Source organism: Panthera tigris, chromosome C2 (genome assembly GCF_018350195.1).
Source record: "Panthera tigris isolate Pti1 chromosome C2, P.tigris_Pti1_mat1.1, whole genome shotgun sequence".
Classification (NCBI taxonomy): Eukaryota; Metazoa; Chordata; class Mammalia; order Carnivora; family Felidae; genus Panthera; species Panthera tigris.
Window position 1 is genome coordinate 96,807,929 of NC_056668.1, and position 121,896 is coordinate 96,929,824.

Here is a 121,896-nt window from a genome sequence, read left to right on the forward strand (position 1 = left end):
TTCTTAAGAATCCAGTAAATATTTATTTATTCTTAAATACATATTTAACCACTATGTAATTCATTTTCAACATTTATAAGACAAAAAGACTGAACTGTATTGTCTCTAAATCTTAAGCCCTTTGAGATCTAAAATTCTGTGATTTTTTTCTCTGTATCAAACAAAATATATATATGTGTGTGTGTATACACACACACATATATATACATATACATATGTATATATGTATATATATACATATATACACATACATATGTATATATATATACATATATACACATATACATATGTATGTGTATATATATATTTATATATATACATATGTATATATACATAATTCCAGAAATAATGCTTTAGGCCTATATTTCCCAAACTTTAGTATGCACTCTACCTACCTGGGATATTGTTAAAATGCAAATTATAATTGGATAGGTCTGTGGTGAGGCCTGAGATTCTGTACTTTTAATAAGCTCTCAGGTCTCATCTGGTTAAGGATGACACTTTCAGTAACATGATTTTAGAAGTGGAGGTGGATCCTAGATTTCCCTGAGTTCACATCATACATTATGAGGCAGATAAGGTACTCCTTAGCACGAGACAGTCTGGGTAAGATCCTGGCTCTGACACTCCTGTAAGATGTTGAGTCATCCTAACATTTGTACTTCGACTTCCTCATCAGTAACAGGGGGATAACGGTAGGGTTGTTGTGAAATTAACGAGTTAATTTGTGCGCAATCCTTACAATGGTCCTTCACATATAATGTGCATAATACATACAAACTCCATAGTTTCAGTCCTATTCAGATGGTTTGTGTCAGCAGTGATCAGTTCTATTTGTCAGGAGCACTGAGTTTTCTTTTTAAATCTTGAAAACGGTAAAGAGAAACCATTTTCCCTTTCTTAGACTGAAAAGCAAATAGTGGATCCACAGACCAAGAAAAGATCACAAGAGAGAAAAAATTCAGCTTGTCACTCTCCAGTAACATCACTCTCTGCTTTTTCATCCCAGCACTGCCCCATTGCAACATTGGAAATACATGATGTTACCATGTCAGAAAGAGTAAATTGCAAGGATTAGAAACCATAATAAAAAGAAACTCTGGCCAGAATATACAAACTGACACTCAGCCCCGTGGAAATATCAGCACAAAAATCACACGTTTCTTTTCATAATAAAATTTAAAGCTTAGGGTGCCTGGGTGGCTCAGTCAGTTAAGTGTCCAACTCTTGACTTGGGCCCAGGTCATGATCTCCCAGTTTGTGAGTTCGAGCCCCACATAGGGGTCTGTGCTGACAGCGTGGAGCCTGCTTAGGATCATGTGTCCCTCTCTCTCTGCCCCTCCCCTGCTTGCTCTCTCTCTCTCTCTCTCTCTCTCTCTCTCAAAATAAAAATAAATAACTTAATAAACTTTAAAATTCAAAGCTTATTTCCTGACACTAAAATATCAGTTCTCTGGCAAGCCAATTGCTTTTCAATGAGATGTATCAAAGTCTTGGGGAGTTGTCAGAATGCAAGAAGGATCACCCCAACTTCAAATAACTTAATAGCAAACATAGGGCTCAGTTTCAGAGAAGGAGGAAAGGAAGAATCAGAGAGTAAAAAGAAAAAGAACAAAAACAAACAACAAAAAGAAAATCTGACATTACTAGGAGCCTTTCATTATCTTAAAAAGGAGGAGAAAGGAAAGAAAAAGAGGTTCAAAACAATCGTTACTGAATCCTTACTATGTGCCAAGCGCTTCAAATAACCCTTCTCCTCTCACATTTCTCAACTGAGAAGTGAGGTTCATGACGCCCTCTGTGGAGAGTATTACGGGATGTTTACAACTCGAATATACTCGAAGCACTTGGCACATAGCAAGGATTCAGTAGTGATTGTTTTGAACCTCTTTTTTTCTTTTCCTTTTGTTTGTTTGTTTGTTTTTGCTATTTTTTTCTTTTTACTCCCTGATTCTTCCTTACCTCCCTCTCTGAAACTGAGCCAGGACCCAGGTTCGGCAGAGCTGGGGTGTGGATCTCCTACCAGTGTATGTTCTAGGACTCTCATTAGTCCTATCTCCCGAGAAAAACTTCTACAGAACCTCCAGGTCTGAGCTTTCTCAAGTTGAAATCAAGTTTAAGGTCATATAATAAATAACAAGCCAGCACAAAGTGAAGTAGTAATGAATATATAAAACAGCTGAAATTGTGCCAGAGACACATTCCAGCTTTTAACAGTTTTCATTGAAAGAGTAAATCCTAGGACGCAAACAAGTTAGTCGGGCTCATTACCGGTCCTGCAGGCGTGATTCCAGCCAGGTGCTGTATGGTATGAGCCGCCCTTCTTTTGTTTTAAGGTATATTTGGAGAAGAATGTCTGCCCTGGTTGGTGACACAGAGTACGAAATTCACCAAAAGCGTGAGTTCTGCCCCTGGCTTCTTCTTGAACTAAAACTGAGGTTGCTTGTGTTGCCAGCACTGCTCTGATTAGTGTAAATTCCATCGGGCCTCTGAGCTCTTGTTAAGTGAAGGACGTTAACCCGGTGGGAGAAATGAATTCAGGGGCTTGAAAGAAGGTTGATTTAATACTCAGAGTTTAGTTAACCTAAGCCTAAAGTCCAACCTATTTACTTACTCATGTATAAGCAAAACAGAATAGAAACCCTGGCCTGTTGGTTTAATCTCTATTGTGTTATGCCACAAGATCCTTTTCATATCCCAATTTATCTACATTCACTGATTACTTACTTTCAATGCTGAACCTAACCTCTTGGTTTGGCTAAAATGAAAAAAGAAATTACCCCTAGTTAAAATTGTTTTTTAAATTTTAGTTAACATACAGTGCACTATTGGCTTCAGGTGTAGAATTCAGTGATTCATCACTTACATAAAACATCCAGTGCTTATCACAAGTGCCTTCCTTAGTACCCGTCACCCATCTAGCCCATTACCATCCACCTCCCTCCATCAACACTCAGTTTGTTCTCTATCATTAAGAGTCTCTTGTGGTTTGTTTCCCTCTCCTCTTTTTCCCCACCTTCCCATGTGTTCATCGGTTTTGTTTCTTAAATTCCACATACGAGTAAAATCGTATGGCATTTGTCTTTCTCTGATTGACTTACTTCACTTAGCATAATGCATTCTAGCTCCATCCATGTCATTGCAAACGGCAAGATTTCATTCTTTTTTGATGGCTGAGTAATATTCCATTGTATATAGATATGCGGCATCTTTGGGGGCTCTCTCCATAGCTTGGCTATTGTTGAACCCCAAGTTAAAATTTTTAGGGAGTCTATTTTTCACACTTGGAAAAGTCCAATGATCTCTTATTCAGTTATAAGCTCCTGTGTTAAAAGAAAGAAGGTCACCAATAATGATACTGTTAAGGGGGATCAAATAACTTGACAATGTTTCATCATTTTAAGTTTTCCTAAACAGAAAACTATTCAAGCCTTTTTATTTTAACTCTAGTGCTTTTCATAGAATATATGAATAAAATTAATTAGTTTGTCAGGAATTTTCAAAATGCGGTAAAGTTGTACTTGAAATGGAAAGTAACTACAAATTCCAGGTTGTTTTTTTTTTAAACACAGCCTAGGAATAAGGTATTCTGATAAAAAGAGGATTTTGTCTACATTGTATATAGATTAAAATTTCAAAGAATTAGAATTTTCTGAACACTGAAGTGATTTGGAAAATATATTCTTTCTTTGATAAATCAGAAGTTATTCTAAAATCTTCTACATTTCCAGGGTCACCATAGCAAACATGAATTAACACAATTTAACTTATTAATGGCAAAACACAATGTCATTATTAAGAGACATGCCAGGGGGCGCCTGGGTGGCTCAGGCAGTTAAGCGTCCAACTTCGGCTCTGGTCGTGATCTCAGTTCATGGATTCGAGCCCTGTGCTGGGCTCTGTACTAATAGCTCAGAGCCTGGAGCCTGCTTCAGATTCTCTCTCTCTCTCTCTCTCTCTCTCTCTCTCTCTCTCCACCCTCCCCCACTCATGCTGTCTCTCTCTCTCTCAAAAATAAATAAATATCATTTAAAAATTTTTTTTAAAAAGAGACATGCCAGGTTAATACAGTGACCAAATAAACCATATTTGACTGTAATATATAATGTTTTGAAATATGTTTCCACTGTTTGTATTTTCACTTAAGTCTATTGTTGAAAAATAACTATTTTAGTGGTTATGAACCTCCACATTCTACAGCTACTCAAATCTAAATGCATAGGATTTCTTTGCCCCTCTATACGGTCATTACAAAAGTGGATTTGGCGTGACCAATATTGCCTCATTGAAATCTCAGGTGCCATTAAGAGCCAAAGAAGTGCAGCATTTTAAATACACAAAAGCAAATCTGAGAATTTAATGTTTTCTCATAAATTGATTTTCAGTCTAAGTACAGGAAACTTCCCAGTCCATCTAAAATTTGTAAAGAATTAACCAATTGTTCTCTATAAATTGGAATCAAAAAACAGATAAATTTTTAAAACTACTTGGAGTCAGGGCTCTGGGGTGGCTCAGTCAGTTAAGCGTCTGACTCTTGGTTTTGGCTCAGGTCACGAGCTCGTGGTTTTGTGCGTTCGGGCCCTCGTCCGGCTCTGCGCTGGCAGTGCAGAACCTGCCTGGGATTGTCTCTCTCCTTCACTCTCTACCCCTCCCCCACTTGTGCTATCCCTGTCTCTCTCAAAATAAATAAATAAACTTTAGGCAACAACAACAAAAAACTATTTGAGGTCATTATGAGTCTTGAGAGAAATGTGTTCTTGCAATATCACAAAAGGAAGCTTAGCTTTCTCATTTAGAGGATTTGGAGGATTTATCAAGTAATTAATATTGATATATTGGCTGTAAAATGCAGCTATTTTGTAAGTGGACTGCATTAATGCAATTGGTAGCATTTCTTAAATGCATGAAACATCCACCAGACTTTAAAGCAGAAATGTTTACTGGAACATGTGCATTCATTATGTTCATAATAAACACAGGCATATTCTCAACATTTCAGTCAGAGAGAAAGCTCTAAAATGTTAAATTCCTTTGTAGTAAAAAAGTAGTTGGATAGGAAACTGATTTGAGGATGGAGAATAATAAGGACAATACGCACATAAAATGGATCAAAGGGAAATACTCTAAAAAAAAACACAGCTTTTGGGGCACCTGGCTGGCTCAATCAGCGGAGCCTGAAACTCTTAATCTCAGGGTTCTGAGTTTGAGCCTCACATTTGGGTTTAGAGATTACTTACACACACACACACACACACACACCTTTTTAATTATAGAACAGTGATGACAAAAATCAGAATTGCTACAGAATCCTGGAAGAACCTCATGAAACGAGTTATCTGGGAAGTAGTTTTATATAACTGTGCTCTCAGCAAGGCTTCGTAATTTAACGTGTACTAATAATAGATCAATTATCCCCATTGTCATGTAAGCTACATATTTCTACCTTGGCTTCCCAAAGCCCACCTTCAAAATACATTTTTGTTAAAATATGTGTATAATTTCAAAAACATCTCCCAAGAGTATAATAATGTTTATACAGTCAACTTGAAAATATGTATTAGTTAACCAAAAGTTAAAAACAAAACATATGAATATTACCATTTTTTTTCTTTTTGCTCTTTGTTTTATTTTTGAATAGGTAATTCATTTACATACCATAAAATTCAGAAGCTAATAGTATTTTACAAACTTCTATATATTATTGGGAGATATGACTATGCCCCAAGCATGTCCTAAAAATAGCAAACCTCCATTAGTATCATGTCATGTCTCTTCCACATCCTGTTATAATAATATTTCAGCCCTCTGCATATGTACTTTGGGATTTTGAGGTTATAGCCTTAACCAATATGCAGAATGTCATTATGACATGCGTTACAAACTCTAGCATTTAAATTTATATTTATGGGCTTATACATTCTCTCTTCTAATGTACCATCCCTTCTAGGCACCAGAGTGACTACTAAAATAGGTTGTTTCTCATCTCATATGGAGACCATGAACAAGGAGTGTAATATGAATAGGTAGGTAGTGATTTACTGAGAAAGGTGTGATAATACTGGGGAACATGACCAGTTTTTAAATTCTTATGCTAAAATAAGTATGCCTGTAAAATATTATAACCAAAAACCATACTACGAAGAAACAAATTAAAGGCAAATTTAGAAAGCACTAAATCTAACATATAGTCTAAACCCACCCTGTTACAGATGAGGAGATTTAGGCTCAGACAAATTAAGCAGCTTGCTCTGTCTTAGAGAGCTAAATGAATTAAAGATCTGAGATGAGAACCTGGTCTCTGGACTTGGCAATCCTCATCTCATTTTGCTGTCAGAAGTACTTCCTTTCATGCACGTTGCCTTTGAATGGCCTATAAAGGTGGTATATGTTCAAATTATGAATGGGGGGGTTCCCTTATATCTTTGTGGGAATAAATAAATACATAGGTTTATGAGGGAATTAAATTCATGGATGACATAATAACTTCAAAAAGAAGTTAGAGATATTTGCAGGCTACCATAAAAATGTCCACCAGTTACCCCCCACCCCCTCTACTCTGTTAAAATTGAATTCTCTTGAGTGATATCCACACGTTAGAGTCCACTCAGGGTTGACTGTCCTTCAAGACTGACCAGCCCCAGCCCCTGTCCTCTGTGACACTGCCTTGTCTTGGCCATCTGTTCTGACCCTTTTCTCGATCTCACTCCCTCTCTGCTTCTATTTTTATAGCCCTTCTCGAAAAGGCCCTCTGTAACTCACTGACACTTCCCTTTCATTATGATCTATCCATGTGTACTATATTTTTCTCTGTCAATCCTTCTTAAATTTCCATCTCCTGCTCTTTTGTTGACCTTCACCCTGGTTTATATTTCCAATGGCTCATGGATAATCACCATTTGCGTGTCCTGCACATACCTCAAATCCAACTTGTTTAATAATGAGTTTTTCTCCCCTAAAAAAAAAAAGATCTCCTGACTTCCTTGTTTGTCCTAATAAATCAGGTTCAAAAGCTTGGAGTCTTCTTTGATTCTTTATCTGTGTTTCCAACACACATTTCAATCCTAAACTTTGTAAACCTCCATAAGTTATCTCACAGTCCTCTTTTTTCTCCCACCCCAGTTTCTTATCATCTAATACTATGAATATCATATAAAACTCTGTAGTTTTTGTCTTCCACTTTCTACCCCCCAATCCTGATTAGTAGACCCACTCACATTACCTCCAGATGAGTCTTTGTGTAGGGTACTTTAAATCGCTTGACATTCTTGTGCTCAAACCTTTCAAATTCCCTCACTCTACATCCAAAGTATTTAATGTGGTGTTTAAGGCCATACACAGCCCAGTTGTTTCATCCTCCATGTAACCTTTGAGCTCTAAGGCCTGCCCCACCCCACACATCTAATACCCAAGAGCAGTGAACGTACAAGATACTTAGTCCTAAGCCACTTACGTTATCTGACCCATCCCAGCTGATTTACTCTGGCCTGCTGTGGTGCTTGTAGCACACTTGCCCTTGCAATTAAACTTCCCTAGAACTGGTATTCTTTGCCCTCCTTCGGTCTTTCAACTCTTCAACCTTCTCTCCTCAAGCCTCTCACCTTGGCTGCTACGTTTAGCCACACAAGATAAACATTCTTCTTTATCCTGGAGCAGTAAACCTAGCCACTGTACGGTCACATTCTTTCTCTCCTATCTACTATTGGGTTTTCTCTGTCTACTCACAAACTTTACATACAACTGCTTCTGACCATGAGCTCTCACTCCTGGACGTGTAAGCAACGCAATGTCCCATATGTTGGCTCAAGCATCTCTATTTTTGGTTTTAGTTAACCCACGCTGGGGATGTCTTCCCTAACTTTGTTCATTGAGCACATATTTTTTTCACTTCAGTGCTCATCAAACTTACCTGAGCATTACCCATAAAGAAAACTTCCTTTGAAATTCTGTAGCAGTTATCGAGCAGAAATATGATAGCATCACAACTATAAACCACATATGTAATTTAAAAATTATAGTAGCCACATTATAAAAGTAAAAACAAATGGATGAAATGAATTTTAGATTTTATTTTACTCGACATATCCAAAATATCATTTAAACATGAAATGTTTAAATTATCAATGAGACGTTTCTACATTCCTTTTTTTTTTTTTCATTCTAAGCCTTTGAAATCCAATGTGTATTTTAGAGCTTCAGCATATCCCAGTTCAGACTAGCCACATTTCAAATACTCAATAGCAACACGTGACTAGAGGCCACCATAATGAGTAGAACAGGTTTATCACATTTGTTGATTTGTTCAGTATTTGGCATTTGCTGGTTTGAAAAGTTAATTATCTTTCAAGATTTGATAACTAGATTGTCAGTTCCTAATGTATGGGAATAGCCACTACTCGAAGGGTTGAATACAAGAATAAGTACTCAGGGGCACAAACAATCTGACAGAAAACAAGCATCAGGCACAGAGGTTATTATAATACATCATTATCAGGGTTAAAATAGAAATGGAAGAACAAAGCTGGGTTGGCTCCACAGTTCTCCATACCTCTCCTATATCTCTCAGACCTGCCCCGATTAAGTTGCAACCAAGGAGGAAAGTAAGGTACTAGCCAAATAATTCTAAAGTTATTAATAATTATAAATATGATAAGGAGAAGAGCATAAGAGAACTCATAACTGGAAAACACTCACTTAGCTTGCAAATAAAATTTAAAATGAGAGCTGAAGAGAGGCACCTGGCTGGTTGAGTCAGTAGAGCATGTGATTCTTGATCTCAGGGTTGTAAGTTTGAGCCCTAAATTGGGTATACAGATTATTTAAAAATAAGTCTTTAAACAATAAATAAATAAATAAATAAATAAATAAATAAATAAATACCTGAAGGGAATGTAGGACAAGAGGAAATAGGGGAGAGAAGAGTGTTCTAGGCAAAAAGAACACCTTGTAGAAAGGCCTTCCATCAGAAATAAATTGAGAAGTTACTCGGAGAAGCTCCCTAGGTACCTAAGACCTGAGCGTGTCCCCTGCCCAATACACGGGGCTTCATTTAGAACCTGAAGAAGTAGAAAGCAGTGAAAATGTACTCTGTGTCTAACAGGGAATTCTTGAGAATGACCAAAAAGTTAGGGACTAAGGTTTGACAAAACATCCGGGTCCTATATGAATGAGGTTTCCGGAAGTTTTATATTCTTTCAAATTTCACAATCTTTGGGAGATGACAGAGGTAAAAGCTTCTTCATTCTCTCCCTAAAAATAGGGTTTTATGAGCTGACATCTGAGGGAGAGTGAGGTCGGTCCCACTTGATTCATGTTTGAGAAGTCAGAGGTGCTATAACATCATCTTCAGTCATAAGCCATTCTTTGATTAATTATCTTGATGTTAAGATTTAAAAAAAAATAAAACAACCCTGAAGGACAGCTAGTTCTATATCTCAGAAATCCACCTACTCAAAATAAACAGGAAGCCTAAGAACAGAACGAAAGACACATAAAGCAGCTATATCAAAGTCCTAAGTTTTCCAAACTTCAGATTGATTAAACGTGATAGAAGAAATGACAATACTGATACAGTTATCTAGTTTTAGTCTGTGTCTCCTATGCTCTCCCAAATCAATGGAAAAATCTCTGACAGCTACAGAGTGGGATCACAACGAAAAGTAGTTTCTAGTTTTTTCCTGCTTCTAATTACGCAAACACACTTTGGAATTTTTTTCTCCACAATTTAAATATTGGTCGTTGCCCTGTTACTTAGCCAACATTGCATGATTTTCATTGAGTGTGGCTGTATTTGAGAGGGAAAGGGCACCAACTTTGTAAAGCAAACATCATACCAGTATGGCTCAAGGCTTGCTAGTTATTTTTCTGGCTGATTGAAGAATTCTACAAATGCTGGAAAGTGAATTGTAATGGAATCAAAGTTCCCAGTAAAATGCTCTGTTTACAGTGCCAAATCAATAGGATGCAGTCAGTGAATACTGTTTCCCAAAGCAATGAATCAATGGAATAGTTTGAAGTTATATATTTAATTCCTTGTTCAGTTGTATTGTGAGTTTATCAAAAGATTGCATAATCACTCAATTAGCCTACTATTCTGGGTCCAGAACTCCTGGGACACTCTCCAACACATTTCTCTCCCATCAAGATAGTTTATTACAATTAAGTTATGTAACCTCACAGCTTAAGTGATTACTGAAGCAAATGTCTTCTTCAGGGAATTTTAAATCTAGCAATATTTAACTTAAAAAAATTCTTTTTTATAAAGACTACAGTCCAGCAGTGGCCACAAATCCAACAGAGTTAACAATAACAATAGCGGCAAACGTGTTGCACGTGATTCAAGACTGCTACTCAAAAGCCTTTCTCTCGTTCTTCGTTACCAATAAGATTCTATTTTTTTGTTTTTGTTTGTTTGTTTGTTTGTTTGTTTGTTTGTTTGTTTTTGGCTTGACAATGAGCCTAAACACACACAACTTCTTAGACTCTCTTACATCAGGGGGGTGAGCAGATTGTAGACAATGGAATATAGGCTATTGTTTTCCTTAGTGTTTGAAAGGAAGGAAGGAAGGAAGGAAGGAAGGAAGGAAGGAAGGAAGGAAAAGAAAGAAAGAAAGAAAGAAAGAGAAAGAAAGAAAGAAAGAAAGAAAGAAAGAAAGAAAGAAAGAAAGAGAAAAAGAAAGACTTTCCATTCTTGTCTGGAGTTCTGAAGTGGCAGCTGGTTGTGAAGCAGCCATTTTGCAACATTGAGATGAGAACCTCCTTTTGCAGAAAGTGGAGCAAGAAACAAGTTAATCTGCATCCTGGTTGATTCCTTTTGAGTAACTGTCCATCCTTCTCCCAGATTTCTTATTGTGTGAGAAAAAGAAACCCCTTTGTGTTCAAAGAAGAGTGGTCAAGATTTGTGACGTGACTGAAAGAGATCCTAACTGATGAACCACCCTATGAGTCCAGGGCTGCTGTGCCACACAAGTCCAGGGAGCATCATTTACTTTGTGTCCTGTACAACCGCGTGGCCCAACAGCTGTCAGATGTTAAGGACCCCTGAGGATCCAAAAATTAGTGAAATATGGATTCTGCCTATCAGGAGCTTACAACCTAATGAAACAAATTTGTAAACAGACAGTTACCATGTAACATTATCAGTGAAGTTAGGGTTTCATAAAGGGTGTACCCTAGAATAGCACTTAGAATAGTTAAAAAAATAGTCTGCTGTCATATATCATACAGGTTTGGAAAACATACTCTATCCTCAGACGCACTCTGGCATATTAAAGTCTCCAAGGAGCCTTATAACAAGAAGGCTACTAACACTCTTTGACCCATAGTTTCTTAAAACTAATAATTAAACCCTTTCCCCCTAGGCAGTACCTCTTAATATCCTTCAGACTAGTGTTCAAAAAACACACTTGAGGAAATGCTGTACTAAATGATTTAGTAAAGTTATAACCTTAGTACTATGGCAGGTATTACCTGTGGAAATAATTCAGCGATATTTAAATTATTTATGTATTAGTCTCCTTTTTAAAAAGCCATCTGTGTGGATTGAATTAGGTCCCCCTAAAAGATACGCTGATGTTCTAATAATAAAATAATTCAGCCATACTTAAATTATTTATGCATTAATCTCTTTTTAAAAAAAAACATCTATGTGGATTGAATTAGGTCCCCCTAAAAGATATTTTCATGTCCTAATAATAAAACCCATGTGTGTGCCCTCGTTTGGAAACAGGATCTTTGCAGATATGATTAAGATATAAATTAAGATGAGATCATATTAGATTAGGGTGAACTCTAAGCCCAGTTACTAGTGTCCTTATAAGAAGGACAAAGGAGGGGCGCCTGGGTGGCTCAGTGGGTTGGGCAACTTTGGCTCAGGTCATGATCTTACAGTTCATGAGTTCGAGCCCCACATCTGCTCACTGCTGTCAGCACAGAACCCACTTCAGATCCTCTGTCCCCCTCTCTCTGAACCTCCCCCACTCATATTCTCTCTCTCTCTCTCTCTCTCTCTCTCTGAAAAATAAATAAACACTTAAGAAAGAAAAAGAAGAACAAAGGATACATAGAAGCAAAAAGCCATGTGAAGACAGAGGTAGAGACTGGAGGGCCGCAGCTGCAAAGGAAGCAATGCCAAGAATTCCCCAGGGCCCCCAGAAGCTAGGAGAAACCAACCCATAGAGCAGATTCTTCCCTGAGCCTCGGAGAGTCAACCCTGCTGACACATTGATTTTTGATTTATGGACTCCAGAACTCTGAGAGAAAAAAAATTCTGTTGTTTCAAGCCTAGTTTGTGGTAGTTTATTACCTCAATCCAAGGAAACTAATACCATCACACTTCCTATTTGGCTTCCGTCAGTTCTCTTTGTACTTGAAATTTTTCTTGGTACTTTGTCCTCAGCCTAGCAGCTGTGGGATGGAAAGGAAGGGTCGAAGTCCAGAAGAACTTAAGTCCTGGCTCAGCCTATTTTTAACTCTTTATTTTAGGCAAGTTACTCAGATGTTCTGAGCCCCAGTTCTCTCAAAAGGATAGAAACTTGTATTCATTCATCAAGTCATCTATCCTTTGATGAGGACTGATTGACCAATAACTGTGTGCCAAGCACTGTGCAGGGGACATAGATACTGCATATGCAGTTACTAAATCCTGCGAAGGAAAAGCAAGTGTTAAGAGAGGACACAGCTGACCACACCAGCTACTGCTGGAGGTGGTGGTGACGACTATATGAGAAGTATGTGAATATACCTTAAGATCGCCACCTCAAAATACAAACATTGATTATTATAAATAGGATCAGATGGATTAATGAGAATGAATGACCCTGTTGCCCCTGGTCCAAATGACAAATATTAGGTAAAGATAAATAAATAACATCTGTTGGTGGGGTTTCAGAGGACAGGCAGGAGGAACAGTTAAAGGATCATGGGAGGGAATAGGAGACCACAAGAGATTTATAAATGTATTCAACACTCATTCAGAAGCAGACCTGCTCATGCTCCTCACAGAGTTTAGCCAAGACTCACCTATTGTGTATTGTAATTACATGAGATGGCTGATAATTGTTCCTTTTTTTTTTTCTCCAAAGGAAGTAAAATGGACATTCTTGCTGACTCATCAACTGGTTCATTTAAGAAATAATATCCATATATCAGTAATAGGAAGGTAAAGTAACTATTGGTGTTACATTGACAAAATGTATAATAGAACAAGAGAATGAATTGTCTTCAACATCACTGGAGCCATGCAGCTGAGTAGTTGAAAGTTCAAGCCACTGGTACCTGCATGATGAAGGTGTAAAAAATCCTCCTCAGTAAACCTGTCAGGGGTCATCATCTGATTTCTTCAGAACCACTTAGCTGTTTGAAAGACCCCTTCCTTGACATTCAGAAGATTTGGTTTGTCCAGTCTCATGCAATAAGCAGCTAAGAGTTCTCCATGCAAGGATAAGTAATTTCCCATTGAAACTTTATGAGGTGACATATAGAGCCCTCTTCCCTTCAGAAAGCAATCATGCACTATATATTAAACTACTCTATATTGAAATTCCCAGCACAAAGGTTTATTCCCTGAATAGAATATACTGGAGAGCAGAATCAGAGAGACTCATCTTGGGATGCGTGCATCTAGCAACTCAGTCTCCTGGCCCAATTCAGTCTTGTCAGTTTCATGAGTCAATAACGCATGCCCTCACTTTTTCTTCCCAAAGTTAAAAAAGAAGACACAAGAATAAATATAGAAATAATTATAATATGTGTTTGTATAAATAAATACACAAAAGCATACAGACTTGCCTATTTAAAAAAAAAGGTTTTGGGGCTGCTTTCAAAATATTGTTTATAGGAAAAGAATTCTGTTATTATAGGACTTATATTAAATCTTATAAGTTTCATTAAGTATATTAAATTTTTAATATCACATATTAAAGTTTTAACATCACAACTAACATTTCTCATGATATACATTTTCTTACAAAAAAAAAACCTTAAATTGGATTTCTTAAGTCCATTCAGATTCAAAGAAAAGTAATTATAGCTCCAAACCTTGCCAGCAGTAATTCAAAATAAACTACCTAATCAGCAAAAGGAGATGTATTTTGTGGACTCTGAGGGAATTCTGGCAAACAAGGTTCATACGTTTAATGAACATCCAAAAATTGTGAGGAATATATACTGGCATGAATAATATTTGAGTTATAATTATGCCTGCCTAGGCCATGTCAGTTATATTCATTAAGTGTCCTAAGATCATCCATACTCTGAAGCTTTTCTGCTGTCCTATCCTGATCTCTAGATCCTTTTCTAGACCTCTCATAGGGTTGACTGGTCCATCTGAAAGTAAAGTGGGTTAATATGGTTTGAATATGGGAAAGATATGACTGAAGAATAAAGGACAACTTGAGGGCCAATACATTCTACTCAGAGATAGAAGGTGTATGTAGGAGAATATGGACATTTAGAGAAATCATGAGGAGTTGATCTCAACAGGATCTAGAAAGATCTAGACACACACACACACACACACACACACACACACACACCATTCAGCTAAGAAAAGGTGTAAATATTATATCCAATTATTTGTTCCAAACATTTAATGTCAATGATAAGATGTTGGTGTTGAAAAAGAGAAGATTATCTACTGCATTTTTCTCATATTTTACAGTCATCTTAGTCATTTGAGGATGCTATAAAAAAACTGCCATAAATGGAGTGGCTTAAACAACAAATATATTTTAGTTCTAGAAGCTGGGAAATCCAAGATCAAGGTGCTGGCAGATTCCTTTCTGGTGAGAGCTCACACCTGGTTTGCAGACGGCCACCTTCTCTGTCCTCACATGGCAGAGAGAGAGGGTCTTCGTGTCTCTTCCTCTTTTAAGGGTACCAGTGCTATCAGATTAGGGCCCCCACTCCTATGACCTCATTTATCCTCCTCACAGGCTCTATCTACACATACAGTCAAGGGCTTCAACATATGAAATTTTGTGGACACACACATTCAGTGCATAACAATAGGTGTGTAACTAAGGACAGGAGAGGCAAAACTGCTTATTCAAGATCATCGAGTGTGCAAAGTCTGTTGGAGATGGGCAAACCAAAACCTGAAAAGCCCTTGGTTAGGACAGGAAGCTGGACACGGGTGAGCTTGGAGACAAAACTGACCTGAGAATACTGAGCTCCTGGAGAAAATCCTCCCCTCCCTTCCTTTCCTCTGCTTGTGGCCCAGGTGCCCATCACCCTGCACATTGCCAGTCACTTCCTTCCACTCCACAGTGCTCTTACTGATCACCCAAGGGTTCGTGTTTGCTTTTTCACTGGAAACCAGCATATCGACTAACAGCAAATCCCAGCAATTTTTCACTTATCTGTGTATATCCAACAATTATGAAGACATGCTCATTTTATTTATTTGATTACATGATGAGAACAGAGACTTTTCATTTACTTTTTTTCCCTCCTCTTGTGTATTAAAATTCCACACTCTTGGGACACCTGGGTGGCTCAGTTGGTAAGCAACTGACTCTTGATTTCAGCTCAGGTTATGATCTCATGGTTCATGAGATCAAGACCCAAGTTGAGCTCTGTGATTACAGCTTGGAGTCTGCTTAGGATTCTCTCTCTCTCTCTCTCTCTCTCTTTCTGCCCCTTCCCTGGTCACTCTCTCTCTCTCTTTCTCTCTCTCTCTCAAAATAAATAAACTTAAAAGGAAAAATGTTGTCAAAATTCCACATTTCTCAAGGGGAAATGTATAATGAACAAACTAAAGTTTTGATTTAAATGCCACCATGAAGTTTTTTTCTATCCACCACCCATCGTTGTTGTTGTTGTTGTTTTTAAGTAAGTAATTTTTGAACTTAATATCATCAATATAATAAAATAAAGGCACAGGGCTGGCATGTGTTGTGGCTCCCTGGTCTACGAAGTGTCTTATCTTCTTTTTCTCCTGAGGCTCGGGCTTTGAAGAGAACAAAGTAGTTCTGGAGTTTCTCTTCCTTCCCCAGAGTCGTCATTATCTGAAGAGCAAAGAAAATAAAGCCGAATGTTGCTTCACCACAGCCCTTCTCAATCTTTCATGCTTGTTTCATCTTGTGGTAGTGGTGGCATTGTTCCAGGCCGTGGGGAAAATAGGCTCTTACATGGAGTGCTTAAGCAAAGAGTAATTTATTAATACTAACACAGAGGAGTCCATAGGAACTAAAAGAAATAAACAAAAGGAAGAAGCCCTTTAGGCATGCTCGCAACAATAAAGCTACTATATCCCCTGTAAGGGCTGCCCAAAGAAACAACATTCTCTCACAGGCCCCCTTGTCTATAAAATTTCACACCTTCTACTGCTTTTTCTCACAGTCCCAGTTTATTCCCCCGGTAAACTAGCCTGTCTCTAGTCAGTCACAACAGAAGATTAGAATCAGAAGTATATGATATGTCATTTGCTAACCTGAAATCAAATATAATTACTCCCTGCAGATTATCAAATGTGAAACTGGCTTTGATTTTCAACTTGCCATAAAAATTCAGTATGGAGGGGCGCCTGGGTGGCTCAGTCGGTTAAGCGTCCGACTTCGGCTCAGGTCATGATCTCACAGCTCCTGAGTTTGAGCCCCGCATCAGGCTCTATGCTGAAAGCTCAGAGCCTGGAGCCTGCTTCGGATTCTGTGTCTCCCTCTCTGTCTGCTCCTCCCCTGCTCACACTCCGTCTCTGTCTCTCTCAAAAATAAATAAACATTAAAAAAAATTATTTAAAAAAATTCAGTACGGAAATACCTATCTGGCAATCACCTATCTGGTGATTTGTCTCTGGCCACTCACCCAGGAGCTATCTTTTTCTCAGGTATCAGACTATTACTCTTTTCACCCCAATTTTTTTTTTTATTTTTACACACTGTAAGCGGAAATCTTTCTAAAATGCATCACAAGTTTTCACGCCTCTACCAGTAGGGTAAACAACGCATAATTTAATTCGTTACGAATCTCAAGATTTTTAAAGTGCATCCTGGTCTTTCAGATTAGAACATTTCTTTGCCAAAGAGCAACATGGCCTCTCCTGAGTGAGCTTTGGCAAGCCAGGCAGCTGCTAGGTAGAAAGTACTCCTGAGTCAAAGGCCAGTGGTCATCACCCACTTGGCGTCAGGACCTTCATCTGGGACCCTGACGTGACTGTTCTCAGAAGTTCTGGGAAGGAGTCCTACTTAACTCCTCCAGAGCAAAGACTTGGCATGCAAGTGCAGTTACACCCAGAATTACAGATGGGGCTATCTCGTGATTCTGTGGGAAGTTTCCTTCTTTACTTGGCTTGTGCTGCATGGTATGTCATTTTCTGCCCACAACTTGGTGAAAGAGAACTTTTCTGAGCTCCTCTCTAAGCATGTGTGTGCAGTGAAGAGCAAGCCTTTGTACTGCAACTGGATAAAGGACAAAGGAATAAGATTATCTATTCCCCAAAAGTACTTTGAATAATACAACCCAAAGAATGCTCTCTACCTTCAAGTCTATGGCTGTTCAAAGTAAATGGAATCACGGCCACCCTTAAGTCAAGTGGATAATAAAGGGTTCTCAGCATGGTTTAAAGTACTAAAAATAATTCAAACTCATCATAGTAGTGATTGCTCTGTAATTTGGGCAAAGAGTTAATCTTTGAGGAATATGGATACTATAAATAATTAAAATATCTTTAAGAGAGATACTAATTAAATCCTTTCACATACTTGGCTATAATTTGCTAGAAATATGTTTTGTTGATATATGTTGGCAATGGTATTTAGGAAAACATTACGAACAAAAAGAGATTTACAGAGTTTATAATTCATACCATCCAACTGTCCTTTCCCAACGTCCTGCATTATAGACTAACTTCACTTTTCCTGTTTGAATACTAGGTGTATTTTCCAATCCTCTGATCCTGTTCAAAATCCTGTCATGGCTCCCCTTCTCCTAATGAAGCTCATATTCATTGCTTTAGCATTTTTAAGTGTATCCACTCTTTGGCCCCAATTTGTCTTTCCAATTAAGTTCTTAATCTTCACTATACAAACCTATGCTCTCATTTATTAGACATTTCATCATTCCTTAAGCAAGCCTTGCACTGATCTTGGACCATTTCTAATGTCATCTTCTCTGTGAAGCTTCTGTGATCCCTCCAAATAAGAGACTGGCCCTTTATCTGAACTTCTGTAGTCTTTTGTACTTCCCATGTGGCATCCATCACATACAGCGTTGTATTGTTATCTGTATCTATCTTATCTCTCTGACTGTATTTAAACCACCTTAAAGGCAGAATATGAGTTAATTTCTCATAGGACTATCGTTCATAATATCGAACATGGTGCATTACATATACAAAATGCAAACTAATCAAGTGATATCACATATGTATGAATCAAATCTCTTTCAGTGGCAAAATAACGGAAACCGAATTCACACTGGCTTAGTTTCTAAAAGGAGAATGTATTGATTCATATAAATGGCCAATCCCAGAATGCAGCTGACTTCAAGTATAAAAGGATTGAGGGGCTCAAAGAATGTCATTACAGTTATCTCTCCTCAACATTCTGCTTTTTCTCTATCTCTTTGTTTTCATTTTTCAAGGAGATATTTTCCACATGGCTTTCAAGAAAGGCATGTACAACCTCAGGTCACATACCCCAGGGAAGAGAACTATTGGCTTTTCCTTGATTTCAGAAAGTTGCACCAGATATAAAATGAAAGCATAGTTTCCTAATGGCACTCAAAGACAAATGATAACAAAGTGTACTAGATGGTAAAAACTACAAAATTACACTAAAAAGTATAAATCAACTTGCTAAAAATCTTAAAGATTAACATAAGGGTTAGCCTTACCATTTTTAAATTTCAGTGAAAATATCAAATCAACAAGCATATATTATACAACTATGTATTGTGCTCAAGTAATTCAAATGATACAGAAGCCAAACTTTCAACCACTGAGTAAATGTAGTCAAGTTGGTAGTTTAAAAAAAAAATTTGATGCATGACAAATAAATGAATATAAGACATGATATTAACTAAGTGTTAAAAACTGTAGCAGAGATGACAACTTTAATAATAACTCAGGAAAGACAGGATGATTGTGGAATAGGGTGATCTATGAGGGTTTTATAGAGGTTGCAAAAACTGTTTTGTTTAATGAAAGATGGATTGTTTTTGAATTGTTGGAAGAAGGTGGGAAGAAATTAGGGTGCAAAGAAAATGAGATGGTCCAGAGGTAGGCTTTCTATTTGTAGAGACATAATTGTAGACAACAGCTCACATATAATGAAGAATTCATGTCGAGAATAAGGTGAATGGTCACAGTGAAGTTAACTTAAAGGAGATTTTGAATACTGGGTCTAGGAGTTTGAATTCGATCTGGTTCTAATTTCCCTATATGTAGGTTTGAAGAAGAATTGAGAAGTCATGGTAAGATTGGAGTTTAGACATTGGAATAATGTTTCTACTGTGAAATAGGGGTCAGCACTTCCATTTATGTAGGTTGTGAGCTGCACAGCCCTAGTGGGCACCAATCACATTGCAGTCTCATGAGGTTGTGCAGTGCACAACCCTTATAACAATGTATGACTGTTAAAAAGAAACCTGTAGGCCCAAGGTGATTCTTGCCCCCAGGACAGCGAACTGGGACTTATTTGAAATTTCAACACTTCCAGGAGTAGAATTTTAAGCCAATTTGGAATTCTCTGGTCAGCACCAATGAGGTAATCTATCATATGGACCCTCTCTGTCCCCCAGTGGAAGATGAGGTAGTCCACCTAATAAATCCCTCTGCCCTTCTCTGTAAGTGAAGGTGACCTTGCCTGGAATAATCCTTTCTTTTCCTTTGCTAATGACTTCTTGCCCCACCCTCCTTCCTAAAAAACCTTCCATTTTGTACAATTCCTTGGAGCTCTTCTACTTGCTAGATGGAATGCTGCCTGATTCATGAATCAATTAATAAGGTCAATTAGCTCTTCAAATTTATTCAGTTGATTTTTTTTTTTTTTAAACAGTGGCCCATCTGGATGACTTTCAAGAAACAAAAAACACAGCAATTTGACATTGGTGGAATACAGATAGGTGTTAGGTAGAACTTGAAGAGAAGGTTGAAAAGAAAAGTAGAGACTAGATTATGGAAGGCCTCAAATTCCAGGCTAAGAAATAGGGACTTTATTCTAAAATGGGGGGGGGGGGTGCAGCACCTGGGTGGCACAGTTGGTTAAGCATCTGACTCTGGGTTTCAGTTGAGTTCATGATCTCGCAGTTTGTAAGTTCAAGCCCTGCGTCAGGTTCCACTCTGACAGTGCAGAACCTGCTTGGGATTCTCTCTCTCCCTTTCTCTCTGCCGCTCCCTGCTCATTCTCTCTCTCTCTCTCTCTCTCTCAATAAATAAATAAATAAATAAATAAATAAATAAATAAATAAACAATAAAAAAAGAAAGACAGAAAGAGGGATTTTATGAATCTCTTATGAAAGAAATATGTGCCCTGGAACCTATTATGATTACTTAGGTAGAAAATAAAGGACAAAAATTACATTTCTTTTGAATCACTCCCAACAACCTTACTGCTGGCAGTTGCATAGAGTTTTATAGTAATTTCAAATATAGTATTCCACTTGGATGTAGATTTTTCTTGAAATAGTGAAACGATGTCCTAAGCTTATATAAAAAAATCACATCTAAAATATAGAAATTACCCATGATAGAGTACAATTTAATACCCACGGTGGCACCAAACAACAACCGTCTCTATGTTTATTTGTGCCAGAAAAGAATGAATGAGCAGTGTCAAAATCAGACTTGTCATGTGTTCGGGATCCCATTCTTTTCTGGAGGCCATTCTTCTTCAGGAATACTGTTCTCTATTTGTCCTCTTCCATTACTGAATTTCCCTGCAGCATTTTAGAAAAATATTCCTTAACCGTCCTGGGTCATCTCCTCACTTTCCATCCATCCAAACTGCTCGTAGAGTTAGTATACATTTCATGTCTGTCTCCTTTGCCCTAAGTCACTTCTCAGTCCGTCCCACCTCTGCAGTTTTTCTCCCTGCAGATAACACAAACCTCTTATCTGTTACTTCTATTGGGAAATTTTCAGTATTTATCATATTTGACCTCTCTACAGTGGATGATAGTTTTCCTTTCCTTCATTCTTGAAACTCCTGCTGTGAGTTCCTGGTCTCATTGTGTCCGAAATATTTTGCCTCTGAGCTCTTGACTTGCTCCTGTCTTTTCATGTTAATAATCCTCCAGCGTTCCTTTCCATCCTTCATACTCTACCCTGTCTCATTACACGAATTTTCTCTGGGTGATTTAATTCCCTCCTTCTAAAGCTTATATACTGATATCTGTTAGTTCTCTATCTCCAGTCCAGATCCTAAGCCATATATTTACAATTGGATGTTCCCCAGATGCTTCACAAAACATGTCCAGCAGTGAATTCTTACCAGGACCTCAAGTCCATTCTTCCTTCCATATTCTCTTCAGAATTTATGGAACCACCATTTATGCAAGGAACTATGCTAGAAAACAGAGAGCTGTCCTTGATTCTTTTCTTCTCCTTCGTCCTCCATGTGATAGTTAATTTTATGTGTCAACATGATAGGGCTACAGGGTACACAGATATTTGATTAAACATTATTCCTGGCTGTGTCTGTGAGGGTGTTTCTGAATGAGATTAACATTTAAATTGGTAGGCTTAATAAAAGGTTTCCCTCCCTGTATCCAATCCATGAAAGCCCTGAATAGAATAAAAGGCTGATCAAGAAAGAATTCTTACTCTTTGCCTTAAGGTCTTCAAGCTAAGACATCAGTCTTCTGCCTTTGGACTCAAACTCCGGCTGGGACTTACATCAGCTGCTCCCCTGGGGCTCAGGCCTTTGGACTCAGAATGGAAATTTACCATCAGCCCCTCTGGGTCTCCAGTTTGCCAACTGCAGATCTTGAAATTCTCAGCCTCCCTAATCACATGAGACAATTCTTTACAGTACATCTCTTTCTAAAGAAAAATCTACATAATATCCTTTTGGTTCTGTTTCTCTGGAGAACCCTGACTAATACAGATCTTGTTAGCAAGAGTGGATCTAGAGGACCACAATTTTAAGGATGACTTTTCTGAATTGGTTATGTGGTTTCTGGAATTGGCTCTCTAATCTCATTACATTGTAAAATAGGAATGAATCTATTTCCAGTAAGGAAGAGAGCAGTGAGAGACCCTGGCAGGATCTGGCAGCAGAGATATGCAAAATACCCTCCTTAGATATTCTAATCAGGCAAGGAGCTTGATGACCACATATATAATGCTTTCAGACATTTTTGGAAATCTAATGAATATAATGAGGTTTTTCGTTTGCTCCTAACGTTGCTGGACAAAGTGGTAAAAGGAAAGGATAAGCTCAGGGATGTGACTTCTCAGTTCAAGTACCACATAAATGAACTAAACATTTTTGTGTGTGCCCTAAAGGAGACTGTTAGCCTCCTGTAGCCTCAGGGTTGAGATTGTGGGAAATCAAACACAGAATTTCACCCTGTATTTAGCTGAATTACAACACAAGTTGAACTCTTCAGGGTGTCTACTGTTAAAGTGAGGGCATTGATTGGGAAAGAACAGAATCTTGTAATTTGGAATGGGGACCTGCAGGAAGACCCTGATGAGTCTGGGAACGTTGAGCCTCTAAATTCTGATTAGTCTTCTTTCCCAGTTGAAATAGCCTCCTCATTCCCAACGGTATTGGCCTCTCTAATTCCCCCTTACTCCTAATTGGAGAACATTAACTCTGCATTGCCTGAGGAAACTATAATGCTGCGCAATACAAAGCTGATTCTCTTTGCAACCCACCTCTCCTGCGCCTCTTTGATTCTAGACCTATCACTAGACCCAAATTCCAGAAGACCTCTAAGGGTGAGATACAAAATGTGATCTATGAGGAGGTGTGCCACACTCCAAAAGAACGATACGAGTTTTCAAATGTATGCAGACTAAAACCTGGAAAATATGTATGGGAATGGATACTGAGACTATGAGATAATGATGGAAGAAGGAAAGCTGGATCAGGTCAATATTATTAATATGGGCTTACTGAGAAGAGATTCTCTATTTAACATTGTAGCTCGGGGAGTTGGAAAGGGTTCTCATGGTTTGTTAAGTTGATTGAATTAAACATGGACCAAAGTGTGGCCCACTGTGAGCAAACTAGGAACACTAGGTTTGCTTTGCTTTAATGTAGAAGAAGAGATTCAAAGGCTTAGGAAGTTTGGAATGTAGATTTATCAAATTAGTGGATTTGTCAGTTAAGACTTACTCACCCACACTGAGAGTACAGGTGATGCACTGGGAGACGTACCAGAGTCCACAAAACACCTCTCTCCACTACTCTGAGGGAAAAAGAAAAAAAAAAAAAAAGTGAGTAGAGCCCTAGCATCTTCAAAGAGTCTGTAATCACTCTTTTCTGTAGACCAGTCCCTATAGTGGGGACTACAGTCACTGAATCAGGAAACCTAAATGCAATTAGAGGAATTGGATCCTAGGGTAGCAATGGCCACATGGTAGCACTCAACCACCAGTGGCAAGGTGGGCATGGCTGCCATAATGGATAGCAGCTAAGCTGCAGTCAGAATAGTCTGACTTGCACAAAACTGTGGCATTGGTTGGTTGATCATGGCGTTCCAAAAAGTGAGATAGATAGGAAGCCTGATAAATTTTTACTTAATCTATCACAACAGAAGAGCTCTAGATCAAGTGGACAAAAATCTGACCTGAGTCATAAAAATAGAGTCATGGCTTCTCAACCAATTCCTAGACTTGAATCCATTTTTAGACCCAGAACAACTAGAATTGAGAAGACACTGAGTTCCCTTGAGACAGGGCCCCCATACACTGCCAAAAATTTATACTGTTTATCTTTCTCCAAGCCTTCACCAAAAGGATCTATAACCTTTTACCAGGGTAACTGCTCATTGAGGAAAGAATCCCTTTAGTGACTACTAGGCACTGGCTCTGAACTGACACTAATTCTAGAAGACCTGAAATATCACTGTGATCTACCAGTCAGAGGAGGGGCTTATGGAGGTCAGGTAGTTTGGGGATCTTAGCTCAGGTCCTTCTTACAGTGGCTGGTGGGTCCTTGACCCATCCTGTGGCTATTTTCCCAGTTCTGGAATGCGTAATTGGGAGAGATATAATCAGAAGCAGGAAGAATCCCCAAATTGGCTCCTTGACCTATGGAGTGTGGGCTATTGTGGTGGGAAAGGCCTTGCGGGGGCTTCTAGAACTGCCTCTAACTAGGAAAACTATGTAACCAATGCAATATCGCATTCATGAATGTGCTGCCGAAATTTATGCCAATATCAAGGACTTAAGGATGCAGGGGTGGCCATTCCTATGCCATCCCTATTCAACTCACCTATTTGGTCTGTGCTGAAGATAGATAGATCTTGAAGCGTAACAGTTGATTTTGTAAGCCTTAACCGGGTGGTGACTAGCTACAGCTGCTCCACCCACTATGGTTTCATCACTTGAACAAATCAACACATTCCCTGACATCAGATGTGGCGCTATTGATTTGGCAAATGCTTTTTCTCAATGCCTGTTAGTAAAGACCACTGGAAGCTACCCATCAGGAACAGGATGTTATGTGACCCACCAAGCCAGGAAGGTAACATGCACAGCAGCACTCCACCAACAAATAGACGCGGTCTATATGTTATATGGCTTAAATTTACTGAGCCTCATTTATGTCTCAAAATGTGGTCCCTCTTGGTAAATGGTCCACAAGTACTTAAAAAAATGTGATTCTGTTGTTGAGTGGAATGTTCGATACATGTCAATTAGGTCTTGTTGGTTGATAATGTTGTTCAGGTCTTTTATATCCTTATAGATTTTCTGGCTGCTTCTTTTACCGAGTACTGGGAGAAAAGAGTAGAAGCCTCCAAATGTAGCTGTGGATTTGTCTATTTCTCCTTGTCCTATTAGTTTTTGCTTCATATATTTAGAAGGTCCACTCTAGGCACATAATCATTAAGGATTACTAGGTCCTGTGGATAACATGACCCCTTTATGAAGTGATTGTCAGTACTCCTGATAATATAATTTTTTCTCTAAAATCTTCCTCTAAAATTTTTTTGAAAATAAAACAAAATCTACATTCTCTATTATTGATATAGTCACTCCCTCTTTATTTTGATGAGTGTTCTCATGTTCTATTTTTTCCCCTTTTAGGAGTTTTAATACTTTTTATTTTGAAGTAATTTTAGACTAACAAAACAATTGCAAAAATAGTTCTTGTATACCCTTTACTAACTTCCCCTAACACAAAATGTCTCTTCAGTGTCCCGGGTCATCTTCTGTTAGGAAGATGGCCGCACTCCACCTGGGCTCCTCCTTCCGTGTGTACGACATCATTCTTGCCAAACAGTAGTTAGAGCGGTCGCTAGGTTTACATCTTTGTTTCCTCGCTCTCCAGGATTACTCTTGCTTGATGTCTTATGTCTGAACCATTGTGTTCTGACAGGTTCTTATGTCTGAACCATATATTTTGTTCAAGTTTTTAGTTATTTCAGGCTATGGTGTAAATCTGGACCCCTTATATAGTATTTTGAACCTTGCTTTTTTTGTGTGTATTTTTTTCCTCATTTAGTGTTCATCATATCATGGGGTATTCTTTACAAATACCAGTTTAGCAGATATGTCAGTGCCCCACTCATATTTGCTAGGATATCTTTGCCATTTTCTGGCACCCAGGCTTCTAGTGTGCTGTAACTCCTGTAACCAGCACCTGGGACTCAGGATGCTGTGGCCATTTTGCTGTTTGTACACAGAGGACAGGGAAACTCCTGGTACTTTACGCCCCTCCACCAAACCCTTAATGATTCCATGGAGCAGGAATATAAATAATGCCAGCTCCCTCGCTCCTTATGGGAACAATTCTGAGGTATGATCTATGCTTTTTCCAGAGCTCTTCTGAATGAGCAAAAGTTACTTTGGGACTGCTCATTTGGCATTCCCCCTGCTATATTGATTTTTCATGGGAATTCTGCCTAATAACCTTCTTCCACACAAAAACCTTTTTCAGTGTCCCTTTCTGAGGATCCCAAGCTAAACAACTAGTTTTACTGTCTGGTTAACATTTCTTTCAGGGATTCTGGATCCAATTCCAACATGGGGGTGTGTTCCTCCCCACTCACAACACCAAGCAATTCTTGAACACCAGCAGGGTGTCCGAGAATTCAACTCAATTCTGATCCTATCTACTGGAGATAGCATCAGATTTCATAGGTTGAGGGCTGAGTCCTACAAGACTGCACCCCCCACCCCAACATCTTCAGACATCTAATCTCAAGCCTCAGGTTGTTACCTGTACTTCTGAACAACGGGTTACAGATTGGAGGTTCCTCCCCAAATTCAATTAATTTGCTAGAGTGGCTCACTGAACTCAGGGAAACACTTACATTTACCAGTTTATTAAAGGATATGATAAAGTATACAAATCAGCAACTAGATGAAAAGGGCAAGGTACAAGGAAAGGGTGGGGAGCTTCTATGCCCTCTCCAGGCATGCCATTGTCCCCAAAGTTCTACCAGGTCACCAACCAGGAAGTTCTGTGATATAACTGACTAAAAAATTGTCTTCTTAGGTTTTTCTGGAGGCTTCATTACATAGTCATAATTGCCTAAATCATTGCCCATTGGCTGATTCAGCATCTAGCCCCTCACCCTGAGGTTGGGAGAAGGGACTGAGAGTGTGCATATATATATATATATATATATATATATATATATATATATACACATATATATACACATATATATATATATACACACATATATATGTGTGTATATATATATATATATAATTTTTTTTTTTTTTTTTTTTTTTTTTATGAGAGAGAGTGTGAATGGGGCAGGGGCAGAGAAAAGGGGACAGAGGATCTGAAGTAGGCTTTGTTCTGCAGCAGAGAGCCCAACATGGGGCTCAAACTCACAACTGTGAGATTATGACCCAATCCAAAGGCAGACACTTAACCGACTGAGCCACCCAGGCACCATGGGAGGGAGAGTTTCAATCTTTTAATCACATGTTTGGTCCTTCTGGCAACCAGCCCCTAGCCCAGGTTGGGGTCCAAAAGTTACCTTCAGTCATAACAGGACACCCATTTCACCTTTAGGGCTCTGAAACATTTTCAGAAACTGTGGATGGAGACTAAATATACCAGAGAAATATATTTTGATCCTCTGAATGACCAAATGTATATTTCTTATAAATCATTATATTGTAATATTCTATTCTTTATATGCCATTTATATTGTAATTTATTTAACTATTTTCAATAGTCCAGCATTTAGGTAGGTTGTTTCTACTTTTTTTTTTTCACAATTATTAATTTTATGATAATGATCTTTGCATGCAAAAATGTTTTCTTGAGTTCTAGACTACTTCCTATGAATAGATTCCTAGAAGAGAAATTACTGAATCAAAAGACATGAATATTTTATGGTGCCTGATCCAAATTGCCAATTTGCCTTCCAGAAAATGTATATCAATTCATAGTTCCCTTTGCAGCATATCTTTGCTTAAAATATTTTTGAGCAAATGAAGCCGATCTGAATGTTAACCTTAAAAAAGACTTGCTATTTTTATTAGTTATGAGATTATTTGTATTGTTTTCATTTCTCTGATTACTGAGATTGACTAATTTCTCACATATTTATTGGTTGCCTGTTTATGAACCACTTATAAACTATTATATGTTTATGAACTTTGCAATTTTTTCTTAGTGTTTTTAACTACATGCATACAATCATATAAAGTCGTTAGATCTGTGTAATTCATGCAATCTATTTAATCTATGCAAATATTCTCTGTATGTGTTTGCTTTTAAATTGTTGTTTGAGATGTGACAATTTTGAGTTTTAAGTAATCTAATGTATTTATTTCTTTTCATTTCTGATTTATTCTAAGACTTTCCTACTTAGAAAGTTGCATTTCAAATTTTGAAAAAAAATTTTAATGTTTCTTTATTTTTGAGAGAGAGAGAAAGAGAGAGAGGGAGTGGAAGAGGGGCAGAGAGAGAGGGAGACACAAAATCTGAAGTGGGATCCAGGCTCTGAGCTGTCAGCACAGAGCCTGATGCGGGGTTCAAACTCGTGAGCCATGAGATCATGACCAGAGCCAAAGTCAGACACCCAAAGAACTGAGCAATCTAGGTGCCCTGAAAGTTGCATTACATTTAAAATCAGATACATTTTATTTACATTTCCCCCCAGAATTTTTTCTTCCTTTTCTTTCTCTTTAACTTGTAAATTCCCATTATTTATTTTGATCTTCGGCAGAGAACAAAAGTAGATTCCATTGTGTGCTAAGTTTATTCACTCACTCACAAATGTATTCAGTGTTTACCAAGGTACTAAGTGTGGTGCTAGACATTGTTGGTAAAGGCAAATGTTGAGAGGGACACTGAAGTCACATCTGAAGTTGATGTAGGCTGGCTGGGCCCAAGGACCCAGAGGGGTCCCAGAACCCACAGGGGGTCCCACAGAACCAGCCAAGAGGGTCCTTGGTTTCGCACAGTATAGAAATCCAATGTGAGCAGAGAGGAAGTGAGAGCAGAGTTTATTAAAGATACAGAGAATGTGTAGATACTGATAGAGCATCTGGGAGCTTCAGAAAGGAAAGAAGAGTGAGTCTTGTTTTTGCTTGGGATTTGGGGGTTTTATTGAGGATGTGGTCCAGTGCACAGTGTCTTCCTAAGCATCCGGGAACAAAGACCAGTTAGGTGCTCCCTGTAAGTCACTTATGCCCTGGAACCAAGAATCTTGATGACTTAGTGGTCTTGGAAAACATTCTTGGCAACCCCACCTAATCACTCCTTAGATGTTATCTATTATGTGGGAAGACTCTTAAAAAAATCATTAAATCGATGACCTTTACATAGAGGACAGACACTGTTTTATAAGGCACATGTAAGGTAGAAGTGTAGGTCCTTGCAAGAATAGAAGCAGGATAAGGAGCAAAAAAAAAGTAGTTTTCCATGGGGTCTCTTTAGTTTCCCTGTCTCAAAGTCACTCGGTAAGACAGTTCACTTAATTCATTACTGAGAGAGAGGGAGGACATGTGTGAAGTGGCCACCCAGGGCTGGGTATTTTGCCCTCCTTTTTCATTCCTTATAGAAAAACAGATCTTATGATCAGAGATATGTTCAACAATGTTAAAACCAACAAATGGGTGGAAAGCATCATTATCCTGAAGAGAATTGATTTTCATTATTTATTGAAAATATCCACTTTTTTCCCCTCTTCATCTAATGACTTAAAAAGTAGCAATATAAAACATATTATTTTTTTCTATAAGTATTTTAACATGATTGCAATAATATTATCTATACAATTTGACATTCTCTCTTTTGCATTTAATTGATATGAAACGTTTGGATATGCCATAAACTACTTAGTAAATATATCTACCAGTTATACATAAAAGGTTTTAAACGGACCAATTACTCTTTTCAAAGCAGAGTTCAGTTTTCTTCTTAAATAAATAGATATTATTTTATAGATTCTCTATTTGGGATATTATCGTACAAACATGCCCATTTTGGGGGGCGTGCACATTTAATCAAAGTGAATTAATATAAGCACATACCACCTTGGGCCTTCAAACAAATTTCTTTTTCAATTAGTAAGGCAATCTTTCCAGTTTTCCTCCTCTTAGTAACTCCTAAGACCATTCATTCCATAATTTATTGAGCCTCTAAAATGGAAAATGAACTGTAATAGGGCACTGCTTTAAGAAATAACGTTCCATACATTCCAATGTATTTAATGTAGCCCTTCAAATCTTTAACCTATCCCTCTCTACTAGCTCCTTTCCAGAAATTCCTGTGTATGCTAATCCAACAACAAAAGCCCTCACAGCAAATTTTCTTTCAATCTCATGATTTCCTCAAGCTCCATCCAATCTCTCTTCCTTTGCAGCCAAACTATCAAAAGTAAAGTTCACCCTACCACTCCTCTTCTTACTTATCTTTCACCCATTTATTACCCATCCTACTATAATCTTCCGCTCCACCCCGAATCAGTTCCATCTATGGCCTTGTAGGTTTTATCTCAACTTCCTCTCCATAGCTCTATCAACAACACTAAAAGTTCTCAGTAACTTTGGCTTCCATGGTACTTCTCTCATATATGTTTTCTTTTCTTCCTTTTCTTTTCTTTTTTCTTTTCTTTTCTTTTCTTCTCTCTTCTCTTCTCTTCTTTTCTTTTCTTCTCTCTTCTCTTCTCTCTCTTCTTTTCTTTTCTTTTCTTTTCTTTTATGTTTATTTATTTTTGAGAGAGACAAAGGACAAGCACGGGAGGGGCAGAGAGAAGGAGACACAGAATCTGAATCAGGCTTCAGGCTCTGAGCTGTCAGCACAGAGCCTGACACGAGGCTCGAACCCCCAGACCGTGAGATCATGAGACCTGAGCTGAAGTCGAAGTGGAACGCTCAATTGACTGAGTCACCCCGGTGCCCCATCTCACGTACGTTTTCTTGATTACCAATTTCTCCTTTTACCTCCCTAGTCATTTCAATGTATAGTAGAAACCCTTAACTCTACTTAACCAGCTCCCTGGATGAGGGGAGGCTTTCCCCTCTGTCAGTCAGTCTCTCCCTGCACACCTCAGGGCTGAAGACTCCTGACACTTAAACCAGTCTCTACTTGATCTGTGTCTGCCTACTAAACTGAATGCCTCATAGAGACTAACAGTTTGTTCTAGAAGCTGTTTATGCCATTGCACTTGGTATTTTAATTATGTAATGTAATCAACTATTATGTAAACTAATAAAATATAGAGTGGGGAAAAAAAGGGGGTTGTTTTTATAAAAATTAAGATGAGTGATTTCGAAAAGCTCCATAATGGCTGGTACGTTGAAGAAAACTTGCAGTCAAGTTAGGTGAAAAACAAAACCAAGAAAAAACTCCTTCCAGTCTAGGCATATTGACATGGAATGACCCTACCATGAAAGTATCTTTAAGGTCTTACACCACACAACAAAGCTGAAACTGGAATCTGAATGATTGTCTACAGCTTAAGAGACTAAGCTGAGCTCCAACCAAAAACAGACACTGTTTTTGCAAAGCAAAGCAGAATGCCTCGCATCAAAAGAGAATGAAAGCAAAGTAACATTTATATGTTTTAAGGTCTCTATGCAACACTTCGCTTTTTCCCATCTTGAACTAACTCTACTGATTAACCTATCCCATTGCTTGGTGTTACAGGCCTCCTTCTCTAGAAATTTCATGATTACATCATGAGGTCTCTTGTTCTCTTTCTCTGCTCTCTCCTTGAGTAATTTAGTTTCCAACCAGAGCTTTAATTTAGCCCTTATTTTTTAAAAATTTGAAATGTTTATTTATTTATTTTGAGAGAAAGCTTGAGTATGAGCAGGGGAGGGGCTGAGAGAGAGAGAGAGAGAGAGAGAGAGAGAATCCCAAGCATGGTCTGTGCTGTCAGCACAGAGCCCCATGCATCTCAGGAACCATGAGATCATGATCTGAGCTGAAATCAAGAGTTAGACACTTGGGACACCTGAGTGGCTCAGTTGGTTAAGTGTCTGACTCTTAATTTTAGCTCAGGTCATGATCTCACGGTGTGTAAATTTGAGCCCCCGCCTTGGGCTCTGTGCTGACAGCAAGGAGCCTGCTTGGGATTCTCTCTCCCTCTCTTTCTGCCCCTACCCTGCTGGCTCTTTCTCTCTCTCTCAAAATAAATAAATAAACATAAAAAAAAAAAAAAAAAAAGAGTCAAACGCTTAACTGACTGAGCAGTCCAGGTGCCCCTAATTTAGCCTTTAAATAAACAAGTACCATATGGTGAACATGGGCCCTGCTTTGGGTAAACATGAGCCCCGCTTCTCTCTCCCTCTCTCTCTCTCTCTCCCTCTCCCTCCCTCCTTCCCTCCCTGTGCCCTTCCGGGAAAACAAACAAAAAAACAAGTACCAAATCTGCAAGCCCTTCACAGAAAGAGTCCACATTCTCCACCTTCCACTTCCCTCCCTGTACTGTGCCATTTTTGCTATAACTACCTAAGAAAATTGTTGAGATATAAACAAAGCATAAGGAAAACATTAGTCCATAAATAATAACCCAAGAATGAGAATCTGGCTTGAATAAGTGTGCAAGGAAATTCCTTTGTTTTAAGGTCATAATTTTCCTCTTAACTATTAAAGGAAAGAAGTTCAATTAATAATTATGATTGAAAATTATCATTTTATTTATTTAAAAAAATTAAATGTTTATTTATTTTTGAGACAGACAGAGCACAAGCAGGGGAGGGGCAGAGAGAGAGGGAGACACAGAATCCGAAGCAGGCTCCAGGCTCTGAGCTGTCAGCACAGAGCCTGATGCGGGGCTCAAATTCCCGAACTGTGAGATCCTGACCTGAGCCGAAGTCGCCTGCTTAACCAGCTGAGCCACCCAGGTGCCCTGGAAAATTATCATTTTAAAGTGGGTAGCTGATGCTTTTTTTTTTTTTTTTTTTTAATCAACTGTAGTTTTCCAGAAATGTACAAACAAATTTAGGTCAACAATGACAAGTATCACTACAACATTCAATTTTGTCTAAATGAAAGCCACAGTTTTTCTTCCGTCTTGAATCCTGTGGGCTCGTTCTCTCTGAAGCTAGGCAGGGCAGATATGACTGTCCCTTGCATTTTACAGATGAGAGAATTAAGGTCCTAACAGTTACTGACTTACTGTTGATCTCACAGGTAGTTTATAACCTAAATGGGATTTGTATCCTGGCAGTAGGCATCTTGAGTCACCTTTTTTTTTTTTTTTTTTAATTTTTTTTTTTTCAATGTTTTTAATTTATTTTTGGTACAGAGAGAGACAGAGCATGAACGGGGGAGGGGCAGAGAGAGAGGGAGACACAGAATCGGAAACAGGCTCCAGGCTCTGAGCCATCAGCCCAGAGCCTGACGCGGGGCTCGAACTCACGGACCGCGAGATCGTGACCTGGCTGAAGTCGGACGCTTAACCGACTGCGCCACCCAGGCGCCCCTTGAGTCACCTTTTGAATGTTCCCAAGTCCCTTAACAATTGGACAGGAGAATCAGGAAATAAGTGGGGAAAAAGGAAACTCTTCTATCCATAATTATGACTCATCTGCTCACCAGCCTAAGATTATGTCATTGGAGTTCAGTCCTTTGTTTAACATATTTTCTCACAAAATTCTTGAGAGGAATAAGAAGTTAATAATTCATCCTTTAACATCTTCCTATTAATCGATATACCCAATTTGCTTCCCTTTAATTAAGTGGTTACTTGAAGGACTGTGATAGGCATTTTGAGAAAGATTGTTTTGGATTATTATCCTTTGTCTTCAAGAAGGGAAGGACAATGTATATGTATGTGGGTGGGAGTGAAGGGCATAGTCATAGACAAGGATCTGGGAAACAAAAAGGGATGATAGGATGTTGGATGCCAGGATTTGAAGAGTTGCACCAGAGAACAGAATGAGAAGGAGCAGAGTGAGGAAAGACATGTGTTTTTATTTCACAGTTTTAATTTGAGAACTTAATGCTGAGGTAACTCAATTCTTAGAATTTTTTTTTTGAAAGTTTGTTCTACTTTATTTCTAAGTAAAACCATTGATAGTCCCTTTGTTTTGACTCAAAGTATTCCCAAAACTAGAGCATAAAAAATATTTATGGACTAGATTATGATTTCCTTTAGGAACGGTTCCGAAATTGTCAAATTTCTGACCCAGGACTTAGCATCGGATACATCATAAATATGATCAGCCACGTCCTATGATAATTAAAAAATACATACCTATCATATAACATTAAAATTTAAATACTGATTCTGTAAGATGGTCATGGATAAACCAAGTATGTCTTTAATATAAAGGAATCCAATAAACTATCCATTTTGGGGGAACATTAAAAATGTCATGTTTCATTGGCCACTGACCTTCCCACGGTCTGTTTGTCTGAAGTCTCTGGGTTACTAAAGACAGACAGCTAGTGAAAAGCTTCTTGAAGAAGCCAATGAAGATTTGGGAAATTTGCTTCACTTGATTCTCACGTATGGTCCTTTTCCATTTCTTCTAACATTCTATGAAATGAAACTTTTTTTTACAAGTAATATGCTAGCTATAATACACGTTAAGCAACAAATACAAAATAATTTCTTGAGCCACCTTAAAATTTGGAAGAGTTTATGGTATGCTAGATTGTCCTGTTTTAGAGGGATGTTAAAGGCATTTGAAATGATTTTTCTTGTTTCTTTAGTTTAAGCTACATACCTTGTGGCAAGGAGGGCCTCCTAAAGAACTTTCTCCATTATCAAAGTAGTCCATGTTCGAAAGGCATTTATTATTGGTGCTACAAGTAAGGTTTCTCGTATTGAAAATCATTTTACGGACAAGGGCTGACTTTCCCCTTCACTCTCCTCTAACTCCCTAAATAGTTCAAAGTTCAAAGTAGTTCAAAGCTACTAAGGTGGCAGCTTAGAGACAGAGCAAAGCAAGGCGCCAAGACCATTGATTAGGGTTCAATTGTTTTATCATGCTTTTAGCTACAGGCTTACTTCATACTCTCTTAATCTGCTAACAATTACCAACAGGTCATTAGCAAAATTTCATGGAAAGGAGTTTCAAAACATCTCTTACAGAATCCTCAAAACAAAACAAAACAAAACAAAACAAAACAAAACAAAACAAAACAAAACAAAACAGAATAGCTTGAATGTGGCTTCCTTTACCCCTTAAAAAGAAAGTATAGGAAAGACCGTGTCTTAATTAGGTGCTAGCAAAAGGTGAAGTGGCAAAAAGGAAGAGTGCAGTTTCCTATAGCTGATAAAGGATAGCTGATTTCAGAAATATTGACATGAAAAGGTTACAGCTGTGATTTATTAACACTGAAACGCCATTTAAATTTTTAGTTTTTTATGGATATAATTGACATATAACACATTAGTTTCAGGTGTATGAAATAATGATTCAATATAAATATTTATTGCAAAATGATCACCAGAATAATTCTGGTTAACATCCATCACCACACATAGTCACAAAATTGTTTAAAATTTTATTTAACATTCATCACCTTTTCTTAGGCATTGATGCCTCTTGACAATTAAAAAAAAAAAAAACTATTGAATTCAATTTGTAGTAAAGAGATTTAATCAAAAAATTTCACAGACAATGGAGGCTATTTACTCTGGGACTGATCATATAAATTTACAAATTATACACTGGCTGTATCCCTCAACTGTATTTTTCTTGCCTTCCCCTATTTTGGAAATAAACAAATTTTATTAATTTAGTAACACTGGAAAGAATGCTAAGGCTCCCAGATGTTACCTTAGCCTTTCTCAAATGCAAGACTTTGAATCTCTTAAGTTAATTACTTCCTGCCTTAGAAATAAAATATTAAATTGACGAAATACCTCAGGATATATAATTTTTAAATTACAAATGTTAAATATATGGCATATAGAAATATCATATAATACTATTTTAAACATGATAAATAAAAATAAAACAGAACTAACAACAGACCTCACAAGACCAGCAAAAATAGCTCATCTATTAGAAGTTCTACCCAAAGGCAATGTTATGTAAATTCAATTTATAGGCCCTGGATAGCTTCCCTAATGTTGGCCTCTCAAAAGCTTTATACTGATTTTTTAAGAAACTAGCAGCATACTTCACCTTGGAAAAGTAATTTTATAAAGACACTGCCATTAGTGATTTTATGTACTTCCATATACCCTTTCTGAATTTGAAATAATGGAGAAGTTCAGGTAATAATTTTTGTTCTCTTTCAAATTTTATGACTAAAATATTGAGTTGTGTTTTATGGCCTACATTTATTATATTCTGTAGAGTCTGTCAGCAGCTGTAGGCAAAGAATACCTTTCGAGTCTGGAATCAGATGCGAAAGAATCAGAGGTTGAAAATGAGATATCATGTATTCCAGAAGCATAAGAATTTTCCAGAGAGTCTGAAATTCAACTAAATACTGCATAATGTGTAATATATGAATAATAATTTTCCAATCCTCTGCCCATTCTTTCTTTCTCTTTCTTTCTTTCTTTCTTTCTTTCGATAATTTTCTCTTCAAGAATGGGCCAGGATTATTGCTATAAAATGTCATTTCCTCCAGAGCAGTTTTGGTAGGTTTTTTGGAGGAAGAGTAAACTCCTGGAATTATCCAGTCTCATTTTCTAAGACTAAAGCTGAAAGAAATTTAAACAGTGGTAGATTAAATAACAAGTCTATATTTTACACAACAGAACAAAATTTTGAAACTTCCTTAAATCGTTTTCTTTTTAAACTAGGTTCTCATTTTATTTTTTTTACTTTATTTTAACGTTTATTTATTTTTGAGACAGAGACAGAGCATGAACGGGGGAAGGTCAGAGAGAGAGGGAGACACAGAATCCGAAACAGGCCCCAGGCTCTGAGCTGTCAGCACAGAGCCCGACGCGGGGCTCGAACTCACGACCGCAATATCAAGACCTGAGTCGAAGTCGGACGCTTAACCGACTGAGCCACCCAGGTGCCCCAAGGTTCTCATTTTAATGGACCAAATACGATTTGTTAATATCACTTGTTTAAAGAGAATGAGAACTGGGGAAACTGGGTGGCTCAGTCTGTTAAGCGTGGGACTCTTGATTTCTGGTCAGTGTCGGGTCATGATCTCATGGTTCCTGGGATTGAGCCTCTCCAGGCTCTGTGCTGACAGTGCGGAGCCTGCTTGGGATTCTCTCTCTCCTTCTGCCCCTCTCCCCATCTTGTGCTCTCTTTCTCTCTCTCAAAATTAATAAATAAACATTAAAAAAAAAAAAAAAGAATGAGAACTTGACTTCTACAAAAGAAAGTGATAAAAAGAGCAGGATTCTAACCTGGATCTAATTCTGCTGAACTCCTAACTCTCTGCATGTCCTAGGTCCTACAGCCATCTGTCACTTTAGTTTTTAATTTTAAAATTTTATTTAAATATAAATTAGTTAACAGACAGTGTAGTATCGGTTTCAGGAGTAGAACTCAGTGATTCATCACTTACAACACCCAGTGCTCATTCCAACTAATGTCCTTTTTAATGCCCTTCTTAATCCCCCCACCCAACATGCCTCCAGGAACGCTGTTTGTTCTCTATATTGAAGAGTCTCTTAATGGCTTGCTTCCCTCTGTTTTTATCTTATTTTTCCTTCCCTTCCCCTCTGTTCATCTGTTTTGTTTCTTAAATTGCACATATGAGTGAAATCATATGATATTTCACTTTCTCTGACAGCTCTCAGTCACTTTAATAAACTTTGGTTTCTTTACCAAAATGTGAGGCTAATCCTTAATCTGGGTGTAAGTGAGATAATAAATGAAAGTATTTTTGAAAAACATATTGTTCTATTGTAAATTATTATTGATTAGGGAAAAACACATGCCAGGCAAACTTAGTTTTCATGGTAGTATAAGTGTCATAGGCTAACTAGGTAGTAATTGAGGCTTATTTTATGGTTTTAGCATTCTCTAGTCTCAGAGTCTACCCCAAAATGTTCAGCACCAGGGACTGTCTTTACGTTTAATTTGGCTAAGCACATCTACCTTCATTTTGAGCACTCACTGGCTACTATTGATAGTGATAACTAAAATCTGGTTAGAATATCATAAAAATCATGCAGTATAAAATAAGTTCCATGACACTACTGAGGCATTTGAGAAATAATTTACTTTCTTAGAAGTCAGGTCAAGAGCAAAAACAAAATTATCAACCTCAATTTTTTCCCTCTCAAGTACATAGAAAGAACAAAAGCAGTGTTCTCTTTGAATTAGATTTCTTTTTTGAAGAGGTTTGTGGTTAAGTTTGTTTTACTCTGTTTTACAAAGGGAACCTTTGTTGGCCTTTAAAGTGTAATTTACCGACGTAACTGATGTATTTCTGCCACCGATCAGACAAATACATGCGACGAAACGTATGCATACTTATTTCAGCCTCTGAGATTTATCTTTAAGTTATTCTGTTTGGAAGCTGGGGGAAAATATGAGGTCACTTCTTTCCCCTCTGCCAAAGGCAAGCTCATTTCCCCAATCCACACGGACAGTTGAGCAGTTAAGTAGCGCGTTAGCGTACGTGAGTCCCCCAGACCGTGTCTTGCCATCAGCGGGCACACACGCATTCACCCTAGCCCCCGGGTTGGGGCCAGAGTCCATCCGCAAGCTTCTCCAGTTCGGCTACGCAGATTATGCTGACGGTGTAGCTATCCCGTGTGTCTGCCGCATCTGCCCACTGGCTGGAGAAAGAAAGAATGGGTATTCGGTCGAGCGTAAGCAGCTGCTTTCACCCACTGCCCCCTAACACGCACTGTACTCCTCTCCCCACGTGCGTTCACACACACACACTCACCTGCACTCACACACGTGCGCACCGTACCTCGCCCAGCCGCAAGCCGGGACACGTCGCCCGCGCACCCCACCTCCCCGGCCCTGGCTCCGCGGCCTCTCCCCATCCACCCGCACTCCACGTGGGCGCACCCCGGCGCCAGGCGGCGGCTCTGCCCACGGAGCCCCTAGCCGGCCCCCGGGGTGGGAGGGAAGGCGCGGCCCCGGGGTCGGACGGACAAAGCGGGCGTCCAATCGAGCCCCGCACTGCCTCCCCGAAGGGAGGGAGCGGAGGCTCGGACGGGCCCAATGAGCGGGGAGCCCGAGTGGGACTTCCTCCCGGAATCCCGTTGGCTAGAATAGCGGGGCCGTGGGTGACACGTAAGTTGGGTGGGAGGCGGCGGCGGCCGAGGTTGGGCAGTCCGGTCAGTGACACCGGCCCGCCGTCCCCCCAAACCCAGAGGGGCCAGCCGGCCCCCGCCCATCCACCGACTCGGGCGGGCCGCGCGCGGAGGCGCCGCCTGGAGCCGCGTCCTTTTGTTGGGCGCGTACCCCCTCCTTTTGGTGGCAACAAAGTCGCGCAGCGGGAGCCGCTGCGAGGGGGCGGGGAGCGGCCGGGGCGGGACTCCGAGCGCCGCCGGGGGCAGCCGAGCCAAAAAGTGGGGAGGAGGAAAAAAGGCAGGCGGCGTCTGGGGACCGGCGCGGGCACGGTCCGCTCGGAAGTATGCGGAGGGCCCCTCGCCGGGCCCGGGCACTCGCGGAGAGCCAGCCTCGCAAAAGTTTGGCGGCCGCTGCCCAGGCGGCGTCGATGGCTGCGCGCCCCACGGCGCGCGGGGGCTGAGCGGGCGCCACTTCCCCTCGGGCCCCGCTTTTGTGTCTCGCGTCTCCTCCTCATGCTGCGTCCGGCCACCTCCTGCGGCGGCCGCTGCTGAGACGCTCGCTCCCGCAGAGGGGAGGAAGGGACGGCGGCGGCGGGGGCGGCCGCGGCGCGGGGTCCAGGCGGGACTATGGGAAACGGGATGTGCTCCCGAAAGCAAAAGCGGATTTTCCAGACGCTGCTGCTGCTGACCGTGGTGTTCGGCTTTCTCTACGGCGCGATGCTCTACTACGAGCTGCAGACGCAGCTGCGGAAAGCCGAGGCGGTGGCGCTCAAGTACCAGCAGCACCAGGAGTCCCTTTCTGCCCAGTTGCAAGGTACGGTTAACGGGACGCGCGCGGCCGGTGGCTAACTTCGCCCCGCGCCTCCCGCCCCGGCTGGAAAAGTGGCTTTGGGGAAACGTTGGCCCTGCGGGTGCCACCGCTGACCATCACGGACCTCAGAGTTGAGCCCTGCAGGGCCGCCCGGGTTCTCAAAGTGTCAAGGGAGATGACATCCCCATCCTCCCGCTTCCTCCGGCGGTTACGTTTGAAATTGGTCGCTCAGAGGCTGGTCCCGCTGGGCGTTGGATGGGCCGGCACACACTGAGCGCTTTACCCCAGTCCTTGTCAGTGGCCCCGCTGGAGTCCGGGCAGACCGACCAATAGCCCTTCCTCCGTGTCTGCCAGCCCATCCCGGAGAGGCACGGTCCTCGTTTGTGGGTATTTGCTTTGCAGTTGCCCTTGTCAGTAGTCTAAGAGATGGAGTTTGGCGGTGATTTCCCAAACTATGTTGTTTTTTTAAGGGAAATTTAGCCATGACCTAGCAGCCCAAACTAAAGGCCCAGTAGAATGGAACCTGGTGGTTTCTATTAATTTAATAGGGTGACTTTAGAGATGTTGGAGGTATTGGAAAAGTCCACACTGCCGCTGTTCACCATCCCCCAGATATGTTTTGGAGGGAAAAAGTTTGTCTTCCTGCGAAACTTTTAGTTTAATACAGAGATAGGTAGGCGTGTGTGTTGGGGGTGGGGGGGTGGGAGGTGGTACTTTACAGTTAGCCTTGAGAAGTCCAAGGAGAGAAATAGAATTTTTCAGTTTATCAGATACAGTAAACACAACTTGAGCAAGACCTGCAGAAAGATTTAAAGTTTCTACCCTTCTATTTTAGAATCTCCTTTAATGTAAATTTCAGAAACATAAATGATGCATGACTGCAAAGTAAGCGCGATGTGGCCTTAGAGCATAGTCATCCTGTATATACTTTTTGAAAGCTTTTACTTGTACTTGTGTGTAGTTTTCAATACTTATGTAGTCCTCTCCCCAAGCAGAAAATAATAGTAGAAAGCTGTGAGCAGTGAAATGTTGACAGTCTTTGCTGATGATGCAAATATAGCTAATTTCGTATTACTGGGAAAATATAAGCTGGATGGATGTTTCTGTCAGTGTATGTGTATATAAATATGAAACAGATGCCTTTTCATGGCTTCAGCTATTTTGAGTGTTTTCTAGTAAAAAAAAAAAATTTAAAACGAGAGAAAAGGACATGCAGCTGATTGCTTGGTCTTATTTTCTCTTCCCAACTTAGAAGAAAAGGAATTATTTTTAGCTTACTGAAGCTGCATAGCCACAGGCAGTGAAAATATGTGAGCTGGGTTTGGCTCAAAAGGAAAACCTGTTTTGGTGCAGACTTGGGCTAAGAAAATTTTTCTTTAAACTTGTTGGTATTTACCCATGACTTATTGTTGGTGTATGAATTCTGGATATTTATGTATTTACTTAGAAGACATCAGTGGCTTCCTGTGAAGTTCAGCGCAGTTAGACAAAGGGGGAAATTTATGATCTAAGACTACAAGGGCAGGACTGGATTTTCACACATGTGGCTGGAAGGGGCATGTGTGGTGGATTTTATGAGGTTGTTACCTCGGTCTCTTAGCTTAGGAGACCGATGTGAACATACACTGTCAAGTTAACCAATACCTCCTCAGCACTGCACGGTGCCTGACGCTCATGAGGGGATCAATATATATTTATTCAGTCAACAAAGGAAATTATTCTGAACAGTAGTGACAAAGTTAATCCCATGCATTTTTGTCTGCCCTCTCAGCCTTCACTTCCCTGTCTCTGCTTTGTGAAACAAAACAAAACAAAACAAAACAAAACAAAACAAAACAAAGTAACCAAACATTTCGCCCAAGCCCAAGGAGAGCATTTACCTTCGCAGCCAAAGCTGGAACTGATTGACTGAGGCCCTGATTTCTGAGTCATGGCCTGTATTTGCAGTATTTAGTTTTGAAAATCAATCTCAATTTCTTTTCTCCTTTTATTGGCTGCCTTTTGGTGAAAGTTGTGGAGGAGAGTGGTGGTAAGTGGTGATACAAGGCCATTCAAATATACAACATTTGTTTTGCAGTAGGAGATGAAAAAATGTAGCTAGTTTGAGTAGCTTTAAAGTCTATTTCTTAATGTACCCTTTTGCCATTTCCTCTTGAATTGTGGTGCTGGAACAATTACAATATGATCATACCTGAAGAATTATTTCCCAGGCAGGCCACATGATTGACTCCTATAGCATTTATTTTGGATTTCACATCTGCAGGTCATTTAATGAAGGTTTTCTGATGTTAGCATCTTTTGCTTCCCCAATGACAAATGACATTTCACTCAGCAGCGCTCTGTTGTACCACCTGCATAGATTTGTTTTGAGGGCGTTAGGCTCTCCATTCTCAGAACTTGTTTAGTTAAGTGAGATCTCTTGACCTGGAGTGGATTAAGATCAGAGTTAATTATGAGTGGCCTCTTTAAAAAAAAAAAGATGACTCTTGAAATGTTTAAGTAGTTTGGCCCTATAATCTGAAGGTATACATTTGTTAAGTGAGCATATTTAGGTCATCTTCAGTTAAGAATGGGTTGTACTCCAGAGATTATTTTGAAAGTAGGTTATGTCTAACTCTAAGTACATTTTGTAGTAGACCAGTTCCTTAAATAGGAGATGGTGAGGGGCGACCTGGGGAAAGTTCCAAGACTAGGCTACCTCCTCTCCGGTAAAAACAAATGTCTATGTCTGCCCGCCTATGTATCTATTTGCTTATCTATCTCCCACTTACACCACACATCAATTACCTTGAGCAGTGGGGCAGAGGTTACATATTGGTGGCAGAGGCAGCAGTTAACAACCTTTGACCAGCACAATGTTTACTTAACCTCTTACATTTTTAAAAAAAAAAAACTGCTTTCAGGTGGGCCATGCACCATTCTCCGTGTCCATACACAGTGGTTCTTAGCTCTGACTGCCCATTAGAATCACGTGGGCAGCTCTCAGACCAACTAAACCACAGTCTGTGGGAGTGAAACCCCTATGTCGTTCTCCCCAGGTGATTACAATATGCAGCCAGGGTTGGGAACCACAGCCCTATTATCTTTTTTTTCTTTTTTTAAGTTTATTTATCTTTGAGAGAGAGAAAGCGTGAGTGCCTGTGAGGCTGAATGGGGGAGAGGCAGAGAGGGAGGGAGAGAGAGAATCCCAAGCAGGCTCTACACTTAACAGTGCAGAGCCCAGTGCAGATACACCGTGAGATCGTGACTTGAGCCGAAGTTGGACGCTCAACCGACTGAGCCACCCAGGTGCCCCCACATCCCTATAATCTTAAAACTGAGCTGTATCACACATTACTTTACTTTTCTGGCCATAAAGACACCTGAGGGTTTTGTTGTTGTTGCTTTTACCCAGAGCATGTGATTCAGATACTAGCCCTGCAACTTTCTGTGTGAACATGGCCCTCATTTTTCTTATACAGTGGAGATTAGAATGACCTACTTCATCGGGATAATGTGAGGATAAAGTAATGAATCCTCTTAAGCTCCTAGGACATACTTGGCACATAGTAGGTACTGCTCATTAAAGATGATCTGTTATTATCATCATGGCCCCTGTTTGAAGTAGGATATTTCATTTCTCCTCTCCAGGTTTGTCGTGGGTAAAAGTGTTCAAATTGGCAAAATCTGTTTTTATAATTAACTACCTCCTTTTATTGTACCTGACTGGACATCAAAGGAAACCGGTAAACGAACATAAATCCAAGTACTTTCCTCTGGAGAAGGGACCTTCGCTGACAATTTAAACTTAAGAAATTAAAGTAGGGTTACTGATTAACTCCCTTCTGTATCATATCAGATAAGAAGAAGGTGTAACTCCTAGTGGTAGGCAATAACCTTGTGCAATAGGATCTGGGATAGAGATAGAACTATTTAACTTTTTTAAAAATAGGGGCAAATAGCCCTCATTCCCGAAACACTGTGTTACATTATTGCAGTGATGGCAGGAAATCATCAAGAAAAGGTTTATATAATGTTTCCTGTTCTGTTCCAGATGAGTAGATCACAACTATTTAAAGTAAAAATGTGGTGCTTCTAAGGCTCATATTTTTATTTAAGTTAGTTGTTTCTTGCATTGTGTTCTCTTCACACAGGATGGCTTGCTAGCCTGAGTGTGAACAGATCACATTGGAACTGGTAACTTCTTTGTTTTCAGCCTACCCTGAATCCGCTTAAGAAAGAATAAAAAGTCTTCTTCAGCTCAGGCCCAGTCTTTATTTATTATTTCATCTCCAGTGCCAGGTGCCTGGCACTCAGAAGATAGTAGGTCTACACCTTTGTGGTATTTCCTGTCTGCTTACGAGTGTGCTTATTATGTGGTGGGCAGTGAAGTCTGGTAGATACAGGTTGAGGAGTCACAGCACTTGGGTTTCAAGTCTTGCTGTCTTTTTTTTTTTTTTTTTTTAACCAACAATTTTTGAGTGGTTCCCAGAACGCAATAATTTAGACCCACAAGTGTGGGTTGTGTGTAGTTAGGTATACTCATTTTTAAGTGCTAAGTTGGGTCTCATAAACATCAACGAGATACTGTTTATTAAATGAACATTTTCATTTAAAAAATAGAGCAGAATGAAATACTCTTTAAGGTCAGTAGTTTTTATGTGTATGTAAAATCCTGCCTTAAAATGCATTCCCTGATGGGGCGCCTAGGTGACTCAGTCGGTTAAACATCCAACTCTTGATTTTGGCTCAGGTCCTGATCTCACAGTTCATGAGTTCGAGCTCAGTGTTGGGCTCTGTGCTGACATTGAGGCGCCTGCTTAGAATTTTCTCTCTCCCTCTCTTTCAGCCTTTCCCCTGCTCACTCTCAAAATAAATAAACATTAAAAAAAAATGCATTCCCTGAATAAAAGATGAAAGCTTTTAGATACTTTTTGAAAATCTATTTCAATTAAGCATTCTGTTATATATGTATATGATTTGCATAAGTTTGTATTGTATGAGTCTACACTTTGTGTCTGCCTTAGTCATCCCTGCAAATTGGAACATGTCCATATTGGTTGACTATATAAGACAATTTCTCATTATTTGTGAGCCTTTAGTTTAAGTCCCATATAGATTGGAAGTCTTCCCTGACTTCTTTATTCTCTCCTGTCATACCAAGGACGGTTACTTCTAGGGCTGGAACACAAGACAGGTTTCAAAGACCTAAGGAATCAGTGACTTGGAGTTGGGGAATCGACGTGCAGTGGGTTTGAGAGAAACTAGAAGAAGGCAGAGAGAAGAAAGGGGAGTGCTATCAGTTTATGACTTTTCAAAGTGTTGAGGAATATTCTTGCTCACGTGTTTGTGTCCTAAAAAGAAAGAAAGAGGGACTAGTGAAGGGCGATTGGTTTTGGCATCAGGTGCTGTTTGAATACAACTCTGGTGTTCACAGGTAGAGAGAGACCTTGAACAAGCAAGTGACGCCTCTGGACTTCAGTTTCGTCATGTTTAATTGGGAATAACAATGTCTAACTTGCACACTTGTGTAGATTATAAATAATACATCTGAAATGACTAGCAGGGATCCTGGAGCACATTACTATTGCATTTATTAGGTGGCCGGGACTACTGTTGCTGGATTAGCATTGAGCTGCTTTTTATTTTGGTCACTGTTTACATCTAGCAGGTAATAGCGTTATTAGTTATGGCCTAAATGTGGCTTTTGTCAGAGCTATTTGCCCAACTTGGCTGAAACTTTTACTTGACTTAAGACAGTCTCACTCTATTTTCTACTGTACTTTTTTTTTTTTTTTGGCGGGGGGTGGGGAAGAAAAGACCTGAGTACGCTTTACATGGTCACAACTAAGAATTGTTGTTTTTCATTTTGACAAGTAAGTGTTTTTATTTTATCATTGAGGACAGAATGTTTTTTGCTACTTTTGCCAGTCAGTGCTTTGTGACTTTTGTAGCTTTGGAAGTCAAAGTTATATGTAATACAACTTTACTGGAAGAGAAAAGTGGCAAACTGTATCTTCCTTTTGAGCACTGTTATTTAAAGTGAATTTATTTTGGGGTGCCTGGATAGCTCAGTCAGTTAAGTGTCATCTGACTCTTGGTTTTAGCTCAGGTTGTGATCTCACAATTTGTGAGTTTGAGCCCTGCATCGAGCTCTGTGCTGACAGCGTGGAGCCTGTCTGGGATTCTCCCTCTCTCCCTCTCTGTGCCCCTCTCCTGCTCGTTTGCTCTCTCTCTCGCTCTCTCAATAAACAAACAAACAAACAAACAAACTTAAAAAAAACCTTTAAAAATAAAGTGAATTTATTTTGATAGAATTTTGAAAATTTATTTGAAGAAATTAAAATTTTTAAAAATACATAACATTTGTGGAATGTCTACCTGTTCAGGTGCTGTGCTGTGCTAATGTTACATGCATTTTCTTACTTAACAGTGACATGAGCACTTTAATGTAAGTGAGCAATCTGAGGCTCAAGGGGTTAGTTAACTTGTTAGTGTCAAGGTCAAATCTGATGAAACTGAGCTTTGAACCCTAACGCAACTTCCCAGCTGTGTTCTTTCCACAGTACTCCATTGCCCTCAAAATTATTTTAGTGTTTCTCATGACAATATTAATGGTTTTGAGAAAGTAGGTTAGGTGGGTTGTCACATGAAGAGTCAAGATAAAATTTAGAATCAGAAATACCAGCGTGATTATTTGATGCAGCATTTCCAGAGTATAAGACATTTGCTGCTGTTACAGAAAGGAATTTTGGTTGATTTGGAGTTGATTTTAGGTAGTATCCAGATGCTGCATTAAATAATGTTGAATCATATAATAAAGACCTCAGATTCTTTTGAATTTGCTTTCAGTGTTTAAGAAAACAAGTCAAGTAGAAACTCTCCGTTTCATGCTAGAATCTCTTTCATAGATATACTTACCCATTTGTTTTTCTCAAAGAGAGCAGACTAGGACAACCAACAGTTTGATAGCTGGAATCTAATAATTGTTTTTTCATATTATTATGTTTAAATTTTACAGTCACTGTCCATTAATGCCATGTAAGTCATATTTTTCATTTACAAGGTAGTAGTGTATTTTTTTTTTTTTTTTAGTAAGTTTGTTTTAGGGGAAAATGTGAAATTTGTCAACCCAAAGTGCCTATACAGGTTTTGCGTACATAAAGTAAGAAGTCATGTTTGAGTACCTGAGTGTCTGTAGTTCAGGACTGCATTAACCGATTGACTCAGATACAGACATTGAATTTCACAGTTAAGAAAACAGTCTTAAAGCAGGTGAATCATTTATCATGCATCTCAAGCTAAGCCCACGTGTCCTGTGTTCTGACTTCCAGTACAACATAGCATTCCCCTACCGTGCTCTCCTGTCACTGGAGACCAGCACACTCTTCTCAGTTCCAGCAGAAATGGGCGTTGCTATTTTTAAACAATGCTATGTATTTCTGAATGGCATATTTGTGTTCTTTGTTTTTATTGGCCAGTGGGTGCCTATCCAGAGGACATGCCAGTTATATTGGCTTTTGCTAATAAACCTCACTAATAGCCTGGAGGGATGTGGGCATGAAATAAATTGCTCTTTAAAATAGTATGACATTTTTAAAAATAATGCCTTAACTGTTTTTCATATATAAAAATGTCACAATATGATAGACTGTGAATAGAAAAGTAACAAACGGGCTGTCATTCTGAAGGATAAGGCATTATGGAACATTTGAATGACACTGTTTCTGTTGAGAGTGAGTTTAAGAAAAATATATAATCATTTTAGGAGAGCTGAACATTTCATTTCCCATTTCACATGCCATTTAAATCCCTTCTTTAAGTGGAACTTTGTTATAAACAACAACAAAAATGTGTAAATCAAGATATTTAAGAGAGTTTTGACATTGTATGGTCTCAACACCAGCTATGATGCTATGAAATAAATATTCTAAACAGATTAAAATTGGATAGCTGTTGCTTCTGTATTTGGTTAGCATTTATTTAGTTTTACATCAGTGAGATTAAATCTATAATCTATTAATCTCTCAATCTATTAACACACATGAATTCTTAAAAGGATTTTATATCCTTTTTAAAGGTTTGATGCTATAAAACATGTTAATTTGCACTGATGTCAGGCATTATTTTCATTAAAAGATGAAAAATAAATGGTCTTCACTATATAAGTGAGCATCAGCTCTAAATCCAGAAGTCATCTACGTTTGACCTGGGTGTGAGTGGGGCTCCTCAGGTATAGTTCCTCAAATATAGTTCCTCATCATCTGTAGATCTGTGAAACTATGGAGTCAGGATATCTGACCCCAACACAACCAACATACAGCAATGATGCAGGCATAAGATACTTGCATGTTCTTGTTCAAAAAAGAATAAGATTTGTTGTAGGTAAGAGTCACTGGTCCATAGCAGTTCTGAAATCCTGCTAAGCAGAAGTTTCTTGACGAAGTTTCCAGAGTTGGGGATAATTTTCCATGGCTCTTCATTCTACTCCTTGGGCTACTGGCTCCCCTTTCTGAGTCGTCTTTCCCTTATGAAAGGTGGCACGTATTTTGCAGCAGCAGTTTTTGTTTTTTTAATGTTTATTTTTGAGAGAGACCACAAGTGGGGGAGTGGCTGAGAGAAAGGGGAACAGAGGATCCGAAGTGGGCTCTGAGCTGACAGCAGCGAGCCCGATGTGGGTGTTGAATTCACTAACAAGTGAGATCATGACCTGAGCCGAGATTGGACAGTCAACAGCTGAGCCACCCAGAAGCCTTGCACCTGAGTTTTCTCAGCCTGCTTCCTGCCGGTAGGATTTGGGGGATTTATGGCGTTTTTTTCATTTAGCACAGTCTGTTCCTTTCATTCTAAAATGGCAGAGTTTCTGCTGATAAAATCATCTTAAAGCTTTTGTCAGTCCCCTTTGAAACTCGTTAGGGTTTACTCAGTTAGACAAAGATCATACCCACGTATTTCTTAGAGATAAATCTTTCTCTACCTTGGGCTTCTGCTGAGACAAGGGATAGGCAGTGCCCTTTAACTTTCCAAAGGCCTGCTGAAAGGATCGCTGAGTCACGGTCTTAAGCTTTTAAGAGACCCTGTGGTACAACTGAAAAGCTCATTAGGAGGCTATATTTCCAAGGTCTTAACAGGAATTTCTGAAGCCACACTCTCTGTCTCATCTTTATTTTAGTTTTATTTTTTAAATGTTTATTTTTGAGAGAGAGTGTGAGTAGGGGAGGGGCAGAGAGAGAGGATCTGTCAGAGGCAGAGGATCTGAAGTAGGCTCTGCACTATCAGCACAAAGCTTGATGTGGGGTTTGAACTCACGAACTGTGAGATCATGACCTGAGCTGAAGTCAGATGCTTAACCAACTGAGCCACTCAGGTGCCTCTCTGTCTCATCTTTAGACCATTTTTTTTTTTTTTCCTGGCAGTTCCTTGGAATTAATCTTTGTGTGGAAGCTGTTTCTTAGTGTTAGTATTGTTTGCTGTCCAGAGATGCTGAGAATTTTCAAAACCATCGAGTGGTTTGAAAACCATCAATTTTCAAAGCCTTCTTTTGGTTTAGTGGTCCTTCCCTCAATTTATCATCTCCCAGTTTACTCTAATCATCAAGAAGAAACCAGGTAGCATCTCCAGCACTTTGCTGGGGAATCTCCACAGCTAAATTACCCAGTTCGTGCGGCACATTTTTTATTCCTCATAGAACTGCAAGTGACCACATACAGGTCATGTAACTATATATAAGTGTGGGTATTGTTACACCTTCCACCACTACTAACTTACAATTTCCAAGAAAATTTTCTCATTTTTATTTACACCCTTCCTAGCAGTCTCTTCAAAGTCCAAAATTCTGTGAATAGTATTTTTAAAGCACTTTACATGTTGACTCATGCTCTTAAGTCCCATCACACAGTTCTGAAGCTGTTCCCACCTTTCAGATTTTTGTTATTGCAGCACCCTACCTCCAAAATCTGTATCGGTTATCCTGTTGCATAGCAAATTATCCGCAAACTGAATTGGCTTAGAACAAAAAATGTTATCTCACAGTTACTATAGGAAAGGAATCTGGGCTTAGTTGGATGATTTTTTTAAAGATATCTCATGATGTTGCAGTAAAGCTGCTGACCAGGGTTGTAGTCATCTCAGAAATTAACTGGGGTTGAAGGATCTGCTTCAGAATTCACTAATGTGATCGTTGGCAGGCCTCAGAAGATCCGCTTTTAATCTTGCTCATCTGGGCCTTTCCATAGGACTTGCTGCAGTTCCACTGTGGAACTTAAAAAAAAAAAAATGAAAGCTGGCTTCCCCCAGGGCAAGAGATCCAAGGGAGAACTAAAGAGTGTGCAAGAACCTAAGATGAAAGTGAAAATATTTTAATAACCTCAACCTTGAAAGTGATAACCCATCACTTCTGCCATGTTCTGTTCATTAGACTTGAATCACTAAGTTCAGTCCATGTGCAAGGGAAGGGGCTTGTGAAGGCATGAATAACAGAAAGTGGGGGTCATTAGGGTCCCCTTAAGCAGCTGCCTACCAGGTGAGAATGTCATTGTTGTCATTGTTGGCAGTATCATTACCAATTCATCATAAACGAAAAGTCACTGAGCACTTGCTATGTAGCAGGCACTTCTCTGAATGACTTTCTTGTATTATCCGACATAATACTTTTGTAAAAATACATTACTACATATTTAAATGTGATTTATTATTTAATTTGAAGTATATTAGCAAGAAGTGGCATTTGAAATCATGGCACTGTGGAGAGAAACTCTCATGTTTAAACCATTTGACCTGTAATGATTGAAATTCAAAGAGTTGCAAGTGACTCTCTGAAATGTAAACCCAGCTAGTAAGCTGCTGAGGGAAATCAGAGTGGAAGGCTCAGGTCCTTGAGGAGTTTCAAAATCCGTTGACAATATGTGTAATGTTTTCACTCCTACAGTTGACTGTATTTCTTTGGCAGGTACGTAGGAAGGCAGTGCAGTGTGTTTGTTCATATATTTTTACTTCTGATTGTTCCTTCTGCTTTTATAGACTGCAGTCTTTGACGAAAACCTTGTTATTTGGTAATCAGAAGATAAATTTTTGAGGAGTGAGTTTTATGGTCTTAGAAAGATAAATATGTTTGATTTAAAGAAAGAACATTAACTGCATGATTAGTGATTTCAACTCGTTCGTTGGTCTCTACTTTGGAAGTCAAGTGTAAAGATTGAAATATAAGATTATTCTTCCGTAATATTAAAAAAATAACAATAGACTGTAGCATTTTATGAAAAAGTCATTAAATAATGTTTCCTGAACAATCATTCCAAAATTCATAGTATGACCTCACCCTTCTTAACATATTTTAGCTATTAGAAATACAAGATAAATATTTCTAGTTTCCATTTGCCTTCTGTTATATTCTCTAAGAGATTGGATTAGGAAGTGAGTAGAGAATGTCTTGTCAAAATATGAAGCCATGTTTCATTCAAGAATCAAGGACAGTTCTTTCTTGCCAGTGAAAAGTTGCTGTTGAATTTCTGTGGAATCCATGACTCTTCCTGCCCCATTGCTATCAATGTGGGTACTAGATTGCTGCCATGATATCCACTGTCAATTCCGGGTTGCCATGGACTTCTTTTCCTTTGTGATATTCACATGCATACTGTTAAGTCCTCATGATATGTGGTCTTTGTTCTATGTTCCAAAAACCAAAGTGTAAAAAATTCACTACATATTCTACGATGTAGTACTAACATGTGCAGTGTGGTTCTTAGGGTTGCATATTGTTTTGTTTTGTTTTTTTTTTCTCATATATCTTTTGCTCCGTTGGTTAACATCCATTTAGATTAAGCTAGAGGGTGCACTCTGCTATGAGACTGTCCAAGGAAGCAGTAGCTACTAACCTAGTTAGCTAGAATGATGCTTTTGTGTGTGCATGTCAGACTCCTTATTTAAACCCCAAGAAGTCTTCATCGAAGGATCCCATAGTAGCAATACTTGGAGTACAGGCTGAGTCTTTAAAGAAAGACTGTTTTGTTTTATTGTAAGCCTCCAGCTGTTTTCACAACTGCCTCCTACCCAGCAACAACTCATTCCTAAGGCCATATTTTGTGTCTCATCTGTGACCCTCTCTTTAAGGGTGGCATTTGCAATATGGGATCCATGGGGGTCCAGGAACTTTCTGAAAATATATGTCCATTCTGTATATGTGCCTTTTCTAAGACAGAAGCCATAGCTTCTATCAGATCCTCAAAGCGTCAGTGACCTAAAAAAGGTTAAGAACCACTGCTTTAGGGCAAATTCCTTCTTCTGAGGTCCTTTCAAGTCCATCTTGGAATTTGAGCTCCCTTGGTCCTACCCGATGAATCCTCTAGAAAATGGCTGAATTTGTAATGGGGTGGTCAGTGCTCACTGCTATTTCCCTAAAGCCCTAACCCACTCCACCCCTCTCAAATTTGAGATTCCTTATTAGGGATTTAAATGGTATTTAATAAATTGCATTCCTAGAATTCACTAGTAATTACTTAGTAAATAATAAAAAATGCCTTGCAATTACATGAGAAATTTATACCTTCCAAATTACTTTATATTCATGATACCATTTGGTCCTGGAGGAACCCAATGATATAGAGAAAAGCAATATTCTATGTTATTACCATTTTAAATGTGAGGAAACAGAAGTCACACAGCATGACAATGACACGCTTGGGGTTAATGCTCAAATTGTTTGAATCCTAATTCAGGGCTTTTAGTTATCCTCGGTTTCCAAGGTTCCCTCACCCTGGAATTGAAGTGAGATTCTAACAATATTCACAAAACAGTTTCTGACTTTACCTCCTTAGAGGGAACTCTATCCTTTTTAGATGCTGCCAAAAAGTTCAGAATATTCCCAGATGATGACTCACCTGGACATGAGAACTAGTCTCCTTGGAGTCGACCTACCACTGTAACGGAAACAATGAGAGTTTGTCCAACTGATGCATGGCAAGCCAGTACAAACTGACACTGGGCTTTTGCAGTGAAGGAAGATAGGCTATTTACTGGTGTGGCATCACTCAGGAGAATGGGGAGCTAATGCCCAGAAGTTTGGAACTCACAGATTGCTTGCAAGTGAGGGTTTCTAAGGACAAAACTGGGGACAGAGATCTGAGGAGGTAGACACTGTTGATTGGAGGCCCGTGAGGTCATGTTAGCAGATGTTACTAAATAACTTATGACGCCACTTCATCTGGTCCCCCAGAGGTCTGTTCCATCTCCAGAGACTTGGAATCTGAGAAGTATTTTTGTTCTGTATGCAAGAGCTTTCATTAGTGCTGATTAACTACTTGTCCTACAGGTTCCTCTGAATGATTAGCGACCATTCCTATCCCTTGAGCCTAGGCTTATGTGTTCCTAGATCATCTGGTGCTGCCTGAGGGTGACATGACCTCTAGTGTTCGTTGTTAATCTGAACTGACAGGATAAATTCCAGCTTCACCACTCCCCACCTCTCCCCATCTTCTTGTCCACAGAAGGTACTGATAGCTGCTCAAGCTGCTGTTTCCTGCTTAACCCCTGCAGCTTTCTCTGTTGTCTTTGGCACGTTACCTTTTTTGTTTTTGGACCTTACATACCCTGGAGGATCCAAGCAGGCTTCATAGAGACTGGGTCCCACCCAGGGCAATAAGAGTGATAGTCATTGTGATACACTTGTCTTCGTTACCCTTTCTATCTATCTCTGGCACATTGTCATTGATCCGAAATTAGGGTCTTAGGCTGACCCTTACCTTAGGATAATTCTTTTTTAGACTCTTCTGCATCCTGGGGTGTAGACTGAGCTTAAGCTCACACTGGGATTCTGCTTTCACCAGAGGCTGTCACCTCCTGATAGCATCTGTAGCTTCACCTTGACCTCACGGTGGGGGGAGGAGGGGGGTGCGGGGGCAGGGGTTTGAATCTCACCACTCAAATTACTCTCCAGCTGTGCTTTTTAGCTTCCAGATGTAGAAGTCAAATCACTCCTAAATAAATCATAGATCGGTAGAGCAAGAAAGAATGTTTATAGAACCCAGGTTGCAAAGAGTAGCATGTGGCCGCGTTTTGGTTTGGCCCACACAGTGCTCTGAAAAATTTCACAGTAGTTGTCTACCATGGAAAAGGAAAGATGTTTTTTTGCAAATATACAGGTTTCTGACTTTGTTTAAGAAGTCCAAAGATCCCTTCACACAGGTCTGCATTCCTGCATGGTGAATGGCCCACATTTTGATTGGGGCATGTGGGCTTCAGTTGGCAAAAATTCCACTGGGAATTCTGTATCTCAAATAATAACTTGTTTAGTTTATCAGCAAAGAAAGTGAGCCTCCGAGACATGGAATGACCTGACAGTGGCGCTGTCCAATATGGTAGCCACCAGTTGGTCGTGTGTGGCAGAAGCATTAAAATGCAGCTGCTGTGACTGAGGAACTGAATTTTAAACTTTAATTTAAATTTTAGAAGTTAGGACTAAAGCACGGTGAAATATTTTTCTATAAAACGTGACTTCATTGTTTTGGTGGCACTACATTTCAACGAAGTGCTGTGTACATTAGGTATTATTGGTGTATTTCAGTGCACATATACTTTTTAAAATGTGGCTACTTAGAAATTCAAAAATTACAGATGTGATTCACAGTGTGTTTCTGTTGGACAGTGCTGATCTGACAGAACTCACACAGCTTACTTGTGGGCAGGTCTGGAATTTGTCAGCAGATATCAATGGTTCTAACCATATTTTTTCTCCATTACTAAAGTAGTGTCCAATTTTTCTTCTAATTCTCAAAACTTTTTCTATAATAACATACAATCTCACAAACTCCTATGGGAATTTTCCTAATTTGTACATGGTACATGACACAGAAGTGATTTTATGTAAAAGAAACTTAGCTCTGTATATTATCAACAATTTTATAATAAAGGTAACTTTAAAGATAACAAAATTAATATTCATGATATATAAAGAATTTTTTTTTTCTCAGTGACACTGACCACTTAATATTCTCTGAATTATGTGTGTAAGAAAATAATTTTTAATACATTGAAAACAACATTGTATTTGATTTAGGCACAGATGTATGTTAAAATGTAGTCTAAAATTAGTTACGTATTATAACTCTAAAGTTAGAGTTACTTTTAGACTTATTGTATCGAGTTCTTATATTTGACATAGAAAGAAAGACTTTGTAGATAAAATATTAGCAAATAGCTCAGTGGAATCTAACGCCTCTTTATTTGACATTTTAGTTGTTGAACTGTGAATTGTAACTTACATACATACATAAAAGTTCACAAATTGTAAGTCTCCAGCTTCATGAACTTTCACAAACATGTTTGTGTAGCCAGCAACCGAATCAAAACACATAACAATACCAGCAGCCCAAAGTTACCTGGAGCCCCTTCAAGTCACTGACTGCCCCTGATCCCCTATGGATAAAAACTGGATTAACTTGCTCTTTATTATTGCATATATAAGGGAAATCAAACAATATATACTCATATATACTCGTGTCCGGCTTCTTTTGTTTAATATTGTTTTGAGATTCCTCCACGCTGTTACATGTAGTTACAGATTATTCATTTCTGTTAGTATGCCATTCAAATTTATTTATTCTTCTGTTGATGGACATTTGGGTAATAGCAATTGCTGCTGCTATGAATGTTCTGGTTCTTTTACCGTTTTTAGGGCTAGCAGCTCCTTGATGTGCTCAATGACTGTTTTGAGTAAGATAATCCCAATTAAGGACTATTTTGAATGCATTTGCAACATCATTATTATTACCCCTCTACTAATGCTAATTTAATATTCCTATGCATTCTGTCTACAAGCACTTGTTTATTATCAGTAAAAATTTTAAAATAGAACCCAAAGTAAAAACAACTATACCTTAAAGTTCAGGACGCAAGCATTGGTATCATTGTTCAGCCAAGTATAAGCTGCCCATGGGACTGCCTGGATAGAAACTGGCTTATTTGTTCCCATGTTAACCACCATTCATGCTCATTTGATCCATTCTTTTTCCATTTTTTAAGTAATTTATTTTAAAGCAGAAACTACAACAGGCTCAATTACTGCCTTTCACTAAATTAATTTCCTGAAACATATTGGCAATCCCGCTAGTTTGGAAACACCACCTTGCTCTGGAAAGGTATAAAGTACAACAGCACTTTGGGGAAGTGTTACGGAGTTAACTCAGATAAGTGGTGGGTAGTTGAACTAGTCTTAAGATTCCTTCTGAGCTAAAATTTTGTGATTTTTAAATTCTGAGATGCTAGCTTAAGTGAACAGTAATGAAAATAAGAATCATCTGTAGCAATTCCTACTTACCAACTTATTAATACAGTTTTCACAGTACAGCGTTGCTTTAATCTATATAAGCGGCAGAAAAGACAATGACATTCGTGAAATTGATCCATGAAAATCTCATCAGTATTACTTTTATGACTTGTGATAAGTGAACTTGTGTTAGGTTGTACTTTATCTTCATTGAGATTATGACAGAAAAAATTAACTAATAAAATATCTGTAAACATGGGGTACCTGGGTGGCTTGGGCGGTTAAGGTCAGACTCTTGACTTCGGCTCAGGTCATGAACTCTCAAATCGTGAGTTCAGGCCTTGCATTGGACTCTGCGCTGACAGCTTGGGATTCTGTCTCCTTCTCTCTCTCTGCCCCTCCCCCGCTTGCTCTCTGTCTCTCTCAAATAAAAATAAAATCCATAAACAAAATCTACCCCACTTTTTAAAACAACAGATTTTTGAATCAGGAACATGAAAAAATATCCTCCTAACCCAAGACATTAACAGGTGATTCCCATCTACTTTCAGACCGACCCTGAAAATACTAGTACTCAAAAGTAATAAAATTGCATGTATTAAAACGTTTTTCGGCACAGAGCCCAACATGGGGCTCGAACTCACAAACTGCAAGTTCATGACCTGAGCTGAAGTTGGATGCCTAACCAACTGCGCCACCCAGGCGCCCTTAAAACCTCTTTCAAGATTGTTGCTAATTCATACTGGCTTCTCCTCTAAACACTGGTTAGTTCACATCTGCGAGTTTTTGATGGGAAGCTATTCAGAAACTTCTCAACAAAGCAAAACAAAACAGAGAAAAAGATTCTAGAGTATATCAGACATTCAGGTGCTTTATGTTTGGTTCACTTGGAGGACTGGTAAATTATAGAAGCATCTGAGGTTACAAAATTATAACTTGGATTTCTTAAAATATAGTTTATTCAGTATATTATAGTTTATTGTAGAAATTACACTTCAGTTACAGAGCAAATGTCTGTTTATGACAACCTTTTTTCTTAAAAAAAATCCTGTATTAAAATGATCTGTTTTTTTTTTTTTTTTCCAAAATGGAAGATAGCCGTAGCAAATGACGAGTAGTTTAGGGTAAGTAAATCAAGAAGGTGTGGTTTGATGCAGCTAATGTTACATGAGTAGCCATCTAAAGATACAGAGAGTCAATATACTGCTTTTTGTTTTGTATCAATTTCAAAATCTCAGTGGCTTACAACAAACATAGTCGCTTTCAAGTTCTGCAGTTTGGCTGTGGTTCTGTCATTGCAGACTGGGCTTGGCTGGGCCTGACTTGCCTGAGCCTAGATCTGGGCAACAGGTTTTTGGTGAGTTTCAAGGAGACTCTGAATGCCTCCTTTCCACAACCTGCTGCTAAAAGGATTGCATCTACCTGGAGGTTTCCCTCTCAGTGGATTTACAAGAGCACAAGAAGGTAGGTGTTAACATACAGTGCTTCTGAAAGCCTGGGCTTGGAGCTGGCAAGCTGTCATTTTTGTCCACTTCTCATTGGCCAAACAAGTCACATGACCAGTCCCAACTTTAGTAGGTTAGAGTGCAGAAGAATACTCTGCCCTCAGCAGTAAGCAGTACATGCATGGCAAAGTGTGGATATAGTGGGGGAGTAAGGGGTGAGGGATTTAGAATAATGACTCCATCTACCCCATCAGTCAATTTCAAAATTGGTACAATGTGAGATAAAGGAAGAAAGCTGCTTTTGTTTGAAGAATCATTTTGCAGTGATTTGATGTAGACTTTTAAAAAGATTAACATGAAATCACATAATTTTAGTGATATTTTTGTATTTCCTGGAAAAGTGTTTAGGTTTATAACAAATGAGCACTTAGCATAAATCCTAAACAAAATGCAGTAGGTAAATACGTTCTTTTATGCAACAAACTTTTCCTGAAGCACCTACTGTCCACAGGCTTTCTTGAGGGGTATAAATTTGACTATACAGGTGCCGCCTGCCATCAAGAGACAGAATGTAAATGAACTATCCAGTAAAGTTAAAGCCTTTTCTATTGGATTTTTATGATTCTGCTATTTCACTGACATAGAGTAAGTAGAATTTCTCTAAGAAAGCATTTCAACATTTAATACAAGGATGTTAGCAGCAAAAAGCAGATATGATAAAACAGAGAATTACTTTTATATACTAATTTATGTGGGTTAAAAAAAGCAATTTAGAACATGGACTCGTTAATAGGATTGGGCATTTTAATTTTTTTTGTACACATCTCATGAACATATGTAATACTTATTAGAAAATTTTATTGCATATTCACTGAGATTCTTTGGTACAAAAAAATTAAGTGAAAAAGTTATGCAATTAGTATTTATTTAAAGAGAGAGAGAGAGTATGAGCGAGGGGAGGGACAGAGAGAAAGAGAGAATTCTAAGCAGGCTCCACGCTGTCAGTGCAGAGCCTGACATGGGGCTGGAACCCATGACCCATGAGATCATGACCTGAGCTGAAATCAAGAGTCAGATGCTTAACCAGCTGAGCCACCCAGGTACCCCCAATTTGTTTAGATTTTTACTTTCTACAGCTTGATTCTTCGTGTCTCAGCTTAAGAATATCAGAATTCTGTGCTAAAAAAAGAGGAGGCTGAAGGCTGGTCCCTAGGTACACAAATATGGCTTTGATTTTGAAAGGGATATTTCCTATGAGTCGTCCTGACATGCTTCTTGTGCACATAATGGAAGAAGTGGTAAGAAGAGGCAGGGTTTTTTTTTTTTTTTTTTTTTTTTCTGACAAGTTCATTTATGTACTTTTTGTGAACAGTGCCTGCTCAGAAAATTTCAGAGTAGGAACATGTAGATTCTTGTTAAGCCCTAGGTAGTGAACCGCTAAAGCTCTATGAAACCAGAGAATACTCTGCAGGTTACTAGTGTAAGTATTCTCTAACTTAAAAAAAATGCTTCTCGTCGTTAACTTTGTACCTTTGCAAATACGTTGATGTGGAAGGAAAATCTGGCTTTATTTTCCATCTTCCTCATCTCTGTTTTGTTACTTAAGTTTTTTTTTTTCTTTTTAAACTCACTAGTTGATTGCTTAAACAACTTTTTTTTTTTTTTTTAACAGTCTGGTTGGCACCTATCAGAATAGACACTGAAAAGAACATTTGTATTGACTGCTTAGTTATTTTTACAAAGGGAAAAGTCTTTCTTTCCATTCCTCATTGAATTTTAACCCAAAGAGGTGTTATGGTTTTTAACTACCACATCTAAAATAATTTCTTGAAGTTTGAGTTCTGTTTCAGTAGGTCATATCTACTTTCCCCTTTTTCTAGGGCTGTTATGGTTTTATCTGGGTCACTCAAAAATCAGATCCTATTGGCATGGTGTAATCTACATGGATAAGTTTTTCATATCCATATCATATTAGAGTGTTGACTCTAAATATGTATCCTGAATTTTACCAGTCTGGAATATTTCTGACATCCTAGTCTGACCATCATCTCTTGACTTGACTTATTGCAGTAGGCTTCTACCTGGTTTTCTTGCCTCCCACATAGGAGTCCATTTAGTTTACAAAGGTTATTATTTGTAAAATATAAATTAGGTAATATTATTTTCCATTTCTCTTTGGAGAAAAATCCACCTTGTCTCTTAACCACTTTATTGCACTTCACCAACAAGATTTCAGCCACACAGGCCTTTTAGCTATTTCAAGTGACCCTGCAAGCTCACACTCTTCTTAAGAGTCTTTCTACTTGCCATTTTCTCTGTCTGGAATATTCTTCCCTGAGATCTGTTCTTCACCAGTTCCTCTTCAGACTTCAACTCCTAGAGAGGTAGCTGTGTTAGTTATCTGTTGTTACATGACTAATTACCCACACGCTTAGCAGCTTCAGGCAACAAACATGTCATCGTTAACTATGTGACACAGTTCCCTGAGGTCATGAATCTGGGAGCAGCTTAGCTGGATGGCTCTGGCTCAGGGTTTCTTTGGAGCCTATAAACAAGCTGTGGACTGGGCTGCAGTCACCTAAGACTCTGCCAGGGGAGGATCTACTTCCCAGCTTATTTGCATGGTCGTTCTTCACTGTGGAACACCCCTCCCTCCATCAGTTGCCTGAGTGACCTCATGACCTGGCGGCTGGCGTCTCTCAGAGTGAGGGATCTGGGAGAGGAAGCACCCAACATGGAAGCGACAGCCTCTCATAACCTAATCTTGGAAGTGAGATAACGTAGCTCGTGCTGGATGCTGTTAGTCACACAGACCAGCTGACTCCAGTGGCAGAGGGAAGTGCACAAGGATTTGAGTGCCAGGAGGGGGGGATCACAGGGAACCGTCTGGGAGGCTGGCAACCTCTGCAGCCCTGCCACCCATTGAGATTTCACTGGTTGCTTTCGCGAAGTCCGTACCTTTCATTTTTTTTTAACCTCTGAACAATCTATAGAAGTTGCAACTATATCTCTTCCTTGATAGGGAGTAATATCCCATACAATCAGAAAAATAGTAATGGTTCTTCTACCCAAGTACTCTGTCTCATTATCCTCCTATATTTTCTTACTTGTACAGATGACTGTCTGAAATGTCGTATCTCCATGTTGTCTGTCTTCCTCTAGAAGATTACTGGATCTTGAATTCAGAAAACTGGTTTCACATCCACTGTTGTAATCCTTGAGCTTAGAACAATGTCTGCGATGTACTAGTTATTTGATAAATGAAAAATAGGTTTGCCTTTTCAAGCCCTAGAACTTTTATTTTAACTATTGTATATGGAAATGTTTCTACATGCATCCCTGTATTCTAACACTGAGTATATTGAGCATGAATTTCATTAGTTTAAGTAATATTTGCTGAGTTTACTTCATGTAGAAGGCACTGTGCTAAATACTGTGAGGTTACAAACACAAATACGACCTGGTCCATGCCCCCACAAGAGTTTCTCTGGTAAGGAAGGGCAGAGTGTGGTGTGGGTCATTTGAGAACAAGTAAACTAGAGGAGAGGGGAAAACTCCAGAGCCAGGGGAACAATGGAAACTGGAGAAAACTACACAGTGGAATGTCCACCAGATGTCTCAGGGTCACTGCGGCTCTTTTGTGCTGTAATAGTGTGTTCTTTTTAGCATGCTCAGAATGTACGAAGGGAAGAGGGGTGCCTGGGTGGCTCAGTCAGTTGAGTGTTGGACTCTTGATTTTGGCTCAGGTCTTGAGCCCGGGGTCCTGGGATCGAGCCCCGAGTCAGGCTCTACAACTGAGCATGGGCCCTGCTTAAGATTCTCTCTCTCCCTCTCCCTCCCTCTCTCCCTCTGTCTCCCTCCTTCTGCCCCTCTCCCCCACTCATGCTCCATCTGTCTCTTAAAAAAAATCACCTTGCTGAAATGACTAAAAATATATGGAATTGTGTTTCATTACGTGTGACCATATGTAGATGTGGAACAGTTTGCCGGTACATTAAATAGCTGTAGGTCAGTGTATCTTTGGAATTCGTTCTCTGAGTAGTGATTATGTTTTATAGTGTCTTTCTCTGATGTTAGCTCATTCCTGTAGTCCTTCTCTCTCCCACTTTTTATTAAAGTTGTTTCATGTAATTGCTGTGGACTTGAAAAGCCAGCAACCAAACTTGATAGAATTATGTGTAGTAAGAAGAAATAAGGCTCCTACAGTTTTCTTTTCCAGTAATTGAGTTTTCAGGGAGGTTTTACTTATGGTTCAACCGTTTGTGGCTCATTTTTACATCTTTCTGGTACTCAGCTATTTGAGTACAACTTCTCTTGATAGGATGTTATTTTACCTGTTTGTGTTTATTCAATAGGTTTTCTATTGGACTTTGTGTCTAATGCAGTGTATCAGAGTTGTCAGACTGACTCATATGTTTGCCAAATTTTAGCTTTATATCCTTAAATAAGTGTTGGATCTGAGTCTCATAAATGGAAAAGAAAAGAAAAAAAAGAAGTCAGGTGTTCCTCACAGCGTGAGTGTGAAGAGTAAATGGCTATGACAAGGGCCGAGAATGTTACCTGGCAGTCTGTTTCCTGCTCTCCTCCTTTGCCAGTTATTCCCCACCAGGTAGAATAGGCTTCACAGCCACCGTGCATGTCACTCTGACAGGGATGTCCTGGCTTATCTCTGGCAGTGTAGGACTGGCCCAGGAAGACCAGTCCTGCGGGCAGCTTTATTTCCTAAGATGGGCAGCATAACTCAGGGAGTGATCCAAGGTCACGTTTCCCTCCAGAGTGGTTCCAGTGACTTGGCCCCATAGAAAATCCAGTTCGAGACTGGCCATGGGAGTAAACATGCTTTTTAAGTCTCCATCAGAGGTTTGATACCCACACACAGGTTTAACTGCTGTGTGGTATTCTCACTCCCTACCTGGGATTTCACAACAGCGGAATTCAGAGGCATGTCAGCGTTTGAGAAGTATAAGACAGTGGTGGGTTTTATGGGAGGATGAATCACTCACTGTGATACTTAAAGTTAACAAAACTTTCAGAGCAAGGAATTTTTTAATTAAAGAAAGTTCTACAACATCCGTGTAATTACTCACATTTTTCTACTCCCTCACATGTTTTCTCAGCTTACCCACCCTTGTGACTCATTCAGTAGCAAAATCAGTGAAATCAGCATTCTCTTCTAGTCATCAAGCAAAAGTGGGTCATCTCCCTGGCCTGCTGGATTGTCTGGTATGCCCTAAAGAATCTCATTTCAGTAGGGCTTCTTCTTGCCTCCATGTTCCCTTGCTTTCCCCCTTGGACTGGCTTCCACTGACCACCCGGAACTTCTCATCACGTCCAGCCCCCTCAGTCCAGGTTGTTCTTGCCTGAATGCTGCATTTTCTTGTATTCATTTACCTCTGTGCCCTGAGAAAACTACTAAGATTCAGCCTTTTTCTTGTTTTAAATTCAGCTGCAATTCATTGTGTGCCTATTATGTGCCACCCACTGAATTAGACCCCGATACTCACATTATGGATCAGAAGAATGAAGTTCAGAAAGGTTACATGTCCAGAATGACAAAGGTAATAAATGGTAGAAGGAATTTGAATGCAAATCTGCCAACTCCAAATTCAGTTTTACTTCTAATTTGGCACTCCCCTTTCCTCAAGGCCAAGATGTGGGGAAACACTGATGATGTGAGCTGGAAAGCTTCATTAGGTCATGCTTGAGTTCGTGCCACTGACCGTCACCTCTTTTCCAGCTTGGGTGGCTGCTGTAAGCAGGTATGTGGCAGATGTGCAGGGGCTGCGTGTGTAGAATGGAGAAAAAGATCACTTCACCATTGATTTAAAAGAAGAAAAATTGGTCTTAAAAGTAGATTTAGCAATTCAGGATAGAAAACCTCCATTAAGAAGAGTAAACTGGGGCGCCTGGGTGGCTCAGTCGGTTTAGTGTCTGACTTCTGCTCAGGTTATGATCTCACCGTTCCTGAGTTCAAGCCCTGCATTGGACTCTGTGCTGACAGTTCGGAGCCTGGAGCCTACTTGAAATTCTGTGTCTCCTTCTCTCTCTGCCCCTCCCCTGCTCACGCTCGGTCTCAGTCTTTCTCTCAAGAATAAATAAACATTAAAAAAAAAAAAAAAAGAGTAAACTTACTAAATGTGAAGAAGTTGGAGGAACTTCTTTGACTTCACTTTATTCAGAATGTGGATTTAATCTTTAATTGGAAGAGTGTTACCTGTTACATTGAGTAAGCGTTTCAAGCCTTATGTATCTGTTTAGACTGGTCACCGAAATTTTTTCTTTTTCCTTTTTGACTTCTTAAAAAAACATTAATGAAAATGAAGGTGGTTTCTGTGAGTTGAAGAATAGGTAGTTATTGAGTAATTGCATTATTGGAGGGCAGTATTAAAGATATTTCATTCTGGGTTTTGTAATGTGATTTTAGAGTTTACCTTAGAATCTGTATTTGATGATATAGAAGATTATGTCGGAGACTTTAATGAAGCCGCATTGTGAACACCCAACTCAGGAAGATAAGGAAAGTATGCATTTTCCCCAAATTTGGAATGGATGTAGACCTGGGTTCAAATTTGGACTCTGTAATTAAATACTTGGATGACCTTCGGCAAGTTACCTAGCCACTTAGCCTGTTTCATTGGGTATTCAAATAAGGACTACACTTGCTTGCTTTCTGGAGTTCGGAGTCCGATGAAAGCATCTATCTTGTGCCCGGTAAACGGTAGACATATTGCAAAGTCGACCATTTTAATTACTTGATTACAATTACAATTTCTAGAAAAACAAAGTATTTCCCTCACTTGTGGTGGTTAGTAACTTCATCTTTCTGTGCAAAGTCTTTAGAGTTCAAAATTAGCTACATTATATCAAAGGTTTTATGTAACACTAACTTAGAAAGTGAAAATAGAGATGGCCTAAAGCTCTAATGACACCCTTTTAAGATTCCCATTAAGGAAAGTAAGTTTAACATATTATAAGACATGATGTTTTTAACAGGCATTTCTATTTTTCTCAGGAAGTATATTTTGGAATGATCTTTGAAAGGCTGCCGTTTCAATCGCTAATTCATTTTACTCAGAGACTTTGAACATCAAAGCAGCAAAACTCAATTAAATGAAGCAGTCAAGAAATAGAATATTCTGGTGAATTTAGTTGTCCGTGTTAAACAGAAAACTTATTACCTTCTCCGCCCATATGGTTTCTGATCTCTGTATTTAAATCATTCTATTGAATTTGAGTTTATATTGAAAGTTCTGTGCCAAGTTTTTGTTGTTGTTGTATTTTGTTTTATCTGGAAAAAGGAAGGGAAATCAATTAAAATCCTTTTGGTTTCAAGTTATATAACTGAAAAGCATTCCAAACTATACTGATTGCTTTACTTCATTGGTAAATATCAATTTTCTTCAAGTGCTGGAAATGTAGATTAGATAGGGTGAAAAGTCAACTTAAATGGGCATAGCAATGAGCTGACTTATCAGTGGTTTTGATCTTTCCCTTCTAGAACTTGAATGAAAAAAATTCTATTCTCAGTTATGTTTAAATGAGCATCAGCATAATCAACTGATAGGATAGAGGCTTGAAAGAGTAGTTTACGTTTGTGTAGAAATTTGGAAAGTGCAGAAAATTTTTAAGAAGCAAAGGGAAAAGTCATTCATAACATCAACAATGAGAGCAATCTTGTAAAACTTTAGTGTTTAGTCTTTATTTCCAGAATCAAAGGCAAATGGATGTGCAATTCTTTTTTTTTTAACCTGTTTTTTTTTTAACCTGCTTAAGTGGTTTTTCCTTTTTTTGTATTTTTATTTCCATTTTAAGTTTTATAGAAATTATAAGAAAATTGACTGAAAAGAGTAGAAATAATAAAGCTTTTCTTTATGCTTAAAAAAAACTGTCCTTAGTTACCACTTTTATATTTTAATGGGTATACAGAAAAAGATTATTATTAAAAGTTTTTGCTCTACAAGAAGTCCATATGTAATTAGTAATCACATGCCCTTTTCAGAATTTAGCAGAGGAAAAAGCTCTAAAAAATAAGACCATTCAGAAGCCAAATTTTAAGAGATTTTATTTTCTGCCTTATTTTTTTATGTAGAGTGTTGAATGAACAGTTTCATCACAGTAATTTTTGTTGATTTACTTTCAAGTTTTTTTAAGTTTTTTTTATTAAAAAAATTTTTTTTAATGTTTTTAGTTATTTTTGAAGGAGAGAGAGACAGAGCATGAGTTGGGGAGGAACAGAGAGAGAGGGAGACACAGAATCCAAAGCAGGCTCCAGGCTCTGAGCTGTCAGCACAGAGCCCAATGCGGGGCTCGAACTCATGAACTGTGAGATCATGACCTGAGTCGAAGTCGGACGCTTAACTGACTGAGCCACCGAGGAGCCCCAACAAGTTTTTTTTAATGACAGTAGGAAATGTAAGCCTAACAGAAAAATGTATGCAGGAATTATCAGTATTTATCTTAAGATAGATTCATTCTTTTTTTTTTTTTTTAACATTTATTTATTTTTGAGAGAGAGAGACAGAGCATGAGCAGGAGAGGGGCAGAGAGAAAGGGAGACAGAAGCCAAAGCAGGCTCTAGGCTCTGAGCTGTTAGCACAGAGCCTGATGCAGAGCTTGAACTCACAAACTATAAGATCATGACCCGAGCTGAAGTTGGACGCTTAACCAACTGAACCACCTAGGCGCCCCAAGATAGATTCATTCTTGATCACTGACTTTGTAAGGCAAATTTTGTGAAAGTTGTTTTAATTCCATAATGCAGTTTTATCAGGTATATATTTTCATCATATTGTATAAACTCATTTAAATTTAGAAGGCACCCCATAAAATTATTTTTATATATTCCTGGTGAAACAGCAGGCCAGAAGATATTAATATGCTCTGTTAGATTTCATTTGTGTTCTTTTCAGATTCATGAAACTCCTGAAGACAAGATGATGGAAATATTTTCTGTACCTCAGATAAATATCATGTATATTTCCATATTAATAATGTAGAATTGTCCTTTCTGCGTTAAAGGGATTTTTTTTAATGAGTCCTGGCCTTTTTGTTATTTCTCAAATGGCTATGTTGTGCTCTTTGAGGCATTTAGTATAGGGATGATTTACTGAGTTCGGTCAGTATGTTGGCAACATGTTAAAGATCAGAGGTTGTTTTGATTTGGTTTTGGTTTTGCTATGTCACTTGTGTGTGTGTGGGGGGGGGGTAGCCTTGGAAGAAAAGCTAATAAGCATTTAGTTCAATTTTTTTTGTTTGCCTACATATACTGCTAATTCTATATTTATTTAGGTAAGAACTCAATGTGTATTCCTAGGTTTATTGCTTTGGATCAAGAGCTAGAATTCTTAATAAATTTGCAGTGCTAAAGGGATAGGCTACTTGTAAGTACTGTGTTTTTATTCTGCCGCTGAGTAAGTAATAAGGTAGGCACACAATTACCTTCATTAAAAGTAGCTCTCGGGGCGCCTGGGTGGCTCAGTCAGTTAAGCGTCCGACTTCAGCTCAGGTCACGATCTCACGGTCCATGAGTTCGAGCCCCGCATCGGGCTCTGGGCTGATGGCTCAGAGCCTGGAGCCTGCTTCCGATTCTGTGTCTCCCTCTCTCTCTGCCCCTCCCCCGTTCATGCTCTGTCTCTCTCTGCCTCAAAAATAAAATAAAGGTTAAAAAAAAAATTAAAAAAAAAAGTAGCTCTCAAAAGTGGGTTATTTAAGATGTTAAACAAAAAAATTTACCTAGTGTGTTCTCAAGATTCTAACGCAAAGATGAAAGAATGAAGCATGAATATTAACTAAAAATTGTCCTAATTTTTCTGACAATTTGTACTCAGCAGTAATTACAGAATTTTTTTTCTTTTATTTGCATACATCTATTCTTGCAGGTTTACGGGGAGGGGGGGCTATGTTGTATAAATGATTTTAAGGTAAATTTAAAGATAAGTTTCTTGTCCTTGTCACAGTCTCTTGAGTGACACTCACAAAATTACCATAGTAAGTGGATTCCTTTTCTAATGAAGTAACTCTTAAAAAATTCAGAATAATGGAACAAGACCATACTAAATCACCAATAAGTTTAATGCTTTTTAAGTAAATGCATTTTTGAATACTATAAGTGTAAGATGAACTAATGGCTAAAGAAAGGTCACTATATCTTCTAATGAATAGATGGGAGTAATTTCTAATTAGCACCTGTTCCCTCACAAATTACATGTGAATTGGATGTAAAAGCTTTTTGTATATAAACTGTAAAGGACTATAAAAACATAATTTACCATGATTGCTATGAAAGTAGGTTTTAATGGACCTTTTCCCCCCTGGATATATGAGCACTCGTTTACGAATATTTTAACCTCTCTGTGACAGGTTTATCTGCAAGATGATAAAGAATAGAACTGACATCTTTTAGTGAAATAGCTGTTTGCTCTTCCTGAGAAATTCTGATTTGCACTTTGTCAATGGAGAAATAACATGAAATCAGAGGTGCAGTGTCTAGTATGCGAATGAATCCTGTTTTAAGAGCTATGGTTATAATTAGTTTTTTTCTCTGTTACTCGAAGAAACTATGCAGCGTAATAGTAAATGTCAGTTTCTCAAGTCCAAATTACTATAAATATTGAATTGGTTGAATCTGGAACTAGTGAGGTTATTCTGTGCCTGAACTTCCTGTTTTCACCTACCTCCCAATTACTTGCAGCTGTCAAAATAATTTTAATCATTTTCAGATACTTTGCAAAAGAGAAGGGCCTTAAGCCCTTCAGCCAAAAAGGTGTTGCCCCTTCTCTTCTCATCTGCCTTTGTAGCCCTGCTGGGTCCTTCTTTTCTAGTCAGGCCAGCATTCTTTCTGAACATCACCGTTATGCCCTAAGATCTTGAACATTTATCCAGGTCATTCCACAGTTCTGATTCCACACCCTTGCGTGCTAAGCCACATCAGAGAATCAGAATTTTAGAGCTCGAGGAGGCCTTAGTAATCAGTTGGTAAGCCCTCCTGTTTTGCCAATGATGAAACATATGACATTAAATAAATACTTTCACATTAAAAATTAGATCCAAATGTCTGGACTTCCAGCCTTCAGCCCCTTCCATTGTGACGTGTTGCCTCCAGATACATGCAAGTAGGTGTGGGCAGAGATCCGCTTCCTCCAAAGGAACTGCTAACTCTTGCATTCTCCCACCTCTGTCCAGGCTGTTCACCAAATATGCCTGCTGATGTCCCAGTATGAGTAAGAGTTGTTATGGGGGTTAAGAAAAAGTTATTACGGGGAGAGCAAATTGAAAACTATATAAGGCAGGGGAAGAATGAGCGAGCACACTCCTTAGATCCATTTGCAATTAGAATAGCAGTTGTATTTTCCGTACTTTGCTGCTTTTGTTAGTCATTCAGTGTCAGAAAAGGGTAACATGTTTGTATTTTTCATGGCCATACCTATAGAACAGGCGAGTCCCACTTTAGGACACCTTAAGTGTGGCACAGGGTCTTAGCTTGTGTGTAGCTCGTGTATAATAGTTTTCAACTTTTTGACAATCATGGGAGACAGATAAACCTGAAATAGTATTCTTCTGTCAAAAGCCTTTTCCTAAAATCAGAGCCTTTCTCAGCATTCTGCTAAACAGTGTCCTTTGTCTCTTATTTAAATTTAAGATACTGAAACTACACAAAGCCAAGGTGAATTGATTTATGTATTGTTAGTGTCCCTACTCCTCTCCTTTACTGGAAATATGCATAGTTAGTTAGAATTTTAGCATTGGAAGGACCTTGGCCCCTCAACTGTCCAACTGCATTTTATTGCTGAGGAAACAGACTTAGAAAGAATGGTGAGGTTTCTTCATTGTGAGCACAGCACTGGTTAGTGTCAGGCCACGTGGAACTCGGGAATCTTGGCTCAGGCCAGGGCTCTTTTCCCTAAATTATTTGAAAAATCCTCTTTAAGTTCTCTCTTGTCTCCATCTGATTCTATTTGTCAGCCTGTCTCTTTTTTCTTTCTTTCTTTCTTTCTTTCTTTCTTTCTTTCTTTCTTTCTTTCTTTCTTTCTTTCTTTCTTTCTTTCTTTCTTTCTTTCTTTTTTCTTTCAGGAGAATGCACCTTAGTCCTATTTAAGTTATTTTCAGTGGGTTTAATCTGAATTCTAACTATGGTATGAGGTTGAAAAGGAAAATCGGAAGCCTAACTCTAATTAGGAGGCTGATACCATCAAAGGTTTTTTTTTTTTTTTTCTTTTTTTCTTTCAGCATCCAGTCATGCTCCTTTCTACAGATCAGGACTGCTTATTGATTTTTCTGTGCTTTCAAAAGTCCCCGTGTACTTTGTTAATTTCAACAATATAGATATATTGTCTCTACCTTTGATAGAGAAACTCTAGAGGTTGCGGGTGAATCCCCATGCTTCTCTTGGTGCAAGTCGGCTGTATCAAATTTAAAGTTTCTTAAAAGGGGACTCTTGGAAATCTGCCTTGGTAGGTAACCACCAAAGCTTTACGTACACACATTTTATAAAACAGTTGATGTGACGAGTACATTGTTAACATCACCTGCTGCCTTGGATTGGAACATTCGTCTGTCTGCATCAGTTCAGTCACTTAATAATAAACATTGAGCAGGTACCCACTTTGTACCAGACCAAGGCTAGTATGCAGACAGTAAAGAGACCAAAGATCTCATAAGTAGTCTAGAGTGCAGTCTGAGTAGTAAAGCGATATGTAAAGTGATAATAAGACTGTGTAGAGCTCTGCCTAGGGCCCTCTGGGAAGCTAGAGGCGGGGTGGGGGTGGGGTTGGGGGGTAGGCATCCACACCTCCTGGGAAGGCCTCCAGGGATCACGGTGAAGACAGATGCTGGAGTATTGGGTGTCATGTTGCCTGTGACCTTATTTACATGATTCAGGCCAGTATAACAGAAGTATCGCAAGGACTAGTCACCAGAATATGCTTTCACGAAACTGTCTGTATCCTTCTTGCATCATATCATCATTAAAAATCTCTCACTGTCACCCTCAAGCCCACCTGCTAAGTAGCGTGGCCTTTCTTAAAGGATGAAGAAAGGGTAGCATTTTCATTTGGCCTTGGAGGGTCTCACCCAGCCCTCTAGTTTAAGGAATTTTACATCATTTGCAGTGACTAGTGGTTAAAACGTAACCCCCTGCCCCAAGTCAGGCTGTCCCCAAAGTCTCAATGCAGAAGGTATTCCTGTTTAGAGCCATATGTGTTCTTCTTAAGCCATTAGGAAAAGACTCATTTTCCAAATTGGAGGAAAGAAAAGAATTATACTTAATTACATTTTTAACCCAAAGGAAAGCTTAAAAATGAATGTCCAAATGTGAAAAGAGAACTCAGGCTATCATCAAGAATTCCAGTGAACCTGAAGAAGTAGCTGGGAGGCATCTAGTGCTGACTTGGTTCCCACAGTCTCTTATTTGTTTAAGTTCCCTCATTCATAACCATAAGTAGGTAAGCAGGTTTTGGTGGTGAGACTGAAACGTGTCAGGAGGAGTAGGAGTGGCCTTGGGGGATATAGGCTGAGGTTTGCCTCAGTGGGGTTCCTTGTGTTGGTTTTAGACCTGTAAGCGATGGTGAAATAGCTCTTCACAGCAAGAACTTTGTAGCTGCCAGCAGCATGTGTTTCTTAGATTACTCTTTACATTTCTCTTTGCTGTCCGGATATCCCTAGCAAAAATTAACCAGGCCCAGGGGTGTCAGTTAAGCATCTGACCCTTGATTTCGGCTCGAGTCATGATCTCACAGTTCGTGAGATTGCGCCCTGCATCGGGCTCCACACTGAGCAGGGAGCCTGCTTGGGATTCTGTCTCTCTCCCTGTCTCTCTCTCTCTCTCTCTCTCTGTCTGCCCCTCCCTCCCCGAAAATAAACAATTTTAACAGTTTAAGAATTAAGTCCAACATGGGATGCATGATTTGCCCTGCCCCCGGGCTCCTTGGGCCCTGATCCACCTTTCACACGGTAGCCTAAGTCAGAAATATTTGTATCATCCTTGGATCTACTCTCGTGGTGCACTTTGAATCAGTCACTCAGGCATTTTGATTTGATTTCCTTAAATATATTTTGCTTCTGTGCATTCCTCTCTCTCTGTCAATGATTATTGCATATGCTCGAATATTATAAGGCAAGATTCCCTTCATCCTGCAAAATTACCCCTCAGAAAAGAGGGAGTCTTGTTGTATTGGAGTCAGCACAAAGCCTCTGCTATTACTGGGTGCTTTCCCAACTGCTTTATTTTAAACAGCAGAGCACTGTGTGAGGAAGACACATTAGCCCAAAATGACCTCGTTTGATATGGTTAGACATTTATGGAAGGCACCTGACCAAATCTTTTTTTTTTTTAAGAATGAAATAGCACTTAAAATAGTGTGAGTATTTATTCCCAGGAATGTGTCCTCCAATTGTAAATGTAAAATGTTTTTATGAACTTTTTTTTTTTTTACCACCAGCCCCCCAAAAGCTCCCTCGTACATTTGAGTTAGCAATATAGAAAGCATGAATCCGCATGCACCTACGGGGCAGATGAAACCACCTAATTTTATTAAGTATCTGCAGTTTAGGACATTTCTCGCGATAGCATCAGACAGCTTCCACAGATGCTGTATCTCCAGTGAAAATGGGCATGCTTCAGAAAACTCAGAGGACTAAAATTCGGACTTGTGGTGATGTTGACACGGAGGTCAGACACACGTGTGAAGAGTTTGAATCAAAGTGTTTGTAGAGATGCAGATGAAAAAAAAAGTAATTTACCTAAACAGGTTTTGTATTTCACCGTGTCACCAAAATTAGCAAATACCCCCCCCTTATCTAATGTAAACAAGTAGACATTCAGAAAAGTATATGAATCGTAAGCATAGAGCTCAGTGGTTTTTCACCAAGCAGTGTAGGCAGCACACAGACTGAGAACCAGAACATCACCAGCACCAGAAATGCTCCCTCTTGCTCTCTCCCAGTCACTGCCGGCCCGCCTCCCACTGCCATCTGCACACTGCGAACAGCACCCCATCTCCTATCACCACGGATTAGCTTTGCTTGTTTTTGAACTGTTTTCATAAGTAGAATTATTCAGCAAGTACCACTTTACTGCCTGGCTTCTTTCCTCAACGTTATGTTTTGTGAAATTCATCTATGTTCTTACACGTTGTTTGTTCACATTGCTGAGTGATAACTTAATTTTTTTTTTGAACAACTACAACATATTCATTCTACTATAATAGATGTTTGTGTTGTTTCCAGTTTGGGACTATTATGAACAGTGCTGCTCTTCAGACTCTCTTATGTGACTTCTGGTTACTAAATTCAAATATTTGGTTGGGTATGTGCCTCGGCATGGGATTTACGGCCCACGAGGTCTGCCTTTGTCGGCTCTGGCAGACACTGTCGAACTGTTTTCTAAAATGGTTATACTGACTCATATATCCGTCAGCCAAGCAGGGGAGCTGTTTCTCCCACAGTCTTGCCAACCCTTGGTATTTTCTGTTTTTTAAAAGTTTAGCCATTTTGATGGGAGAATAGTGGTGTTGCGTTATGATTTTAATTTGATTTCTGTGATGGTTAATTTAGTTTACTACGTTTTCCCACATTTAATCACTGTTAGAATTTCTTCAAGTGTCTGTTGATATTCTTTTTCACTTCCTACTCCTTTTCACTGCTTTAAAATTTTGTAGGTTCCAGTTGGGAAAAAAAATCAACTTTTTTTTTTTTTTAAGTTTACTTAGAGGGAGCAGGGGAGGAGCAGAGAGAGAGGGCGAGAGAGTATCTCAAGCAGCCTCCATGCTGTCAGCACAGAGCCCCACATGGGGCTCGATCTCATGACTGTGGGATCGTGACCTGAGCTGAAATCAAGAGTCAGACACTTAACTGACTGAGAGCCACCCAGGCGCCCCAAAATTCGACTTTCTTTTTTATTGGATTGTCTTATTGGCATAACTGGAGATCATCTTATATTTGGGCAATATGGTCAATTGTAATGACTCCTAACTAATCCATCAACCTTTATGCTCTCTTGGATTCTCTCTCTTGTGCACCATCCAGAAACGTATTTTTTGTAGCCATGCAGATCTGATCAAGTCAACTGCAACCCTCTCACTCATTCTCTCCCCACCCTGATTACCCACCTTCCTATCATCCCTATATGTTTACAGAACTCCCCCTTTAAGAGCACTGGGGGGAGAAGGTAGAGTGCACTTGCTAAATGTTCAGATTATCACGCATCCTCCCTGGAAATTTTGAATCAGTAGATTAAAGATGGGCCCCAGGAACCTGTGCTACTAACAGGGTTATTCTTATTTTCAGGAAAGTGTGAGGAATACCATAAGCAGATTTTTTTTTTTTTTTTTTTTTTTGCCTCAGTGCTCTTGCACTGAGTTCTTTTCCACTGTCTGTATTTTTCTGTCTTTTCCTCCATCGTTATCTTTCAACATCCACACAGATGTTACCTGTGGGTGTCTATCTTGACTCCTGAAGGCTGAGTAAATCACTCTGTAGTCAATAGATGCTTATTCCAGATCTTCCACACAAACCTATTCCACTTGTGGCCTTCCCCATCTCAGATGATCACACGCATTGGTATTATCTTCAGTATAAATGCAGAATCTGCCACAGCCTGCACATTGGTCCTCTTCTACTGTTCCCTCATGCCTGGATTACTGAAGAACTGGTTTCCCTGCTTGCATCTTGACCCCATGTGGTCAGAGTGATCATTGTTTTAAGATCTAAGCCATCCCTCTATGTTCCTGCCCAAACCCTCCGAAGGGTCCCCGCTTCTTTTGGAGTAATAGCCAGAGTTTTCACTAGGTCCTAGGAGGCCCATCCCAATCTGTCCCCTTCCCCACCTTCATACTTTGGTCTTCCAGCTCACACTCCTCACCTACAGTGACCTCCCTACTTTTCTTAGAACGTCCTGGGTATGCTTGCCCTGTAGGGCTTTCGCATTGCCCATCCCTTATGTCTGGAACATTTCCCCTGGATGTCTGTGGTAGTCATTCTTGCACTTTTTTCAAGTCTTGGCTCAGATATCTTCTCAGTGAGTCCTCAGATTCAGAAGTGTGACCCATCCTCCCCATGCCTCCAGTCCCTTTTACCATGCTCTTCCCTCTCCCCCCATGACACTTAGTAGCTCCTCATCACTTACTTATCTGCCAGAACATGAGCTCCCCAAAGGCAAATATTTTTTACTGTTGTGCTCATAATGTATTCCCTAATATCAGAACAAATGCCTGGCACATAGTAAGTATTCACTGAATACTTGTTTGATGTGTTGAATGAAGTATTCAGGATGCTATAGATATGCCAGCCTTAAATAGTATCTCTTTATAAGCAAGATTTTTATGAACGCTCTTCCAAGATACATTGCATATTTTCACATCTTGAAGTGAAAACGTGACATTGGGAGTTTGGATGAAGAGGGTGTTGCTTATATACTGCTGTGCTGATTGGAAGGAGAAGCCAGTTGTAGGCTGGTGCATCCTGCCCTCCTTGTGGTTATTCTCTGGGATAAAGGCTAATACAAGATAAGAACCTCTTGGGGTTGATTCTTGAGTGCTGGATTTTAGGTTTGTTCCCTCTTTGCTGGAATTAGTGGAAGTGTCCATGGAGGCTGGTTCCCATGAAGAAATCAGATAACTTAGGAAAATGAAATGTCTTTTATGGTTGGTTCAAGCACATGAGTTTTGAAAAGTGTATGTGGGGCGCCTGCGTGGCTCAGTCGGTTGAGCGTCCGACTTCGGCTCAGGTCATGATCTCGCGATTCGTGAGTTCGAGCCCCACGTCGGGCTCTGTGCTGACAGCTCAGAGCCTGGAGCCTGCTTCAGATTCTGTCTGCTTCTCTCTCTGCCCCTTTCCCCCTCATACTCTGTCTCTCTCTGTCTCTCAAAAATGAATAAATGTTAAAAAAAATTTTAGAAAAAAGTTTATGTATAACTGCATAGTCCTATTATAAAACCAGTGTGCTTTTACATATTTTAGCCCATCTAGAGGGCATTCTTCTACATTGTTACATCAGTTTTGGGTGGCCAGAAGCCTCTGTCTCTCTTTTACTCATTCATTATTTCCTGAAACACTGTGATGCTGTCCTGCTAAAATCTGACTGCTTAGCAGAGAAGAATATTACTGTATAGGGTCTATTTTTGTACATCTAAGTTTAGAATAGCTTTTGCTTCTATTACTGTGAGTCCTTAAGTTTCTAATATATATGCATATGTACTTCCACATGTAATTTTTGCTTTGTAGAGTGCAGCATTTTCATGGGACGGGAGGATATTTTTCCTCTCAGCTTACAAAGAGATTCTGTTTAAAAATCTGCTGGCTCAGCAGGTCACTATGCCAGCTCGCCTAACCTTTGGTGAGCTCTAATTGTCTCCTTACTGTTTTACCTGTCCTTGCCTCTCCTCACAGCCCAAATTTATTGATTATAAGCTTTTTATAAGAGTCAGTTCTACACTTTTGTGTTTCCCAAGGTGCCTGGCGTACTGCTGGGCAATAATATAGTAGCTCAGAGTAGCTAAGAGAAGTATCCTTTCATGAGGAGTGAATAGATTTCATCTAATAATAAGAATGATTATTAGTAGCTCACTACTTGAAAGAAGACCTGTATGAAGAAATATATCTTAAGTCAGCTACTTATTTGAAAAAGCCAAATCTCAGATAGTGTCATAAGGGAAAGCCTGGGTATAGTTTTATCCAAAATAGAAAAGGCAGTTAAGCACCATTCAAATCATGGTGAAAATTTTCATTTAAACTACTTCATAAACTGTATGCATTAGCAAACTTAAAAATAGACAGTTGTGTGAGCTATTATAGGAACTGTATTGTGCAGTAAAAAAAGATACTTCAATTGCCATGCAGCAGAAAAATACCTAATCAGACTGTCCTTTTTTCTCTCAGCGCTCTGAAAGTGTCTCTATTCCAGCCTCTATTAGGGCTGTGATTTAACTAATGCTAATCTTATGAGCCTGCACATCAACAGATAAATTTATATTTAATCTCTGTTCTGTTACTTTTCTCTTCTGTGCGATATGCAAGTACTAATGAGCCAACAAATGTGGAAATTTAGTTTAAAAGTGCCAGGACATAAAGGATGGCAGGCAAATGAGCAAAAGTATGAAATATCTTCGAAAGGCACGCATTCATTTAACAACTATTGAATACCACTAGCTATTAGGAACCGGGGTATTGGGACTGAAGTGGTAATGAGAGTTTCAGATATAGAACAGGAGGACTGAGGAGATAGCCAATCCCAGCCTTCAAAGCACATAGAGTTCTTTTTTTGTTGTTCATTTATTCATTCACTCATGCGTGCATTCATTGTCCACTGAATGTTGACAATTCAGTGCGCCAGGGGTACAATAGTGGAATAGAGCAAACCAGAAATTCTTGTCCCGACTAAACTTGTATTCTAGTGGGATAGAAAGGCAATCACTAAGGTAAATAAGTAAAGAAATACTGTAGGGTGTTATGTGCTAAGGAGAAAAATAAAACAGGAATGAAGGCTGGAAGCGTCGAGGGTGGGAAGCAGGTTGCAGTTTTAGATGGGTTGTCCAGGAAAGGACTTGGCGAGAAGGTGTCTTGTTAGTAAAGATCTGCCGGAAATGCAGGAGTCAGTGGTGCAGAGAAGGAGGAGTGGAGGCAACCAGGAAGAGGCCGTACAAGGTGCTGAGGTGAAAGGGTGTCTGGCCTGTTGGAGGAATGAATGACGGAGTGGAGCGGGAGGAACGATCTGGGCCTTGAGGGGGGGGTCGAGTTCCACTCCTAGTGTGATGGGAAGCCACTGAAGGTTTTGCCCCCAGGCCTGGAGTGTGAACGTGTAATTTAGTAAAGGGAGCTAGCCATAGGAAAAGGTTAATTAACAGCTGAATTCAGCTATAAATTGTCAGGCCGACTGGAAAGGTTAAATTGTACTGGAAGATGTAAAACTGGGGTGAGTGAGAAGCAAAAGGTAGACTTAACTGTTCAGGAGTTATGTGTGAGAGATCATAACGGAGTTTCGGAAATGGTGCAGAAGCCGGGGAGACTTTGCCGAAAGAGCCAGGCCGAGACACTGAACGCAGCCACAGGCCTTAGGGGCGGCCTTGCCTACTCCAGGGGGCTGGAGGGAGGATCTAGTGAGATCTTCAAAATGCCACCTTCTTTGTTCCTTTACTTAGTTGTTTTATGTGGGTTGTTTTCTAAGGGGAGCTCCTCTGTTCTTTCTCAGACTCCTTATGAGGTAAAATTCTGAGAGAAGGAAAGACAGATCATTGGAAAACTGTATCTGAAATGTTGTCTTCACGTTAATTACCAAGTCGTTGTTCTCCAGAAGAGAGGGTGGCAAGTGGCCGGCCTCCGCCCCACATCTGGTGAGTTAGAACCGCAACCGAAAACTGTTCTTAAAGGCTGTGATAAATATCTGCTATTTTAGGCCTAAAAACAAAGACAAAACAAATCTCCGAAAGGACTATGTTCTGGGAACTATGGTGATTTCAGTTCATCTTCTTTTCTGTCTCCTCTTGCTATCCTACTTAAAAATCTTCAGCCACAATTCTCAAAGGCACAGGTTTGTTCATTTTCATTTTTATCATCTGCAAAATGAAAAAGGTACTTGCAATTCTTAATGGTTTCACAGGTTGAGTTCTATGACTTTCTTACGGAGCCTCAAGTGTTTTTTTGTTGTTTTTTTTTTAATAAAGACAAAACCTTATGTTACGGGCAAGACTGAAAGCAAAATTCTATGGGCTGTTGCTTCTGCCAAAGAAACATTGCCCTCTCTTGGCTTAAGGTGCTAAAAGACTCAGCGATGCTTTCTAATTTTGGAGTGTTGCCTTTTAATTCTGAATTGGCGCTGTTTGCCCTGAAATGTCATAGATAGGTATTTTGCCCACAAGGGGATGTGCAACAGCTAATTTCTCTTGTGATTTTCAGAGGAAGTCAGAGTTAAAATGGAAAATTGCTGCAGGAAGCTGGCATGATTATAAACTCTTGAGTGCTTGAAAGAGGAATAAAACCTCTTTCCATTCTCAACTGCATGGAAAATATTAAACTCCTTTTCAGGAAGCAGGGGAGATGATGAGTATTATGCGTTTTCATCCTTTCCTCATGGGTTCTTGTGATTCAAATCCTATCCCGGTTGCAGTGCTGTTCTGCCTTAAAAATCTTGAATGCCAAGATTGAATCATTATTTTTATCCTTATTTTTCCTTAAATTTGTCTGGTGCTTTGAGAATACTCATTATGCACCTTTTTTGTCGTGGAGGTTCTGGCAGTATTAGTTCATCTTGACTGATGCCCTTGACTTCAGAGTATAAATAGGAAAATAGAGATAGGTGACAAGGATTGATTAGTGATCCTCCTTCTAAGTGAAACAGTAAACCCATCTAGATAAATCACTAGCTCCAAAGCCTGGAGAACGCATGTTAAAAGAATTAAGGGTAGTGTGGGGTGTATGTGTGTGTCTGTTTAGTTGATAGGGAAATTTTCTAGAGAGCTACAAGGACACAAAGATTCTGTTTTACTTTTCGGTTCTTATTTAAAAAAAAAAGCCTTCTGAGTTTTGGAGCTGTTGGACTGATTACTTACTTTCTGGTTTTTTTAAGGGAAAAAATTTTTTTAAGTAAAAGGGAACTGAGATTAATATTTTATTGCCTTTTCGAGTCCCCCTGCCTGCTGTCTCCGTGTGTGTGTGTGTGTGTGTGTGTGTGTGTGTGTGTGTAAGTACTTCACATTACTAGACTTTAATTGTAGGGTTGAAAGGGCTCAGGGAATCATCTGATTCTTTGGCAGTTTTAAGCCATCACAGATAGGTGAAAAAATATTTTAAAATTTTCTAGCTTTTACTCTGTGCCGGGCAGTGTTCTAAGCACTTGACACAATTTAACTAAGCACTTGGCACAATTTAACTTATTTAACCCTGACATTCACCCAAAAGAGATAGGTGATATCATTATTCCCATACACCGTGTGAGGGTAACTGAAGTACAAAGTTCAGCCACTTGCCCCGTAAGGAATAGATCTGGGATTTGCATCTAGACACCGGAGTCTGTGCTCTCAACCATTACATTACCATCTGCTTCTTTCCCTCTCCCTTTCTTTCTAGAATTTGCAGTTTCAAGGGTTAATTTTCACTCTCATTTTCCCTTACATAATGTGGTTTCCTCAGCATACAGTTTAAGACTCCTTTTGGCTTTGTTTTCCTTTTTCTTTGAACTTGATTAAGAAACAGCACTTCTCCAGCCCCTATCAGTCACTGCGGCTCCCTTCTCTCACCTCCTCCTTGTTGATATTCTCCAACCCTTAAGCCATTTCTGCATTCTTAAGTTATTTTACGTCAGGACCAGAAACTGGTGCTATGATAATGGCTTGACCAGTTCTGAGTAAGATAATATTAATAGTACAATTACCTCATGGTTTGTACATATATTCTCTATCCTTATTTACCACATCTTTTTTTTTTTTTTACTGCATTTGCAAAACCACATTCTTTATGCCTTAGATCTTGCTAATAGTGCTGCCATTTTATTCGTTCATGTACATCTCAGATTTCTGAAGACCTTTGACTTTTGATTGGAATCCACAAACATGTTGGGCTCTTTGTAGACATTTTGTAGCATCTGTTGAGGTTATTTATGAAAGTTTATAACTGTGTATCCTCAGATTTTCTGGCTCTTGAGACAACATGGCTATTAATATGTTGAACGTGTAAATTCCCATTGAGCGTAAAACTGTCAAAGACAGTTGTGTGATTCAGTATGATAAATGGGTACTTCGGACTGGCTGTTGGCACGTTATCTTCCTGATTGCATTGCAGAGAAGAGACTAAAGAATGGAGCATTGTCTCCCACCCTCTCATCCCATCCCCTACACTCCCTGTCTACTTGGTATAATGTAGTGGACCCTCCACTCTTACTGAAGATGAAATAATGCTGATGAGTTTTCTGCTTCCCAGTGCAAAGACAATCATTACCCAATTACCAAGTCCCATATAAGACTGAGTTTGCAAGAGTAAGTTTATGGTGATTGCTGCTATATATGAAGTAAAGAATTTCACAGGATTATAAGTTGTAAATGCAGCTTCCTTCTCTATCATTACCCTTCCATAATAATGTTTAGTATATGGAGTCTGAGAGCCGGAGACAGGTGGTGAGCAGCCCTCTCCTGTGTCTTGTTTACTGTGCTTCTCTGTCTCTTAAGATCATGGGTGTTTCTAGGCTGGAATTGTTCGCCTCTACTAGTCCCGACCTCCTCAGGAGCCCCCTATACCCAGGACCTCCCACTCACCCTGCTGCCACTTAAGTTTCACTGGAACAAGATCTTGACTGCTTTTCCTGTTCCTTTCTTTGAAAGTGACACACATACTTGCTGAAATCATCTATAATATGTCCAATTAGTACACCAAAATTCCATTTTAACTGGCATGTGTATGTTCCTGTGACTCTCTCTACCCAGGACCTGGGAACTTTGGCTGGTGGGTTAGAGGAAAGGAGTGCACTTCCTTCCAGCCGGGGAGCTTAGGTGTTCCTGTGGCATCCTGTTTTTGCCTCTGTGATATCGTGATAGCACTGTAATGTACCTGCGTCCCTGTAAGTTTTTCCCACCTGACTGAGCATGCAGTTTATTTAGGGCTTGGCTTAGTGAGGTCCTATAGTGCTAACCTTTTTTTACCCTGCCTTGTTCTAAACATCATTCCACATGATACTGTTGGTACCAATCCAAGAAACTTCTTGGTTTTAATAGGCTTTTTAGAAGCTGGCAGAGGGACTTATATACCATACAGATTTGTTTGAAAAAAAAAAAAAAATTTCTCAACACTGGACTTGTAGCCAAGCTTTTTTTTTTTTTTTTAAGATTATTTATTTTGAGAGAGAGAGAGAGAACAGGGGAGGGGCAGAGAGAGAGAGGGAGAGAGAGAATCTCAAGCAGTCTCCACACTATCAGCACAGAGCCCAGTGCGGGGCTCGAACTCACGAACCGTGTGTGAGATTGTGACCTGAGCTGAAATCAGTAGTCAGATGGTTAACTGACTGAGCCACCCAGGTGTCCCAAGATTTTTTTTAAGTTATTTTTATTTATCTTTGAGAGAGACAGAGAGAGAGAGAGAGAGAGAGTATGTGTGCATGCAAATGGGGGAGGGGCAGAGAGGGGTAGAGAAGGACTCTCAAGTAGGTTCCATGCTGTCAGTGCAGAGCCTGATGTGGGGCTCAGTCTCACAAACCCTGAGATTGTGACCTGGTCCAAGGTCAAGAGTGAGACATTTAACTGACCGAGCTACCCAGGTGTCCTGCAACCAAGCTTTTTGGAGTACAGCTTCCTTTACCCCAAGTTCATGCCCCTGTGCTTTTGTCCCTGTGATGTCTTCCAGAAGTGCCTTTCTCCCTCGGGGTCCTTTTCTGTCAAACTGCTCTTCATTCTCAAAGCCAGCCAAGAGATCACCTCTTCTCACCTCTGAGAAGTCTTCTCTTACCTTTCTCGCATCCAGAGCTCATCCTTGTCTTTCCTTGGGCTTCAATATATTTTTATTGCGCTAAATGTATTTAGCTCCGTTTTTTGATTTTTTTTATTGTTTATTTATTTTTGAGCGAGCAAAAAAGAGTGTGAGCAGGGGAAGGGGCAGAGAGAGAGGGAGACACAGAATCCGAAGCAGGCTCCAGGCTCCGAGCTGTCAGCACAGAGCCTGAGGCAGGGCTCGAACTCACGAACCGCAAGATCATGACCTATAGCTCTAATTATTTAAAAATTACTGTCTACTAACCTGTCTACTGTGTTAGACTTGAGCTGCTTGTAGCCAGGCCTATGTCTATCTATTCATTTTTCATTTATACTCATGATGTGGTTCCAGTTACATGGTAGGGGCTCAATGGATACAGAGCTGTATTGGATTCCTTTATAAGAATAGCACTGGGGTGGGCGAGGAAGGGTCATCTGGCAGGGAATAGAACTCCAGGCAGAGGAAAAGACTGGAGCAGGGATGGTTGCTATGACTTGTGTGAGGCTGAGGCTGAGGGGCAAGTTGAGATTGGGGCATACACGCTGCCAGGGCATGACGTGATGCCAGTTTGGATGGTGGCAGGAATTCTAGGAGCAGTGCCCAGAGATGGTAGCAGACGTGTGAGTAGAGGTCGGGGCTGTGGTAGTTGCAGAGGGAGAGAAACCTCCTTGGAAGTGGAAGGTTTATATGGGATGACAAGATGAGAGATGCAGTGTGGGGAGGCGGTGGAGGACCCAGGAGGCGATGGGCAAGTTGGAGGGAGGACAGCAGGAGCTGCCAACTGGCAGCCGTGACACTGGGGAAAGGGCGGGAGGGACAGGGCATTCACTTCAAGCGTAAGGGGTTATTATGTCAGGTGTGGGGGAGGGGAGGGGAGTTGCTGTGACCGCGGCACTTTTGGATGTGTCCAATAGTGTCAGGCAGTTGTATGCACTGTACATGGTGAGTCCGTGATTGATGGTGAAATTGTATCTTAGGCAGCCAAGGGAAGCTAGGGACTGGCATGGGAACCAAATAACAGGTTTGGCTTTCCTTGGCAAGGAATGAGATCACATGGGACCATAATGCTGCACAAATAGGATGCAAAGTGTATGTCAGAAATTCAGGTTTTGCCCTTTCCCCCCTTCTTTGCCTGTACAAACCACTCTGCAAGGCTGGCCTTTCTGTCCCAGAAGGAAATCTTAACACAAACTTGGATACTTCTCAACTTCTCTCAGATTAAAAGAAAAAAAAAATTTTTTTTTAGTAACTTTTATCCGGAAACACAGTCTTGGTCTACTAAGTGTTATGTCTGGTCTAGTCCATCTGCATACATTTTATTGTATAAATAAAATACCGACTTTATCATCTTATTCATTCAAAGGTAAAGCTCCTCCCATTCTTCCCGTTTGATGTAGAAGTGAAGCCTGAGGTGGGAAAGAGAGAGTCCTGATGGGCCTCTCCTCCCTCTTTTCCCCTACCACATCTGTTCTTCCTCTCTACTCACCTGGCAATGCTGGCTGCTTCAGAGAAGACTGGGTAGGTAGGGATAATCAAGCACAGGAAAGTCTTACAGCATGGCATCAGTTTGCCATTGGCTTCTCCCCATGGCAGATGTAAACCTGACGTTTATAGGTTCTGTTTAGAGTCCCTGCCCCCTTCATTTCTATGACTCTCCCCTGTGTTTTCCTTGCTGTGGGGGAATACGCCTTCTCTTTTAGGCCAGTGGGGTGCTGAGGTTTCCTTACTGGTCTGGACAGCCTTAGCTCACATTCAGATCACGTGGACTTGCCAGTATTTATGGGATATGTAGGTGGAGAAACCTGAAGTCTTTGGAAGATGCTGTGCTAATACCTAAGAGAGAGGCAGGAGCTAGAAATATACATGTGGGGCTAACAGCTGTGCAAATGGTGGTGAAAGTCAGGAGAGTGGACACCTCTGCCCTGCAAGAGACATGGAACCTCAGAGATTCTTGTATTTGAGAAGCAGGAGAAGGAGCTGGCAAAGAAGGTGGATAGAAGCCTCTCTCAGAGTATTGTTTCTATAAAGGGGCAGGCTGTGCAGAAGTCAGCTCAGAATTATGTGTATTATTGTGTCTGTTTTTTACCCAGAATGTGGAACTTATAAATGCAGTCATTTTTATGTTAATTGTGAAGACCTTAAATTGTTTCCCGCCCCCCCCATTTTGAAAATTGATGTTAATTTTACTTTAGAAGTTCTAATTCTTTGCAGATAAATTTTAACTTTTTTTTTCAGTTGTGTATGAACACAGATCAAGATTAGAGAAATCCTTGCAAAAGGAAAGACTTGAACATAAGAAAGCAAAGGAAGGTAAATATAAAATGCAATTTCTGTTCTGTATTTTTATCAAATTCCTCGTTGACATATCATGTACTTGCTTTACTATCTTTTTGCTAAGAAATTTCTCAGCTAAACCCTAAGTCAGTTTTATGGGTAGACTGAGAAAGTCAAGCAATATGTAATGCATTGTGCAGTTCAATAATTTCTGCTTAAGATTAGGTTCAGAATCTTTCATTCAGTTTATGCCACCTTGAGGTAGTTCATATTATTAGTTACACATACATCAGAAATAAACAGCTTTTCATGTGAATATTACACACATATGTTACTTATACCAGAAACTTCTGTCCATAGATGTACAAGGAGTAACAGCTTGTGTTGTCCAGAATATGACAAATTTTATACATTCGTATACACATACATGCATACATTTAGACATATACATACATTTATAACATAAGAAATTGATCTCATTGCATGATATCTCTTTTTTTGTATGGTGTCTCCTATGTTATGCACATATTTTATTTTAGGCTTTTATTGACATAGCTGATGGGTTCAATTTGAGCAATTAGCATTTAGGACAGGCATTAGGCAATGCTACTGATTTTTATCAGAATTTTTCTAGAAAACATAGGCTTTATACAGCTTGTGGTTTGAATTTATCCCCATTCTTCTTATTTGTTTCCTTATGTTTTGTGAAATCTTATGAGGAAATATAAGTTAGGTATTCTGTCTGATTATGTTGGTATGGAGTAGACGGAGGGAAAATGGGAGGGCAGTATGGGGTAGGATGTTTTACTGACCCTTGGATTAAGCCTGTTGGAAGAATACAAGTTTAACATCATTAAACTGCTTTGATAGGATTTGGATTCTCCTTGTCTTTAAATGCAGAGTGATTTTATAGAGCCATCTAGTGGATAATAAAGCTTTAAGAGCATAAAAGGTGGTTTCCAAGGCTTGATTTCTCTTTTCAAGTCCTGAATGGTTTTAGCATGCCATCTAGTGGATAGCAATAAATCATCTCTTGTCTTTAGGTGTGCCTCATTTTTTTCTTTCTCCTTAATTTCAAGGAGAGTTCATCGCAGAATGCACAATCTAAGACCACTTCTAATTAATTGGTTATCATGTATATTTTGTTTATTCAAGATATATAGCTTTAAAATAAAGATGAAAATTATATGATAGTTATTTTCAATTCTCTCTAAAGCATTAAGAGGCAAAATAAACTGCGTTACTAAGCATGATTGTTTTTAAACCTAAAATATTTTTCACAAGTCTGAGTAAAGTTTGCCTTTGTTTAAAAATTCCATAATGAATTAACTTACACCCTATTTTCTCCATTTTTTATTTTCTAGATTTTCTTGTTTATAAATTAGAAGCACAAGAAACACTAAATAAAGGAAGGGTATGTTTTGGGTTTTTTTCTTAATTATTTTATGAAACTTAAGGAGAGGGAAATATAGCAACAAAATCTTTTACAGTGTTGATCATTAGGACAGTAAGGCTGAAATATATATCTATGTATATATATACGTAATATATGTGAATATATATATCTACGTATATATATATACGTATAGTATATATATAAATATATTTAAATATAAATATATAAATATAATTATATAAACATATAAATATATTTTTGATAAAGTGGGACTAGCCTTAATGTTCAACAATAAATAAAAGATTATTCATTCATTTGTTCATTTGTAGTCCTTTTCTAAGAGAATATATATGTGATGTATATTTTGCTTTGCCTTTGTACAGTGTTACTGTAACTTGCACAGATGTTACTGTGTAACATCTGGCCTAGGGTCAGCATTCAGATACATTTGTGGAAGGAAGGAAGGAATGATAGTGGCATTTAAAATTTTTTTTTTAGTACAAATTCACTGGAGAAAAACAAGCTTTTCTCTTACTGTAAGAAAAACATATAACATTAGTTGAATGAAACATCAGCATTCTGGGGTACTAAAACTGAGAAGAGTCAGGAGGCTGTCAGCTTTCAACTCTTAACTTTTAAAAGGCCCAGCTAAGATTGCGTACTTTCTGTTGTGCATTTCAAAAGAGTTACTCTTACTTTACAAAGAAAGTTCGTTATGAAATAAAGCAATAGAGTAAACTTTAACTTTACAAAGAAAGTACGTTATGAAATGAAGCAATAAAATAAAGCAATAAAGTTTACTCTTTGACTTTACAAAGAAACTGCGTTATGAAATAAAGCAATAAAGTGAAATGATAGAGGAAAAATGCAGTTCATTTTGGAAATTGTAAAAAAAAAAAAAAAAAAGAAAACCAGAAATGGTTGGGAGTGTACTTGTGCCGGAGATGGGGTGCAGCACGTCAGATAGAACAGCACGGGGAGGGAGAATTGTCAGGCATCTTGTGCCCTGGCTGCTTGTGGCTGTCCAGGACTGTGGAAATGTGTGAGGCCCGTGTGTAAAGATGTTCCCCTGGGACACAAATTGTACACTGCTGCAACATGGCTTGGGCTCAGGTTTCAGTCCTGGCTCTGCTACTAAACAAGTGTTTGCCCTCAGCTTGGAGTCCTTATCCTTTCTCGGTTTCTCACTTGTGAAATGGGTAAAATGACACATGGAGAATTCCTTACCCGCGGAAGCCCAGGGAAGGAAAGCACCTTTTCTCTTCCCTTTCTTAAGGCTTGCAGAGACTGTGAGGCCTGGTGCAAGTTGGTTCATCCCCCCATCCCCTCAGAGCACCTGGCGTAGTGTATCAGCCATGCACCATGCACAGTGACTGTGTCTCAGGGCAAGGACCTTGTGCATCTGAGCCTTGGTTCTTCTCAACTGGAGAGGGGAAGGGAAGTAAATCATTTCCAGGGGCCCTGCCAGGGTGCTGTTTTATGACTTCATGTCTTACTGTTTCTTTACTAAAATGTAGCAAACTTTGAGGAACATTGAAACTTCTTCCTGCCGTTAAATAAAGAGATGGCCCCAGAGAAATCCTGGTTAGAGCATAGAATTCATTGTGGCTTATATAAGTGAAATAGATGGAATTGTTCTGTTAAGTGCTTTAAGCCATGTTTAGCAAGAGAGCCAGATTCGTTATCTCTGTGTTAACCATTTTCTTTTCAATTTACAGCAAGATTCCAATAGTAGATACAGTGCGTTGAATGTGCAACATCAGATGTTGAAAGTGAGTAATTTAAAGTTGTTCTTCATGCATGGATGAAAGAACTAAGTAACTTACAAGATCAAGGAAAGCTTATGGAAGGTTGATTTGTGTGGTAATACAGCACATTGTCATTTTTCACTAAAAATGATGTAGAATTGTAATGTCCCCTCATCTTATCACCCAATTATAAACACACACACACACACACACACACACACACACACACACACACACACAACCATTCAGCTTATTACACATTTTTTTTTGGTGAAACAGTGTCTGGTCACCTGATTTTTAATTCTGTTCTTCTCTTTATCCTTTAAGGCTTTTTGTTTGTTTAATTTTTCACAGTGGTCTACCTTAGATATTTTCTTTCATCTTAGGCACGTTGGAGGCAGTAGAATTAAATGTCTCATTCATGTTACTAATATTTAATGTGTCCTTTTACTTGCTACAGGAACACAATTTATATTTAAAGGTTTTCCTTCCTTGATTCTTGGGTAAAACTATTGTGGGTCAAGACGACTTAAGAAAGAGAGAGAGAGAGAGAAAGGGGGGGTGGGGCGGGGGGAAGATTCATTATTTCTGTCAAGCTAGAAGAGAAGACTGGATCTCATGAAGCCTTCTGCACATCAGGAAAACCATGTCACCGTCTCCACCCCTTCCTTCAACCTCCCTCCCTCCCTCCCCGCCTGGCTTTTTCTTTGGTATTGTCTTTCCTTCTGTGTCAGTAGAGTGAGTGCTTTTCATCGAAACCAGAACCTTTCCTGGATCAAGAAAGCAGTGCATGGATTAAAGCAGACCATCCTTTCATTAAGCATATGGAGATTGTAGCATTTACCTAGATTATGATTACAGTGTAGTATTATAACTAGGAGTAAGGTAAATAAGATTTATTACTTCCCCCAAAGGGAAAAATACCACTTTTTTCCCTTTTTCTTTAAATTGAGTTGCCAGGAAGGCTGAAAAGTAAGGAAGGGAAATAAAAAATGTTGCTGAGAAAACATTAGATTGAAAGAGAAAGTCTGGAATCTCTGTGGAGGGATAATTTTTCCATTATCTTTACCTTGTCTCCGTAGCAATTTGAACCCCTGGGAATTTCCCCAAATCCTTCCCCCACCCCCCTTTCCATCTCCCATTGCTGACTTCTGACTTCTTGTTTTACCGATGTTAAAAATTAAAGAGAAAATTATGTTTGGCCATGATCCCAAGCCACTGATCTGAAATGTAAGGGAAATGGAGGGGAACGGCCCAAATTAAAAGCAACCCGAGGAAGACAGAACCTGCTACTTCACCTGTTCTTTTTTCCAGAGAGAAAGGCTATAGACTCTGGGATAATTTAGGGAATACACATCTCTGCTCAAGTTCTCATCTTTGCAGAGTCAACACGAGGAGCTGAAGAAACAGCACAGCGACTTGGAGGAGGAACATCGCAAGCAAGGAGAAGACTTCAGTAGGACGTTTAATGACCATAAGCAGAAATACCTGCAGCTGCAGCAAGAGAAAGAGCAAGAACTTTCTAAGCTAAAAGGTATTTGAAAGTCTAATTAGCCAGTTTATGTGGACATAACTGCTCATATTAATGTTTCTGTAAAACAATAGAATTTTGTTTGTTGTTTTACATGGCGATTGATTCACACTTACCTGTGGTTACTTCTTTTTTTTTTTTTTTTTTAAGTTTATTTATTTTGAGAGAGAAAGAGTGTGAGCCAGGGAGGGGCAGAGAGAGAGGGAGAGAGGATCCCAGGCAGGCTCTGTGCTATCAGTGCAGAGCCTGAAGCAGGGCTCAGTCTCCTGAACTGTGACATCATAACCTGGGCCGGGATCAAGAGTTGGACACTGAGCCACCCAGGTGCCCCCACATGTGGTTACTTCTTCGTAACATTTCACATTTATCTTTATCTCTTTGTGTTTGTTTAGGGAAACAGAATAGAATGGTGATTCTTAATTGTTTTTTTAACGTTTATTTATTTTTGAGAGACAGAGAGAGACAGAGTGTGAGCGGGGGAGGGGCAGAGAGAGAGAGAGAGAGAGAGACAGAATCCGAAGCAGGCTCCAGGCTCTGGGCTCTCAGCACAGAGCCCGATGCGGGACTCAAACTCATGAGCTGTGAGATCATGACCTGAGTTGAAGTTGGACGCTCAACCGACTGAGCCACCCAGGCGCCCTAGAATACTTAGTGGTTCTTGGTGGGGCACGTTGGTTTCATTGGGTAAGACGGTTCTCTTTGTATGTGTATTGCAAGATATTTAGCATCTCTGACCCCTATCCATAAAATGCCAGCTATGCTGCATGGTCATTGTGATGATCCGAATTGCCCCGTGCATTTCCTAGTCTCCAAGGGGCCGAAAAGATTACCTGTTGATTGCTAGCAGTAGCTCTGAAAAGCTCAGGCCCCAGAGTCAGAGGGCCCTGGTGGATTTTGGCCTCTTCGGTTACTAGTTACATGACCATGGACAGGCTGTGTAATCACCACACACCTCATTGCCGTTGTCTGTAGAACTGGGGTATTCATAACAAGTCATCCACCTCCTAGGGTTCATGTGAGGATTAACTGATTTATGTACAGCACCTAGAACAGTTACTGACACACAATCAGCATCAGCATGAGGCATTTTCATACTAATATGAAGCAATATGTATCACGTCTCTGAGTACATGTAAATTCTTAAAAAGGGGAAATATTCTACAATCAGCTCTTCAGATGCTAAATAAGTTTGAAGTGCGAGAGTTGGTGTAAAAAGGCACATGATGCTTGCAAAAACAATGGTGAAATCCAAGGAAGGCCTGTGGCCCAGTTAATTATACTGTACCAAACAATATTTTGATTTTATATAAGATATCATCATAGAGGGAAGCTGAGTGATGGGTACTTTGGACCTCTGTGTACTTTTTTTTTGCAATGTTTTGTCTGTAAGTACTTCAAAATAATAAGTTACAGCAAAAAGGCACATGGGAATTAGGTAGCCATAGAAGCAGTTTACAAGGAGTTCAGGTGGTCTTGAGAGAGGGGCCAGGTGTCAGCAGATGATACCCAGAAGGTGTAGACTGGCAGGGGCGTTGGCTTGTTGGTGATATGGCAGATGGTGGGGGTCATTAAGATAACAGAGAAAAGTCTTCACGGAGGTAATATAAATCATGTTTTCTTGTGTCTACTCTGTATTCCTTTCTTTGAAATAAAGCTCATGTAGAGTAGAGTTTTAACAAATTAAATACAGAAGTGATAAATCAGAACCATGGCAAAGAGAAGGACACATGTATGTGAATTCTGTGTCCTAAATAACGCAAGCCTCGTAACTTGGTCTCAACTTGCTGGCAGCCAGGACAGAAAAGGAAATGCAGTAAGTGGCAGGGTTCTCATCATCAGAAAGAGAGAATATACCTACACTGTGTGTTGAGCAAGGGAGGGAGAAACGGAGAGTAAGAGAAGGAGGTGAGAGAGAATGGTACGTATTTCTGGTATCAATTTTTGAAAGAAATTTCACAGAGGCCTTAAACAGTCGGGTGTGAAGATGCCTTTGATGACACTTTTATGAGCAGTTTTTACATCAGCACTTTTGCGTGATTATGATTCCTGGATAAAAGCTTTAGATAGTAAGTTAAAGCATACTGTGATAGATGCAGATTAGTGGCAACTAAGGTGAATAATCCAGGCAGTCTGTGGTAGTTTAATGTGATACCAGAAGGGAATTTAGAATCCTGGGGAGATGAGCTGATAGCATATAAGTTTAAGTAAGTATTCTTTTTGTTATTTTTAAAATAATGGCTGGCACTCAGCAAATGTTTACCATGTGCCGGTACCAGGTGAAACTCTTCATGCGATTATTTTTATTTAATTCTCATAACAACCTGTAAGTGAGGCATTGTGTTTAGCCTAATTTAACAAATGAAGGCACTGAGGCTTAATCAAATTAAATAACTCAAGTCAATACAGTTAAAGTACAGAAGCAACTGCCTTAAGTTTATAATCCAAAACTCCTTTATAAGCTAGTGGATTGGGTGTTGTGTGTGTGCATGCATGTAGGCGTGTATATGCACGTTTGCATGTGTATGTATGTATGCGTGTGTCTACTGAAGCCCCCATCCAGCCAACGACACATTTAGGGTGTCCTTGGATTGCCAGTGGTGTCCTGTTTTGACCTTTGAGTCGAAATCCTTCCCACCCTGTTCTTGATCTCTCCCCTAAACCCAATCACCAGTCCAAAGCTCAGGGGGTTAGGCAGGGACTATATAGGAGTAAAAGTGGACAGAAAATATGGTGAGAGGTGGTGATGGGCATTTTCTTCAGCGCTGGGTGCCACGCTGCAGAGTTAGGGTTTTGTCTGCCACTCGGGTGGTTTGCCCAGCACTGTGCAGACTTAACAGCTGCTGTCTCAGCATTGTTATTAACAGCATCCCCTTTCACTTTCAAAGGTACCTCCCATTGAAAAATGAATTATATTGTCATCCTGCCACCATTCAACTTCTGCTGAGTATTGTCACATGAGATTTGGCCTCGTGTTGCCAAATATTAGTAGACCCAGATTCTTGATTTTTAAGGGGTGACAACTGTTCAAATGTGGAACACTCTGCATAGGTCAACACTGCAGAGGCCAAAAAAAAAAAAAAAAAAAAAAAAGAGAGAGAGAAAAAAAGAAAAAACTCATGTGAGTTAGATTCAGCCCTGGAGCTAACAGTTCATAGCATCTAATGCCCAGATATAGTGAACGTGAGAAAATCACCAGGAGGGTAACAGAGCTGGGCCTGGAATCTTTAAGTCACTGAAGCTGTTCCCTGAACAGTAGGCTTGAGATTGGAGAGATTATAGGACTTTACTAGGACAGCAACGGTCTCACATTATAGCCCTGGAGAAAACTGTCCTTTTGTTATTGGTGGGAGAATTTGCATCAGTCAAGAACTCAATGGTAGAGGAAAGAAAATAGATGTAGAATTTTTCAACAGGTAAGTGGTATTTTTCTCTGTCTCTTATTTCTTGAGTTGCCTTTGTAATTGAAATACTCTTTGGGGTCTGTGGAAATTATTCATGCTATAGAAGGAGGATTTGTACTTTTTGATAACTTTCTTTTTAATTTGTGGAGAGACTCAAATCTTATACCGTTCCTGCCCATTACATTTTATTCCTAAGGACTTGGCTATTAATAGAAATACGTCATTTTTTTAACTACTGAGTAATTACAACTCCTTAACTTCTACACTGTGTAGCTTCTTTAAAAGTATTTAAACTATCAAACCAGATTGTTTTGGAATGTCCGGCTGAACCCATGCCACATCCCCAAATGATATAATTTTGGTTGATTTGGCCTATTATACTATCAAAGTTAAAAACAAATCCTAAAAATAGTTATGTGAAGTTTCAGATATGAAACTAATGGAATCAAAAGCCAGAAAATCTCAAGGCTTTAGGCACTATTTTCTTTTTCAAAAATAGAAACCGTGTACAATTTGAGAGAAGAGAATAGACAACTAAGGAAAGCGCACCAAGACATGCACACACAGCTTCAAGACGTCAAGGTAAAACAGAACTGTGCATTTGACTGTTTACTGTTGGCCTGCTTTACTTTGCAGAATGTCTTTAGATGTTATTCCCTAATTGACCTGCATTACCAATCCACATTGTTGTTTTGGGCTTTGCGTAAACTGGAGTGTGCCCAGTACTTTTACCACTTCTGCATCGTGAGCTAAAGGATGGTCTGAAAATGCATTTTTGTTCGTACTGAAATGATTCTTTTGCTAGATGGTTGCATTTTAATAAGCTTTGTGTTTACCAAGTTTTATTAATAATGAGATGTTCCTTTGATTTTGATTTCATTGTGATTATGATATTGATACTACACTTGATCTTAGCCAAAAGGCCGAGAAGCGATTAGTGATGATGACGTTGAGGTAGCACATTGTCGGTTTCCAAATACTACATTCATAGAATCTTCTCTCTACGATGATTTTTCAACTTAGCAAATGCTATGAGAACAACAAACAGCCAGGCAGGCAAGCTGCGTGTGGGTGCCCATACCACTGTCAGGCAAAGCAGAAGTTGTCTTAGAATGTTAAATGTCAACATGTAAAATTCTTTTTTGTGTAGCAACAGCATAAGAATTTACTCTCCGAGCACGAACAACTTGTAGTGACTTTGGAAGACCACAAGAGTGCACTAGCTGCTGCGCAGGTTAGCAGGGTAGCAGCCTCTATTGGTTCTTGTTACAGTCTGCTTAACCTTTCCAAATTCCTTATGCATGTAGTCTCTCACAAGCCAATCTTCAGTAAGTTCCTTAGGACAGAGCTCTCCTGATCCTGAGGATCCTGCATGCTTTCAAAATTCAATCAAGAGAATATTAAATAAGCCTTTGATGATGATGATGATGATGACGATGATGATGATTTTTTGCACTGGTAGTGTGGTACCTATGACTATCTCTACTCTCCAGCAGCCCCTACATGCAGTGGTCTAATACTTGTTTAAACTACAGAAATCATCCCTTGTATCTGGTCTTCTGCCGCTCTCCGCCCTTTTGATGACTCTTCCTGTAGGATCTGTATATGATGCTAGCTACCTAAATAAATAATTGTCAGACTTTTTCTTCCATTCCTCCCTCCCTCACTTCTGCTTTCCAGCCTACAGACACTCCTTTTAGGACTAGGCTTATGAATTGTTGGTCAAATTAACAGGAAATAAGAGATCTCATGTCAGTGGAGAAGGAAAAACAAGAGTCGTAAGGTCCATTTGTTCAAAGCCTTGAACAGTCCCTGGCACAAAGCGGGCCTGTAGTGGATATTTCCTGAATGAACAAACAAACAAATACGAGTGTCGGAGAGCTTTTTAAGGCAGTACCATACTGTGATTTACAGCTTTCTAGTAGAAGCAAACCAGTAGAAATGGCTAGCTTAGTCACTGGGTCTGCACTTTTTTTTCTGTTGGAAGAATTAAGAGGAACACCAACTATCTGTCCAATTCAGGAGACTATGCGTTACTTCTTGTCTTTATAAAATTTTAAGAAAGGTAATATGCTGAGCCCTGGCCTGTCTTAGAGACTATAGCATCTGCATTTGTGGGACTCCTTTTCAAGGTAGTCATTGAGTATCTCCCTCTGAAACTGTAGCTGTGTGGTAATTTTTCACGTGTGTACAAATCAAATTGACTTTGGGAGATTATTTCATTCAAAACCTTCTTTATACAATTTTTACCAGGAATTTATTTGAGGCTGTTTTTCATGCTGAAAAACGTGACAAACCAATTTGAGTATTCTGTGTGCTATCATGGCCACAGACATTAGGCTAAGCAACAATTTGAAAATCCAGAGAAATGTAAGTAAAAAATGGATTTTACAAATGACCAAAACCAAATTGCGTAGTAAGCTTGCTGGGAGTGTTATGGACAAGATTTTGTAGTAGAAAAAAAAATATTTTTATGTAACTTACATATCATATTCTATTTCTTTAAAATCTTTTCTGCTCCTTCGATGGGGGGCTGAAGTTCTCCTGCCCACCCGCCCCACCCCACCCCCTAAATCATTATGCCAGAACTAGGTGCAGCACTTAGAGTCCCCCCTCTGATCCCCATAGTAGTACTTTCCCTGGATCTCCTTAGAAAATAAATACTGCTGCTGGCACCTACATTTCTTACGTAAATTATCTTACCAGACTGGGTCTCGACAACCTGATTTTTAAATGTAGTTGAGTGGAGAGAAAGCAAGAATAGAATAGAATTTGAGTTTACAGTTTGCCAGGGATCTTCATAAGAACTTTTATACAGGATTTTATTTAATATTTACAGTCTACTGAGATATTACATTGTGTCCTTTTTATAGCTAAATAAAGTGAGGTCAAAGAGAAATGAAATAGCTGGCCCAAGATCAGTGACCAGACCAGATCTGAGCTTCAAGTTTAGGGCCTGCGGACATCACGGTCACGTGTAACTCGTAAGCAGGCATTTTTGGAGACTTTCCCTCTTCACAGTTCCACGGGCCTTGCCCCACACCCCGTCGAGTCATAATTTCTAGACTGGGGGCTCAGGAGACTGCATTTTTAACATGATCCTTCCATTATTCTCAGTGCACACTAATATTTGACAGCTGCAGCATTACTGCTCTCAAATATGTATCTAGGAGGAGGAGAAAGGAGAAACATTTATTAAAAAGTATCACTATGTGGATGTCTTTTTTTTTTTTTTTTCCTTTAACCTCCAAAGTTGGTTTGCAAATGTTTTGATAGATTTTTGGGATAAGGGCCATCATTAGCCATATGGCATACCTTTGTACAAATTATAAGGAAGCGCTCCCCTGAGATAGGTTTAGTGAGAAAACTTCTTCACCTTTGTATGAATTGGAAAAAAAAAAAAAAAAACTCAAAAGGCCCCTCTTCATTGGGGTGAAAGAGCACTATGCCAGGGTGCACGGCTGGGGCAGTGGGGTGCCGGCTGGACTCCCACCTCCACTCACCTGCTCTACTGTGCACACTGGCTGGGAAACTTGTTCAGAAAAGATTGCTGTGTTCTCTGTCTGTGTTTATGTGGGTGTGTGTTTACACACACAGCATCTCTGTTTTGGGATAACTACTGGTGTATGTGATGAGCTAAGTATGAGCAATGTCTCTTAATTTTCTTAGTTAAGGTATTTGATTTTTCTTCTGCCTTTCTAGTTCCTTGTGTTAAAAATATTGCACATGCACACACACATACAGACCACCACCACATATACACAGACACAGCTATAAGAGTATATCGTAGTTTAATACTTACAGTAGTGCCTTTATCACCTTAGAAGAAAGGTTCACAGCTGAGGAATAAAAATCTAGGCTCATTTCATGCCTATGCTATTCCTTTTCTAAATCTTCAGAGCACAATACCGTAAGCATTCTGGAAAGTAAGGGACCGTATTTGAGCACAGGCTGATGGGCAGAAGGGTGTGGTCTGAGTGATTATATATATATACATATATATACGCTAATGTTTTTATATGTATATCTATATAGTTGCTTATTTTAAGCTTATGATTCCTTTCCACTGAAAAACATTACTTAGACCATATTGGTAAAAGATATCTGCACTTGTATTTATATAATTATGTGAATTTTTAAACAGATTTTTTAATGCTTGTAAAACTGATTGCAAACTGTCTTTTAATAATGATATTTATACTAGGAAGTTATTTATAAAAATTCTGACTGTTTAACATAGCATGAGAAACTAACATCTGTCTTAGATATTTTTTCTCTGCTCCCTTTATGTCTAATTCTCATTTGCATGTGCTTAAAAATGGTTAAGCTTGTCCAAGTAAGAATAGCTAATGCATGGAAATAATCTGCATATTTTTCCTAATTTGTACTTCGGTATAATATTTTAGTCTAGTCTTCCAGTGAACCCTAATGTCCATCCATGAACAATGTATCTCTTTCCCTCCTCAAATTGTACAATTTGCATCCAATTGTGCAATTTATACACAGACACAAGTTGCAGAGTATAAACAATTGAAAGATACTTTGAATCGGATCCCAAGCCTTCGCAAACCAGAACAAACAGAGCAGCAGAATGTTACCCAGGTGACACATTCTCCACACAGGGACAGCACAGCGAGGGAGAAGGCAGCTGGACAGCCGCGGGAGGTAAGAGGCGTGAACTGGTATTCTGTGGTGGGGTCACTTTCCCCATCAAGCTGTCATCAGGTGAACTGCTCGAAATATTGCCGACCCTTCCTTCAGAACAGTGGTTCTCAAATTTTAGCATAGATCAGAGTCCCCGGCAGGGCTGTTAAAACACAAATAGTTGGGCCCCAGCCCAGAATTTCCAGTTCAGTTATTTTGGGATGAGGCCTGCATTTCTAACTGATTCAGCTGGTCTGGGGAGTACACTTTGAGAACTGCTGTAATACTTTCTGGGAAAGACTCTACCAACTTTGTTTATTCATGTGGGTTTATTTTTTTTAAGGAGCTGTTGTGCTGAGTTTTTTATTTATTTTTTTTCTGTTCATGTCATTTGGGTTGTTAGGGGGCAGAGTGAGAAGATTAAATGATCATAAGGATATTATGTGATAGCCCACTCAAGTATTAGGGTTGAAAGTATAGTTCTGGGTCCACAGAGAACAAGCCAAAAATTGTATTTAAGAGGTCTCTATAAAACTGCCAAATGTATGAGTGCTAGTTTCTTAATCCACTTTTTTTTTTTTTGTATTCCTGTTCTTCATAAAAGTTGAGCCTTGCTTAAAAAATATTTCCTAAGCGAGACATCAAAAGTAGGGTTACCCTTATCCTTAACTCTTACAAAGTTGTTTTAATTACATGCATAATAAATACAGCACATATTACTATCTTCCCCCCTGAAAAAGTTGGTTTTAACAGCAAATGTTCAAGAAGATGTGCCCTGAGTTACCATCTTATGGGAATATTTAAGTTGCTAGGAGCAGACTTCATGGAAATCTTCAGTCATGCAGAGCATTCCTGTATAGACAGGACCCTCTGTGTCTTCTGTGGTTACTCTTAACATAAGAAAACATGACCAGATCTCTGGCCTGGGGATCGGTTCTATTCTTTATCCTAGTCTGACTACCAGTTTCCTGGGTTAATCTTGTAATGACTCACACCTTTAGTTTTCTCATCTGTGAGGTGGAGAGAGTAGTTATCTGCTGGAAGCTTTCTCACAGAAGTGCTATGGAGATAAATGGCACACATTTGAAAGCACTTAGGGCCCTTTAAAGAAATACTTCATGTAAAGCTAGGGCAGTATTATGTCAAACGCGCCAGGTACGTGAGGACATTGGTAAGACCTACATCTCCAAAAGTTGTCTTCAGATGTCTGAGAGAGCACTTTCTTCCTCCTTTTGTTTATTTATTTTATTCTTTTTTCAGATTTTTCCTTAAATTCTAGTTAGTTAACATACAGAACATATAGTGCAGTATTGGTTTCAGGAGTAGGATTTAGTGATTCATCACTTACATACAACACTGAGGGCTCATTCCAACAAGTGCCCTCCTCAGTGCCCAGCACTATCTAGCCCATCCCCCATCCACTTCCCTCCATCAGCCCTCTGTTTGTTCTCTATCATTAAGAGTCTCTTATGGTCTGCTTCCTTCTGTCTTTTTTTTCCCCCCTTTCCATATGTTCATCTGTTTTATTTCTTAAATTCCACATTAGTGAAATCATGTGGTATTTGTCTTTGACTTACTTTGCTTAGCATAATACACTCTAGCTTCATTTACATGATTGCAAGGCAAGATTTCATTCTTTTTGATGGCTGAGTAATATTCCATTACACACACACACACACACACACACACACACACACACACCACATCCCCTTTATCCATTCATCAGTTGATAGACATTTCGACCCTTTGCATAGTTTGGATGTTGTTGATAATGCTGCTGTAAACATCGGGGTGCATGTACCCCTTCAAAACTGTATTTTTGTATCCTTTGGGTATAGCTAGTAGTGCAATTGTGGGTCATAGGGTAGTTCTATTTTTAATTCTGAGGAACCTCCATGCTGTTGTCCACTGTCCACCAACAGTGTGAGAAGGTTCCCCTTTCTCCACACCCTCACCGACATCTGTTGTTTCCTGTGTTGTTAATTTCAGCCATTCTGACAGGTGTGAAGTGATATCTCCTCATGGTTTTGATTTGCATTTCCCTGATTATGTGAGATGTGGAGCGTCTCTTCGTGTGTCTGTTAGCCATCTGGATGTCTTCTTTGGAAAAGTGTCTATTCTTGTCTTCCCATTCCTCACTGGATTATTTGTTTTTTTGGGTGTTAAGTATGATAAATTCTTTTTTTTTTAATTTTTATTTTTTAAATGCTTTTATTTATTTTTGAGAGAAAGAGAGAGAGCACACGTGTAAGAGGGGGAGGGGTAAAGAGAGGGGGAGGACAGAGGATCCCAAACAGGCTCTGCACTGACAGCAGAGAGCCTGATGTGGGTCTTGAACTCATGAACCGTGACATCATGACCCGAGCCAAAGTCAAACACAACCTACTGAGCCACCCAGCCACCCCCAGTTTGATAAATTCTGTATAGATTTAGGATACTAACTCCTTATAAGATATCTCATGTGTAAATACCTTATTCCATTCCATAGGCTGCCTTTTAGTTTTGTTGATTGTTTCCTTCACTGTGCAGAAATATTTATTTATTTATACAGTCCAGTTTCTCAGTTACAGTTCTGCCAATTTAAGAAGATGGCTTCACATTTATTTCAGTTTGGAAGAACAATCTGACCAAAGTAGTCATTTTTTCTGATAAAGACGGTGGGAAGGGAGAAAGGAGTGATTCGTTTTCTTACGATATTTTATCATTTCTTTTTTGACCCTCCTTTCTAAGTAATGAAGATCAAATGGAAATCTCTGAAACTTTCAATCTGGAAAAACCAATTTAAATCAACCAATTTTTGAAGAGGAATATTCTGTAAAGAAAAAAAAAAAACAACACAAAACATGTCTTTTTTGTTGTTGTTCAGAGTTTTCTATATTAACACTACAAAATATTTACAAAATTATTTCCTCGGATTTATGAAGAGATGCTACTTTAATATGTTAAAAATATTTTATTGTATGGTTTAATGGGCACTATTTTTAGTTAACATGGATGTCTATTAGTAATGGCATTCTTTTTTTTATTAGTTAATAAAAATAAACCCAACTTATCCTCAATATCATTTTATCCTTCTCTTTTCTTAAATTAAAAAAAAATTAATGTTTATTTTTAAGAGAGAAAGAGACAGAGCACTAGTGGGGGAAGGGGGGCGAGTGGCAAAGAGAGAGGGAGACACAGACTCTGAAGGAGGCTCCAGGCCACAAGCTGTCAGCATAGACCCGATGTGGGGCTCGAACTCACAGATCTCAAGATCATGACCTGAGCTAAAGTTGGATACTTAACTGACTGAGCCACCCAGAAGCCCCTGTCCTTCTCTTTTCAAATCATTATTATTATTTTTTTTTTTTTTCAAGGAATCAAAGATTATACATATTTTATGTCATCTTTATGGAGGAATTTATATTTTTTTTTTTTTTTGTCTCCAAGTTTCCCCATTTATTTTATTTTTTTTTTTTTTTAGTTTTTTTTTTTTTTAATTTTTTTTTATTTTTTAATATATGAAATTTACTGTCAAATTGGTTTCCATACAACACCCAGTGCTCATCCCAAAAGGTGCCCTCCTCAATACCCATCACCCACCCTGCCCTCCCTCCCACCCTGCCCTCCCTCCCACCCCCCATCAACCCTCAGTTTGTTCTCAGTTTTTAACAGTCTCTAATGCTTTGGCTCTCTCCCACTCTAACCTCTTTTTTTTTTTTTTTCCTTCCCCTCCCCCATGGGTTTCTGTTATGTTTCTCAGGATCCACATAAGAGTGAAACCATATGGTATCTGTCTTTCTCTGTATGGCTTATTTCACTTAGCATCACACTCTCCAGTTCCATCCATGTTGCTACAAAAGGCCATATTTCATTTTTTCTCATTGCCACGTAGTATTCCATTGTGTATATAAACCACAATTTCTTTATCCATTCATCAGTTGATGGACATTTAGGCTCTTTCCACAATTTGGCTATTGTTGAGAGTGCCGCTATAAACATTGGGGTACAGGTGCCCCTATGCATCAGTACTCCTGTATCCCTTGGATAAATTCCTAGCAGTGCTATTGCTGGGTCATAGGGTAGGTCTATTTTTAATTTTCTGAGGAACCTCCATACTGTTTTCCAGAGCGGCTGCACCAATTTGCATTCCCACCAACAGTGCAAGAGGGTTCCTGTTTCTCCACATCCTCTCCAGCATCTATAGTCTCCTGATTTCTTCATTTTGGCCACTCTGACTGGCGTGAGGTGGTATCTGAGTGTGGTTTTGATTTGTATTTCCCTGATAAGGAGCGACGTTGAACATCTTTTCATGTGCCTGTTGGCCATCCGGATGTCTTCTTTAGAGAAGTGTCTATTCATGTTTTCTGCCCATTTCTTCACTGGGTTATTTGTTTTTCTGGTGTGGAGTTTGATGAGCTCTTTATAGATTTTGGATACTAGCCCTTTGTCCGATGTGTCATTTGCAAATATCTTTTCCCATTCCGTTGGTTGCCTTTTAGTTTTGTTGGTTGTTTCCTTTGCTGTGCAGAAGCTTTTTATCTTCATAAGGTCCCAGTAATTCACTTTTGCTTTTAATTCCCTTGCCTTTGGGGATGTGCTGAGTAAGAGATTGCTACGGCTGAGGTCAGAGAGGTCTTTTCCTGCTTTCTCCTCTAAGGTTTTGATGGTTTCCTGTCTCACATTCAGGTCCTTTATCCATTTTGAGTTTATTTTTGTGAATGGTGTGAGAAAGTGGTCTAGTTTCAGCCTTCTGCATGTTGCTGTCCAGTTCTCCCAGCACCATTTGTTAAAGAGACTGTCTTTTTTCCATTGGATGTTCTTTCCTGCTTTGTCAAAGATGAGTTGGCCATACGTTTGTGGGTCTAGTTCTGGGGTTTCTATTCTATTCCATTGGTCTATGTGTCTGTTTTTATGCCAATACCATGCTGTCTTGATGATGACAGCTTTGTAGTAGAGGCTAAAGTCTGGGATTGTGATGCCTCCTGCTTTGGTCTTCTTCTTCAAAATTACTTTGGCTATTCGGGGCCTTTTGTGGTTCCATATGAATTTTAGGATTGCTTGTTCTAGTTTCGAGAAGAATGCTGGTGCAATTTTGATTGGGATTGCATTGAATGTGTAGATAGCTTTGGGTAGTATTGACATTTTGACAATATTTATTCTTCCAATCCATGAGCAGGGAATGTTTTTCCATTTCTTTATATCTTCTTCAATTACCTGCATAAGCTTTCTATAGTTTTCAGCATACAGATCTTTTACATCTTTGGTTAGATTTATTCCTAGGTATTTTATGCTTCTTGGTGCAATTGTGAATGGGATCAGTTTCTTCCTTTGTCTTTCTGTTGCTTCATTGTTAGTGTATAAGAATGCAACTGATTTCTGCACGTTGATTTTGTATCCTGCAACTTTGCTGAATTCATGTATCAGTTCTAGCAGACTTTTGGTGGAGTCTATCGGATTTTCCATGTATAATATCATGTCATCTGCAAAAAGTGAAAGCTTGACTTCATCTTTGCCAATTTTGATGCCATTATTATTTTTTTTTTAAAGATTTATTTAAGTAATCTCTACACCCCACATGGGGCTTGAACTCATGACCCTGAGATCAAAAGTTGCATGCTCTTCGTACTGAGCCACTAAGGCACCCCACTTTTCAAGTATTATTGAAAACAAAGTTTACATTGAAGAAGATCATGTAAGCACTTCATCACTTCAAGTCTGAGAGGTTTTTTTTTTTTTCTTTTTCCTTGTTCTAAAGGAAAACAGGAGTTAGATTGCTTTTGAGGGAAGTTAGATTGCAATGTGGTCATGTATAGGCTTTACTCTTAGGTTACTATCTGTATGCTTCCTACGATGAAATTTCACTGATGTTATCTCTATTTTATAGGTGAGATGACACAGTGAGAAGAGTTAAGTGACTCCATTGCAGCCATACTTTTCAGTCAGGACTGTGTATTTCTAGATTCCCAAGATTTTGCTTATGTTGTAACCCCATAGACATGGTAATAAACAGGTTGTCTCACTGCTTTCAAAGTAGAAGAGGGTCATTTCCAGTGATGTGCTTGGCCTAGGTGTCTCGGAATAATGATGTGTGGCAGACACATGAAGCTGTTCCTAGAAGAACAGAAGAAACAAAACTTTACCCTCCCACCCAGAAAGAGGCAGAATTTCAGGCTCCAGCAGAGCTGAACCAGCAGGACGCGGAACCCAGAGAGCCGGAGGAGCGTCAGGTGGAAGAGGAGCACAGGAAGGCCCTGGAAGAGGAGGCCATGGAACAGGTCGGGCAGGCTGAACATCTGGAGGAGGAACACGACCCATCGCCAGAGGAACAGGATCGGGAATGGAAGGCACAGCGTGACCCGAGGGAAGAAGCCAACCTTCTGGGAGGGCACGCTCACGCCGAGGTACGAGGTCCTTCACCTCCACTGGGATTCTGTTTCGTCAGCCAGGATAGGGAGCGTGGCTTTGTTTTTAAACATTGAGAAAGCCTCCCCATATACAACAATCTCTAAAATAAAATCCGAGCGATTTCCCTGAATGTTCCGTGCACGTATGTTTTTTAGATGCACGTGCTTAAGTTTTTTCGTGTAATGTTAATAGCATAGCTGCTCCCATCCCTCAGAAAGCTGACCCGAAGGAAACAGAAAGCTGTTGGTGTATTTTCTTTGTCAGTAGTGCGTAACAAGGCAGCCTCATGCTCACTCAGGTCCCTTGAGCAGAAGGAGGATAGATAAGCGCCTGATGGGGCACCTCCGGGGAACGTGTTCAAGTTCCAAGGGCAACTTGAGGCCCAGAAAGGTCTCATTTTCTATGATCAAAAGTCTCCTTCTCCCTGTTCATTTACTATCAAATGGTAGGTTGGCTTCTGCACATTCATCTTCAAGGTGGTTATTAAGTTGTCAAAAGGCTGATCTTATCACTTAAGGATGCCCACTGGGTGAGTATGTTTAACCAATCTCTGCTCAGTCTCCCCCTACCGGAGCACTCCCCTCTCACATAAATAAGGCTTTTTATCTTTGAAAAATCCATTATTATTAGAAAACCGAATTTAAAAGAACTTGAAGCAACACTGAGTGCAGAGAGCTTTCTTTCTTCCTCTGTCTCTAAGCTGATCCTTAACACTGGGCTGCCTGCCTTTACATACATGCCAGTCACTTTGTATTTATGCCTCTGAGGTTTCGTTCGGCTTCGAGCTTTCTAAGACTACAAGCTGCCTGAGGCTTTAGGCTGAGTAGATGTAACAGCCTCTGTTGTTGGACTCCTTGTTGCAAACTTAGCATGGAGAAGCTTCTCCCAGTCTTGTGTCCCTCATACGGCCTTTTTCAAAAGTAATTTCCCTTTGAGTTTAATTCCCCTTAACCCTGCACCTTCTTTTCTTCGGTGAATGTTGGGTGTGCTTGTGTTGGTTGGGAGAGGGGGTGATGATGGAGGAGTGAGTTGTGGGTAGCTCATTGGGAAGCAGAGTTTAAGAATTCCTGGATCAGTTTTTCCTTTCATCAGAAGGTACTGCCTTGTCACCCATTCTCTTTTTCCTTGAAGGAATTTGTTCTCTGCCCCTCTGCCCTTACCTGAAATTTGGCTTTTTTGGCTGTGGTCAGCCTGAGATTGGTTCCGCATTCCTAGAATTAATTGGCATCGCTGGATCGTACACTCTTACAGCTTCAGCTCACAAATTGCTACAATTAATGTGAGGTTACTACGTGCCCACTTAGAGCAGCACCTTTTGAACATCTGTTCAATTAGGGTTCAGAAGGGATTTGCCCTTCTGTTTTGCCCTCTCCCGTGTGAGAGGGAGCACGTTGAAAATCTGCCAAAATGCCAGCAAATCGGGAAGATGGGTTGCTAAAAGAAGCCAAGGCTGACTCAGAGAGTTGGGAAAGAGGGGTTCTGGCTCAGGGTGACCTTGGACCTGAGGTGCAATCCCAGTTCACCTGACAGATGGGTGGGTGTTAATTAAGTAAACCAGGCCTGCCGCCAGAGTGTGTCAGGGGAAACCAAGGAAGGGGTGACCCGAGGTGCGGCCTGTCCCCGCTCAGCAGCGCCACCTTTCCCCCCAGGTGTATCCGTCCGCCGGGCTGGCCACCAAATTGCGATCGCCTTACGAGGAGCAGCTGGAGCAGCAGCGGCTGGCAGCGAGGCGGGCTGAGGAGGCGCAGAGGCTGAGAGAGCAGCAGGACGCCCTGCACCAGCAGCGGCTGCAGGGACACTTGCTGAGGCAGCGGCAGCAGCTCCTCGCCAGAGAGGTGGCCCGGCAGAGGCAGGCCGGCCCCGAGGAGGGGCGGCCGCAGCCCCCGGAGCAGCTACGGTAGCCTTCTCCCGATGGTGCATGCAGCTCTCCTCTCGTTCTTCTGAGCAGGGCACACAGCTCGGGGTGCCTGTTCCCCGTGAGCTTGGGGGTGGGGGGGAGGGGTGGGGGGGGCGGGGGGGGGGGCTCCTGTAGCCGGAGCGGAACAACGACTGGAGAACTGAATTTCCAAATATTTCATTCTAAAACAATCAACCTTTTCTTTTTCCTAATTAAAAACGTTAGATCTTCAAGCTTACTTTATTTAAAAAAAATTTTTTTAATGCTTATTTATTTTTGAGACAGAGAGAGACATAGCATGAACCGGGGAGGGTCAGAGAGAGAGGAGACCCAGAATCCAAAACAGGCTCCAGGCTCCAGCTGTCGGCACAGAGCCCACGTGGGGCTCGAACTCACAGACCGTGAGATCCTGACCTGAGCCGAAGTCGGATGTTGAACCGACTGAGCCACCCAGGCACCCCTCCAAGCTTACTTTAGAGAGAGAGGACCTAGCAGGTTCTGTGCTAACTTTATTTTACTTTACCAGGTGAAAGGTGTTTTATGTTTTTTAAGGTATGCTTTGAAATTGTAGCTGGAATCTTTATTAAACCCAATAGCATAAGTTTAAAAAGAAAAAAGAACCTCTTGATGACTTTTTAAAAACCGTTGAAAAATTCGTTTATTACTAACTTTAAATGTAAATGACTTCTGTGAAATTGTGCCACCGAATTTGTCACTGAATTGTTAACATTTGTGTCTCTTGCAGGCAGCAAGGTCATTATGACACTGTGGATCATGATATTGTTCAGGGAGCAGAGGACCAGGGCGTCCAAGAAGAGGAAGGAGGTGGTGAGACTTCTCAGATTGTCAATACGTTAATGAGATTACTTGGTCACGTGGAACATCGACTCAGAGTTGCGTGCACATCTGAGTACATACAAGGGAGACTTGTGTACCACATGCCTTTTGTCGCTGCTGCTGTTATGTCACTGGTAATCCTTCCAAACAGTACACATTGGTGGCCACACCTGCCCAAGAGCATCTGTTTCCTTCCTAAAATTTTTTTCCTACAGTTTAAGCTTTTTGTGTACTGAATTGTTCTTTATGACACATTGTCATAGGACTGTTATACTCCGGGAAATGGCTACCTTTTCTCCTTACCTTGGAAACCTTTGGATCATTGCCTTGAAAGTTTTTCAGATTAAGGCACTAGTAGCTTTCACTCGTGGCAGGCGTCTCGTATGCAATTTATCAAATATCCCTTCCTGTATAATAGAGCTAGAAAGTAACAGTTTCTCTGGCGACTCTAACACTCAGATATGTATCCTCTTTAAAAGAGGCTAAAAGAAGGTGATTACCCAAACTCCCTCTATAGCCTGTTCTGATATTTTATAGCCTCATAGTCAAGAAATTGTTTTCCTTATGTCCCCCTGTGTAGCACTTTCAGCTTTTTTGTTCCATTATCAGTAAGACTAGGGAACAGTTTGTTCTCTTATTTATTTAATGAATCCCTTGGTGCACTTGAAACCTGATGGTAAGTTACCTTGCATCTCTATTTTTTATAAGCTAAATACTCTCCATATACTTAACCTTTCCTCTTATATCTTACTTAAAAAGTTGTTTGTTCTTCTCTTTGTATGCTCTTACCTAAATTTCCTTTATGGAATTTTATTTTTCTGAAAGCAGCAAATATCTATGTGAGTTGAACTGTGAGATGTATCCTTGTGGTGGCATCCCTCATCACTGCCGTGTGATGAGGTGTTCTTTTTTCCATTTCCTGAGACGTTACCAGTTCTTCTTTTGGTACCTTGCTATTTCCTTTGATGTTACCAAAAATTAGCTGACAATTTTATCAGTGTCCAGTTGACTGGGCATGCTTTTGTTGAGAAAGTTTTATTATTGTTTTTCATATAGCAAGGGGGAGAATGAAGCTCTTATAAACATTTGCTTTAGAAGATTAGCATGTGTCACTCACCCATGCTATCTCCTTAGACACATGGTCTAGGAAAAGGACCTAGTTTTATTCAGAAGAGCTGAGGTGTATGCCTTCTGTTGAATTAACCTCTTTCTCTTTGGAGGAGAGATTGGGTGAAATAGTCTGTAGGAAAGCCCACTGGTGGCTTTTCTTTGAGTGAAAGGGTAGAGTCCTGTCTGGTTCATCTGTACTGATATTAGTTCCTTTGATTTGCTAGCCTATGACAGAGATAACCAGCACCAAGATGAGGCAGAAGATGACCCAGAGAATGGACATGAGCCTCAAGATCAGGGTCCCCACGAAGCTGATCCAGACTCCGAGGCAGATGTAAGTGTCCTCTCTTTGGGTCATGACTCTTGGAAACTCACAACGCGGAAAGGAAACTTGAAGGTTTACCTGACACCACGCCTTTGGCTCCAGATATATCTGTTATTTCATCAGTGCAGAAGGAAGGTGGCTTGTGTAATTATATAAGCAATGTTGTTAACTGTAAACTGAGGGTGTGTTGGGGGAGACTGGCTCAGAAGCTGCTCTAGAAAAACATAGGAGTTTCCCTCTGACAACTTCTAGATCAGGAAAAGCAATGCTGAGAACCACTGAAATATGCAGTCATTCTGAAAAATGAAAAAAAAAAGTGTGGGAGTTAGAGAAGCAGAGAAAATAAATGAGCCATTCTGGAGCATGTTGAATAGTTTGCTAGGGTGTTATGTAGGTCGTGTGACTCTGTCATCTCCCGGCAGTAAGCAACCATTTTAATCAGTACATGAAGTAAGGATGTGGGGCTTGAGAAATGGGAAAAAAAAAATGCTCAGGTACCATAATGCTGTAGAAAATTTAGAATATGAATCAGTAGAGACCTGATAACCAAGAATGTCCTTTGTGTTTACCAAGAAAGGACCTAGACTCCCAGTTCACCTGTGTAGCCGGGGGGCCTGAGGCGAGCAAGCGTCAAGTGAGTGCGTTCTCGCGCTTGTGTGTAGATGAATTTTACAACTTACTTTAGCTCTCCTGTCATCTTTTGCTAGTAAAACCACCGCTATGTTTATCTAGTCTATGCTACCATATGGGTCTTGTTTATATTGAAAGGAAGATCCATATATCTTTCCTTGATACTCATTGAGAAAGTCTCCCTGATGATAGCTGCTTAAAACCCCCTGGATGGAAACAGCTTTAAAATTCTTTTTAATTTCTTTTTAATTTTTTTACTTTTTTTTTTTTTTTTTTTTTTTTTTTTTTATGTGTGGAAATGGCTTTTGTACTTAACTTGAGCGGAGCTGTAACAAAGCACTTTTGCCTGTGGCTCCTGCGTTAGCACTTGTGCAAGTGTGCTCAGGAAAGGGTGGGAGCTCTGGAGAGTAGGGGAGTAGAGCTGGTGACTGTGGAGGGACAAGGGAGTATCTTCCGAGAGCAGCAAGAAAGCGGATGTGCCTGAGCCGATGCAGGGCCGGTGAGAGGGTGCCTGTCCCAGTCTCCGCCCTCTGGGAGGTGCTGCGTGCTTTGAGGGTGATCATCTAACCCTCGCTCTCCAGTCAGCACTCCACTTGGTCTGGAGGACACTGCTCTCTTCCTCCCATTCCTTCTTTTAATTAGAAATCGTTAGCCAGCTTGTCTCTCTTTGTCTCATCTAATTTTTTTTTAATTAAAGAAATTTTTTCCAGTTTTATTGAGGTGTGTTTGATCATCTGTTTATTTGGTTTTTTTAATTTTTTTTTAATGTTTATTTATTTTTGAGACCGAGAGAGACAGAGCATGAACGGGGGAGGGTCAGAGAGAGAGAGGGAGACACAGGATCCGAAACAGGCTCCAGGCTCTGAGCTGTCAGCACAGAGCCCGACGCAGGGCTTGAACTCACGAACCGAGAGATCACGACCTGAGCCAAAGTCGGATGCTTAACCGACTGAGCCACCCAGGTGCCCCTATCATCTGTTTATTTGAAGGTAACAACTGTGCCTGTTACACTTCACCTATTACTTGCATCGTGTTGGACCCTGTGTGTACATTTCTGTGGGCTTTTGCAAAAGCCCTTTGGTACTTTGTTTTTGAAGAGAATGTATTATATTTTTCCTGTGTTTCCACACGTATTATTGATAATGCCCAGAAAGAAATCTATATATAGAGATTGTGGAGTAATTGGCGTCTGGAGTAAAGGTGATGATTTGTCACTCTCTATTCCCAAGAAAAGTGTCATCTGCTCTTAAATGAAGCGTGTAGCCGGGGATGTGCAAGTAATAAGTCAACTGAGACCGGTGAGCTCTTGACTATGTTCAAGGCTCCAAAGTGAATTGAAGTGGAATCTTGTTGCCTGTAGAACACTGATACAGATCAAATCTTGCTCTGAGGCCTCAACTCTGGGAGGCATTTGCTGCTCAGCTAAGTGTCCTGTTGGTGACCCTGGAGTGATCGGGAAGCTCCTGCAAGCACATCCCTGCCCAGCTCAGGCTTTAAAATCTGAATCTTTATGAGGACATGTATTATTGTGAAAGGTGCTTTGGGAGTTTAAGTGGAAAATGGAGATAATTCTCAAGTCGATCACGTGAAGGGCCTTTGTTGAACACCATAACTGAGAGCTGCTGGAGGGAGGGTTGGGGGAGAGATTTTTAAAGATCTGTTGCCAAAGACTGGGTTCGCTCAGTTCTTTTTCTCTTGTCCTTTGCCAGTGCAACATTTCTCTTTCGTGGTAGTGATCGTTCTATAGAAATTGGTTCCATGCTAGATACCGACTGTTTACTTTTGGATTAGCCCCTTCAAGCACACCCTTTCTTGAGTCCTTTCTGAGACTTCTCGCTCTTCAATGGCTGCTCACCCCCTTACTGTGTAAAAAATTGCTCGCAGAGGAAAGCTTGTCTGTATGAAAACCAGCATACTCAGGAAAGATGTTCCTCCTTGCCTATCTAAATCCCCCATTTTAGTTATTTCTTTTACATGTTCTGTTAGCGTTGATGAACTATTTTTCTGGTCTGTTTAGTTCCACTCCCATTTCTTGTGCTAGAGTTTGGAGGACTGTCTTGGAATCGCTTCCCGAAAACAAGTGCTGTCTGTACTTCACTCTGATCCATCAGCCGCTGACAAATAAAGCAGGAGTTTTGTCTTTTGACAGTGGGATGTGTACTTGTGAGTCTTGGCAAGGATAGAGTCGATCGAACAGTCTGGTGAAGGGTGATTTCATTTTCTGCCAGTGTGTGGCCTTTCCAATGAAATTAAATTTGATCCTGGATTTTGAGGTAGTGGTTGCTTTTTATTAAAATTTTGCAGAGGGCGGCTGTAGAGGATATAAACCCAGCAGATGACCCCAATAATCAAGGCGAAGATGAATTTGAGGAAGCCGAGCAAGTGAGAGAGGAAAATTTGCCAGATGAAAATGAGGAGCCAAAACAAAGTAATCCAAAGCAAGAGACTGCAGAAATGGAAGAACATTTGGTGGTAAGCAGACGCTACTTTAGAGGGTGGTTTTAACCCGGGCATCTTAATAACTGCCTGATTAATGCAGAAGGTTAGTCCTAAGGCACACTGACAGAAGGTTTGCCTCTTCGGTTGGTTTGTAGGCCACGATGTGAAATGATATGGCCACACTCAGAGAGAGAGAGAGCGAGAGAAACACACATCCTAGGTTTTGTGTTGGGAAGGATTATTCATCATTTCCTGGCCACCGATGCATTGAAAGTACATGTGTTATGGCAGCAAGCTTGCTCTTTGTCCCAGAGAACTATAAAATGCATCTCCCGCCTTCAGTAACCCAAGCCTCCCCTTTTGTTTCAACAGATGGCAGGAAACCCAGACCAGCAGGAAGATAATGTTGATGAGCAGTACCAGGAAGAGGGAGAAGAAGAGGTAGGGAGGTGGGATGCAGGAAACTGGTCAAACTGCTTGGTGCGTCACACTAACCTTAAGGGGCAGCATGGGCTTTGACGTGCCTTCCATAGACACATTCAGAAAGACATAGTCGGGATGGGAAAGGGTGGTTCAAGAGGAAATGGACTGTGGAAAAAGGTGACATGTGGTTAGAAGGTAATAAAAAACAGGGTAGTAGAATCCTTCTTTCTGGGTGTCGCTAGAAATTTTGAACTAAAAGAAGTCATCCAGCCCTCCCGGAATGGTGGACTTAGGGCTATGTGATATTTGTAAGAATATTTTCTCTCGTTTCTTCCCCTCATAACAGAGGGAAGAACAAAGCTTTGCATGTCAGGTCTGGGGGTCGGGATGAACCCTGTAACTTGCTCTGTAGACGTTGCCACAGTGCTGCCTCACGGGTGCCTCAAGTGTCCACTGGAATACACTTAACACCCTCCAAAAACATTTTTAGGGTCTCTACTTTTTGCCTTTTCTCTCCTAAGAATTTAGTGTGATAATGAGATTTAATGATAAAGAAAAGGAAAAATACATGAGGAGGTCAGTTGAATAAAATGCATTTAGGTGGAATTTCGTAAATTTCATTTTAGTTTCCTTGTTATTGTAAACTTCTAACAGATTATCGCTAACTAGCTTTGCAGAGCAGCCCTGTCCTGGCGGCACATCATGTAAGTGCTGGGTGAGTGCCATTGCTCGTAGCTGGTTAGTCTCTGCTCCCCACCGAAAGGACCGCTGAAGCCCCGAGCCTGGGGAAATGATACGAAGGAGGCCAAGGCCCCGTGTTTGGTCTCTCTCTGGCCCAGGAAATGGTCCGCTAAATCAAAGCTCTGGTGCAGAGGTGTTCCTCAGCCAGGTTTCTTGCCCATGTGGGCTTTAGCCCTAACGGGAACTGCGTGAATGGATGGACAGATGGCAGCCTGAACTGACACCCCCACCACTGGGGATCCCTGCTCAGAATACGTGAGCTACCCTTTTTGCCGGTGCAGTTCCCTCGACGAGCCCTGCTTTCTCATTGTTGTTGCATTTGTTGTCCACTTCTCAGAGCTCATGTGAAAGGGTGCGCTTATACCAGGAAAACAGAAAGGGATGTTGCTCTTTACAGACACTGGCCACATACATCTCTAGTCACAGGTACATTCACTGGCTTGATCTTTTTATCCTTTCTCTTTTCTCATCCTGCCGTTCATCCTGGTCGAGATCCTGAGCTCTGTTATCACAAGAGAACTTTAGAAGAACTAGCAGCCTTGAATATTAAGATATTTGGCAAGAAAAAGATACTCATCTGGACTTCTCTTGTAACAGGATGTCTGAATGAATATTACTCTGTCTCATTATGTCAGATGCCAGGAATCTTTGAGGGATTAAAGGAGAAGAGATTCACCTTGGCTTCTTTTTAAAAATGCAGAAGGGTAAACATAAAATTTTAATCAGTATTTACTGATTATTTTTCACCTTTATATTATGTCAGTCAAGGTGGAGAGAGCAGTCCTGTGATCCAAGACGGATCAAGGACAGGAAAAAGAGAAAGAGACAGGAGGGGAAGAGAGCGGTGGCGGGCAGAGGTGAGGGCTGCAGGTGGGCTGAACTGACCAGAGCTCTGTTCTGTCCCTGCAGCGGGCCCCCCCAGTCCTGCTTCTCTTTCTCTGGTTCCCTGCTCTGAAGTCCTGTCTGGTGCCTCTGCCCCACGTTCTGACCCTGTCTTGTGTAGGTTGCATAGCCTCCCGTGTGGGACTGCTCTCAGCGTGCCTTTCTCTCTCTCCGGGTGACTTCCGTCTCTGCCCCCCGGCGTCCCTTGCACAGGCTGTGTTGCATTCCTTGGGCAGTTCCTGAGATGGTTAGTTATGGGACCTTTCCACCTTCTTCCACTGTTCCAGTCCTTCCCTTGAGGAGGGAGAAGACTGGTCCCCAAATACAATTTAAGGACTAGTAATAGAGACGAAGTTCTCAGCAGACTGCAGCAAAATGAGAAAAAGAGGTCTACAATATGTGAGAACACATAGCGTGTTGTTTATAGGTGCTGTGTGTGAGACATCTGTGGAATGGTCTGGAAACCATGCGGGGCCCTGTAATGTGCATTGTTCTTATCTGCACCGAGCCCCAGGGTCGTCCAGCTGTCCCCACTGACCACAGGGATGTATGGCTCATTGCTGCCCTCGGTTCTCCTCCCTTCTATCCCAGGTCACCTGACTTCTGTCAGAGCTGTCCCTGCTCAGAGCTACCGCCCATCAGACTTGTGACTTGAGGGGCATCTGGGTGACTCAGTTGGCTAAGCGTCCAACTCTTAATTTTGGGTCTGGTCATGATCTCATGGTTCATGAGACGGAGCCTGGCGTCAGGCTCTGTGGTGACAGAGCAGAGCCTGCTTGAGATTCTCTCCCTCTCTTTCTCTCACCTCCCCCGCCAAATAAATAAATTAAAAAAAAAAAAAAAAGACTTGTGACTTGAGCTCAGAGAGTAGGACCCAAAATAAGTGTGCTTTTTGGAAATTTGCATTATCCCTGCCTTCTTTTATCTTAGTGTAATAGCATTACCCTTCTAAGGCATAAAAATGATGGTTATGAACAAGTGTTCATGGCTTATTGTTTGGGACATTCATGTGGGGATCCCATCCTTGTGTCACTTACTGTCCAGACTTTTTTATCTACTTATGAGCAAATGAGACAAATTATGGCATTGCCAAAAAGTGCTGTGTGTGCCTAAAAATTATTTAAATGTTCAGAAAAACCCCAGAAGTTAAATGACTGAACAATCTGAGTGCTCATTTTCTCCAGCGTAACTGAAAACAGATTGATCTGAACACTCGTGGGAGAGCGAGCACAGGGATATTTGGTCAGCTTTAGTGGCACTGCCAGCCTGTGAGTCGCCTTGTGCAGGTGGCACAGCCTCCCCTGCTAAACATCACCCAGCAAACGGTGGTGTCCGTCAATGTGGCTGATGTTGCTGAAGCCTCTCCTGTGTCACATGCCATCCACCTCTTTGCATCCTAACACTATTGGACTGCGTCAGGCTCGGCCTTCCGGCTCCTGTCTCATCCCGTGACATCTTTGACGTGTGAAGCCAAAGCCCATCTTAGACCCAGTAGATCTGTCTTATTTTGGCTATTAAACTTTGCTGCATCACATAGGGACTGTTTCTAAAAGTGGCTAAAACGTTAGATTTCAGTGAGTAAAAATGAGTAAAGAGGAGCAGCGTTGGGAAGTTTTTGACAAAATGTTCACATCAGCTTCAGCAGGTTACTGAAGAGGGTTGAACGTGGAAGACGTGATTGGTGTGTCTCCATATAAAGAAGAAACATCAGTCTAAACATGTATGAAAATTAGAAACTTCCGCATCATTTGTTCCTTTTCAGTAATGCCTTTTAAGATGAGTTTGAATTGGTTTTGTTCCCAATACAAAGAATATACTACCAGAATAATAGTGTATACATATATATATTTGAAAATTATAAAATTTTTATTTGTGGGTTCCCTAAATTAATTTACCTCATGTTTGGCAACTGATAAATAACCCGAATTTTCTACAATAGGTCTCCAGAGAAGAAAGACCGCATGCAAGCGTGTTTCTCTCTCTGGCCAGAGACATTCTTAACCCAGCACTCCCCGTCATTCAAACTAGTGGCTCTGAGTCTTTGCTGTGACTAAGACTCACCTTGGAGAGTGTGTGAAAAGTACAAATTCCTGGATTGGACTTCACCCTTGGAGGTTTTGATCTTACCTGTGCTGGAGCCTAGTAATCAGAGTTCCAGGAACACGCTGTTTGGAGAAGCATGCCTAGGACAGGTGGCCACGGGCGGACTTGGGGAAGTCTGAACCTCCTGAACCTTCTGTGTAAAGTGACATGTATCTGTGTCTCTTTGCATACGTTTGCATTTCTTCTCAAAGTTGTAAAAGGGTTCATGACTCCCCCGACACACAAACACACAGAAAATTTTTAAATCACTGATTTTCATCAAGCCCTTTTATTTTACAGATGAGAAATTTGAGCTTCAGAGAGGTCAGCTAAGTTTTTGAAGGTCACACAGCCTGTTATTGTTGGACCCGTGATTAGACCGCAGCCAGGTCTGATTTTAGAGGCTACTGTAATTAAGGCTGTAGCAAGTACGGTAACTAAACAGTGGATAGGGACGAGTTCTTCTTTATAGAAGTTAGTGAATGCAGACGGAATGGTGGAATTAGAGAGTTGCCATTTTTGTAACCTCTAATTAAACGGTGACTTAAGAGCAAGTCATCAATGGGTGATCTTGCTACATGAGTGGAGGTCAGGGAGTTGTATCATGGAGGGGTCAGGCTTCTGAGCTCCTTGACCAACTTGAGCCTCATTAAAAGTACCAGGGACACGTTTTATATGCCTCCTGATGCGGTGAAGATATAAAATATGCAGTATTACCTTTCAAAAACTCTTGCTTTGTAAATCGAATCCATTTAAGTCTTAAACTTCCTTTTATAGGAAAAGTGGGGGCCAAAGGAAATAAGTGATACCTTAAAGAAGCAAACAAATGCAGCATGTGGGTCATTCTACAGGAAAATGAGTTAATAGCATTAAGGAAAAAAGGGGAGCAGAAAGGATGTTAGGTATGGCCTTTGTTTGGATTATTAGACCAAACCTACTGTAAATAGACGTTTTGAAGATAATCAGGAAAATGTTAAGCATGAAGTAGACATTAGATGATACTGTGGGATTACTTATCAGATGTGATAATGGCTCTATGGTTATGTAAGAAAAATCCACTGTTTTTAGAGATAACATACTGAGATGGATAGGGGCGAAATTACGGTGATGTAAAATGTGATAAAATTATGATGAATAATGATGTCTAGAAATTTTAAGAACCCTTCATCAACAAAAATAAAGAACAGCGATAGGTGGTGCAAGGGCAGCAACGTTGAGATAACTTTTGGACCTTGGTGATGGCGGTAAGGAGTTCTTTGAATTATGTTTTATTTGTGTGTGCTTGCGAATTTTCATAGTAAAAACAAGTGACCTTATTTTTAGGCAGCCAGCACTTTGGAGCCAGTTTTAACGAAGGTTTTAATCCAGGTCTGTCTGACTCCGGAGCCTGTGTTAGGGTTTGGCAAACTACAGGCCTCAGTCTGTTTCGTAAGTCAAGTCTTACTGGAACACGTCCATTCCTTTTTGTTCGCGTACTGTGCAAGGCTGCTTCGGCACCACAGGGGTGGAGTTGAGGAGCCGCTCCAGAGACTTTACGGCCGAGAAAGCCTGAATATGTACTGTATCTGGCCCTTTACAAAAAAAAAGTTTGTCGACCTTGATTTATATGTTCTTTCCACCATGTTGCAGTTTCAAGGCAGTTCCTTCTCAATCCCAGCTAAACTAAACAAATTTAGTGTTCACTAGTATGTTTTCCTTGATAATGCTCTAAAAGACGTGTCTTTGTTTCCTGAAATTGATCAGGACACTTTGGCAATTTAATGATGTTTCAATGAGTGAGACCGTAGCATATGTAGTGTCAAATAAGTGGTTCGGTGTTTTCATCCCAGCACCCTGGGGAATGTCGTTATGAGACTCTGCGACTAAGGGCAGAGGAGATGTCATGGGCCACTGATAGAGCTTGCAGGTGAAACTAGGGTGTTTTCTCTTTAGCTCGCGCCACCGGAACGTGTGAATACAAAAACCCTGCTCTATGCCTCTGTGTCCAGAATGTACCTATTTGGTGCCATCGTACTTTAGGGCCTGTGAGTCCGGCCGATGTTGGGCTGATTAGAAGAGATTCACGAAAGCTGGGCTCTGTCTCAGGCATCTTTGAAGGGTCATGTTTGTAGGCTCTTAAGCCAGGTTCCCTTCAAAGCTTGTGGGGTGGGTTGTGACTCATTCCTGTCATACCTCAGATGGACACTTAAGAGGCAGCCCTTAATTTGTTCCTCTTTAATTGTAACGCCTGCATACTTGCCCTCCTTTGCGCATTTGTGGGATTTTTAACTCCCCCGGCCCCCAAAACCTGGTTATTCTGTGTGTGATTCCGGAGGACTTAACTCTTATACCACTGTCTTAGGACAAGGCAGGTTTGCTTTTCGTCCCAGTACATGATACTTAACTGATGGTCAGCAATTTTTTGAGACTCAGCTGACTTAAATCTTTTGGCATACATAAGGTTGTCAAAATACTTAAGTTAGAAAATGTTTTACCTTGCATTTTTTGTGCAATGTAATCATTAAATGGAGATTATTTAGCAAAGATGTTTGGATACTTTCTTTGATTTGCATTTTGAAAAAAATAATTGGGATCAATGACACATACTGGGAATAGTGCACATGACAGAAAACTACTTAAAACAGACATGTGATGTTAGAACGTCGAAGAGATGTAGGGATTTGAGGCAGTTTAGTAACTATGTCATGAAGAAATGGAAATGATTGTGTTCTGAGCTCTAGATATTTTAGCCAGAGAACTTTTTCTTAATTAAGAATTGTACATACACATTTTCTCTGTTTTCTACTACACTGTATACAGGTAATGGTGTCTCTTCTCTGGGCCTTTACAGAGCAGGCATTTGCTGCTTTGATTCTCTTATTCATTGACTCATTCACTCACCAGTATTTATTAAGCAATTGCTGTGTGCCAGGTATACATCTTGGTATTGAAGACAGTTGAGTAAGACATGGTGTCTGTCTTCGTAGAGGTTACATTCTGTCAGAGCCTTCAGACTTCTGCAGTTCTCCCATTTGGAAAAGGGGAACTTTTAATTTCATAAGCTGAATTTCTTCAAGTGTTAATCTTGGAGGTTTAATGCTTATTCAGAGAAACTGGAAATTCACACACAAAAGTCCTAGGCTCTGAATCAGTCGCGTTGATTTCTTTGTAGGACGTGTGTTGTACATCTCTTCATAGCTAATAGACAAGTCAAGTTTTTGGCTTCTGTCCCTTTTCAAATTCATCTTTAGCTTGATTTTGTTTCTACTACTTTAAATGAACTTTTTGGAAATCAAACTATTGAAATTATAAAAAGTGTCACCTAGTGTCTCTGGTTTCTCTCAGGTTCAGGAAGATTTGACTGAAGAGAAAAAGAGGGAATTAGAGCATAACGCTGAAGAGACCTATGGTGAAAACGATGAAAACGTAAGTGTGGGACGTATATTTCGGCCGCGTGCATGTGCGCGTATGTAGGAGATGTGAATGGCTGCTTGTGTAGATACCACTGTGTACGTCTGAAAGTCTGTGATGGTATGAGGATTAGGGAAGACCGCACTGTTGCCTGTTGGACCATTTTTATTCAGTCTTTTCTCTAAAAGTGAATAACTTCATGCCTTTTTTTTTTTTTTTTTTTGAAGAGGGAATTATTTATATCCTAACTCTATGCCCTCTTAGTTTTCCCTTTCTCTTTTACCTTTAAGGCCGATGAAAAAAACAATGATGGTGAAGAGCAAGAAGTTCGAGACGACAACCACCCCAAAGGCCGAGAGGAACCCTATGAGGAGGAGGAAGAAGAGGAAGAGGACGGGGCTGCTGTTGCAGAGAAATCCCGGCGAAGAGCTGAAATGTAATGGTGCCCGACCTCACCGACAGTGCTCAGCCAACGGATTCTTTTCAAGCTGCTCAGACATAAATCTGCCTACTGAACTCTAGGATATTTAATTACAAAAATTAAGAATTTAGACTTTTTTTTAACTTTTGTATTAGAAATGCTCATACATTTATATGAATATATTTTGATAACCTAGGTTAGAGCTTCTTTTATATTCAAGCTAAACACGCGCAAGAAGAGAAAGAATAAAGCAAACCTTGGCCTTTGAATCTCATTTTTCATAGATTAGGTGATGTTGGAAAGGGCACCGATTTTGTATATTTCAGCTTGTTACTTTTCTGTCTTCTAGTTTCCAGCTGTTCTGTTGTTTGCCTTTAATAAAATACAGGATTTCAAATAGGCAATACTGCAGAAGGCTGCAGATCCTTTAAGGAGAATGGCCAGTTTATTAACTGCTGCCTTTCTGAGGTTCTTGTGAGGTATAGTTCTGATGGAATTTTTACCCATCTGTCTGTCTCTGTAATAAGATCCATGTACAGAGTGACATACGATTGGAAAGGCATTTTGGCTATAAAGACATTGTTTTTCAGAATTTTTGTATCTGTTAGAAAAATATTTGGCTTTACTTAAAATCACAGCTCTTCTTGAAAGGAATTAGGTTTTTAAATGAGATGGTACTAAAACCCACACGACAGTATTCTGGACTTGGACACTCCAGTATTCAAACAAGGTAGGGCACATCAGTGCATTAACCTTCCTGAAGGACTGACACCTTGTTTACTAACTAGTGTGTGTGGCTGGTGTTTTCTATGTGAGCACCCATTCAGTTCTTTTTTTCTGAAGTCACCTAGTGATATCCTTGTTTCAATATCCAGTTCTCTACAGTACTATATATTTCCCCTGTAAGCTCTGTTTCTCAGTATGTAATCACTTTGATAACAGGAATGAACATGAAGGCATTCCAAATGATACAGTTGAATCAGCGTTATTCTTCGAAAAGTATTCAGTGAAATACACATGGTAATATGATAGACCCTCATGATTTTTCCATTTGCTGGGATTGGGCTATGAATTACAAAAGTCCTTAAAATAAAAATCTAAAAATCAAAAATAACTTTTGGGGTAGAGACATATTTGTCTCTCTATATAAAGATTTTTTAAATATATAGAATTAGGTTATATAACCCATATGTGTGTGGTTTTATAATAATACTCTCAAATTAATAAAGGCAAATTTCAATTTCTACCATTGTTGTATGAATGCGATGTTATTTTTTAATAACCGCACTCATGTATGGTTCTGATTATCCCAGCGGAGTGATTGTGTATGTATGCATAGGAATGTTTTGTTCAAATGTATTTTGGATTTTCAATAATCATAGATCAAATTTTACCTTTATGTATAAAAACCCTTTATGTAATGTAAAATGTATAATATTGTACATAATATTCAGAATACAATTATTTTGGTAAATTAGTTTGTATTTTTAATGTGCCAGTTGCAGTATTTAATTATTTGAACCATATTGAAACTTGGTAATAGTCAATAAAGCTATGAAAAGCAAGTGGTAAATCTTTTAAAAGTCTGTGATTTCTTATTAGTTTCTGATCTTCAGCTCCTTTTTGTAAAAGGAAAAATTTTAGGAGGTTGCCAGTATATTAATGAATTCTAAAATGCCTTTCCAACCTTTACCTACTTTCTTTATCTCTTTCTCTAATTGGATTGGTACTTGATTTTTTCCCCCCTTTCCTAAAGAAAGAGCTAAGAATTGTTATTTTATTTGAGCTAGTTTTGGTGAAGGAAAAATAAATAGGTACAGAAACATAAGATGTTGTCATGTGAGCACACACAAAACAAAAAAACCTATTAAATCTTCCACCACCCCCCCCCCACCCCAGAAGCAGCCATCACAAACCATTTTCCTCCATATGGCACCAAGTTATAGTCATTCTAACTAGTGTTTGGAAGAGAACTAATCAGCCAGAATTGATCTACATTAATGAGATGAACAGAAATACAGGGTCACTTGTATTTATCTTGCCAATTATTCTGTGACTTTTGGCACAACCAAAAAATCAAAGGATTTGGTCTCAGTGACATAATCAGAAGGGTGGGGGAAGGCACCTTTATTAGGGACAAGTACAGTGGAACACAAAAAAGCTACATTAGTACAAGTGTAATGACTACATACTTGTAAGAATGATTTTAAAAGATCCTGGAATAAGAGTATAATGTGAACCACAGGTTGGTCACAGTGACTCACTTTCATAAAGGAAAATTATCGACATGTATTGAATGCCTTCATAATACAGGAAGTATGTGAATAGGTTCCACTTTATCCCCACAGTGATCCTTTAAGTTTCTTGGCATCCCCTTCTCACAACTGAAGAACTTTGTCTCCCTGGAGCATTTGACACTGTTTAAGTGAGTTCTCAGTTATAAACCTTCCTGAAGGACTGACACCTTGTTTACTAACTAGTGTGTGTGTGGCTGGTGTTTTCTATGTGAGCACCCATTCAGTTCTTTTTTTCTGAAGTCACCTCGTGATATCCTTGTTTCAATATCCAGTTCTCTACAGTACTATATATTTCCCCTGTAAGCTCTGTTTCTCAGTATGTAATCACTTTGATAACAGTGAGTTCTCAGTTCTCTTATTACTTTGTGGTACATCCATACTATGGCATGTAAAAAATTTAAAACAAGTCATTTTCTATTCTTGAATCCTTTTTTGTCTTCTGTTGTACTATCTCTTCCTAGGTTTTTTTTTTCTTACCATCCTGGCTACTTTTTCTCAATCTTTGCGGGATTCTCTTCTCATCCTGCCTTTAAATATTAGTGTTCTCCAGCTTTTGTCCTGGAGGTCTTTCCTCTATAGCCCTCTCTCTGTCCACGCCTTAGACACATGTCTCCTGATCCATTTCTTCAGACTCACTTTCGATGACCTGTTCTACCTCAAATTTATAATTTCCAAAGCTAAATTTGTCTTCTTTTCTCCCCTCCTAACACCTACTTTTAGTTTCAATACTTCTCGAAACAGAAACAAAGTTTGTCCTTGATTCTGTCTTCACTCCCTACAGAGGCTACCAAAATATCTTTAAATTTGCCCATTTTTTTTCCCCATTCCTACTCTCCTGGTTCAGGCCACTGTTACCTTTTACCTGGACTATTACAACAGTCCTTTAACTTCTCTCATTTGCTCTCCCCCACCAATCCCTAAAATCTGTGACAGTGTGATCTTTCAAAAGATAACATTAACACTCCCCCACTATAAAATTATTCAACAAATTGCTATTCCACACAGAGAAAATTCCAAACTCTTAAGTATAACCTACATCATCATAATCTGGCCCCGTCTTACCTCTCCAACTTTATAATTTACATTCTAATACTGAATCATAATAAATGTGGCTCCTCTTTGTCAAGCACATTCCTCTCCTAATGTCTTAGTAACCCCTCCACCAATGCCAAAGCTACTGTGTCCTTAATTCAGGGTAGCTGGTGTCCATTTTCTCAGTTGTACGGAGAAAATAGTCTGCAGAAGTAGAGAACAAACATAACCCACAAAAGTAAGCAAACAGCTTCTGCACAGGCGGAAGTGAAGAAAGTTGTGGCAATTTTGCAGTCCTTATATCTTGCCATTCCTGATGCCAGCCAAGTCTACCCAGGGGTTGATTAATGAGC

At 39.9% G+C, this 121,896-nt stretch overlaps 1 protein-coding gene and 1 pseudogene across 4 annotated transcripts; one reads left to right on the forward strand and one right to left on the reverse strand.

The window, feature by feature from the left end:
* Positions 1–39,180: 39,180 nt before the first annotated feature.
* Positions 39,181–119,797, forward strand: GOLIM4 (golgi integral membrane protein 4). Of its 4 annotated transcripts, none has more exons than XM_042999065.1 (16): positions 39,181–39,536; positions 83,892–83,966; positions 85,295–85,344; positions 87,045–87,098; positions 88,458–88,608; positions 92,506–92,588; positions 93,157–93,240; positions 96,513–96,671; positions 102,701–103,033; positions 104,687–104,934; positions 105,680–105,759; positions 107,106–107,215; positions 110,141–110,308; positions 110,648–110,716; positions 117,728–117,808; positions 118,084–119,797. In XM_042999065.1, the coding sequence occupies exons 1-16, from the start codon at positions 39,350–39,352 to the stop codon at positions 118,231–118,233; spliced, it is 2,082 nt and encodes a 693-aa protein (XP_042854999.1). In that variant the 5' UTR covers positions 39,181–39,349; the 3' UTR covers positions 118,234–119,797. The 4 variants fall into 4 exon arrangements, with proteins under 4 accessions (XP_042854999.1, XP_042855001.1, XP_042854998.1 ...); XM_042999064.1 differs by having other exon boundaries at positions 39,185–39,536; positions 105,680–105,762; XM_042999067.1 differs by lacking the exon at positions 93,157–93,240 and having other exon boundaries at positions 39,183–39,536.
* On the reverse strand, positions 92,861–92,941 carry LOC122230908 (annotated as a pseudogene).
* Positions 119,798–121,896: the final 2,099 nt, after the last annotated feature.

What these genes read in the sequence shown, in the direction of transcription:
- GOLIM4 (XM_042999064.1), top strand. Translation starts at nt 39,350, where the DNA reads ATGGGAAACGGGATGTGCTCCCGAAAGCAAAAGCGGATTTTCCAGACG. An exon ending in CAGCTGGACAGCCGCGGGAG is followed by an intron (nt 96,672 to 102,700) that starts GTAAGAGGCGTG and finishes TGCTTGGCCTAG; the next exon opens with GTGTCTCGGAATAATGATGT. An exon ending in AGGAAGAGGGAGAAGAAGAG is followed by an intron (nt 110,717 to 117,727) that starts GTAGGGAGGTGG and finishes GGTTTCTCTCAG; the next exon opens with GTTCAGGAAGATTTGACTGA.